The sequence below is a fragment of the Chelon labrosus genome (genome assembly GCF_963514085.1).
Source record: "Chelon labrosus genome assembly, chromosome: 18".
NCBI lineage: Eukaryota > Metazoa > Chordata > Actinopteri > Mugiliformes > Mugilidae > Chelon > Chelon labrosus.
In genome coordinates, this window is record NC_140351.1 from 18032668 (window position 1) to 18176846 (window position 144179).

Consider the following 144179-nt stretch of genomic DNA (forward strand, 5'->3'; position numbering starts at 1 on the left):
CATTCAATATTCCTCTTACAAAGCTATTACTCACAATTTCCGTCACAGTAATGTTTGCCATTTATATTAACTCCACCTCTGCTCTTATCGAAGTCAAATTTTATATTCTGAAATTACGCCGGACGGGGTGTTTTCTCGAGGGTACACCCGTAGCTTTAAGGTCAAACTTGGCAGTTTCACGGTCCAGTGGCGTCCTGTAAGCGCCGTGCCGCTGCACAGGAGGCTCTCAGGAACATCAAGACGGCCGAGTGACAAAGTGTGGAGCCGAAACCTGCTTAACAGTTCATCTTCGCTGTCATAGACATCCAGAAGGAGTGAGGCAATTCACCGTACACGGGGAGAGAGAAAAGACTCCCGGCAAGGTTGATCACATCTGTGAAATTAGAAATACTTTAGGCCTAAATGGCCACCAAGTGTATTTGCTTTTGTAATTATCTGCAGCCACTCGCTCTCGGTCTTTCTTTTTTCCAGAGCGACGCCGCATGCTGCTCCAGCGCCGCGTACACACTGCCTGAATTTGTCAAAGTCAAATGGAATTTTTTTGGGCAAATCGCACAGCAATAAATAGACCAACAAACTCTATTTCATGCATTGTTAGATTTAAAGAGCATTATAAGCCATCCAGGAAGATATATCTTAAGGGTATTATGTTTGGATGCGTTACGCAAAACATGCTGGAGGTTGCTATAATAGTGGGTAGCGGGCTGAATCAGCCCATGATAAGACGCTGGCTCGCGAGCGGTTACACTGTTGCACGTCCGATAAGAAGTTTCTAAACAGAAATCTACATTTTTACGAGACTGTTACTTTTCTAGTTTTATATTTCATGGAGCACAGATTCTACTGCTTTTTATTAATATCACTGCCCTTTAGAAAGTTTCATGCATGTTTCATGTATTTGTTATATTAAATATAAAAGCACCTTGTCTCTTTTTGCCTTTGAAATTCGGATTGATTCCTGAAGAAGGCCAAGTTCCCGGCCTTATGTTAGATAATAAGTGCACTATATGCACACACTGCCCCTGCTAGCTTTGCTCCAACCAAGAATGTGACCCAGCTGCCGAACTGAATGTTCGGTTTAGTAATGGGAATTGAATAGCAAATGCTTTCCCCCTGGCACAGAGCCCGCATTTATGTGTGTGTGCATGCGTCTGCTAACCGTAGACCCGCGCTGCTTTTTTTTCTGGATGTATCTGAGCGTGAGTGAGCCAGGCGGGTGGAAGAGGATAAGAGTTTTGCGTGTTAAAAAGACAGACAGGAAGCAATGCGGATATTGACCCACAGTATGTGCAAGTTACAGAAGTTGGCGGGAAGCAGAAATGGTTCTTCTGCTAAGGCCACATGGGGTGAAGGATGAAGACTAGCTTTGTGGAATTTAACAATAGCTAGCCAGCAAAGCTTCAGCCCTGGAAAGTATAATTTTAAGGCTTTGCTCTGTCTGAGATGTGGTTCAACTTTTTTGGCTCTATTAGAAGTGTTTTATTAAAAGTTCAATCCATGGTTCCGGTGCCCTTTTGTAAAAGTTGCCTCGTCATTTTAAGCATCACAGGAAGGCTGGGGGTATTTTTGCGAGCGCCAACTCCTGCGTATGAGTGTGGGTTTGTGTAAGAGCGTGCGACCGGGACATAAAACAGAGGCAGCTGCTCGACACTATTGAACACTTACCAATTAGGATTCCCAGACAACCTCACCCGCAGGCCTCGCGGTGCTTTAGCTGAGGAATGCTCAATATGGGAAAGGAAAATGAATTAGTTTTGTGAGCTTTCATAGTGTGTTAGTGCACATGGTAGCTTTTGCTTAGTGATTAGGGATCCTGAAAATATTTAGGAAGGCCCAACTGAATATACAGCCAAGGAGACGTTCTCATACCGTACTTAACCAAGTGTGAAATAGCTTTGGCTAAGTAAGGGGACGACCATTAATACTGATAAAAATGGGACTAGGTGCTCTCAAGGTGGAATGTGAGCTCTCACTAAGAAAGTGATTTATGTCACCTTCAACCGAGGTTAAAGAAAAAGAAAAAAAAAAAAGATGGCTCCCTGAATAAAAAAAAAAAATTCTCACACACATATATATATGCACATACACACTTCCTGGACTTGCCGGGCTGTCACACTCAAACACTGGAAATTACAGTTGTGATATTGCATAATCATCCTCGAATCAAAGTGACTCCAGAACCCGTGACTCGACATATTTTTTCAAATATTAATATTAATGCGGGATTATCTTTAAGAGCTGGGGTTGTATGAGTTGACGCATGTTTCGTGTTCTCCTCCGTGGCTTTGTGATATGAGGCTTTCATGTGTCCCACGTCTCACAACTTACCTGCTGGCACATATCAGCCCCGGAATGGTTTTATGATCAGTCATCTTGTTTGTGTTCTCTCTTAAGGGCCACACACGAGAACAGGGAACCTTGATCCGTATCAATTATAGTTAGACTAATTCTGGACTCACTTTGCCTCGTCGGTGACAATTTCACCTTGTTGGAGCAGTGGCTTCACTGACGGTAAGAAAGGGCCAACTCCATCCATACACCCGCAATATTTTCTCGCAATTCTTCTTGTTTCACTTGGAAACATTTGGAATAAGAGAAGTACAAGCGAGTTACCGAGGCAACCAGAGCCTGCAACATCCACCAGCGACCATAAGTCAGCTACAAAGTGATGGGCGACCAGGTGATTACTTTATATGTGGGTCGAAGTTTATTGTCTGGACAGCTGGGAAGAGTTTAGGGTAATAACCATGAAGAAAGATCAAGTCTGACTCGAAAAGCCCTTGTCAGCATTTATATGCGGCATAACAATCAAAATTTCAACATTTTAACCTGTTATTTCTGGATTTAAAGTCCTTGCTTTGGTCTGTTGCGTAACATTTAAGACCATCATTGGGTAAAAGTCAGATTCTTCAACAGTTTAAACTGAAGCTTTGTGAGATGTAACGACCAAGACGGAATTTGTGATTCTAATCCCTTTGACTTTCTGATGTATAGGAACTTTTGTTTTAGTATTCTCCCTGGTAAAACATTACGAAGGGATGATGTAGTAATGTATTACCGTATCAGGGAAGTTTTTTTCCTTCAAGCCCTCTTTCAAAGTTCCTCCCTTGCGTCATTATCATAACATGAGATTCAGTGCGCCTGCATAGAGAATATGTCCAGGGTTTGTCACCTTCCTAATTGGCCAAATCAATGTGCGGTACATACCTGTGGATATGCTTTATTAGCCTAATCAGGACTCTAGAGGTAAGACCCCCGGCATAAGACCGTTCTCAAGTAGCTAATAAGGTCCTCGGTTGAGATCAGGTCATAGCACTACAGCATGCCAACAATATAACTACGGGGAGAAAGGTGGTGAGCACGGTATGTCTTTCAGAAAGGATTATGGATTTATGTATTAATGCTGAGCAGGTAATATATGCAAGTTCATTCAGTACTGCGGAAGCTTTTTTTAGCAGAACCCTGAGCTCAGCCTTAGCCCTTTATTTATTTTAAACATTATATTAGAAATGTGTGCTTAACTCTGCAGCAACTCCATTCTACTATCCACAATGAGAACTGGCGCATTGAACCATTTACCTTGACATAGCCGAAAATAAGAAAGACCAACAAACTCATACACGTGCAGATTGTCTATGATTTGTCTAGGCAAACAGCATCTGCCTATAAGAAGTACACATGGCTGTGAAATATAGAAAGGAGATATTGCAAATTTCAGAGTATTGCATCTCCTTTGAACTCTGTGCACCTGTGTGTATCTTCTTTGAGATACTGGTTCAGGAACAGAAATTAAATACAGTTGAACATTGTGCACGGAGCATGCCAAGACCCCCAGAAAAGACTTTGATGTCTTAAATCCTGTGGTGCACAAGAAGTGATGCATTTTATGTTTCTGGCAGAAGTGTAAATATAATCACCATAAACTGTATGACTGTAAGGCGTTAACCCAAAGAGATCCGTCCAAAGAAAATCGCAGCCGACGAGACACGTTTAAAGCCATTTCAGCTGGCCACTCTGAATTAATAGATGTCTACATAAAATTTCTTCCTTTTAACCTTTCTTTAGCACAAGGTTGCGTAGATTGATGTACAGTAGGAACAGCCTTTCACTGACACTTGGTGCAAATATTCTTGCAATGCTGATTGTTATCCGTCCCTCTGAAAGACCTGCAAATGAAATAAAAGGAGAGCTTTAAAGCTGCAGCGGCTCCAATGCCTCAAATAGCCTCCCTTTTTGTACTCTACGTCCTTTCTGAAGCTAAATTCAGAGTACATCACGCTAAATTGCAAAGCTCACTAAATGCCAAGAACATGCCTTAGATTCCTGACGGCCTTAGATGCTATCGTAACTAATGGTTGTCAAGGTTGTCCACACAGGGATGATAGAATTCAGCACCATGGACAGCGCATTACGCCGCATCTGTCAAAAGGGCCACGGACAAATCAAGAGCATCGCTCCAGGAGGTAACAACTAAGTACCGTGCTTATTTGTCCAGCCACTCCGGCCTTAACAGTCTTCGGAATACCAATCACTGACTCCATGACGGCACTGCTTTAGCGAACATTTCTCAGCTGGCCAGAAAAAAAAAAATATATATATATATATATAAAATCCGTAAATCTTAAATCCGTTTGTTCTCTAATTCCGCATTTTTAGCCAACGTCTTGTGAACTAATTGCAAAAAATTGGTTCAACACCAATTTTGATCGTGTTTATGGCCAACATTTTTCACCAATAGCCATTTGCTACTTGGAACAGATCTCCTGTCATCCATTAGTAAATATCACAAATAAATATCCACTTAACCCTGGCTGAACTCTGAATATAACATAAGGTGTGATCATGTTGTTGTCCACCAAAAGTCCATCCGTGCACTATTTACCATATATAACTGCTTATTCTGGAACTTACCATAGCTTGTATTGGCTAATAGGCATGGTACACCCTGGGTAGGTCGCTAGTTTGTCACAGGTGTAACAGAGAGACAAGCATATTCACTAGGGCCAATTTTGAATCATCAGTTTAATCTAATATGCATATCTTTGGAATACTGGAAAAGGGTAGAGCACACAGACACAGGGGCAACATGCAAACAAACATTTTTGATTTATGTCTTACAAAATAGTTGGCCATGCATGTTGGACAACATAGAATATTTAATCTATTAAATAAAATATCTATTATTTGCTGTCTCTCTAAAAGTACTGGCTATGAGAAGTTGTTCTTTGTGGTGAAAAGCACAACAACAAAAAAAGCATGCAGTGTAATGGGAAGTGTTTTTCTCTTTGCATTTAAGACGCCTGTTCGGATTCCGAAACCACAGCCAAAACGCAACATGAGCAGCTTCACTTTCCAGTGTCACCTCATATGACAAGACAAGGCTCTGGTGGAAGGAGATTTCAGAAGCATGGGCATATCGGGTAATACGTGGAACCAAGTGGCTTTGCAAGTACACAGGGAATAATTGATCTCAGAAATGAGAAACCTAGTCACAAATATGCATCCGGGGTATTTCTTTACTATTTTTTACAATATGTAGAAGGATAATAACCTGACACACTCATCTTGTTTATGTCCAGTTCTCCAATATTGCCCACTGAGCATGGAATCTGCTTCATGACACAGTCTGCCCCTGGCTCAGATTGGCCCCATGTCACTCCTGCCCTGCTTGTTTGCTGCCCGACGCCCGCTGGCTTGTGCCTTTTCCTGCCATATGCAGCTGTCTCGCACGGCTCCTAGCAACAGCTAGTGTTGGCCCCAGCTGCTTTATAAAAAACCCCAAAAGAGGCAGACACACACAGATGCACACACACACACAGTCTTAAACATGTGGGATTACTGATCTAGACGCTTGAATTTAACACAGTATTTACAGCGGCCATTATTATTGCACGTACAGTGTCGTGAACACATAAAATCCAGTCTGTCTGCTAATGCTGCTGTATTCATGTAAATGAAAGCATCTGCCAGGATCACTGATGAATGTTCTTCATCCCAATAAAAGGTTTGCAGTTATTAGCCAGCATGCAGAAAAAGCAATCTCATCACAGTTGATAATATCACAGCGTTTCCATCACATATGCGCCAGGTGGATGTGAACAACATACTCAGGAAGCCTCACACTCACACTAGCAGATGCCGTGATTAAAATGTCCCTATTGTGATTAAAACGTATACATACCCAACCCTTTATATACTCGGATCCCACACAAGGGCAGCCAGTCTGCACATATATTGGTGTGGTGGGTTGGGAGTACAAGGCATGCTATTCATAGTGTTGATAATTGACAGGTAAGTCGCCACAGCAGCTACACCCATTTATCAGGATATATTTCTTAGGTGTATTTTTAGTTTTTTTTTTTTTTTTTTTATTCCAGTGTCTCATATTGACAGAATGCAGTAGATTCTGACGTGCATCAATATTCTGCGCCTGAGTAGTGAAGGAGGAAATATGAACTGCTGGGAGCCAACGGGTGCCTCGCTGTTTAGTGGGACAGAAACAGCAGGAGCAACCAGAGCACAAAAACAACAGTCTGCTGCATTCTGAAGTCGTCCAATCTGTGGATCATCTATTTAAAATGTTATGGTATAAAATCAGATAGTGTGAAATCTTTACTCTTGCAGAAGGAGCATATCATTGCAATTTAATACAGCAGCTAGTTTTGCAGTTGATCGGGGTAAGTGATGTGGCCAGGCTTCTATTTCCATCCCAACAAATAGCCCTTGGATAATTTTATTAAATAAACAGTAGCCAAATCATTATTCCCCAGTGGCAGCCTCAGTAATCTGACTAGTCTGATATTTGTTCAAATCTACAAAATAATTTTTGCTTCAATTACTGAAATCCTCATTTGGCTGATTACTGGTGTAGGATGAGTCAATACCAAAGGCACACTTGGCTTCGATACCTGCCATAATGTGACTGAGCAATTTGAAAGACGTGTGCAACTTGGAAGTGCGGAGTTGAATTTAATGAGCACTGAGCCATAGTGGCCTAGCTGGTGTACAGCTTATTTATATTAGTCTGTTGTCGATCATTGCCAGTTGGATAACAGTCATATTAAAAATTGCAGCAAATTCACTGTGATACGTAATTCTTTTTGTAACCAACAAATACATCACAATGTGTTGCATTTTGAGGACTAGCGGGCAAGAGGGACCCATCAGAACGCTGGAGGACCAAACTCACTTTAAATTAAGCTCATTTAAGCTTAGTACATTGCTTTTTAAACTTGATCTATTTTATTGATTGCTTTTTATTGCTTTTTCCAAGAGTAAAGATTTAGCCTAATATAGGTCACATTTGGGAGAAGAAGACAGTTTACACCACAGTGCAGCCTAGGTTAAAATATTATACGACGATGACATCTAGATAGCTTGCTGAAAAACCTTCATGAACAAGTACATATGTATAGTGTCTATGATACATGCATTTTGTTCCATATATTATGAGCATCTGCTTAAACATCTCAGTTTCATTCTCTTTTGCGGCACCTGTGGCAATGAGTAGTAACTGCAGGCTTGTTTTTGTGCCGCATTTTATTGAGATCATAGACTATATAAAGATGGACGACTGAACGGCTGTTCAAATGCGAAGCTAAAGCAAGAAGAGCTCCCCCTGGTGACTGGCTGCAGTATAGGTCATAAGCTCCACCCCTTCCATGTTAGTAGTTGGGACTTGGGCCGAATTTAAAACACTAAAATACGTCAAAAATATTTTTTTTTTCAGGGATGGTTTCTATCATTTTAGGTAGTTAATATAATACTGATGCATAAGTTTTGTTTGAGTTAGTTATTTGACGCTAAAGAAACAGGATGTGACATCATGATGACTACCAGTTGCCATGCCAACCACTCTGTGAACCAGCCCTGTAGGACCGTGATAGTTGAAAATAATAATAATAATAATAATAAGTACAGTGTATAGTCTAATATTTCCTTGTAACTGGTGGAGATAGCGTCGCCCCTATCCCTGGGAAAATAGTGTCACTTAGGCCAGTGCAAGGAAGTGGGGATGCAGTGTCCATATTAATATACAGTCTATGATTGAGATCCAAACAAGCTCCACCTACTGTCTCTCCCAGACGGATAAGTGCTGGAAGATAAATTATGCATCACAAACTATGCGTAGCTTGAGATTTTGCAGCTTGAGATAAATTAATCGGTGAGTGTTTGACCCAATCACCATTTTGCCAACATTGTTAAACAACAGATTTAACAGGGATTTATTAATATGAATATCTCTGAGATTGCCACTTTAACTTCAATAAAGGGTATGGCTATACATATGAAAATCCAGAAAAATCTTAGGATCACTAAAATTCTGCACTGTGTTGCATTGTCAGCCCTAACCCTGTGATTAATGTCTGTCCCTACACTGATATTACCTCATCCCTCTTTCATTATCCTGGCCTTGTTCAAGCTGCAGAGAAACAAAAGGCCGTTGTGCCTGAAACTTTTCGCAAATTAATCATTAAAAAGTGGCAGTGAATCGACTAATTGAGTTATATGCAGCCTTAATATTTTACTCACAGCAAGCTGAGGTTGGGGCTTTATTTGCAGCTGAATAGTGGAGCTCAAAAGAGGAAGCAATTTTGTGTAGCGTAGCCTTTTTGCAGACAATAATTTGGCCAGCACAGGGGCTGACTTCAGTGCTTACACAGGTAAGCACCAATAAATTGGCCACATTTAATGTACTTTTGACATGTTGTTTGGCATAATAGATTTGCTTTCTATTACTTTTATCCGGGGTACAGAAAAACATTGCCAGGTCACCCGCTTTACTAAATTGGATCTAATGATACGACAATGCCAAGGGAGCTTTGTTTAAGCATAAAAAAAAAAAGTTTCCAAACTGATTTGTGAAAATGTATTTATGAAACACAGCAAAGCAGCTTCTTTCATGCCTTCAGCTTAAGTATACATAATTCGACACTCATGTTCTTTTTCTTATGGATGTCAATTATGTGACGCAGATTGCAGCTTTGTCATTCTCTTCTGCAGAGTGATGATGTGTGTTGATGACCACTGAAGTCAATTTATAGTAATGATTCTTTTACCGTGCTGTCGCCACACAAACACTAGGACCGTGTCCTGTGGTGTGTGATGCTAGTAATCAACCAACCAGTGGGTCAGATAGACAGCAATCAGCCACAGACTCCGTCTCACACAGCATGACTGCCCATATCCGAGATGGCCGGTACCACCCACTGGGTGCCATCTGCACTACATTTCAGTTCCTTATCATATATCTACTTGCTCTGTGTACACTTTGTAGACTTTCTGAAGACACAGGGCTGCAGTTAGACTCTTGACGTTCTGTGGCTTTAGTATTTGGGAATATTTTTTGCGTTTTTGATACTTTCACAATATCTGGTCTACAGTTTTACTTAACACACATATAGTCAAGAAGAATAATTTCAGGTCTATATAATTGCATGTTATTAATGGGTGCATTAATTTTCATATCTCAGGAGCACATTATAGGAATTTCTTGAAAACATCCACTTCAATTCATAGATAAACTAATCAGACTTTTGTGGTCAAAGGCCATTGTTAATTCTAAATAAATGTGGCCCTAACTCAAAAAATGAATATGCCAATTTTGGCAAAGTTTCACACAAATGTCTGTCGACTCTTTCCTGGATTACAACCAGAACTGTTCATCTAGTAGTCCATCACAGACTCATTGGCTTGGCTGATATTGAGCTTCTGGTGACTGTCGTTACACAGTGTGATAAAGTTCTCAATCAGTCCTCTGTTAAACTAGCTCTCAGTGAGAGAAGTCTATTTTTGACGTTTGGGTTTCTATTGTGCAGTTACCAGAAACAGATTTCGTGGCATGTTTCTTCACTGGAATTAGTACTGATTACTTCGACTTTGACAAAAGTGTCCTTTAATTTGACATGTATATTAATACATGAGTCTGGACACACATTGATGTAAACTACAATTGCCACTGGTTGGCAGCAAGTTCCGTAAAAAAAAAATAAAAAGTAAGCTCCAACTTCATGTCACTGTCTGTGGCACCCAAATCATTAATGCATCTCTTGAAAACAGAAAACCTAAGAAATGTTGCTCTAAATGTTAACACAATTAGATGGAACATTTATTGGTGACTGTTTTGTGTTAACAGCCTTTTGGTGCATGTTTAGTACACATTTAGTTTTACGCAGTCTGTACAGCACTCACACTAAATCACAGTAGCTTGTTTATGGTAATCAAGGATTAGTCAGTAGTTACTATGTTGTGTTGATGCCAGTCAGCTTGATCTAAGCCTTGCATGGCATCTTGTTAACTCGTTTCTGGCTTACAGCTTATGGTTTCCCAGTAAAACTATTGCTTGTGAAATTCTCCATTTTCTTTCCCCATGCACAGAACTGTAACATCCATATCGTGCCTTTTTTTGCATAGCTTAAAAACACAGACAGTACTTGTTTTTTAGTTTAGTTTTTTCATTGGATTTGTGGACAGTAAGATAATAATTCAATATAACAAAACCTTTAAGCCCAGCAAATAAGAACTAAAATGGATGACAGCCTTGTGTCATCTCTTAGTGAAGTCTGGATGCATGTTAATTATATACATCTGTTGCTGTGCTATGCGGCAATCTTCTCAGAAATACTCTCATGCTGCTAGCCTGAGTGATTGCCAGGTATTAACATCCTTTACCTTTTACAATTTCAAACATGTGCATGGTCTTTTGAATGTCCAATCACTAAAGAGCTCTAACCAGAGTCAGTTATCACGCCTGAGCAATCTTCAAAGGCTGCCTCCAGCAACGGTGTTCACCTAGAGAAAACAAAAAACACAGGGTTTGGATCCAGAATCAAAGTCAGTAGTTTTCTCCTATCCATATTGTACACTCTGGGGGTCCAGTTCATTAAGATGTGGGGGGGAAAAAAACATCACAAGCTACAGTAGTTAAAGAATAATTCATCTTACGGTCTCTAAATACCCTTAGATGAAGCATGTTTTCGTATATGCGTTTATGTGTGCATTCCTATACTCAAGGAACTGCAGCTTTGTCTTTACAAACATTACATTCATTCTCATCTTTGTCATTCTAACTGCAGATTATGTCGTTTTAACCAGATCCAATCATGAGCCGGAAACAACAGAAACATTGTCTGCCACATTTCATTGTGCTGAAGATTATATTGTTCCTCGCCAAACCTACAGCAGCAGAGGAATACCTCAGAGTCTGCTGGCGGCCTTGACACAGGAACCCTCAGATCCATCATGCCATATCTTTGTCTTAGGGTGCTTTGTTACATTTTAGGGGCCTGCTCCTGGGTGAAGATAAATGCTGTAAACACTGCTTTATGAATGAATAAATTCCCCTCGCACCGACACTGCTCCATGGCTCGCCGTTAATAAACTGATTCATGGCGTAATCCACTCTCTCAAGCGTTCAGAGCCCCTTTTATACCCCCTATTTATGTTTGCTGTTATTTCAGAGAGTCAGCTGAAAGGAACCACAAGAGGAAGAAGATAAATCACATTCTCCTGCTTTAATTTATGGAAGTGAGTCACTGTTATATGAACAAATTCTAACCCAGAAAGCGCCACTGGTGGGGAGCAATGGAGGAAAACCAGAAAGGGAAGTCCAAGCCAGGAACAGCATCTTTCTCAATAACCTGCAAGGGGGAAAAGTGAGTGAGTTCATTACAGACCTCATTGTCCGTAACCATGACTGAGAAGAAAAGTTAGTCCAGAAGTGAGGAATATATTTCTCCTCAACTCCAAGAAAGAGCTCGTCTTTCATCATTATCACCAGTCTTGAGAAACTGAAGGCCCTTTTTTTCCGTTAAAGTGAAATCGTTTTGCAGAAATGCTGACAACATCATTTTTAGAACTGCTGTAGTTCCTGGGGAAATATTTATGGGTTTAACAAATTTGTCAAATGCCTACTCTGTTAAACCTTTTAACTTTGAGCAAATGTATCACAGGAGTTTGATTTCTCATTTCACAGTGGAGGGAACAATACAGAACGTGATAATGATCAGCTCGTACATTTGCCATTTTGGCGAGAGCTCAAAGAACATTTGAAGCATTTAGTGAAGAACAAGATCATCAGCTTGATGTGAATGTGTATATCTATACTGATGCCACTGGAAACAAAAGTCAGCATTTAACTTTGAAGGAGTGTACACACAGGAGCGACTAGCAGCGATTGCCAACAAGTTTTTACTGAAATCTGAAACCTGAAATCTGATCAACATGTGATCAATTATGACCTGAATGCATAATTCTCCAACCTGCCTATGATACATGCTATGATACCAGGTAACTCACCTGGGGTAGAACTACTATTTTCATTAATAGTTTTATGCCTCTGTGCTCTGTTTTATATTCATTATCAATCTTTCATGTAACATCATCAACTATATCTTGCACTTATGTCCCGTTTGTATTCTACATGTATGCATCCATGACAGATGTATGTTTATCTCGTTCCTCAAACTGCTCTCTTCTCCAGAGCCTGGAGCTTCCACTAGCGGCCAACTGTCAGCTATAAAGTCATTAGCAATGAGTAAATGGCTTTATATGTGGACAGGGCTTTAGTCTCGCTGGCCTCTAGATGCCAACAACTGCCTTGCAGTGGTGTTCTCACAACTTACGGCCTCTTACTATGAGGTATAGTTATTATTTAAATCATATGTACTGTTTGTACAGCTGTGGGGTGTGGGTACTAACCACTGTGTCGGTTAGTACCCACACCCCACAGCTGTAAAGTTCTGGTTTTGGATCTTCCGGCTGGCTGGGGCCTTGCTGTGCGGGCTTTTGCATGTTCTTGTCCCTGCCTGGGTTTTGGCTGCCTGGAATAGGCTCCAGTCCCCTACAAATTTAAATGTAAATACACATTAACATGAATCCATATTGAACATATTGTAATGGATGTGCAGAAGATGTTATCTTTCAGTCAGAAATGCACACATTCAGCAACATAGAGGAGTTCTCTTGAAGTGGGTAGTCACAGCGCAAGACTAGCCTGGACCTACCCCTCCAAGCTTCCTGTACACAAAGAGGACCTGCCCCTATCACTGCTGTGCCAATCATGAGGCCGCATGTTACATGCTGGCTCTATCAGCTTCTCCGTGATCCACCAAGACCCTTTCAGTCCAGTCTAACTAAGATCCCAGACAAGGATGCACACTGCAATATTTTTTGAAAAGAAGGTACCATGGTAAAATATAAAAATACAACAAATAAATGAAAAAACAACAACATTTGCTTCACCCAAGATATTCCTGGTTAAAACACAGCAGCTCCTATCCACAACAGCAAACTACTGAGGCCAGTGTATTATTTTGCCAAGTGTATGGACATTGTTATGAGCCAAAATGGATCGTTTGTAACTCGACCAAAAAACTCCACAAGTAGAAGATAACAGGTATGTTTATGCATGGCAGTAGCACTAATAGACCATCACTCATTTTTGTTTCCACATTTGTTTGACACAAAATGTCAATTTGAATAGCTTGTATGCATGATTATCATGCAGTTGACAGTCTTTCTATTAGCATTGGTATCAGGTGACAAGGTATGTTTATAAATGGCAGTGGCGCGGGTATTCTACTCACATTACACATTTAAAATAAAAGCATGAATGTATGAATCTGCATATTATTTAGATAGCTTAGTATTGAATACACAATAAAAAGGTACAGTTATACATGGCATTAGGCCCAGTTTAATATAAAACACAAATTTAGACAATATATATATATATATAGTAGTCCTTGGCCTGAACATCGAAGACCCGTGCTCCACGGAATAAGTGGTGACAGATATTGACTATATCCTGTGCTTTGTTTGAATGATTATTTATACATGTATTTATACACAGAGACAGAATATACAGCTATTCCAAATGGCCTTTGAGGATGAGGGAAACAGGTGAAAGCAAGCTGGGCGACTCCTGCTCAGAGAGTGATTTGATATGCAAATAATGTTGACCCGTGGTCCACGTCTGACAGAGCGGCCATCTGTTAGCAAGCCGCAGAGTGGCTGGTGGACGAGACCTCCAACAGTAATCCCTCTGCCTTCAGCCCTCTAAAAATAACCTGCCTTCCATGTTTGCTGTTCTATTAATGCAGCAATAACAACGCAAATGGGATCTGCAAACTGCGTTTTACTTCTTTGTTTTCGGCACATATGACTGTTGTTACATATTAATGCATATTAATATTTATGTGACGGCACGTTCGGTAATAAAGATGTATTGATTTGGGGGCAGATGTCTTCACTGGACCTTTATATATATATGTACTACAGTGCAGTTTATGACCCTCTGCAGAATCTAAGTTGCACTGGGTGATTCATTTTTAAATAAATTGGATTCAGGACACATTAGCACATTCCTGTATGCGTTGTTTACATTATTACTGTACTGTTTACACTGTTATTGTGTTTTGTCTCACTGAAGAAGTGCATATTTTGCATTCAACCCTTCTACACAGTGCCAGAGAACAATATCTGCTAACAACAACAATTAATTATTCATTATTATCATTACTGCCACCATCACTTATGGAGAATATCTTATTAAGACACTTGAAAAGAAATTGACTCGCTAACAAAATCTGGCCTTGAACTCTATATATAATGAACAACTGCACTGTGTCATTAAAATTTGAAATGCACGTACACCTGTTGGAAGATGTGGCGGTGTGAAGAGCAGAATCTAAACACACTGAGCTGGAACATGTATAAAAGCCTTGGCCTTAACTTGGAGCTGCAGCCTCATTCATAATTCTGCCTGTAAAATAATTTAGCTCGAGGAGAAGCGAAGGTGTGGATAGCTTTTGCAACGCAGTGTAAATGTATGTTAGAGAATTTGAACAAATGTAGATGCAAGGGCTGTCAGAACTAATGAGTTAAAGCGTTTCGCAAATTAATTTAAATGGCACTCAGTGTTTTAACAGCCGATTAACGCCATACGTATGACCTACGGCAACAGAATTACACCCTGTAGTGTCAAAACTGCCAAAAGGAACAGAAAAAGGAAGGAAGCTAGTAGAAAAAACGTTCCTTTGAACGGCAAGCTTGGCTGCAAAGCCCCACCTGATGGTTCTCTTGAACCACCAGATCAAGTTACTGAATAAATTGCAACAAAGACGACTGGACAACAACATTCTGGTCAGTATTTGTCATGGGTTTGGATTGTTGTAGTAATAATAACATAGATTTGCCAAAAGCCAGCCCATTTGTCCACTCCCCTTTTTGATACGAGTAATAAAACTTGAAGAAGCTAGTCATGTGCACAGAATGCTAAACAATTAAGCAGTAACTTTGGCTCGAAGTTCTGAGAACATTCAGCTAGGCGAATGTTGGCGTCTAGAATTAGCAAGCTAATGGCTAACTATAGTACCTTATCATATAACCTTTCCATTTCTGACCTCAGCAAAGATATCCGAAATTGCAATTTTGCATCTTATTAAAATTTTCCAGTCCCAAGGTATGGGCTTTTCTCGTGAACACAGTAAACATTCGAAGGTAGTACACCCAGTCGTTAGCTTGCTAATCTCTTAGCTTTGGTGGCTTCTCTGCCCCAACAGTCTTCTATCAGTGCTGTTCTCATGACTCACAGTTGATGTTACCACTTGAACGGCGAGCATTTTGGGTCCATGACTTCTCAAGTATTTGAAGGCAGCGTATGAAGAGTTACAGTGCAGCAGTTAGGCAGAATACTGAAAACCTGGAACATGAGCAGTAATTACGCCGTAGACCAAAGTCAATTCAGCTGCATGGATATTGATTACAGGCTGCCCAGCTGAACACAATCAGGCTAATTAGCTATTCTATTACAGCTGCTGATTGTCCGTGTCTTCAGGACTCAAGCAAAGTGCCAACTAGGTTGAAGTGGGGGCTTAACCATGTCTGACTATCTAGCTGCCTAACACACAAAAAAGAAAACTTCAGGAGATAAGAATGTAGAGCTGGATAAAAAAATATATATATATATATATTCTTCAGTAGGACCCTATGTTTTATTTTAAATAACCGAGAAGCTGCATAGTAGTTTGTGTGTTGTGCTCTAAAGCCAAAGCTAATGATTTAATGCACATGGTATTCCTGGGAGGCACTCACCAAAAGAAATGGAAATTGACTCAAAGAACCTTTTGGTTCGGGCCATTAATTAGCATTTATTTCTGTTTTTCAGTAAAACTATTACAGAGACAGAAGTCGCTGTTTACTGCTTAGAAGTCAGTAAGTTCGTGCTTGAGGTTATGCTTGAGGTTATTGGTCTCATGGCATGAAAATCGTAGAGCTGTAGTTCGTACTGGGTTCTGAAAAGCACAGCAAAAGTATAAACCATGGTTTGCTGCACGAAGTAAATAGTAACTTGATATGAGTGCTCCAAGTTACAGAAAAAAATGAAATAAATTAAATGTTTTCCATCTACTCTGCTACCAAAGAAAAACCTTATGCCCCTCATTTTTCACATTGTGAAAGGCAGAAATAATGATTTCTTATTTGGTATGCATTTTTTTTTTTGCCTTTCTCTGGTGGAATGTTGATTCTTGGGGAGCAGGAAGGCAGCGTGGTGCTCGCGCCTTATTAAAAGTCTGCTCTGTGTTTTCGTATCTTATCAAATACAGAGGCAAAAATTACAAAAACAACCCACCATGTTAGATTGTCTGGCTGAATGGTAAATATCAGGTGTATAATGAGCTTTCCCTGTCGCCGTTTCCCTCTTTTGTAATGTAAAGTGGTTAGGCACCTCTGAGAGAAGGGCACTGCGTTGCTTCTGTAAACATCATTTCCAGCGTTGCTCACATCCTTGGGAAAACCAGTTTCTCTGCGGCATAGAAAGTTAACAGCGTCTTCAATAAACCCAATTAAGGGAAAAGTTCGATCAGCTAATCTCGGCCTTGTTGAATAACCTATTCATCTAATTCCCAATGGGGGAAATATGGCTGTAGTAAGTGTAAATGTGAAAGCACATCAGGCTTCCTACCTTAAATTCAAATCATTACGGTTTATTCTTGTTAATTACCTCAAAATAGTCTATCTCTAGCTTTCATATACAGTTCAGTTAAGCCACCTGCTCATCCACAATTATTTCTTCAGTGGTTTCTCTTCTTTATCTTAATGTGCATGAGCCCTGAAATGTCTTGTCAAGTTTGAGGCACACATCAATGTGCTTCTTGACACTCTATTAAGAAACATACAGGCAGCACGTGGACCTGCTCATCAAAACGCATGACTACGTTCCCACTGCTGGTCAATAACTCCACAGTGTATTGAATAACTTAATAACGGCAGAACAAGCCCAATAATTATTGCAAGTGGTACATGTGAGGAGTTAACCGCTCAGACCGAGCCAGTTGTCATTCACAGCTGTATGATTGACAGACTTGGTCATGTGAGAGTAAAGAAGGTAGAATTTATAAAACTAGTTACACGCAATACAGAATATAATAATGGACTGATGTGTGCTTCTTTCAGAAATGCCATGCTTTTGAAAAAAAACGACACAAAACATATTTTCTAGCATTTTAATCAGCTTTTAAATGCTTAGCCTTAACATTCTGGATAAGTCTCATTTTATATTGTTACACTTATGGCTACACAGTTATGTTCATTAGCTGAACCACGTTAAATAGGGTGAATCTACACTCACTTGCCTGTTCACTGGGTAGACTAGTGGAGAGAAATGCATTGTAGTGTAACAGTCCTGCACTAAATCTTAGCTTGATGAAGGTTATAGTGTTATTTTTTCTATTATGGTATCATCTGTTTAAAATAACCAAGAGAGATGTTGATTCAACTGTGTTTTTAGTTTGTAGTAATATTGAATTGTATTGTGTTGTACTGACACGTGTTTCCTATTATTCTGATGTTCCTATTTTAGTCAGTGAGCTCGGCTAAACACAGCAACAAAAACGTCCTCCAAAATGATCCTACTCTTGAATGGCCACCTTTCTTATGCTGAAAATTAACATTATAACACCCACGAGGGGGGACGTAGTGCAGGACTGTTACATTTGAATGCATTCATTCTCTCTAGTGTGCCTAATGAACTGGCACGTGAGTGTATGTGTTTTATGCTTGGAATTCTAAACGTGTGATTTTATATCTGCCCCCTGTGTGACTCTGTAGGAAATTAATTTCACTGTTTGCTTTTCTTGTTGTTTTCTAAGTAATTTGGTTGTATCTGTCCTGTTTTGCAGAATTTTCTTAATTTAATGCTGAGAAACTTATATCGCCTCCACATATAGCATTCTAGTCCGCCATTGTTTGATATATACAGTGTAGCTGATCTCTATTGCTAGAGGTCTTTCCCACAGCACAGAGGATTCTTCCTTTGTTTTGAACAGAACTTCAGTTTTTAGAGATTTTACTATTTGCGTTGGAAGTCAAAGAATATAAGTGCGTGAAAAGAATACTGAAATCTTCCACTTATTTCATCTGAGAATAAAACAGCTGTTACCTAAAGACTGTCCCAAATATTTATCTGTAATATACCTCACTTAAAAGACTCTCTTTTGATTTCTTTATAGGACAATATTTCCGTTTGTGTCGTACTTAAAGAACACAGTATTTTTAAAGAGGAATTTTGTCCGTGATCTGTTTACCTATGCTCTGGTAGTCACATTCAGTCGCTCTCAAGTCTTTACTTCTTGTACTTAACAATCTCAGAGCCTGCTTGATGTCCTGTGAAATTAGTCACTCAATGTCACAGTCATCAACGACTCCCTCAGATTTTAAAGGAAACACACCCAGCTGTCACAATGATATGAGAAGTGCTGCTGCGCTGAGGACGGATTTTCTGTTCATGATGTGTATTTGCTTTGAAAAAGCGCTGACAGGACTTGCACCATCTGTTACACAGCTACTGTACATATCGAATGCTGACTTGTTTGGATCCTAAAATCCCACCAAGTCCTGTTAGAAAATCTGACAGGAACCATCTTGGGCTCTTTGAACAAGTAAACCACTTCGGCGTAGTTGTAAGTTCAAGTATTTCTCTAAAAGGGTTTGAAAGAAAGGAGAAAATTCAGTTGAAGAAAAGTGTTATTACCGATTATTTTTTAGAACTAAAGTCACATTTGTATTGGAGCACGCAGGTTAAGACATGTTGTGTTCAATGTTCTGCTGTTTGTTTACAGCGTGTACAGTATGTACTGTATGTAAGCATTTATATCATAAAAAGTTGATTTAAAAATGCACCGTAAACACAGCACTAAAAGTTTGCTGCCGGATGTATTCATTAGTGTCCCGTTAGTTTACATCATTATATGCAGCGCTGTGGTTGTAAAATGAAGACAGTACTCTACATCAAAGCTCTTCCTCCTCTGGTCATCATAGTGGTATTCTATTCGTGAGGGCCGACCACTTGAAGACTCCTTTCACTTATCTCTGTGGCGTCACTTCAGTTGGCCTTGCAGAATTGATGTCTCAGTAATTCATTATTGCCAAAAAGACTACACACAGGAGTCCGGTGATTCACCGGTGAAGACTGATTTTTCTGTTTAAGACTCTCTGAGGCAGCCCTACTGTATATCCCTCCTGTTTGTTTTTTTTTTTTTAATAACAACCACTAATCTTCGGAATGCGTCCCATCATGTGTGCGTGTGGTATTAGAGCGCACACTATCCTCTCTTCATTAGTTGCAAAACAGATGAAAATCTCAATTACAAGACAGGCCGTACATCGACAATATGCTCCTAACAAACAATAACAGGTTTAACGTTGCCATTTATATTCCTGACAGCAATAGAAACCTAGTAAATTGCACTACTAGTCTTGTCATCTTGATAGCTTTTGTACTTCTGCGTCTTTCCTTTTTGCCTCCTCTGGCTGAGATTAATAGCTCTTGCGCACAGCACTGACAACAGCGTTTATGGAGGGAGGGCTACGGATATGGGATGCCTGTATTTCAGGGCCTCTTCCTCTGTGATTTTTTTTTTTTTATTATTCTCTGTCCCTTTTATTTACCACTTTTCTTTGATTCACCAGAAGAAAAACACAGATGGAGCATGTAATGGGAATATGGTAGCTATGGAGATATGAGCCGCCTGCAGGGGCAGAGGAAAGGTGATGTCTCAATTTGTGATCCACCTCCCACATTTTTCGTAAATTCATCACCCAGATACCACCTGCTGCCCCTCTGCCACTACTAATGCTTCTGTCACCCACGCAAGTACGCTGACTGTAATACACCAGAGAACCAGTGAGACGCTGTAATTGCACAGTTCCGCACGCGTTACGACTTTAGCAAACTCTCTTAGCAGCCCGTAATGTTCGCCAAGCTAAAAATTCAAATTAGAACTCAAAGGTCTTGACCTCATCTCCTGCCGGGGCGGTACAATCAGACTGGCCATAATGTTGGGCCGACTGTTAATAAAAATCTTCCCCATATGTGGGACTTTATCCGAGACAGTGAAAGGTGCGTTTGGGCCTGAATAGATTTAGTTCTCGGCTGAATTAATTCTCCTTGTGCATTGTTCTGTTGTATGACTCTCGAGAGGGGCCCAGGGGATGAGCTTCTAAAATGTGCTCAGAATTGAATGCGCTTCAACATTGAGCTACTGGCATAATGTCTCCAGTTGCTATTGAACAGTGTGTAACCAGATGACTTAATAGACAAGGCCTGAACTCAATTGACCCCTCAGTGATTATCAGCCATTGACAAACTTTCAAGTGCACTGCATCAGTCATTTCTACCATTTGCTACTACCTGTTTGTTTATTCCACATGTTTAGGAAAGGGGCTATGAAAGTTCTCAGTCGTCCATGTCATGGTATATTCAAAAAATAATGAAGTGGAAACAAAGGCAACTGGACTTCCTGGGTTTCTTGAACATCTTTTGCCACTACTCAAGTACCTTCCTCCACTCCAAATGACTAGTGGCGAGTGTAGGATTTTATTTGTAAGATCTGTGGATGCTTCCCACCTGAAACACACATGACTAGGCTCTGATAACAACCAGATAATCCCTTGCAATGGAGGAACTTGTTTTGATCCTGTTCACCCACTCAGTGAATGGCGCTCTATGACCCATTAATGGCTTGAAGGTTCATGGAAGGTTCAGGGCAGATCCAGACTCTTCAAGGAGACCCAATCCAGTCCAGTTTCTTTCAGCTTTGTTTTTGGACATCAGAGAAAAAAGTCTAAATTTTCTTTTTTCTTTTTTTTTTGTCATTATATAGACCTAACAGTTAAGGGGAACTACTGTTTTTCACAACCTGGACCTTATTTCTAGCATAAAATACGATTGTTTACTCACCCATATAACTTTTGTGTCATTCGCACTAGTTCAGGAGATAATTAGACCAGCGTATATCCATATAGTGGGAGTGACAGGGCACCAAAACGCAGCCTCTAAATAACGCATTATCTGCTGCGAAACTCATTTCATTTCGCCAATATTTTGTTATGATACGCTAATGCTATTCCCCGTTGAGTCCGGAGTTACCTGTTATCATCATCCGGGGTCTGTAGATTGACCTACGGACCCCTTCTGACCTGGACGATGTCATCTCTGAGCGGCGCGCGCACCCACGGCGGTCGGCTTGTTTACGTGTAATTTGCATCTGCTATGGTTCGTCCACAACCTCAAAATCGGAAAAATATTCAGCCACGTTGCAAAAAACTAGCAGTAGCAAATTACAGGTAAACAAGCCGACCGTAGCGGGTGCGCGCGCCGCTCAGAGATGACATCATCCAGGTCAGAAGACACCATCCGGGGTCTGTAGGTCAATTTACAGACCCCGGATGATGATAACATCACTCCAGACTCAACATTATCTTATCATAACAAAATATGGGCAAAATGAACGAGTTTCACGGCAGATAATGCATTATTTAGAGGCTGCGTCTTGGTGCCCTGTCACTCCCGCTATATGGATATGCTGATCTAATTATCTCCTGAACGAGTGCGAATGACACCAAAGTTATATGGGTGAGTAAACGATCATATTTTATGCTAGAAATAAGGTCCAGGTTGTAAAAAACAGTAGTTCCCCTTTAAGAAATAATGGAAAAATAAATGCAACCAATAGTCTAAAAAGTGAAATGCAGTAAAACTGAACATTATTAAAACTTTTGCCTGAGATATTACAATTACAAAAACTGGTAATAAACTTTCTGTAGGCTGACTAATCTAATCCACCTAATGGACAAATCATTTTAGCTCTGATAATGCATTTATTATTGTTTCTGGCGCAGCACATGCCTGTAGCTCCTGATTGCTTTTCCCATTCTCTGCGTCCACGAAATGAGCCAGTCGCTGGGATCTGCATGCTGCTTCAATCATGTGTGAGCGGGTGCTTGTGGCGCCGCCATTCGCCGCAAAGAGCGGGATGAGGGTCGATCCTGTTCCTTTTGCCACCTGATGTCTCTCTGGGCCGCAATTTTGGCAGATAAGTGTCCTTATCCTCGGTAGATACAGGACGCACGTTGAGAAAAATCCCTCACATTCTATTATGCCTCGGCTATCCAGATAACACCTAGTGTCACGGTTACTAGAGACATCCATCATGTTTCACACTTTTCTTCTTCTGCTCTTGCAGTCTCCTATTGCTTATAAAGCAGGGCGGACTGAATGATAATTCTTGGAGACAACCCTTTTAAACTTGTTCCCTCGCTCGGCTTCCTTGTGGAAATACTGACACCAATGTGTTTGAATCTTCAAGGGGGAATGTGTCACATTTAGGTTAGCAACAAAAGATATAAGCTATACAGTTTCCTCATGAAAGGAGTTTTATTCTAAGGCATCCCAAATTGCCTTGCCTCATAAAAACATGTACTTATTCTTTGCAGATGAAGCTCATTTCTGATCACAGATTCACTGAAGGCACAGATATCCGGCAGGCAGCCGCATTAAGCCGGAGAAATGTGCACTGCTGCTGCTGTTTACCCCCGCTCCCTGCCTCCCCCTACCCCGACCTGCTTTCAAGCCCCAGTGGCATTCTTCTATTCTACTGATGAAAGAGATTGCTTGGGTCTTGCACTAATGAATTGGCATTATTATTAAATGATGTTTGTAAATTATGACCCAGTTTGCTCCCAGTGAATGGCGCAGGAACCCAAGATTCACAGCATCAATTAGGAAATCACAGTTAGTTGTGGAGTTGTAAGTGGTTTTTGGATGCAGCTTTGAGTTCAGAAAATTCCATCTGCAGCTCACTGGCGCCTCTTTGTGGTGGGAAGACGAACAGCACTCTTTTTCCACACTAATAGCAAGCAACGCATCAAATTATGATGAGATTATTATCATCATAAATGACTCTTTCATATAAAAGTTAAATCATGAATAAAACAACACATTTTATGTCAAAAAGAACACTTCATTTTACTTTTACAGAAGTCAGCTTTCATGTGAGTACTGTTTTTGGCTGAAGTATCTAAAGCCAAGGAATAAGACTTAAGACAAATTTGTGCTTGCAAATCTAATGGTGGCTCCTTCATTAGGACTTGTTTTGTGTCCCGTCTTGAGCCACAAGAGGGAAGAAGAGCGGAAGAGATGCAAGAGCAGAGCCTCTCATCTCCGTGATCAAATATTTCCTTTTCATTTGAATTTCTGCTTTGTTGTTAATGATGTTGACAACAACTTCAGTCAGATTCTGATAACTCTGATGGGCAAGGGTTGGACAAATGCAAATGAGCGAATGGTAATTTTTTTTTTATTTCTTTATTATCCAAGTGGTTTTCAGAAGCCTTTTTTAATGTATTTATTTATTTTTTTAATCTCTTGCTTGAGAATGGAGGTGTTTGAATCTTGGAGCAAGGGTCATGCTCACAGTGACACCTAGTGGAGGACACGAGCAACACATTATAAACTTCTATTTTAAGCAGTCTCAGTAATGCTAAGTTTAGTTTCAGACATTTCATTTAAGAAGCATGGGGAAATGGGCCTCCTCCTGTTATGTCTACATTACAGTTGTTAGACTATTTGCTTCAAATATCTTTTATGCAGAGATTTGAGATATGTTGAATTATCCGATTGAGCAATATTTTTACTTGAGATTTTCATGCTGATATAAATTCAAAGTGAAATCTATTTTTTGTGTGTAATTTAACTGACATTTAGAGCCAAACTGACCCCAAACTACTCAGATCTACGGACTTGCAGTACTAGTTCCAGATGTTCACTTTTACGATGTTTGAAGGACACACGCTACCGCAGTTCACCTCACACTTTCGCTCACTTAGCTTGGGCAGCTGTGTTTACACTGGGATGATTTTGCGGGGGGGGGGGTGATTGGATGTGAGGGGACCTCAAACAAAGGACATTTGGGAAGCTTTTTGTCCATTCGGGGGAAAGCGCAAGTGGAAAGGAATGTAAACATCCCTCCGTGTTGACGGACAGTTTCAACCTTTATAATGTGCGGAGAGACCATAGCAGGACACAACAGAGCTACCATAGTGAGTGCTTTTAGCTGTACTTTAAGGGTTTCTGTTTAAAGATTTGAGTCACATTGATTGACAGATTAGATCAAACTTTCCAGTAAACTGCAACAATCTGGACTGATTCAAAGTGAGCTCAGACAGAAGCTACGAAACCGAGCACCTTGTGCGTTTACGAGTCACTTTGCTGTGCATTGTGCAACCGGAGCCTCTCTGTGCTAGTCCCCCATATGTCAAAGAAGAAACATTTTTATTGATTATAAACAGATTTTTGTCTGTGACCTCAAAAAGGGGCTGGTGTCTCCATCTGGGCAGTTTAGCTAGGTCAGAATAACAAGAAAATGCCCCCGAGGCATCGGTTTCAATGGAATCGTAATTACCATGATTATGTGTGTCTACCCTAGATTTTCTAAAATGCCAAACCTCTCGGGAGCGAAGGTTTAGTCTTGCAGTGATGCTTGATTGGCCGCGTTCCACCGCCATATTTCACTGACCAGATGTCTGTCCCACGCAGCAGAGAGGCTATGGAGGGTTTTAGCCATAATGCATGACTGTTCACAGCGCTCTCTCCCTCACACATCAAACCACCAGAGAATTTATCAGCTTTTATCAGGACTGAGTCACAGTATCAGAGCCGGGGAAGTAACTCTGAGGAAAGGACGTCATTTTCAGGAAGCTTTCTGGGCCTGTTTGTGGTTGTACATCTCCCCACCACTCTCTCCGTGTTCCACGCTTGGTATTTAGCTCTGCCTCCGCCACACGGCCCCGTCTAAATTCCACAGTATTTCGTCAGATCACTGTAATAACACCATTCAATTTGGCATTTAGCTAAATGTTCCATCCTCGACTGGGACACAATGGAAGACAAACTCACTTAATGCTTTTTTTTTTTTTTTTTCCTCTTTGCGGCACAACCCTACAATTTGAAGGCTGGATTAAGGCGCATCTCTGTAAATAGCAGTCGGGAAAATACCGAAATCATGCTGTCATTTTAGGGCTCTTATTATTTTCTTTATGCTGCTTAAAGTGCCCTGGAGTGAAATTACACTATCATGGTGCCTGCTTATCTGCGGATCCCTGCGAGCTGCTCGGCTGCTGCTTGTGTCAAATTCGACTCCGAACCCAGACTGCCTCTACTGGAGATGAATTTCACAGTTTTGCCCTATAAGGGCCTGGATAAGGGGGGGGGGGGGGGGGGGGGGGTCACATTCCAGACACACAGAGGCTGAAAGGAAATGATGTCACCCCTGCCCAGACTACCATTACTCATTAGTCTCAGGCCGAGGCTTAATGTTGCCTTACATTTTGACCTCTGGCAGTTACAACTGTCTTGGCAGTGCCATCGTAACCCAAAGAGGAAAAACACCTGGACCATTACATTTCTTGTTCTTAACACCTATTTCCATGATTTTCTACGTTAAAAACAAGCCAAGTTTATTGATGCCTGTTCTGTTCTGGGCTCAGACTAAAGGCTGAATCCTTTCTCAGCTCGCTCATTAACAGGCTGTAAAATGTTACTCCTTTTTGTGATCCGTGCAAATCTGCGTCAAGACTTAAAGCTCAGCGCAGGAGGGCTTTGGCGCAGGACGCAGAAATGTCAGAGTCAAATCATTATTCCTAATGTACATATCCAGATGAGTTCTTTTTCAGCGTTAGAAATCTGATTCACATTTCACTCCTTGTCATCTATTTGCATATTCATTCTGTACAACGTGTGATGAGATCACATCCAGCAGAAAGCCACTGAATCACAACACACAAGCATTCCTTGAGACGCGGGGGTCAATTGTGAGATTTCAGTCGTGGAATCAGCAATTTGTGGGTGTTACAGAAGGCAATCAACGCACCCTATACATAGCTGGGTGGCCGTATGTATACATTTAAGTGGCTTCCTGTACAAGTGAAAATTATAGGAAACTGTGTGAGAATGTGCACGTAGGCAAACACACGCCAACCACTGATTGACCTCAGTTATTTCGGCCTACTGACTAAATTAAATGAGAGCGTTGAAAGCGTCTGTGAGTGGGCGTAGTGTAGTGGTGCCTGTGTGCAGCATTCCAGCAGATGATCTACCATCTCTGCTTCTACATACGTACTAATGATTAGCTCAGAAAAGCTCCATTGTGTACGCTGGAGCCTTTTTTATTTTTATTTTTTATTATGTTTTTTTATTCTGAAGATGGAAATCTGTTTCTTTTTTGTACGTTTGTGTTTGAAATGTCCATAATTAATAAATAAAAGTAATAATAATTAAAAGTACAGTGTTTTACCCTGGGGATGTATAAATTACAAGCAAAATCTGGCCTTCTTGTGGCTTATACACATAAATGTATCTTCAGCAGCTTCTAGTTGGAATAATTATAAAGCTCCTGCAGTACAGAATAATACGCAGTCCCCAGTGATTTGAAATGCACATAAACCCTTTCAATTGTTCCTGCAAGACATATGAATGAGGTCAGGGTTGTCTGAGAATAAATTTATGTAAAAGGGAGTTTAAAGGAGATAATGGATGTTCCAGATCACCTGCAGCACTGTCAGAAAAATATGGGCCTTACCAGAAGAGAAGAGTTCCCCATCTACAGGAGACGCTGTTCCAGCTGCTTCATAGGCCTCCATAGATGTGCCAGCATAAAGACAAGCAGTGAAATATAAGTGTCTTAAGAGACTCTGCATGTTTAATGCTGTACATGAAACATAAGTGTCGGAGGCACGCACTAGACATAAATCTGTAATGGTTACGAAGAGTCCTCCTCTCTTTTTTACCGTCCTTCGTGGACACCGTCACCGGTGTAGTTTTACTTCAGCGAGGAGTTTTCTCAAAGCCTGTCACGGGCATGTGCGAGATGCTTTATCTGCAGACTTTACAAGGGTTCATTTTTCATGCCTCATGGACCTTGTGCCTGCTTGCAGCCTGTAAGAGGCTCAGAACAAAGAGGTGCAGCCAAATGCTGCCAAGTTCCGGAGGAACATTTGGCCGGCTGCTGAAAAGCCTCAGTTACAGAGCTCTTTGAGAGCTACAGTATATGTGAGCAATAGTTACAGTTATACTGTATGTGCATAAAGGTGGGCAAATGTTTCTATATCTTAGGGTGGCCAAAAATAATTTTTTTTAAAATCATACATAATGTGGATTTTTGCCACATAAAAAAAGGTCACTTCCTATTCAGAAGGCGTGTAGACATTTTATTTTATAACATTTTCTTTCAGGGATATCTTTTGTTCTTAGAGCACTAGAGCAGAAAATGGTTGAGAGGAAGGAAGAGAGAGAAAGAGAGAGAGAAGGAGAACTTTTGACCTTCCGAACTGGTCTCAGGCTTTACATTCCTGGGAGGTTGTGTTGCTCAAGAGAGAGTGTGTGATTTCTAGCTTTCTCAACTCCTTGTGGTTTCTGGCCTCTGTGTTTATGTGTTGAGGGAAGAAGGTGGGGTGAAGGTTGGTGCTGGGGGGTGGGGGAGGTGGGGCTCCCATAGGTTCTCCATAATGACCACCACTTGACTTTGACATTGTTGTCTCTCAATCAAACCCTGACATTCGGAGGCTAAATTTACTCCGCCGTCTCGCGCGGAGGACCCACTGCTAAGTTCAGGTTTGCTCTGTAATTCTATCAGACCAACCCTAATATTACTCAGAGCGGCACCTGGCAAGACGTAGCGGCGATGCACTTTCATTTCCTGCCGCCACCGAGGTTATTGAGGTTATTTTTTGATCAGTCGGACCAGTTTCATTTTCTCTTACCGAAACAGAAACAAATTGAATGTTTGCTTTCAATATGATATTTTGTTGTCGTGTACGATTTGGTTGAAGGTGCCCCTGATACAGTTATCTGCAATATATTATTAAATCATGAGGAGGATCCTTGCAAGCTTGGAGCAGTCAGTTTGAACCACTACTGTAGTTCAGATGGAAATATCTCAACAAGAGTGAAATTTGGATCTCTTTTGGTTATGCACTTGATGTTCATTGTTGTTATATTTATTCACACGCTGCTCATTAAATTTGACATAAAAGTATAGCATGGATAGTTACACTTGACCCACATCGTCCCTTTGCGCAAACTTGTGAAAGTCACAGCAAAATTCGAGTTATGGCAGGATGCCCAGACGGAGGCAGAATGCCACGGCACAGAACTACCGACCACAGCGTCCAGTGTGGAAGCTTTCCTTTGTACACGCAGCAGAGGTATCCAAGAGAAAAAACATCCCTCACTCGTGGTTGCTCTTTAAAGCTGGAGCCAAAGAGCCAATTAGAAGGATTAGGGTGGATCACCACTGGTTTTGTCTTGATGTGCTGTGGTCACCAGATTGCCAGTCTGCTGCTGCTGTGTTTCTTCTGGCTCCTCCGCGGGGCAATAGGTTCACATGGATGACTCAAAACAAACACACCCGTGCCGAGGGATTCTTCGCCTGCAGTATCTGATAGGACTTGAAGAAGAAGTGCTAACTACAAATCTAACAAGAGCCACAAGACCGGGAACGTGCAATTATATCATACCAACAGATAGGCAGGCACTTGGAGGTATAGAGCGTCTATGGGAATGCTCTCATGTGACAAACGCTGATTCCTTCCTCCTTCTGGATGAATGCACATAGCCTTCTGCAACTGTTAACACACATGCGAGTTTATGGAGGGAAAATACTGGAAAACGAGTGTGATTTTAACAGGTTGTCATGTTGAAATCCCCAGTAGTCCTGTGCGTATGTTTGATGTTCTTAAAGAAGCTTATTTGCTGATGTGATATGACACGTCCTAATTTTCCATGCAGGTTTCTTTGCTGATTCCTAGAAAGACTGAATTCCTACTGAGCTATGTACATGACTGATGAAAAGGAATATTCCAGTAATATTCAGGATTTTTTTCTGTTCTCTGCCAGTGATGGACTTGTTTGACCACGTGAACACATACTCCTTCTTTCACCAGTCTGCGTTGCAATATCTGAACACATCCTAGATCCTGTTGTCAGCTATTTAAGTCTTTCGTAACGTTTAAAAGTCGCTGTAGTTTTTCCTTCTGAGCAGAAATCTTTTGGGCCATGTCCAAAGAACGCTTCTAAAACCTGACATATCCCACGTGTCTTAATACGGAAAATGTCGTATTTAGAGTTTCCAAGAGGAATCTGCTGTTTGCGTAACCCGTACCAAATTCCATGTATACACACTGTGTACATATAAATAATGTCAATTTGTGTTTTCATGTGAACGTAGAATATAAATAGGTGGCACCAAAAAAAGAAATCCTCACACTTACTTCCAGGTTATTCCTCACTTTGTTTTCTTTTGGTTAATGGTAAATGTCCTCCATTTACTGTATAGAGCGGTTTTCTACCTTAGTGGTACTCAGAGTGGTTCACAAGGTTTTTCATTCACACACATATTCACACTCCAGTGGTGACAGAGCCGCCATTGGGAGAATCTTCTGGTAGGTGTTTGGCCTCAGGTCTGCCTACTGCATCACCTGGACCTCAGCAGCCCGAGACTTTTTAAGACTCTTTGTCTTTCTGTGAATAGAAAATATAACGATGATCTGTCTTGACACTGCTGGCACACAAGTGCAAACAGGCCACAGCAATTTTTTTGTTCTGGATAGTTGAGTTTCTTTGTTTCTCTCCTGTTTTAGCAAAGAATGTAAAAATTAAACACAGCTTGAGAAAATGGTTTTCCTGCAATATACTTTCCATTAAACTTACACTATTTTTATTATATTTTGGTGCAATTACGCGTAAAAGCTCTGGTAGATTTTTGTTCATGACTCATGAAGTCAAAGTCTGGCCTGCGTGGTATTACATATTCCATCCATTTCCTCCAACGTGAAATAAACAAGTCCCTCTTGTGGTTCTCCTCAGCTGTCATTCTCTCCGTCCTGCAAATGTTCATCGTGACGTCCATCCACATGTTCAGACTCTCCTGTGAAAACAATTTATTTTTTTCGAGAGGGCCACTTACAACATGCTAAACAAGTATTTGTCTCTCTTTGGCCATCCTTCAGGCATGAGTCCACATAACAATATTTTACATCCCAAAGGCAGATGACTTCCAAAACTGTCTTGTGTTGCATCATGTATTCCCTCTCAGTAAGTTTTAATAACATGAAAGTCCCAAAAAACATGATGATTTGCATTTGTATTCCCACAATTTCTCCAGCAAGTCGGGGGGTTCCCTTCATAGTGAGATTTTTGGTAAGGTGTACTAAAACAAAGTATCTTATCAGGCTTTTCCAACCAAACTCCCTCCAGCTCTGCGAGCTCCTACATTTCCATTGATAGGTCCATATTGTTGTCCACTCTTCCTTCGTCCATTTCCCATTTTGTTTTAATATATAGGGTTGATTGTGTTTTCATATTTATAACCTAATAATGCCTCTATCTTTGTTTGAACCATATGCACTTCTAAAACAACTGTTTGCTTGATTCTGTAAGTAACGCTAAAATCCTGAGCATTTAGTGACTATTTCTCTTTAATCTTTTCAAAACTAAGTAGTGTACCTTCCTTCATTATCATACATAAAGCAGTTATTCCTTTATATGTCCAGTCTTTGAATCTAGTGTCTAATTTATTCGGAACAAAATGTGTATCATATGCGCACCACTTTGCTGTATCTTCTCCTAATTTGTATTCTTACTGTTCTTATTACTGTTTTCCAAATTTTAAGAGTCTGATTGACCCATGGATTTTCCATAATTTTATATTAAGTCTTGCAGGACACTGTTGGCTATAATTGCTTGTACTGGACTGGAGGTCATTGCCACCTCTGTGCTCTTCCACTGAGCATCATATGAGGGATTACACCAGCATATCATTCATAATCCCTTCCACTGCTGCAGAAACTAAATTCAGGCCATCAGAGTGAACGTATTAAGGTCTTAGTTTCGTTACAAGCCACTGTCGCCGACATGGTCTCCTGAATCATTATGGACATGGTGAGTGTGGGTGGTCATCTCCAACACTGTGCCAAGAATCACAAACTAACTCTGAGAAGCAAGGAAGTTGACAGCATGTCAGCATAACAGAGACAAGGTTTGGCCACAGATGTCAACAAACAGTCCAGAAAGTAGCGGGATTTGATATCCAAGCTATGCTACCGCCTGTCTGAAAGAAACATCAGGACTTTTTATTATTTGCCTCTGCTTGCCAACAGTCGGTTCCACTTTAAAAACGTGAAAGCTGTCCCGAATTATATAATGACTGCATGATGTCACACTATCTTCGAACAGCAACAACATCTGATAAATCTGTGCCCTAAAAAACTTGTCACATGTCAATTGAAGTGTTCCTCTGTGGGACTGATTCCTGCGCCGTCTATCTTTGCACCTGTCTTGTGTTTAAGATTTATTTGTTGGTACCCTATTGGCAGTACTTCTTGTTTGACGCCTACTCCAGAAATGACACAGACGGTCTGTACCCACAGGGGGGCTCTGGGGGTCTGAACACCTGCCTCCTGTTGCCCTTTTTCCAGACCCGTATTGACCTGAGACACGTATACCCGTGTGCACACACACCCTCACACCCAAAATACCCAAAGCTCCCGTTCTTTCATCTGCACTTCAATTTCTAAAGCTTTGCTAACTGAAGTAGCAAAACCAGACTAAACACACTGAAAGATCATTCAGAAGACTCCAAGATAGCCCATAAAAGACACGTTGTGATCCCTCTAAATGGAGCTCCTGTGGCTTGTGACAATTCCCCATCCTCCACCCATCTTCCATGCCACTTTTGTCTTTTCCATAAATCAATATCTGTCTGGGAGTGTGGGGCCGCTGATTGTTTTTACAGAGCGTTGCTGTGTAATTAGGCTAAATGCCACTTGCAACCAGTTTACTTTGAGATGGTAAAGTATGGCTGGTGAAAAGGGAGTGTGCTGATAGTCTCGAAAGCGTACAATCAGCTGTAATTGGTATTGTGGACTCTGACTGTATCTGATTACTTACTTAGGAGATAGGAATGATGACAGGCTCGTAATAGTAACTATTGTTTTGGTTGAGATATACAGTATGGATTACGTACGCCATATCTTGTCTCACCTCAAAAATCCACTTTTGTGTCACATAATTATATACAACGATCAGGCATAACACTATGACCACCTCCTTAATATTGTGTAGGTCTCCCTTGTGGCTCCAAAACAGTTGTGACTCATCAGAGAATGGACATAGGCCTTCTGAGGGTGTCCTGTGGTGTCTGGCAACAGAATGTTATTAGTGGGGGCCTTTGGGTCCTATGGGTTTAGGGGAGGGGGCCTCTGTGTGTGTGCCTGTGTCAGGCTGCATCCTGCTGGGGTGTCATTGCTATGGGGTCGAGGTGCCTGGTCTGGTCTAGGTGGGTGGTACATGTCTAAGTAACATCCACATGAATGCCAGGTCCAAAGGTTTCCCAGCAGAACATTGCATCGTCACAAGATGCTCAGTGTTATTAATTCTCTTGCCAGTGTCAGTCATGTTGAGGCTGATCGGTGTATATTAGGCTAATATAAGGGATTTCAAACATACAATAACAGGGACTATAAATACTTAGAGCCTCATGGTATTTTTTAGAGCCCAGTAAAACTTTTACTATGTGTTGGAGCTACTGCTGTTGCCAGAATCCCTGGTTTTAAGAGGGTAATGAAAAAAACAAAAACACCTATTTTGTGAACTCACGCTCATTTGCGTCTCAGTGTTTGATGATTTCTTTGTATGGTTTTAATCAGAAAGGAAATACACAGTTAAATACTTAATTTTTGTAATTATCTGCAATAACAACTGTTGTTTTTATCAGAAAAAGACAAAAACTAGTAGTGTTGTTGCAGGCACCCTCAATAAACAAATATCTCACCAGGAGCATTGCTCATACTTAAGCAGCCACATTTTGAACAATGCTGAAACAGGAGCTCTGTATCGGAGCACTCATACTGGTCAGGAAATTATACAGAGGAAGTCTTGTTTCAAACTTTTAAACATTCCTGAATTGAACACGTCGTCCTCACACTCTCCCTGGAACGCTCTGTTCCCTAAAATTCATTTGTGTGACGAATGAGGTTGATTAAATGTAAGGTTCCTTTGAACTGCGTGAGCAATGAACGGACACAAACCCCTGTCCCTCCCCACCCACTAATACACCATGCACACTGACTCAAATGCATCTGTGCACAGCTGCACTGGACGTTCCCTCGCTGCATCACTCTTCATTCCCAGTACTTTTCCACAAATGAAAACTCACAATTGCACTGTTCCTGAACCCGGATACCCCCCACCCACCACCCCTCCGCCCCCTTGTCCAAACATCATTTGAGAAGTTTACAGTAAGTTTACCGTGAACATACACATGCATAGTTATAGCCCCGTTCATATGATCCCTGAAGTATTCACACAAATTATTCGGACATTTGTTTAACACACAGTATCTGTTTCAGTATTCCACTAGTTCACTATATTTCACTGTGAACAAATCCATTTAAAAAAATGCCAAAACCAACAATTAAAAGATTCCACTGGCTAAGTTCGTAGAGGTTAATTTGTTTAGTATTGTTGTCCAAATTTTATTAAAAAACCCACTTACAAGTTTTTGTGCTGGCTGACTCAGGTTTTGTGATTCGTGTTACTTATTAATTATTATTAATTTAGCTCCATGTACACAGTCCTGGGGCCAAAACTAAAGAGGACCAAAAGAGAAATTGACACTGAATTCACACTGACATATTGTTTAACTTGGACACTACTTTCTTTCTTTCTTTCTTTCTCTTCTTTCAAGACAGCCTTCCTAATATAGTGTAGGTCTCCCTTGGGCCTCCAAAACAGTTGTGACTCATCAGAGAAAGGGCCTTCTGAGGGTGTCCTGTGGTGTCTGGGAACAGAATGTTGTTAGTGGGGGACTTTGGGTTCTTTGGGTTGAGGGGAGGGCCCTCTGTGGATCATCCCACAGATACTTGATCAGTCTGGGATTTAGTGAATCTGGAGGCCAGGTCAACACCTTGTGCTGTTCTTCATGGTTTTTTGAGCTGTTCCTAAAGCGTTTTTGTGTGTGTGTCTGTGTCATTCTGCATCCTGTTGAGGATGGCTGCTGCCATCAAGGAGTGTCATTGCTATGGGGTGGGAGTGCCTGGTCTGGTCTAGGTGGGTGGTGCATGTCTAAGAAACACCCACATGAATGCTCGGTCCAAAAGTTTCCCAGCAGAACATTGAATTGTCACAAGACGGTCAACGTTATTTACTTCTCACGTCAGTGGTCATAATCTTGGGGAAGAAAAGGAAAATGGTGCAGACTGTTCCAAATGTCTCTTGGCCCATTCCAGGTCGCAAAGGTTGGATTCATTACTCCAAGTGATAAATGGGTGACTACGCAAATGTTGCATTAGCGGCACACCAAATGAGCTGAAAACTACACATTTCTGCTAAATAGAACCGTACCAGATATGACCACACAGACAGACCTCAGGCACTCAAATGTTTACATGATTGTAAACACTTAATTTAAGCCCTTTGTTTAGTCACGACCAGTGTGTGCTGTGGTGATGGCTAAATCACCAGCTGCCACTGGGTGCCCTGCAGTTAGTGGCACGCTCAGATTTACTTTGGTATAAGATATCATTTCCCGTCCCAAGAGCCAAATACCCCAAGCATGGGTAGTCACTGGGTTAGACCTGGTGTGTGTAACTTTGACTTCTTAATAAGCAAAGGAGGAAATGACCCAAAATAACCTGCTTTTACATTTCATATACTCCCACTACTTCGTCCTCCCTCTGTGTTTGGAAATAAATCAGGCCTAAAACATTTTTCTGCCTTTTGATAAAGCCATTCCTGTGAGAATTTGATAGTTTAGTTGGTATGGAGGTTTTCCTGCAAGCCTGGTTCGAATCAATGTCACCTTTCAGAGGCTCTGGACACAGGGCAGTTCAGGGGAAACGATGTCCACAAAGGCCTCTTTCAGCAGCGCAGAGCCTTTCCCCAGTCTGACCTAAATCCCCGCCTCTGCTTCATAGCAGCTACTCAGACATTCAGCCTTCATGCTGGCTTCACAGGGAGCAGAAACGTGCGCCTAGTCAGGGAGTCAACCCTCCTGAGGTAAAAACATGGCCCTCCGTGGGAGGAGGCACATCTCCAGAGGCTGCGAGTGCTAAAAAATAATGCAGTTTGATAGGGAGGTGAGAGCTTGGATAATGTTTTGTGTCTCTATCTGAGGCTGACATTATGTTTAGTCTCTTGAAGAGACTAAACATATTATATATCCAGATTAAAATAGTAGTCATATACAAATAAATGACCACTACTGCTGCTTTTTAAAGTATGAGGAGCTCCACCCTCCGTATGTTCCTTATCTGTCATCAGTTTTACGACCCTCATTCACAGGTTTACATGTACATGTTTACATTCAGCCCCTAAAGTAAACTGAACTCCATTTGCACTGATGCACTTCATCACACCATACCCCAAACACGCCAGTGCTGCTCCCAGCGGCAGAGCAGCACTCCAGTCCAGAGCAGGCCTGATTGATTCTACATGTGACGTGTTCAGACTTGTAAAATTAACTCACGGCGGAGCATTTCTGTCTGCAGCCGCGATCACATCCTGACATTGTTTCACTTTCGCCAGGAGAATCGGGGGAAAAAAAGGATCTCGATGTTGAATATCTGATGCTGTTTGCAGAAAAGGCATCATGATGCACCTATTACTGACGTTTGAACGATGCAGATAATAATGAGAAGAATGAATCAGAAAACGTATCTTTTAATAGACTTTTATAAATTTTGTTAATAAGTTAAACAACTTTATTTGGTGAGTTTCAAAATCCAGTCACACACATCTGTCGGATAGAAAAATATTGCAGAGCAAATGGAAGTTGACGGTTTGCAATGAAGAAAGGAGGAAAAGCTTTCAAGTAAAACATAATATGTGAACTTCAATCAAACAGAATTCAAACTGAATGCTGCTGCCTTGTCTTTCTCTTGTGCTCAAAGTTACAAAAACAGTTTCTTTTCAAACTGGGCACGAAACAAACCTTAATGAAAATGACTGGTTCAGGGTTGAAAAACACCCTAACTTACAGAGCATATATGAAGTAAATCTTGCAGAAATATGTAATGATGATAAGCACCAGTAGTCATTTTTTTTTTTTTTAAACATTGCATAAATGCATTCAGTGACATTTTACCTGAAACACAAATAGATACACGAAAGCCGTCGAGACACTCGGTCAGGTCCAGCTAATTGCTAGCAAGGCTACCAGTGTGTATGTATGACGGTTACCATGACAACGTTGAATCGGCACTATGAAAATCATGACAACCTACAGTACAGATAATTCCTGGGAAGGTGTTGGTTTTGCACCTTAAAAATAAAGTCAAACAGGAGTCTGGCACAACTCTGTATCCTTCTAGCATTTGTCTTTCAAATCTGTGTATCTAAAGTGGATTGCTTTTGTCACTTCCCTTACACTCTGTTTGACAGAGATTCTTTTAAATGCAATCTTTTTAAAGCAATTGCTTTAAAAAAAAAAAGAATTGCATCAGCAAAACAAGTCTGGTGCACGAAACTTCAAATGACAAAATCAAATAAACAATTTGAAAAAAGCAAAGCACGGTCAGAAGACATTTACACTGTAGTCAGATAGTTCAAGGATCGATGAAGGACACTGCGATGTAGCGGGTGCCATTGGTGGTGGGCAGGCCTTCGTGGAGATGAGTCAGTCGTCCCGGGTGCATGAAGCTCCATCCTTTCCTTGGGGATTCTATCGAGCAGTTGTACCTATGGAAACGGCAACCTCCACCCTAAAAAGGAGACGGAACAAAAATTATTGTATGCCCCTGAAATTTAAAAAGTAGTTAAAAAATTGTTAAATAATGATGATCTCTTCGGTTGGAAAGCCGTTTTTCCGAACTAGATTTGTTCGTGTGCTTTCAAGTCTGACTGTGGAAACATCACTGAAGCTTTTTGCCGTAAGTGTTTAAACAACACGTTGGTAGCTGTTTCCCGTATTTCTACGACAGCGAAGAGGAAAGGAAATGGATCAGCTGAGTCATGGCACATGATTCATTTCCAGCATATCCATTTTAATCATAAAAACGTGCATTTGTTCAAAAGTATGGCTTTTTTACCAGATGTAAACCAGGCTCAGATTACAGGTGATTTAATAACTGCACAACACACCGTACAAGGTACTGTTTAGATTATTGTACCATATCAGGGATCACTGCACCATCTCACTTCAAAATCATAAAGATTTTAAATCATACATCTCGCATTAAATCGCCATCCTGATGAGGCTACATTCAGGAGGCTTTCTTGGGTCTAAGATCTGGAAACATCTCACATTACCAGATGATCTGGTATGAAGATTGAACCAAAGCCCTGTAGTCTGAGATCAACTTTAGAGTTGGTTACATCCACCATATCTACTATTTCTACATACACCGATCAGGCATAATATTATGACCACCTGTGCCTCCAAAACAGTTGTGACTCTTTAGAGAATGGACATGGGCCTTCTGAGAGTGTCCTGTGGTGTCTGGGAACAGAATGTTGTTGGTGGGGACCTTTGGGTCCTATGGGTTGAGGGAAGGGGCCTCTGTGGATCATCCCACAGATACTTGATCAGTTTGGGATTTAGTGAATTTGGAGGCCAGGTCAACACCTTGTGCTGTTCTTCATGTTGTTTGAGTTGTTCCTAAAGCATTTGTGTGTGTGCCTGTGTCAGGCTGCATCCTGCTGGGGATGGCTGCTGCCATCAAGGAGTGTCATTGCTATGGGGTGGGGTGTCTGGTCTGGTTTAGGTGGGTGGTGCATGTCTAAGTAACATCCACACGAATGCCGGATTCAGATGTTTCCCAGTAGAACATTGTATAGTCACAGGATGGTCAATGTTATTTACTTCTCCTGTCAGTGGTTTTAGTGTTGTGGCTGATCGGAGTCTCAACAACTCCGTAAGATTACTGGAGAGGAAATGATGTAAGTTAAAATTTGAGATTAACATTTTATGACATCCAGATGACATTCCACTCTAACGTTGCAGTGACTCATCCAACATAAAACAATTCCTTACCTGGAAGTCAAGGTCTTTGTTATTGAGGGCAATGTTGATGGTGAAGGTGGAGGAGTCATGGTGGGGCCTCAAGTAAGATTGCCTCCCAGGTGTGTATTTTACAACGAAGTTCATTATGGCGTAACCCTGCCATGAAGGACAGATATGTATTGTGTTACTTGACAGTCAGTGCGCATGTTTCAAGCTACCGCCAGTGAAAAATCTGCTGTTGAGGCTCACATTTCGCCAAAGAATGTCGCATACAAGTAAAAACAGGCCCCATTAGCTTTAGATTTAAGGCAAACAGAGGTGGGGTTCACTGTTTATCTTTCCTTTACTTCTCACCAAGGTCACACTAACCTTTGTGTAGTAGCCAGAGAAAACTTTTAACGTGACCGGCGATATGAACTCTCGAATGAAGTGCAACCACTCTTTATCGAACCCAATCTGCTTCATGTGAATGTCGTCTGTCGGCACGGTCTCGTAGCCTCCAGTAATCCGCTTGTCCTGAGGAAAAGGAAAGAAAATAAAGTAGCGTGATTAACAATGGAAAAAACGACACCATCTTCAAAGTGTGTTACCACAGTTTTAACGTGATGATGATAATGACGGTGTTCCTGTATGTGTGTTTAAAACCACAGGCTGCACACTTTGTCTGACTGTATGAGGCTTAATGACCCATCCAGCTGAGTTTTTTCCCAAAAACAGTATCTGTCCATGTTTAGTTTCCCAGGCAAACCTTAAAACACATTAACCGGCCAATTTCAAACTACATAAACCAGGCCACATGAACTAGACACCGTAAAAATAAAACACGGCATCGTGACTCTTTATTTTGTTATATTTAAATGGTAGATTTGGAGAAGATGGTAATACAATTATTTATGTACTCTAAATCATATGTCTAATCATATGTCTCTTTGCTAGATCATGTGTTCTGCTACAAAAATATAAGATTTAAAGTTAGCAAAAGAAGAATGATCCCCTTACCACTTCTGTCATATTTAAAATCACAATTGGGCATGAAAGGTAGCTTGAACGTAAAAGTCGATCCAAGGCAACAAATACGTGGCCGCTAAAGCAAAGTTTATGAGGCAGCATGACACATTATTTCCATCCTTCCACTTTTTCGTGTCACTGCTCATCTTTACTGTGATTCCTATCTAATCATCTATCGTCCATCTCACTTTAAAGTACAGCAGAAGGTCAAAAAAATGAACTCCGTCACTTTGTGAACACATTGCTATGGAAGAAAGTTTCAGTGTTTCTCTATCTTTCATTCATCGTTATCTGAATCTCTGAATCCCTTTGGATCTTGTAGGTATGCTAGCAGCAAGGCTCAAGCAAAACCTGTCAATTAAAATTCCTAACTTCATCCACCTCCTCCTCTTTGAGGTTTGGTTCTTTGGTTTGGCAGACCAGCTTGGTGATACATAACCGCCACTTTCTGCAACTGCCTACCTGCATTGCTAACATTGGTTACATATTGTAACCCAAGATCTGTGAGTATGAGCAAAGTACACTATGTTGCTGTAAAGTGGTACTGGTTATACTGGAACTGTTTTACGAGTATGAGTGCTTGATTGCAGTCTCTGTACCCAATACCCATACTAGTATTGTTAACAGACATCCCTAATCTGCATGTGTGCATTGGGATTTGTACTTGCCACTTGATATTTTACAGATCCAAAAATTAATTGATAAATCAAACATACCTAAAGGAGAAAGGAAACACTTATCTGCAGCCATAATATTATTTTTCACATACTCTGGCTCTTACAAGTGCGAACACAACTACTGAAAAAATAAAATAATAAGTACAGTACAGCACCTGCAGTGTGATTTCTGGAGCTCTGTGTTCAGGGAACCTGAGCTAATGGCACTGACCTCATGTTTGCCTCCGGACCATGACCCGTAGTGCTCCATCTCCTCTACTATTTCATCACAAGCCTTCTCCGAAAAGACTGGGAACCAGAACACATCTGGACAAGGCTGCAACACACACACACATACTGTATACATCAAGAGACTACTGAGAACAGACTTGATTCACATTTCACCAGGAAATGTAGTGACTGCAATGTAAAACCCATAAATATATTAAAACCAGATGTTGAGAATTCTGGGCAACATCACGTCATTCTTTTTCTTCTGTATCCTGGAGATCTGCAGACATACAGTACAAGTACAAACCTCTTCCAGGAAGTTCTCAGTGAAAATTCGAGTGTAGTTTTTGTGAATGTACTTCTCCTTCCAGTCCTGCAAGTAGAAAGAATTTCGGATTAGAGGCAATTTTTTGGACTGTCTGCTGACCTGCATACCTCGCAGAGCTAATCTCCTCTCCCTCAGGGCAGAGCGCCAAATACAAAGAAGTCAGGAGCCTTATCACATTTTTATTTCAAAATCATCTCACATATCTAATCCATCCATTATGGCTAAAAACTTTAAGAGGTGGGTGTTGTTTGTCTCAGCTTTTCAGAAAAAAAAAATAGTGTGGTTGATGAATTTGAGTTTGTGACTTACCGCTGGGTTTTCAAATATCTGCCACAAGTCATTGTTGTAATGAGAAGTATTATAATTGGCCGTGGAAATGAGCCTCCCAAAGTCGTGACGGTTGGTTATGTACATGAAGACTCCCTGCAGTGATCAGGAGAAAAAGTTCAGTCGATTTCATAAAGGTTAGCGTGGCAGAAAATCTCTAATGTCTCACAGGCGAGATCGTTAACGAATCCATACATCCATACATCCATCCATACATGCAGTTACACTACCCATGAACACTCATCAGCGGTTGACCACGGCATAAAACCTGACAAACTTGTGACAAACTACTAAAAAGCTTCATTTGCACAAAAAAATTGAATAAAGTCTGATTTAAGTGTGTTTAAACACACTGAAATCAAGTTCAAAAACAGACACAGAGGCCATATAAATAATCTAAGATTATTTATGGGTTGTGGGTGGAGGACTGCGGTGGGATCGGTGGGCTGGGAACTGGACAGGGTGGGGAAGTGAGAGGAGAGGAATGGGAGAACAGGAACAGAAGGGTGCTGGGCAGCTCGAGACAAAGCGAATCCAGGAATGATATTCCCTCTATTGTGAAGCACAGGGAGGCCGCTGTGTGGGAGTGGATTTGGACTCACTATCAGACTAGGCTTTGTATAAGACAAAACATGATGGATTAGGGGCGGTTTTGCAATCTCTCGGTGTTGGGTTCCAAACTGTCAATGTACAAAATCATCTTGCGGAAAGCTGCAATTTAGACCAGATGCTTTGCAAAATTGTCAGAGCCTAGTCTGAGATCAGTCGGTGTGTTTAGAGGGAGCAGCTGATTACATGTGTTGGCTGTAAGGCATGGCTGTTCAGGGTAAAGCATCAGGACAGGGGACTTGCATGTGCACTGACTCTCCAATCTACCTTCTCTTGCCTGGTCTCCTCTCGCAAACAATTATATGAACAGGACAAAAAATCTGGACTTTTTTCTTCCTAGCTGAGACAAATCTGCTTTTAGGCTTAAACTCATCACAAGCAAATAATCAACATCAATTTCCAAAGAGCTGCCATTCATCCTCAATGCTTATGCAAGGACATGGGCAGCAATATAGACTAAATACTAAAATGTGTATTCTAAATGTGAAACGGCCCAATCTGAAATAATAAATTACAATATTCAAATCATTTCTGATGGAAAATGAAAATTTTCTGATACGAAAAAACCTACACATTTATAGAATTTACATTGTTGGTGCCAAGAAATCAGATCAAGCACAAGTCTGCCTATGAAGTAAACCATTGCTCAGATGGGCTTCTGAGTGCTAACCCATTGGAAATGGATGTTTCAGAAAGCAGAATAATCAAAACAAAAGGAAACCTTTGGGGGCCTGAGCATATGGAATGATTCCGGAGAAGGGGAGTCTTTTTCTCTGTGACTGGTCTAAAATAAAGGAGAAGCATCATGTAAATATGATAACAGAAGTTATTATTTCAGAATAAGAGACACAGTGGCAGTTGAAATATATGTCACACACATAGTAGGACTGGAAATGTGCCTGCATGAAAAAGGAGCAAGGTTCCCTCTGAAGCTGATGTTTTTTGTGGGTTAAGATGGGAAGAAGAAGGCATGCTGGGGGAAAAGGCCAAGCAATCCGCGAGTACACCGTGTTTCGGATCAGGCATGGTAGTTGTTTAGTGCTGAGCGCGGGTGATATGTCAGTGACACAAGCTGGGAGAAGAGTTTTCGAGCGGAAAGTGGAGCACGTAACAGACGAGCCATCTTTCGACAGGCTGCCAGCCAGGCATTGCACTGACTGTGGTCATGACAATGAGGGCACAAGAAAGTGAAAGATGATGGGATGCCAGTGGAGCAGAGAACCTCAGTGCACCGTAAGAGGAAACTAAACAGGGGAGAGTCATGCCTTGATGACAGACAAAGACATTTCAAACCACTCATACTTGCCAGTCTTTTGTTTCCGTTGAGCAGTTGACTTTTGTCAGGAGTTAGACTTGTTGCATTTATAAACTAGCTGAGCCTAATGTGCTTTTCAGTTAATTATAACTTACAGTGTCTTTATGCATACATGCTTTTAAAAAGGAGACTTACATATATAAGTACCCTAATGCTAAAACACATTCAAAGTAGGTTTACAACACTTTAACTCCAAACAGAATCGCTGTGCCTTCTTACCATTTCTCTGGAATTTCTACACAAAGCCATATCTGGGTCCAGTTTCTCCAGAACAAAGTAGTTCCTTTCTTTAAGTTCATTCCTCAGGACACTTCCCTTGACAAGGTATACATGTGCCATGTAAGGAATGTTCCACACACCCCTAAAAACAACAAGACGCAGAGAAAGAAAGTGCTCACTTTGCATTCTTGAAATGCTAGAGGTTTTTTTTTTTTTATAATTTTTTTCTTTATTTATTGCTCTTACCCCCACCAGACACAGGTGCGGGAGATGCTGGAAAACTACTGTATGTGGTAAAATAAGGCAAAATGGTGTACTCGTTCAGGATCTTTTGTCTGTTTGGTCAAAATTATACAGTAGACTGTGGGTAAGTCTTGGTTTCTATTGTGGTGGTAAGTGTTTGTTCCTCTGTGCCATCTGGATGCAATTTTAACTCATTTTAAATACAGTCTGACAGAAGAGGTGAAGTTGAGGCTTTTTAAGCCTCAGTCTTTGCTGGTCAGTAGTAAATTACCGCACAGGTAGATTTGACGGTTTACTGTTCAAATGTGCATTCTAATGTAGCTCATAATGAGAACATCTTACGTGTCTTGTTGTTCATGGCTAAACATGGATGCTTCTCAATTTTACAAGATTTAATGAAGACTAGCCTCAAGGTTAGATCAAGATTCTGGACAAGCTAAGAGATCTAACACTCACGCGCAGATTTGTGAATGCTAAAAATGCCATGCAAAATATTTTGTGTAACCTTTGTTTGCCTTGTGACTTACACTCGTTTTCTCTGCACAATGTCAACATAATCTTCAGAGCGGGCATAATAACCATCCAGACTCAAGGCTCCCCAGAAGTTGGACCACAGCTTGGCGTGGCGAGTGACAAGGGGACCAATTATTTTCCTGCAGGGAAGCAGGAGACAGAGTGGAGAGATTGTAATTCTGTCAGAGCAGATAAAACTCAGTGAAATCTCACAGACAGCCAACCATCTAATGTACTGGGTCTCTGAAAAAAAAAATGTGGTTTTAGGTGCAGTGATGCATATGAAACATCTCGCTAGAAAGATATGATCATGGTCAAGTCAGTAACAGATTGGGGGAAATGCAAACCAGGCCTGTACATCATGATGGGCTGAATTCAAATAAGAGCAAGGGCTTGCTACTGCAAAAACAGAATCTGGTTTATTTCTTTGGATTTGCATGAAATACAGCAATCCAGGATTTTTCCAGTGCCATTCTTTTAGTCCTACAAACCAAAACCATAATGAAACACATTATTTTGTTCCTGTTAAATACACAGTGCGGGCTTAAAAATAATAAAAATAAATCGCGGCGCTGGTTGGATTCAAACCGATCCCCTACAGTATGCAAAAGGTAATATTTCCTGGTAAAGATAAATTGGACTTTTCCTCCCACGACCCATGTGCCAGCAGAGAATTCTCATGCTGCCTTTAAATACACTAGAAAGGCTTTGCACGCTTCCAGCAAGTCACAACACTATGCCACAGCCTCAGTGACATCTAGTTTAAGGGAAGGTTTCTTTACAGTCATGAGCTGCAAAAGAGAGAAAAAAAAGGGATTGCACGTTTGTTTCGTTTTTTGTATAATGCAAAGTGGCATTTCAGGGGTAGAGCAATAGAGTCGCTCAGTGTTTCCATGTGGCAAAAACAGGAAGCCAGCGCAGCTTATTTTTAAACTTTATTTCGCTCAGCTGTAATGTGCCCGCGGTTTGGCCACAAAACGGTTAAATCCAGCGGTGCAATGATCACAACAACTACCTTGGAGGCTTTCTGAACAGGCCCCAATCCGTTCCAGTGACTGCGTGATTACCTGTTCTGCTCAATGAGAAGCTTCACCGTCTGCCTGTTGGTGAGCATGACGTCTGAATCTATGCTGAAGTAGTAGTCGCACGTGGCGTCCGTGCGGCAGAGATCCCTGAAGAAATAAAAACACAGACGTGGCAGATAAAATAGTCAATCCAGAGCAGATTACAGTCAATGAAATACTTGCAAGTTATCACCGGCACCAACATTTATCAGCTTTTAAGTATAAGGTGTCACTTTCAATTGCAGACTTTCGCTGAGTATCTTTGAACCTCCAGTGGATAATGTGATTTGAGGAAGATTAGAGGCTGCTAATAAACCCTAGACTTCATTATAGGCCTGCGCTGGCCGGTGCTTTTAGGCGGGCTGTGCTTTTCTTGGGATTTCTGAGACGAGGCCTCACAGGTTGAATTATCACTATGACAGCAGACTGTTTCTCCGTGAGGGAGTGATTACACCTGTGAACTTCTATGTAGTATATCATGTCAACACGTATCTGAGGTCCAGCCAAGGGAGGACACATTATCAGAACCAATGAGAGCATTATATCAAACTGAAAATATTCCAACCACATTGAAAAAAACGTTTCGCTCAAAGTGAGCAGCTGGATGTCTAGGAGTCCTATCGCTGAGAATAACACATTACCTCGAGAGTAACACACTGACAATAAATTAAACATTTAGGCTTGTTCAATACTAAATATTTCTTAAATAGAAATAATGCAAGCTTTAGAGGCTTATATGTAATTTACGGTTAATCCAGGCCAACATCTGGTTTCAGAATATTAGTCCGCAAACCACAGATTCCGATAAGTGATAGGCTCGTAAGAGAGAGACACATACATGCCCATGTTCCTGGCCTCTCCTTGGCTCAGATTTTCTTCTGGTCCCACAACCTTGAAACTGTTGAACACATTCCTGTTCTCTTCCCAGAACTTCTGGATGTGTTTCTCGTGGTAAACCTCCTGAGCAGGGAGCCGATATTAATGGATTAGAAGCAGCATATGAGGTGCCATGTGTTACAGAGATAGAGACATGGAGAAGGACACAGCTGCGTACACTTACGTTGTTGTGGACAAAAACTTTTAGTTTATCCTTGGGATAATCCAGGGTCAGCAGCCGGTGGAAGAATTCAGGAAGGAATGGAGTTGGCTGCTCAATGAATACTCCAACCAACACATTTGGATATTCCTGTTTGGATTAGAGGACAGACAATTTAGCACTATTTAAAACAACTGCTTTTAGTAATGCACCGCTGTTATAAATAAATCGCGGATGAGTCTGACATTTCATCACTCACATGAACAGCAACAGATGTCTTTGCTTTAACGTCACTTACTTACTAAATCAGTGCAACCTGGATATAATACTCTGCTGTGTTCTGTGCTACATATTCAAATAAGATTTCTACCATTTACATTTGTAATTAACATGATCCGTGCGTGAAGTTGTAGGGAATTTCTTGCCTCTACAGACTAGACCACCACTAAAGATATTAAACTCATGCCCAAAAGGACTGCTCAGACAGTAAGGACAAAGAAGATATAGCAAGAAGTAAAGCAAGACATAAAGAGAGAAGGAAAGATTTTCCCATGACACTCATCCAGCCCACACAGCTCCGTCTGGACTCCTGATCCTCCTGACCAGTTCACTGCAAAGGTCTGGGCCAAGGATGAAAAGGGATCCGAGCAGAACCATCTAATTTGCAAGTTCCGCAAAGACTGTGTTTTAGGCACAAGAAGGAAAAGTCGTGCATCAAGCCACAGTGAGCTTAAATTGTTTCAGCAAGACAGTGGACAGACAGAAAAAAAAAAGTGAAAGGAGTTGCAAAAGGGCAGCGAGGAGCCAAATAAAAGCATTTATTGTGGCCGTGAGAAGCAACACCTAGACATTTGTAAGGCAGTAGGCAGTGAAGTGGTCTGGCTCGTGGTGTAACACTCGCAGTGTCTTTGCATGGCCTTCGGTTCAATCCCAAAACCAAAGTAACACAAAGGACAGGCTTTACGCCACAAGAAAGGCCTGGACACAGTATGTTTAGTGTTTCCCTGTGACCTGCTCTTCCAGAGGCCTCCGTCCCAACACACAGGGCAGCATAGTGAAATGAAATGCCTTAACTAACTTGCCCATTATTGAGAAGTAATGTTTTCTGTATTCATTATGAAAGGTCACCCAGGGGCAGCTTTCACAGAGATGCCTTTCATGTAGCTGTGTTTGTGCTGAATCAGCTCCAGTCAAACTACTGAGGCTTATTTATTTATGAAGCCCGTGGCATTACAGTAAATCTGAAGGGATTTCTGTCTGTTACATTTTATGACAGACATTGTGATGTTTGTCTAGTCTGAAGAGCTTGATGTTACTGAAGAGACAACTTTAATTTTTCTTAGAAAACAGTCTAAATAAAAACAAGCATTGTCTGAGATCTTGTATTTGCTTCAATGCCCGACCCACAGAGAGACAAATACACTTTGGTTTCATTCTTGACAGACGGAGCCACACAGCCAGACATTTCCTAGTGCCTGCCATTCCTGCTGTCTATACATTGCCAGCCTTGGCTGAACTCCGTGGCAAATTTTCAGCGTAACCGCTATAACTTACTATTGTGGATAAAACCCATACTGTAGAGCCCACTAAAAGCTAGGCTGGTCGACAGTGACACCCCTTTAAATGAGCCCTTCTGAAAACCTCAGAAGCCATATCCTGCACCACAGCAGTGCAGGGCTTCCTTTTCCCCAAGTAGTTCCCCCTTGCACTTTTAAAAGGGTCCAAAAAGACGAATGGGCACATAACCTATTATTGTTGGAAACAGAGTGTGCAGCAACGACGGTGTCGCTTATCTTTTGAAAAAGGACAAGACAGTCTAGACAGTCACTGATAGGTGGATGGTTTACACTGGAAGACCGGGATATGTTTCATTATTCCCTGTGTCCACAGGAATCACAGGCACAGCAGCAGTTTCAAAACAGACTCAAGGGCTGGCAAATGGACAGAAAACTACTTGATTTGGATCACTTACTTGCAACTGAGACAAGTCCACAAGATCGTCATCACAGTGGCCACAGCCATGTTCATAGTTCCAAGCATTGGGAACATAGTTGGCCAGGTAGTTCAAGTACATCTGTAAAGAAAAACATTCAGAGTGGGTGAATGAATCTTTTATGTTTCAGCAGAGATCACTCAACACAGTAAAGCATTCATTCGATAGTGCTTGTATACTTGTGTTTTTAGCTTTGTTTCCAAGCAGCTGATTTCAGTGTTTGTAACTTTCAAAGCAAACAAGTGGGCACAGGAAACCCAAGCCATATTGGTATAACCAGGGTGACTTATAACAAAACCAGAGGTCAACCATACACTCTTCAACCATCCACGGGTTGGGTCTTATCCCTATCCTTATGACGTCTTAAATGGGCTGCAAGCCTGAATAGCTTCTTGACACACTCCCTAGATACAGTGGGTACACATAATAAAGTTTGAGAGCCATTACATTTTTCACATGTTCCCTTTAAAACATAATGTCTTCTGAAAATCCTACACTGAAATACAGCTGTGGAAAGTCAGATTTATTGTAGGACTGTAAGGATGACTGGGCAGAATCATTTCCAGTTCAATAGCCTCAGGGTTACAATGTCTCTTCTAATGACTCTGAGATCAGGGTAATCACTCTCTCTTCTCGGAATTCTTCATAAATTTCAACGTCTTGTATCGGCTCTGTATTTAGCGCATATTTTATGGGAAGACCTAATTTCCTCAATGCTACTCTGTTACAGATCTGTTATTGCAGACATTAACACTGTGATCATGTACTTGTCACAGGAGTGATCTTGGCTCAACAGCTGGAAAATATTAATAAACCGACGGTCAGACATCCAGCTAGGCAACACCAACATTAGAAACCACTGCTAGGACATGGCTTCTGCTCTCTACCATTTAGAGTTTCTCTTCCAGCTGTTAAGGCCTCAGGGAAGAATGACTCAATAGTTTGGTGGGTTTGGTTCACTACCAAGGAAGACCAGACAGAGGCAGCTGGCGGCACAACGGGACATGTGATGAGTTAGGGGAAGGACAACGCCACAGACTGAGAGCAGTATACACAGGACTCCTGATTTTTAGCTTTACTTAGCCTATCGCACTAATGTATAGAGAGTGATGGCACATGGGAAATATGTGGACAGAAAACATTGTAGGCTGGTTTTGGCCAGAACTTTGTCCTCCACTGAATAATGAACTCACTTTAATGAGACATGTTACTGGCAAGTATCACATCAACACTATATATATGTGTGTTGGAATTCAGACATTGAAAAGTAATCTTTATGATGGATTTTAGTTGGAAACAAATCTGAAAGGCACAGACCAACAGAAACTCATCTGCAAATGTAATCGTTCCATAATTCAATCCAAAAACTAGCGTCAGAGATGAGGGTAATTAACTTAAAAGTATCTATTCTGTGCCGTAAGTCGACAGTTTAGTTGTGCTCATAATTTCTTACTCACTTTAGTGTTTCCATTGCCATGGACGACCACTGGCAGAGAGTCGTACACCGTGTTTCTAACTCTTACGCGGTCCGTTCCGAACTTGAGAAGCACCTCGTCTGTCAAAATGGGGAACACGACACCATTTCAGGCTAGGTGATGAAAACTGACTTGAATGGGAAAAGCCATGGTTATACCACATAAATTACGTAGCCTTTAAGTTCTCTGAAAGTAACTGGGGCAGAAAAAAAAAATACACAATGTTGGTTTACGTTAGAGGGTAAAAACCATATGTGCAAAGTGTTCATATTTCACTGAGTCTGAAATATACAGATAAAGTAGGAAATTTAATTATAGAATTCAGTTCTTTTGATTTCTTACCAACAGCTCCATTCAGATTCTGGAAAATCTGGCACTTGTGGTCCAAAGTCATATTGAGAGTTTCCTGTAAGACACGAACGCAGACAAAATTCGGTCAACCACATGTCCTCAGATCAAACGCTGGCCTTGACGGAAGGCACTCACCCGTTGTAATGGGTCCAAGTATATCTTTGTGTAGAAGAGCTGGTCGTCATCATTGTCGTGGAGGTTCCACTGTGAAACGATTCTGTTTACGTACGGGGCATAGCCAATTATACCTGCAAGTAGTAAACAGTGTGAAACGCATATCCAGCCGTAAAGTATAGGGTGAGAGATGTTTACAAGGTCATACACAACTGGCAGGCTGTTGGCGATATTTAAACTACATCTGCTGGCCCTGTGGTCTAAAGACTTCGCACTTGGAAGCCTGGACCCCGTACACAAAGGGTGATTTTTGGCAATAATCACAAGCACACAAGAAATGGGCAGGGACTTTCTCTTCCCACAGTCTGTAGATAGACGGGAGTACAATACTGGCTAGTAAGAAAGCTGCAAACTATACGTTATGACCATTTCACAACCTACTGCTAGCTGAGCCTCTGGATTTGCGTGCGCGAGTATCTCACACACCCTAAAAGTATATTCTCATGGCATAGTCTGCTCGAGTTTCCACCTCTTTCTTCTTCTGCTGCTCAAGGACTCTGACCGCAGTAACAGATTGCAGGGTTTGGCTATGTCGCTGGTGTGCGGCGTTTTGCATCCCCTCATTTAAAGAAAAGCCTCAGACACTGTAAACAAGTCGATGGATAGACATGACATAATCTAAAAAGCAGGAATGAGAAAACGTTAAGAGGACATTATGACATTTTATGCATATCCCGTTGTTGTCCCGGCTACACAGATCCTGGGGAAAAAGCCGGGAAGTGAATGCCATTTTGATCCTATCTTTTTATTGAATAATCCACATGAAACAGTATCAGATATTCTCACTGCAGTTGCAGGAAAGAAAGCATAAAGCATGGGCTTGTTATCACTGTGTGTGTGGACAAATTTTCTATTGTAAATTTAAAGTAACTGATATATTTGCAGGTCTTTCAACTTTCAGTGCTAACCCTACTTCAGTGTTTTAACATTATTAGTTTGGTTAGGGAGCGACTTTTTGATAAATCCATTCAAATAAACTCAGAACCACACACAAACACAACCTTCCTATATCTTGATCCCATCCCCAGGACACTGCGCTTTGACTTGTGCCACTGTGCCACAGTAGTGCCTGTCCAGATGTTATAAAACACTGGTCACTTGGACGCTAGCCCTTGGAGCATGAACAAAACCAGCAATTTTAAACGAACTGTGGCACATTCGGGGGCCCAAGACAAATCCACATGTCATGTCAATGACAATGAACGCTAAAAACAGTCTCTGATCATGGGAGGTCAGACCAGGCTGATGACCACAAGGAAAGCAGTAATTCGATGTCCTGAAAAGTTGGAGGGATGCATCTGGCTTTGCCATTTGAATTATGCATGAGAGCATGGTGTATCTTTGGTAAAAACATCTGCACATACTCTGAGCATCTTTACCACCGCTCAGCATCTTTGCGTGATGTCACATTCACGTTACACCTAGAAACATCTCCAAGTGTAACACAGAGCAATGTGTGCATGCAGTTGGGGTTCATATGAATGGGCTTTTGTCATGTTTGGACAGGAAATTATTCATGGAGCAAGTTTACAGGGAAAATATGCTTTCATTTCACAGCAAGAGATAGAAATAAAAATCCATTTGTTTCATATTTTAAAACCAATATAGGTCTGTTTTCATTCCTCAAAGCTGCCCCACCACTCTTTAATAACACTGACAACTATTCATGCTGCTTCGCCCCCTGAATTCCAACAAGGCCTGCAAGTCTTCAAAGTTCGACAGATGGTGGAATGTATAAACCCCGTGTGCCCTCGGGAGATGGGTGGGTTAGATGGGTTTATAGTCAGATCACTTGAACATTTTCCCAGCATAAAATATCTTGTCACATAGCACGGATTCAACGGGTACCGTTAAACTAATATGTATCAATAGTTGTACTGCTGATCTTATGAATGTTTGGGGAGTAAAAACTTTCCCCTGGAACTATTTAGACCCTGGTCCTTGTGGAGTACCTCTGAAGGTTCCTACTCTCTGGGGAGAGTTCTTGCCGTGCAAACATATCTTAAAACACAAGCTGTTTTAAATTGGTTAAAATACCTTTTTCCTCAGGTGCTTATGGGACAAATGGTGAAAACTGGGCTGAAATCATTCTTGTGTGGACACACCTTTGTGCGAAGGTCAGTTTCACATTACCAGATTCAACAGTATCTGAACTGTCACCTTGTCACCTTGGCTGACCGTCCAAAGTGCTAACACAGCATTGTAACAGAGATTAAGCAACCAATGTGTCATCAGTTCAGCAATGCAGTCCTACTCGGGATTTTTGGAACCCACCTCCAGAGTTGAGGTAGCGCTTGCCACTGCGGACTAAGGGGTACTTGTCAGCTAGTCGTTTGTCAGGCCATATCAGTCCCTCTGCAGCAAAAAGTACTTTGTGATTGGCTTGTTGGAACTTCTTGAGAATCTCTTCTGGTCCCCCGGCGAAGATAAGATCATAGCTAAAAGGGAGGAGTAAAGATAAAATACAACAGATCGTTATCCTTTTATTTATCCTTTAGGAAAAGTAATTATCTCGAGTGTTTTATCATCTATCTGACACACATCCACAGTTCATACTTGCCTGACGCAGACAGGAATCTAAACACAAACAGAGGACATTCTTCACGAGGGACAATTTCTATAGCATGATTCAGAGATGCTATAGAGATTAGTGATTGTACTGAAAAGTATTTCTTAATAAGTTCTGCTTTTGCCAGACATTAACGCACCGGCTGCTCTGACACATACCTGTCTGTCTTACATGTCTGCCGATGACAGACAGAGCAAAGCGCGTCTAAACGTTGACATCTTTATAGAGGCCTCGTGGCGACGTGTTTAAAAGCACGAGTAGTATTCAAAGGGCAGACATTTTAGCATGTGGAAACTCTTAATGTTTCTGGTGATTTTATTGCTTTGAGGTGTGAAGTCATAACTGTAAAAGAGCAGATTCATTTTGGTGACACAATTTCCGAAGAGTCATTGGTTGTGCTCACTAAGTATGGGCTTGATTCCGTTTGTGTGGGAGCGTAACATAGACACAAGCGTCTACATTACACTCCCACACAAACGGAATGTGTGTCTATGCTGCATGCATGCTTTCTCAGTATGTACGAATGTACCTCCTTGATTTTCTCGTCCTGTCCTCTCCTCCCTTCAATCCCAGCCCCCCCACCCCTTTTCCTGACCGCTTCCATGTGAGCGGTCCCTTCATATCAGTTGGGTTCTACTCAAGGTTTCATTCTTGTTGCTTTGCCCCCACCACCTTTGTGATTTCTCAAGGGATAACGGGCTCTGGGTTTTGTAAAACATCAAGAGACAATTTAAATTCTGAACTGAATGTTTCCCTGTTAATATAAAATTACCTGTACACAAAACATTATTGGCAACGTTTAAAGGGTTTACAATATGAAAACGAAAGGAACCGATTGCTCTGTTTCACATTCTCTTTGTCGGATCATTTAAGGCGGTAAATGAACAGCTCAGTCATCAGTAGAAAACTGGCTTCCTTTCATGACGTAACACTGTATGCCTCCGCCTCCTTTGACTTTTCACCACCGACGCAGAGGCCAAGTCACACCCACCAAACAGGAACCAAACGATCCAAAAGTCACTGAACTGCCTCATGAATTCAAAAGGGGAAACCACCGTCTCTTTAATTTCGTCCTGGCATCAAAAAGGGCAGTTGTGGTCTCTCTTTAAGGTGTCCCGCTTTTGAGCTGCATGCAGACGTTTTCTTTGCGATTCAAGGCCGTGACTGTATCAGGAGCAGAAACTGTCAAAACACCCGAGGTGGTCCGGCACGATTATACACGTTAAAGTGCATTTGAATGGCTCGTAATCTTCTGAGGTGCAGAAGCGGTTCATTATACTACACTATCACTTCCTTTAAAAGAGAAAAAAACAAAACATTCCAATTACCTGTTTCAAGGGTGTGACAACTTTGCACAGCAATTATGGGTAACATTATTCATGCGACATAGTACAGCAACTATCATCATCTTCTGCTCTATTTACGGAAGTATAACTTGCAAAGCTCTTATTATTCAAAACCACTCACATTACCTCAGTGAAACTTTCCATTGGCCTTGAAAACTCATAATTCAGCTACCTGGATGTGAGAATTACTCTCCTCGTATATTTGGCGATGCTCTGTGATAATGCCTTAGATTTAGTGAGTGGAGGCATTTTCAGCACTGCATACAGTAAACAGGCTGAAACACCTCTTCCTCAGGAGCTTTCAGTGCAATTATTACAGTCTGTGATTGTGAAAATTACTTTTAATTTCTGATTCACGGCTCTAAAAAGCTTTGGAAGGTGTTTTTTTTTTAATATGGAAATTAAAGGGGAATGAGATCAAAGCCCAATACGTGACGTTTAGTTTGAAGCTAAACATCTCAGACTGATAAACATAACTGACCAAAGTAAGTGTGAAAATCAAATAACAAAGTCAATTTGAAAGTCACATTTGATCTTTTATTTTCTTTACGATACATGTTGGCTGCAGCATTATTAAGGGCTTCGCTTCTTTACTGTATTTTTTAAAAGGAAATATTGAGTTAATATTCAGTTAGCCAACTGTCAGGGCCCACCGTTAGATGGAAATAATTTCACTGACAACAAAATACGAAATCTGAATTATGTGAAGCTCAATAAAACATCTTAGGTCATGAACTTACCTGTCCACAGACAGGATAACAAGATCCTCCTGGTCAGCCAGAGCCTCCATGGCCTCCTTCAGTAGTTTGACTTTTTGCCCTCCGCCAATAGAACGACCCACGTCACCGCCTTTCCATGCTTCTCCCATTCCCAACACCTGAGATCAAACACATCAGGGGGAAACATTTGAACTGCTTTTACATCAAGATGTACCAAAAGGCCGCCATGCAGGACAAACATCCACCTTTACTTTTTTTTTTATTATTATGTGCAGGCATAACATTATGACCACCTTCCTAATATTCTGTAGGTCTCATCAGAGAATGGACATGGTCCTTCTGAGGGTGTCCTGTGGTGTCTGGCAACAGAATGTTGTTAGTGGGGGCCTTTGGGTCCTATGGGTTGAGGGGAGGGGCCTCTGTGGATCATCCCACAGATACTTGATCAGTTTGGCATCTAGTGAATCTGGAGGCCAGGTCAACACCTTGTGCTGTTCTTCATGTTTTTTTGAGTTGTTCCTAAAATGTTTTTGTGTGTGTGTCTGTGTCAGGCTGCATCCTGCTGGGGATGGCTGCTGCCATCAAGGACTGTCATTGCTATGGGTTGGGGGTGCCTGGTCTGGTCTAGGTGGGTGCTACATGTCTTAGTAACATTCACACGAATGCCAGTTCCAAAAGTCCCAGCAGAACATTGTGTTGTCACAAGATGTCAGTGTTTTTTATAATGGGGCTGATCAGTGTAAAAATTTGGCAAGGTCAGACGGCTCACTTTCACGCTCATTATAAAGAAAATCGCAATTCTTTTATCATGGGTTTATAAGGCTGCTTTGGAAATTGACTTATTATGGGAAACACCCTATTGTTTTCCACCCAGTGGTAGAAACACTTTATAGACTCCTTTGTGTGAATGCTGCCAGAATAAACGTCTGGGATGCCACACCATCTCGGTATTTTGTAACACAGCTGCAAATGGATAAAGCACACAGCTGGAGATAAGAGTGTGAGCTTTAAAGTTCAAGGCAGGTTCAAACTCATCAGCCACGTGAGGTTGATGAGTACTGAGGTGCACCTGAGTTGCTGTGAAATTGTCAGGTCCTGTTATTCTTCGTTTACTAATGGTGTTTTGGGGCTTTCTGTACAGAGATGAATGCACATCCAGCCTTAAAAGACAATATAAGCAAACACAGAATAACAAGTGAGTGAGCTCTAACTTTAAAAAACGTTGGCCGCAATGATCATCTTGATTAAGGGCCCGAAAAGAGCAAGCAACGCAGCTTGCTTGAGTTTAGAACACAAAGTACCAACTGTTGCAGGGCATGAACTGAGCTAAAAAAATAGTTTTTACAACTTGGTTCAACCACAGAGGGGAATTCTAGACCCACAATGAGGAGTATCCCTTTAAGACTGAGGGTTTTGCAGCTTGCGAAACTTCACTGTCTCCTATAACAGGCCCAATCAGTCTCGGGAGGTGTGTTAAAAACATTCTGTGGCTGGCGTATGTGTGAGCGCAGTCTCATTAGCCCTGATCCGTGGACACAGTTTTAGAATATGAGAAGACAGTCTTACCTTCACAGTGTAGTTGAAGTAGTTAGCAGACTGCATGAAGCGGAGGAAGCCATCTGTTTCTTCTGTTGCGACAGTTAAGACGAGCAATTTCTCTGAAAAAAGAAAGAAGGTACATATTTTCCGCAACTTAAATTTATCATTGAAAGGCATCACATGTTTCTTTGGCTTCCAAATTATAGGAATGTGGGGATATACTCCTGCAAATGAAAACACTACTGACATTTTAAGTGACAAAAATGTTGGCGCCCATCGAAGGATGTCCACAGAAATGTGTATATTGTTTTAAGCTTAAATATAAGTATTGAGATTCCCACTCCAGTGGACCGTGTTCTCTTTAAACCTCAAACCTATGTCAACATCCTGGTAACTATTTGGTTCAGCCGTCTAAAGCTGTGTCTCAAATTAGCGCTGGCTTCTGTACTTTTAATCTGAATCAAAAACAGAAGCATATTTCAAAGACAGACTGAATAATTTCTTCCTCCGTGGGATGGGAGAACTCCCACAAACCTCTGGGACATCCAGCGACTATGAGTGATGAAATCTGAGGTCTGAAAAAGGGTTAACCAAATACTAATTTGCACCTTGCAAAGCTAGAAAGAGGAAGGCTACTCTCACCGAGTTGATTTTCACCAACTTGGGGTAGATTTAATCGCAATGGTCACTGCATGTAAAGGAAGGAAGTAGCCCGGCTCTCTATATCTCAATCAGCAAACGCTGGGAGGGGGAGCTCCAATTCGTTCCTTGCCATTTCAAAAGGGGCAAAATATTGCTCTGTGGTAGTCGTCAGACGGCCCAACAAAAAAAGTTAATGGCACTTTAATATGGTTTTATAGAAGTACTTGAACACTAATCCAGCTTTTCATGTTTCAAGAGCCAATCTGGCCTCTATTTAATATACAGCACTGCGCTCCACGAAAGCCTTGTAAATTATTTATTGGACACAGGCAGGCAGGATTGAGAGCCTGAAAGACATATCAGGGTCCTATAAAAGCTTTAAGAGGACTTATTCAAAAGTGCTATCTGCCCTAGAGCACAGATAAGAAACTGGCATTACACCTTTGGAACACCAAGATTAATAATGTCAAAGAAAAGTTGCAATAAGCCTGAAGCTAATTAATTGATAGAGTCGATAAATTACAGTTCAAAAAGGAGAATATGTCACATTGTGGTATGATCTCCCTTTGCCCAAATAAATCTGAATCAAAAATGACTCATGACTGTGGAAACAAAGCCTTAGAGTGTACAAAAGCCCAGATCCTACCTAAAGCAGTATTTGTCAGCTGATAAAGCAGCCTCGATGAAACACTTTCCCATCCCTTTCCAGTCAAAGTGACTTAGCCATTCTGTCATCTCAGTCTAGTCTAGTCTCTGTCATCACTTTAATAACCCTTTTAGTACTTGTCTGACACAACGGTTGGAAACAGTTCCACGTCTGGCTCTGACAGTATCACATGACACCTTAAAAGGAACTGGGACGCTTCAACAGAACGTGACTTTCATATTAAGCAGCAGCACAGAGGGAAGAGACATCTATTCTGAGCCACAGGTGTTTTCTGTTCCTGTTCTTGGCAGCGGGGTAGAAGATGTTTGGAGGATAGTGCAGCCAGGGGATGATGTTTCCCCTCATCTGGGAAACACATTTTCCACGCAGTTCTGTAAAACAGGTGATTGCTTCCTATTTCCCTACATCAGACTTTTACAGTGGTAAAGGTGAAGTCCGGGTCGGGTGGATACAATAGATATGCACCGCATTTGCACGCTTGAAGGCCAATGCTTCTGGTAAAATACTTTAATATGTGCTTGATATTTCTGTGCTGTGTTAAGGACACAACAGTAGGTCAGTGTTGGACAGTCGATGAGCATCTGAGGCCCTAGCTGTTGCTTGTTTTTTTTGGTTTTTTTATCTTTTCTTATTTTTTATCTTGACCTCTTTCAAATACAAAAAATATTTCACAACTAGACGATCATATAGAATTAATAAATTGCACACCAAATGAATACAGACTACTGCCACCAGCTGACTGCTGTAGAGTTTGGAGTGTGTTTAACTTTTGGTCCAGGCACAGGCGAAGTGGGACAACACCACCGTTGACTTTCATCACCAGAACGTCTTTGATGTCGGTTTGGTGTGTCCATAACTATCAAACAGTCTCTCCTGTGAGCTAGTCATTCAAAAACACATCACGAATAGTTGCGCAACAAAGCAAACACACAACCATCCCGACTGAGCACTGGAAACGTGTTGGCGGAGGGGTTTTCTTAAGCAGTTTCACCATCCATGAAAATGAGCAGATGTAAGACTCTTCCATCATAAATATTTCCTGCTCAAATTTCTAGGCAAAAATTTGGAAACCTTCTTGAAAATCCTGCATTACATAGACAGGTGATATTGACCAGGACACGTTTTGAGTAATTCTCTTTACAGCTTTCCTCAAAACATGTGAATCCATCACCGGTAGTTTTGTGTATATTTGTACAATAAAAGACAGTGGAGGTCTGCGTATTATAATCTCTGCTAGGATAACGTATCTGACTGAACTATGAAGCGCCACACTAGACTAAAAACTAAAACACAGGCTTCCCTTGACAAGGAGCCATTTCCCATCATGAATAAATGCGCTGACCCCAACTACCTCTGCGTGACTTTGCCCTGACCTTATGGAACCGCACATTTTACTCCTGTCATAAACACGCGGACCACAAGAGAGCATCCCAACATGCAAGCTCCCAGTTAATTACAGGCTGGGGATACAAACCACCTTTGATGTAAATGAGATGAGACTTGCACACATATTTCCCTACTTTACGAGTCCTATTCACTAACACTTGAGCGTGTCTCTTCCGCGGGTTTTCCATATACGATCCCAGGTGAAGCAAAAGACTTGCAAATGGCCTCTTGTTAATCCTCCAAGACAAACACAAAACAAATACAAAACAAAGTGCCAGGGGAGGAAATGGGATGGGCCAGTTCAATGCAAAACCACAGGCGTTGATCTCTTTTTAACATTATGTTAAGCTCAACTTAAAAGAACAATTTTCTAAAGCTGCTATTCACACACAGTTTGTCATCACGCAACTACAACTGGTTGTGTCTGTTAAAAGACAATTAAAGAAGGCACCCTTTCAGCACAGATGAACCAACTTACATTTCCAGTATTATCAGTATTACAGTATTACAACCTTACATTTTACCATCTTGACTCTGTGCCTTTTTCATTTTATGCCTGACAACATACTCTTTTGAATTTAAACCACGCAAGTCTGCCTGGGAGGCACAAAAATATGTTAAAACTGCTAAACTGTAAAATCCTCTGGAAAACGTTTAGGGTTATGATAATTAATGGAGTGCTTTTGTGAGTAGGCCGCACTAGCTTATACATATATGTATGTACATTCAAAGTACACTACACCTCAACTATTCAGGTTAATTTAAAACTGATTTCCATGTGTAAAAATAACAATTTGGTCTAATCTAGTTCAACCTAATGTGCCTGTCGCTTACAAACACTGTCTCAACATGTCTGCTTTCTGGAATAATGGTTCATTGTATACCTAGTCTCAAAGAAAACAAATTTTTGAGGTCAGTAGAATTACAAATCAACCCTTCTACCCTTCCTCATGGGACAGCTCTCCGGTTCCTTGATGTGTCTTTGAGTGAGTGCCACAATCACACAAATAATGAGAAATAGCTGGGTGACAGATGGCAATACTCAAAAAGGGGAGATTTTCAGCTGTGACTTTAGAGGATGAGTGTGTAGAGTAAACACAGTATGTTCTTTTGTCAGTACTGTATGAACAGCCCACAGGAGGAGAGGAATGTAAGCTCATACAGTGTTGCTGAAAATGGCAAGGACGCCGAGTGGTCTTTCCTTTGCACTCTTTCTCTGTGCCACATGGGGCTCAGCCGTCTAGGTAAACTTTCGCACTTCAGTGAGCAGGAGTTCTGACTCACTGGCTGGGGCTAAGCTTAAGTAAGCATTTCTTGCAGAAAGGAAAGAGCCATCATGGGAATCTGCCCTGGCCTTGAACATAAGGATAACAGGATTCTCTTTGACGAGACAGTGCTGGCCAGTGAGCACAAACCGCCGTTCTATTTTGGTCATCCAAGTAAATAAACAGTTTCCACCTTACTAAACTGTCAGGTCGAGGAAAGTGCATAAAGTATGACTTGCTGCATTTATTTGACTGGGCCTGCCTTTAATGCTAACAAGTACCAGTGAGCTGAGAGATGGAACAGGACATTTTTATAACCCCATTAGTTACCACATTCAGACTTTTATGCAAGGATTGGAATTTGTAATTGAACTGTTTTGCAACGTGGTGTGCCATTCCTCAACCTGCTGATTCACTTGAGGATGTGTGCACCACCGAAAAGCCAGCCCAAATGATATTAAATGTGAATTTATCTTAGGTCTGGGTGTTCCTTTTTCCCGCATCTGAAATAATGAAAGGAGGCACCAATTTCAGGTTATATGGACTGCTGAAAGGCTTTTACTGCTTATAGATGGGCCTGAACTGTGCCAATGACCTTAAAAGTGATTTACCCTGCCAGGTTGTGTAGCTGAAGTCCTTGTGTTACTCAGAGTTACAGACACAACCTGGCAAAAGCTTTCTTTAAAAGGTACTGTCATTTCTGGACAACGGAGGATTATCAAGTTGCAATTCAGGGTTGGCCAAAACACACTTGCTGAGTTTCCAAGGTCTAAACAAGATGAAGAGAAAAAAAAGGCTTGTTTGGCGACATATGGTACCGATATTTCTGGAGACCGACTTGTCACCCAAGTCTGTGGTAATACACAAGCCAATAGAAAAGAAAAGAGAAGAATAGAAAGCAGTTGTGGCCTAATTTCTACTGCAACAAAGGATGGGAGAAAGGATAACATTTTGAATAAGCCACTGTGTAACCACAACACCAAACAGAGTACAGTGACCTGAAAAACATTCCTCGGTATCATTCAGATAGATTACCCAAAAGATAAATGAGTTACTCTTAGGCTTGTGTGTGCTTTGAAAGTTACTGTAACTCTGGTTATTGGAAAACTGGGTCACAGCTGGAATCGGGAAGGTGTTAATCTAGGCAAATATTTGACCATTTAATCCTTCCACACTGTTCGGATTTTGTAATAACGTGACAGACTTTTCATCTGTCTCTCCTGGAAAGCTTTCTTCGTCATGTAGATTTGAACGCAGAGCGAAAGCAGGAGTTCAAACCCAGCTTCTGTTTAGTTCTCACAGAAGTGGCCCTCCCCAACCCTCCATCCTAGACTTCTGACATTGAAAAAGGTGCGAAAGGAAAGGGTTTCTGAAGCTACGTGACCATTCGACGAGCAGTTCCGATGAACATACTTTGATGTCAGCATGAGGATAGACATCTTAAGTCTGTGTATGGGGCTGAATGTGGGTGGTACAAGATACATTTACACAAAATTAAAGTTTTAACAGTAAGCCCTCACATATATTTTACTGTGGCATCTTTTCATTTCTCAGCATTCAACTAAACATAGAATCACCCCACCCAACCTACAGTTACAGCTTTAGAAAGCATTAGACTTTTAATGTGACCACAACCAGCTTTGACGCAGAACTTTTGATATCTGAAAGCCAGGAGCACCTAGACATGCAGACATTCCTCTCAGCTATAGTAACAAATGGCTTTGTTGCTGTCTAGGTGAGTGCTCCACATGTAAGCAATTAGCCTTACAGACCAAATACGAGGGACACACACGGCTCCAGATTGCTCCCAGACTGGTTAGTCAAACCTTAGCTTCGTTGTCCTAAAACTAAAATAAGAGTTTATATACCAGTGACGTTTCAAAGTCACCATAATGGATAAAACACACCATTTCCATAATGCAAGGGCCGTGTAGCGTATTCACAGAAAAAGCCTGTGTTTTCAATTACACATGTCAAACCACAGGCACTCCAGCCCCAGAATGTGGCATGATGTCACCAGCGTCGGACCGGGAAGCTATTTTGTAGACCCGTCACACGTCATCTTCAATCAGGAATAGCCTTTTTTTTTTAATTTGCCCATCAAGAGCGCCTGTAATGTAAAAAAACATTACTAATCTGTCTAATCAAGCCATTGTCATGTAGCACTCTTACACTTAAGACTGTAATTTCCTCAGTTTCCCGCAGAACGGGTTTTACTGTGGAGCTTTAAATGCTCCGTTACAGAGAGGAACACACACCTAATTTGAGTCAACATAATGCACTCATTTAAGTTTAAGCATGGCGCTCTAATTAGCGTGCTACGTTTTGTGCTGAGCTACTGTACGTGGAAGGCAGAACACAACTTTATGCTATAAGTTATTACATTACACATTGCTACAAATGGGTCCAGCACAACACACAATGTGCCGTTACCTTGGAAAATAAACTCAAAATGTTCTTTAAAGACAAGCAATTCCCTATGTGCATTATTTGGCATCTGCACGTCCTCCTCAGCAAACTGATTTTATTGTAACAAGCTTCAGTAATTACTAAAAATAAACAAAAATCACTGGTTCATTAAGATAGACAGAAAGAAAGTAGACAGCAATTTGGAATTTTGCTGTTTCAGGACGTATTTTGTTAGCACATCACAAGTAAATGTCTGTTGTTTTCTTTGTTTGTTTGTATGTTCAACAGGAAAGAGCTGCAGGTTGTTCCTGCCTACTTCTACCAGTCTTACTCAACGTTAGCTATGTCTCTCTTCTTGGTATTCCAGCCTAATGATCTTGAAGAAGTTGACAGCTACAAATGACTACAATTAAGACAATCACTGCAATTAAGACTGCAACTGACTACAGACGTTGAAATATATCCGGGCTTTTGCGCCGAACGACCTGTCCAGCTGTATCAATACAAGATTCAGACAACGTAGCTCTTGCCAAAGATCAACAGCTGCTCGGTTCCCGTGTTCAGACGGTCATCATTCCAATAGTCTGACTTACCCAATGTAGCCATATTTCATGCTGCTCTGTTCTGTGGCCATTGTTCACCTACCCTCGTGCAAACGTTCTGGTAAAACAACTCAACCCCAGATCTTGGAGTATATCGCCACCCAAGATGGTAGTGATTGGTTTAAAGAAATACAACCCAGGAAAAAGGTTAGTCCCCTATTTCATTATGATAATAAGTGCAGCCAAAACATTCTCCAAATGACTTGCTAAGTAAAATAATGGAATAATTGTACAATACCAGACAGCATTATTAATATTTCAGTACTGCTTGGGAAAGCCTTTATGTCACGGGAGCTTGACATGCTAACTATGTCTATCTAGCTGAGAGAAAATTCCTCCTCAGACAAAGCTAAAGCAGACAACACAACACATATATGGCTGAAAAAAAAAGGAGAAAGGGAGGCACGGAACCAGCCTTGTGGTGATATAGTGACAATGTTTCGAAGGCATGATTACAGCCTTAGCCTGCCAATAGGGTTTGTTAGTTTGTTAGAGTGGAATTACAGGCAACAGAGAGCGCTATAATCCAGTATATATGGCCTGGGCAACCTTAGGTGGAGTTTCCTTTTCTTCTCTATAAAGTGCTGCATGCTGACACGTCAATGATGTCTGGGAAAGGTCTAATCTAGAGACGCCTTGTTCATGGGACAGTGGAACAGTCCACCAGATCATGAGTAATGGCCTTCCTAGCCTTGCATAAACATATGAGATATTTCCTAGTTGCTGCCAGGAACACAAAAGCCGCTTCCAAGTAAATACTGTCGACATATCCGTGATATAAAACAGCAGTAATTTGAGTGGCAAGTGTTTGAAACAGTTGGGCTGTGGATTTACGATAGAATGCCTGACAGAGGTCAATGACGGCCTGGTTTACTGAAACTGGTCCACCTCACCTCACCTACAGAAACACCAAAATTGTAAAGTGAATGGCTATGGGTAAAGAGGAAACATGCTAGCTGGGCAGCTCGCTAAAGGTAAAGGTAAGGCTGGCTGGGTAACTTTAGTAATTGGGTCGTGGTTCAGTCCGCATCAACGGGGCAAATCACGGTAGGTTTACTTGTTTGGGTGGTGGTTCAGTCCGCAACAACTTTTCAAGTAAGTGATTGTTTGCTCTGATTGCTGCATAAAAGGGCTTGGCTAATTTCTAGGTTGTTGAAAGGGCTGTGCAGTAGCAGCGTGGAGAGGGGGCCTTCTTGAGGTGTCGTGGGCCTAATTTAACGAAACATCGGTGAAGGGAGGTGCTCACTTGAAAACCCCAATGACGTGCTGCATACTGTCGTTGACCAGGCCAGGTATCTGATGTCTTCATGTTGGTTGGTAGCTATATTTCTTCGTTTGTTTAGCTGCTGTACAAGCCAGCAGCATTTATTTAGTTCATATTTCACATTGCTCGGTTTGAAATGTCCACTGTCTGGGTGCTTCACATATCGTAAATTTATTTGAATGTCCCACATTCAATTAAATATTCTCAATGACTTTCGGCTGTTCACTTTTTTTTTTTTTTTTAAGGTTTTTAAGGTTTAATTGTCCACTTACTGGGTGCTTCACGTTTCATAAATTTGTTTGAGGGTTAAGAAATATTTCTTTGTTGTTTTTTAGCTGCTGAGCGGGCTGTAAAAGCCAGCAGCGTTTATTTAGTTCGTATTTCACGACGCATTGACTGTAGGTTTGAAATGACATGCTGCATACCGCCGTTGACTAGGCCAGGCATCTGATGTCTTCATGTTGGTTGGTAGCTATATTTCTTTGCTTGTTTAGCTCCTGAGTGGGCCGTACTTAGTTCACATTTCAAAACACATTGAGGGTAGGTTTAAGTGTCCACTTACTGGGTCATACACGTATCATAAATTTATTTGAGGTTCGAGTAATTTTTAAATGTTTCTTTTTGTTTTAGCTGTTAAGCGGGCTGTACAAGCCAGCAGCATTTATTTAGTTCGTATTTCATAACTAATGTAGGTCTGAAATGACAGGCTGCATACTGCCATTGACTATGGCCAGGTACCTGATATCTTTTTGTTGGTTGGTAGCTACTGGTCAGTTTTTCAGTTGTATGTGTTTTTCCTGGGATCTTGGCACAAGGGATTGTAACATTTTATCCTGTGTATTAACGAATAAATCTAACACTCATGTCAAAAGTGCTGTTCACACAGCAGTCAGCTCAGACATAAGTGAAAGGCTCCTTTCAGAGGGTGGGACAGTGGGGGTCTACGGAGCCCAATTTTTGTAACTTTCCAAAACTGACAAACCGACAGCCACGTCCGCTGTCCACGGTGACTGCCCAGGTGCACATTGGTGAGAAACGGGCAGAGCCCTGCATTCCTCTGCTGCCTCTTTTCACTGCGGAATCACACCCTCTTTGCGTCTGTGCTACATCCAGAGAAACTGCGCTCTCAGAGAAGAGTTGGAGGGGAGGCGTCAGAGTTTGAACAACATTCAGACTTAACACCCTTTTATTGGTGCGTGCCTTACTAACCTCAATTTCTGCTCTAACTTTACCCACCTAAAAGAAAGGTCATCCTAAAGCAGCATGTGCAGCTTTCTTTTTTCGTTTCTTGGCTTGAGTAGATGACCCCTTATTTGGCCTTTTTCTAAAGACGCCAATCTGAACTTGGCCGAGACCTAATGTGATACGTTCACTCCCCTTTTCACTAGAACTTGTATCCCTGCTGTTTTCTCTGGAAAAGAAATGAAAACTGTTCGACTGAGAGTCCTTGGGAACAACTAAAGACCCACTGTTAACACATCATATAAAAAGTGACGTGCATGAATGTTTCTTGAGATTTGTCATTACCTCCCACACAGGCATGTTTTATTACTATTTCACAGTCCAGAAAGAATGGTGCATGTACTGCACCTGGTTTCGAATATTAAGAAAAACTAAATAATCTCCATACTGCCTCATGTAATCAGAGCAACAGTTTGGGTTTGTCCTGCTGCCATGTGCCAAAAAAATAAATAAATAAATAACAAATGTATAGCCTACTTTAAAGCTAGATTTATGCTTATGTGTCAGATCAACACTGTAGCTACTGCACGCCGACATGCACGTCCCCAGAAACTTAACTATACATCACAGTGGCGCAGACCACGACAGCTGTGATTAGCTCGAAATGCATTTCCTCATCCACGTTTCTCAAGCGCAAACAACCCACCCTGCCTCTGCCTCCGACACGTCACCCGCTCGGGCGTCTTCTCTCTTTTCTGCGTTGCAGCGACTTCAGTTCAAGTTCACTGTTGTTTGGCGTCTGTTTGCTCAAACTCCCAACAAAAGCCACTCAGTTCTAACTGCCGCGGGCTGGAGCACGCTGAGAAACGCAACACAGCTGACCAGCCATCAACGTGACTTCACAATGATGCTGACACACCGGCGCATTGATTGGAGTCTCCCTGCCCCCTGCCCATGAACTCTTCCAGAGCCGGGGCACAAAACATGACCAGACCAGAGCATTAAAAGCGGAACCAAGAGACTGCTCAACACCTTTCTTCCACAAGTTGTTAGACTGCTGATCTGATTCAGGATGGGCACCATGCACTTTACTACACTTCACTATATGTATATATATATATATATATATATATACATATATATTGTCTTTTACTTACTTTTCTTATTGAACTAAGTCTGCACAGATCCCCGAGAGAAATACCATTTCATTCTGTCTGCAAAACAGTTTCGCCAATTTTAAAACCAGGCACAATAACAATAAAGCCTGATTTGATTTGATTTGATTTGATTTAATTTGATTTGGTAAATGCTTATGGGTGTAAGCCACCTGGGTATGACAGAAGTCCTGTGTAGATGTGGCACAGAGACTCCTCATGCAGCTGAACTGCATCCCGTTCCTTGTTCGCTGCAACAAAAATTCTACTAATGGATGATTTTACACATTACAATTAAAACGTATTGTAGGCATCATACACTTTCTCTATTAATGATCCCATCAGTGAACAGCTTAGTTTAATAAAATATTCATTGAATTCAATTTTACATGGTCCATGAAAACTTTAATTTACTGTTTCTAATTTATTCCTGTCCTCCACGAATTTAAACCACAACTGTCCAACATATTGTATCACTGCTCCCCAGTGATATGGTCTTTCCAATGCGTTGGAAGGCCTTCACAAGCAAACAATATAACGCTTGTAAACTTAATGTGGCTACTGTGTGGAGGACACCCAGTTCGTCCAGGCCAAACCTGCAGAAACTGAAGGCAGCTGTTGTGCCTTGATAGTAAACTGCCTCAGCAGAATGCATCACTAGAAAAGTAGCAGACCTCACCGAAACAGAAGTCCACAGTAACGTGCTCGCGTAAAGCACATACGCATCCACTTATGTTGTTGTCTGTATGGTTTTACAGGGTACCATGTGCCATGTGCGTTCAAATGAAATGATTTAAGGGTAATTTAGAGCAATTTAGCGAGAGCAACATGCGAACAGAGGAGGGGTTTTAAACAAGTCAATAAAACTGTGAAGCAGGCTTCCTTTGGAGAGCATAAACCTATACATGTAAGTTGTAAGAGCCGGTTGTGCTTGGCTCTGCTCCAAGAGCCTTCAATTATAACCTCTTTACAAGCGCTGCTCTGTATCTCAATCACATAATTGCCAGTTTGCAATTAAAACCAAATAGGCTGCTAACTGATTCCTTGCCTGCTCTGATCTATAAGTCTGAGATAATAACACTTTGATTTTTCTGAAAACTCAATGAGTGGAGGGAAAAAAAGTGAAACAATCATCAAAGACTCGTCTCCAAATTGGTTGGTTGATTCTCGCACTGAAAGTTTACAGTCTGACATGTGCGTATAAAAGCAGCGCGCAGCCAAACAGCATAAAGTTTAAAAAAAAAAAAAAAAAAACAGGATTGTGAGAAACCGCAGACGGTTCTTTTGTGTATAGCAGCATCATGTAATTTTACGCACCAACATATGTCGCGCTAAACATACACAGATTCCCACACAAGGGAGCCGCAGGCGTGCAACCTGCTCCTCGCATGTGCACTAACATCATGTCATCATAAAATTACACCTCGAAAATGCGCCATTCGTTATCTGCACAATTGGCACGGCAGCTCTGGAGCGCACCCAGAGGATGCGCGACTACAAGCTTGGGTGTATCGACCCCCGAACAACATTTGGAGGGTGAAGGAAAAAAAAAAGTTTACTTACCTTTAGGAATGGGCGCGTGGGGTTGAGGTGCATCAGTAGAGAAGACAGAATTTACAAACTTGATCCAGCATGAAAACACTAAACAAAACTTGAGGTACTCCATTGCTGTTCAAGTGCGTGCTCCCGGACAGAGTGCTGGGTGACCGAATGGGATTATTAAATCCCAGCCAGAGAGCCGTGGTCAAGGAGGGTGGTACTGCTGGCTCTCGCGATAATAAAATAATTGCAATGAAAAGTAAAATATATATACAAACAGAGAATGAGAGAGAGTGATTTTGCTTCCAGATCTTTGCCCCTCTCGAGACAGCTCTTTTAGCTCCAGGGAACTGTTGTGAAATTAACAGGCGTGGTTCCTTAATTGCAGCTACAGCTGCTTGAGTTCCCGTTGAAGCCTAGAAGAGGAGAGATACCCTCTGTAGGAGGAGAGATAACGGAGCTCACCCCTGACACAGGAACGTCCTGCGCGAAAGTGTGACTAAGCACAGCTGTATTTGAACCCCTAACCCCTCTGACTGTAAATACAGCCCTCCTCCGGTCCCCTCCCCCTGAGCGCCCTGCGTTTGGCCAGCGAACACTACTCCCCTTCCACAGTACAGTACAGTACTGCTCATTAGTGTCAGCTGAAATACAGATACACATTATTAGGAGAGAAAAAAAGGACAAATTGTTAAACACAAGTATTTTTATTTATTTATTTTTACCCTACATTGACTTTTTTATTCCCCTTTGAGATGAGACCCAGACTTTCCAACACTTTTTATTGAGCATGCATGCTTAACAGCAGTGGAAGAAGTGTTCACAGTGAACTCTGTTAACAGACATACATTTAAAGTCATTAGCTGCAGTATGCACTGAAACTCAGACCTGAATACATCTTTTCAGAGAGTATGCTGAATGTAAGAAAGGCTTTATATACGGTTAAGGGATAAAATATATATAATGTGACACATTTTTTATTATATATTCAAAATGACCACATGAATGCTGAATTACTGTCCACTAGGAATTCACCTGGTGATCATTTTAATCTCTTCTTGATTCAGTTCTTATCTAACATTCAGAAATGAATTAAAAAAAAGCCCAAATTTATGTTCTGTCGTCGCTTGTTTTGTCTACTCAACCCCCACAAGTGTTAGTTTTCCACTAAATAAACCATTAAATCCCTTATGATCCCATTAAATCCAAATTAATTTTCGACCATCTCTCCTTACAGGATGCTGGATTACACCGTGACATCATACGTACGCACAGTATATGAAACGGTGCTGCAGATGTTACAGCTGCTGCGGCAGTGTGCACGCACGGCGGGGAGAAATGACGAGAAGAGCAGAGACCAGACATTAAATGCAGCCTCCATTTACCACCACATTATATCTTGTGTCTCTCCTGACAGTAAAAACAGTGCGCCGTCTCGTTTTTGTCTCTCGGTCCTTATTAAAGTCAGCAGCATTGCCCCCCCGTCCGCCCAGAACCCCCCAGGCTCAGACCCCATTCCTTTCTGGCAAACACTTACCATGCCAGCTGTGATGACTGCCAGCACATTGTTTAGTTTAATGACATCACCGCGTTCATGGTTTTCAATGCAGAGTTTGTTGGAGTTAAAGATTTTTTTTTTACGAGGTGAATTTCTTCTTTCCACTGAGACTCTGATAAACGCTGAAAATTTACAGCCGTGCCAGAAAAGTCGACATATATTGGTTACATACAGTTGGTTTTTTGCTATAATAATGAATGCAGCTGACAAAAAAGGAAAGAAGGGCAGGCACGTTAATGGAAATTAGTGTGTCATGAGAAAATTACCACCCTGTACACCACTGTCTGCCTCTGAAATAGAAACACTTTCAACTAAACAAGGTAATCCTTCCCGCTGTGAAGCCCAGACAAGCTAGAAGGGCACGTTAACCCTTTGCTTCAGCAGTTGTGCAACCGAATCAATCCTGTTATTGCCAATCAAAAGGAGCTTTAGAGAATGTGTAGTTTAAAGGCTCAGTGACAAATATCTGACAGGGATTTCTGCCCTGCGGGCTTGCGAAGGAACTCTCCGCAGCTGGAAAATAAAAGTGTTTGTGGTAGAGAATCTAATGTTGCGCCTTGGCAGCAAGTGATATGGAGTATGCCGTGTTTTGCTTCAAGTCACTGGCTCGATTCTAAACACCCCCAAAAAAGCAATGAAATGTTCCCTGCATTTGATTATGCCCTCACAGAATGTCCAGGAGTTAAATGAGCTGTTTAATATCTCATCAGAGCCCTTCACCGGGAGACGTGAGATACCGTGAAGCTTGTAAGAAAGACGAGGCCGTCCGTCGGCGGCTGCACAAGTGTGACATGTTTTAAGTGCCCACGGTGGCGCCAGCGACGCTGATGGCGAATTTAAGCTGCGGTGTGGGTGAGAAAATTACATTTAATTACACAGAAATTGGCAGATGCCACGTTCAGACGCCTGGAAACGGCCGCAGTGAGCGGGGTGAGGACGGAATAGCAAGCCAGGAGCCCATCAGGACGACAAGGCACACCTGCACACCATTATCCCTACGCCTGGGCATTAGTGGCTGCTTGCAGACTTTGGACTGTGGCACACATGGATGCACAGCTAAATACAGCTGTTTAGAGGGAGCAAAGCTCGTTGGGAACCTTCCTCCCTTCCCAGATCACAGGTGTGGCGCTCTTACGCCTGCTTTTTAATTTTAGCTTAATTCCGTGCCAAATAAAGCACACAAGCCTCCAGCCTCCACTGTCCCTGCACGAGTAAAAGACTAAACAGAGTTTTTAGCTTCCTGACGACAGCCGACCATCCTCTGTTTTTCGGTTCTGTTTTGGAGACAGTGGGTTTGCAAGCACTGTTTAAACTCATCAAGCTCCAGGAAGAAACAGATGATTCATTAGGGAGACAGACAGAGATGCCCCTCTAAGCATTACACAAGCAAATCCTTTGAGGAAAAAGGAAAACTAAATGAAAGCGACGTGGAAAACTAGATCCTGTGATTTACAAAATACACATTTTTGTATAAAAACAGAAAAATTTCCCATCATATGCATTACCTGAGGTTATACCTCTGGCAAAATCACAGACCTATTTTGGACACACCTTGGTTTTTGGTCCACTTTCCACTCTGTATTTGACGTAACCATCGTTTGGTGGCACAACTGGATGGTTTTACAATTGCACCAGTGAGTCACATATCCTAGAAACTCTGTCCCCTAGACTTTCCTCGAGAAGCCGCAATTGCACCATGATTGTAAAAGAATGGGTTTTATTTTTATCCCAGATGCTTTGATCACTTCACAGAGGGTTTAATCACTAGTCCAGATCAATGGAAGGAGTAGCTCTCATTTTCTTCACTCATCTCTTCTTTCACTACGTCATCCCTCGTTTAGTTCTGGCTACTGTGGTCACATTTATGGGGCTTCGGGCCAGCCATTGACCCAGGGTGTGGTCTGGGGATGGGGGGGGGGTTGCTTGGAGTAGGCACCGAAGGGGTTTCGTTAGCACAGCATTTAATCTAAAACTGAAGAACTTTAACGAGTGCGGCATTGGAGTTTTTAATTTCCTTATGGAACCTAGGCCACACAGAGGAAAAGGAGTTAGATATGGATTGATTCACTTTGAATCGATGGGTAGTCTGTCCCAACAAACAGACTGATCTCACTACAGAGACTTTACCTGCAAATCATAGTCAGCACAATGCTGATGATGCTAGCAGTTTTTAGTTTAGTTTGCATTTCTGCTGGATAGACTGGGGTTTTGGGCAGTGTTCCCTGAAAATTACACATAATGAGCTCTTTTGCCGGCCTTTCATTTGAATGTCATCATTAGGCGGCCATGTTTATACCACAAGGCTTTAAAAAAAACAAACCAGAAAAGAGGATTCAATCTTGCGTTAAACCTGACCTCCGGAGTGTCACCTCATTGCTTTAAGAAAATATATTCATGCACTTTTCTGAATATACCCAGGAGGAAACCTAATTGTTACCTTGATTCTTTTCACATTGTTTCAATCCATCTGATATTTGATGTCTTTATTTATCTCAGCTATATTGGGAGCAGATCAGAGTTTTGTTCATGTGCGCTACGTCTTATTACAACGTGGGAAAGGCTGGGTTGTTTTAGCAGATTTGTATAAAAGTTTGCCAAAAGCCGCCACATTCACGTCAAATATGTGTTGACTTTTACAATACTGAACCAGAACCGTTATGTTTTCCTGCACTTAATCAAATGCTCTGAGTTATGGACGACTTGGCGCGCACCATTCCATCCCCAAAGGGATCTTCAGACACATAAAACATGGAGCAAATGCATTTGAGATGAAGGAGTCTTGAGACCAAGAAAGGATATAAAACTCCTCTCAGGGGGTTAGATATATTTCTGATGGTGCTTTTTTAAACCCCAGCAGGATAGGGCTCCCCGACCCACAGTAAAAACTGCTGAGGAACTGCTCAAGAAACACATCAGGGAGCCCAAGGCTTTGATTGGCCTCCAAACTCCCCAGATCCCAATATGATTGAGTGTCCTGAATCAAGCCCATGGTAGCCCCTTCTCGCAGCCCACAGGACCCAAAGCGTCCGCTTGCCAATGTCCTGGCACCAGAATGCATGGGTTGCCATTAGGAGTACCTAAATAACATTAGGCAGGAGGTTTTAATGTTGGTGCTGATTGCTATAGAGTTTCAAGTGATAATAACAAATCTAACAAATATTTTTCTAACTTAAGAGAACTTAGATTCTAATAGCTGAAATTTTTTCTTTTTCAAGATTAATAATAAAAAGAGAAAAGTAGTGGTCCCAAAATAGGTCCCTGTGTCACAGTCCTCTCAATAGTTTAATAATCTGACCGATTGTGGTGAAAATAAGCACCGTTTCCACACTTGTCCAAATAAATCCTTGAAATGTTATGGACGCTTTACTTGGCAAGGAGCACTGTTGCAGCAGAAACAAATACTTTGCCGCTTTGCAGACGACGTCCAAAAGAAATGCTTTTCCCTTTCACTGTGATTAAACAAAAGTAAGTAAGTAAGTAAGCAGCCTGCAAAACATATTCACTAATGCAATTAATGAGCATCACTTTTAGGAGGAAGTGTCTGAAACTTCTCCAGAGCTTGGTTTGTTCTTTGGAATGTCAGTGTAAAAATAAATGACCATCCCCCATATTATATTTTACCACTGCTCTCTTCCACCCATTGTGTGTATATGGTATTTTCTTTTGCTGCGTTTGCACAGATGCTGCTCCAGCCATTTGTTTGTCACACTGGGTTTAAACTACAGCAGAAATTTACTCACTCCATAGTGTTGGGAGCCAACTGCTAACACGGAGGGAACTGCATTCCACTTAACTCTCGGTACAAGTTGAGCTGAAAAAAATAATATGAAGAGTATATTTTCTGTTCCATGTTAATTGTGTTTGAACAAAGTTTCCGTGAGGTCTCTGGTCTTGACAAGGTTTAATGTCTCAGTCCAAATGTCCCACATATAGGAAAACAGTCCTATTCAATCTTCCCAGCGTCATTTAAAAAGAATTTTAGCATCTTTCAACATTTTGCTCAATCTTTTTAGTTAATACGACCAATTCAGTTAAGTTAAACAACAGATGAACATCAGGCCACAGCTTGTGACTCTGACACTACAACACACATGGCTGCACCGTTGCTTCCACTTCAAATTCAAATATGCAACGAGCGGCCTAATTTTTAAATACATGTAATAAAATCATCGGACGGTTTATGTTCCCATAAACATGAAAAATAACATAGGGTGTGGCACTATACATAGATCCACAATGTGCAGTTTGAAAATAAATGTGTGTCTGGGGCATCTCGACCAGCAAATCACTGCTACATTGACAACTCTGACATCCGTTCTGTGTGGTCTGTGTTTAATTCGTTCCAAATGTGTATTTCTCCTCTTCAACATATCATGTTGCGATGCAAATCCAGTAAATCCAGAGATGTACAGTGCATCCCAAGAAAAGGGTGACTTCTAAGGAAGTCTCCAAAGTGTTTTCAAAAATGAATTTGAGAAGGAGGTTCCGTTTCCCACAGCTGTTTCTGTGTTGACTGTATGTTGAACAAGGTTCGCTGTGAAATTAATTGAAATATGAAGGAGGTAAAAGACGAAACTTTGACACTTGGTGGTGATGTTAGCAACCAAGCACCAAAATGGCAACAGCAAATTGTCAGAACACAGTGTGCAACAGTTTTTTTTAGATGGTTTCAAAAGAAACAGATGTTATGTTTTGGGTGTGGGTCCAGGCAGTTTTAAAATCTGACTTATATTCTGTGATGAACACTACTTTGTTAGCTTTAAAAATAGCCTCTCTTATCTTTTGATTCAAATTTGTTATTTTCTTTAAGAATAAACTTACAGTGGTCACCACCTGTAGGAAGCTGTTTTCTGGTGATCACCTATAAAAACAACTATGTTAGTGAGGGCATATTTAGACACCACACCACCTTGAGCTAAATGCTACTGTGAGCAAGTTAGCACTCTGACAAAGAGTGCTGAGGAACATCTGAACTGGAGCTCAAGTGGAATTTCCTATTTCCCAGTAGACCGGAACGCCCCCAGAGGTCATTCTTTCGATTCACGAAGTCAAATTAACTTGTCCATATTTGACCTCAAAATCCAAGATGGCTGCTTTTATTGTCGTTATCAACTGGCATTGTTGACAGTGGACGAACTGGCTATGAGGGAACCCCCGCTGCATTGTATATTGGTGTTCTGACTTGGTGTACTGGAAGGCAGCCAACTCGGGTGTGAAGTCAATCTGAGCTCCAACCTCTGAGGTAAATGGAACGCAGCGTTAGCATGCTAATATCCGCTAACTGAAACCAAACAGGGTACAGCTGAGGCTGACAGGAATGCCATTAGTTTAGCAGCTGCCGGAGAAACAACAAATTTCCACATTTTTACAGAACATCTGCATCAAATCCCAAAGCAATCTGTTCAATAACTGTGGAGCAGTCTCATTGTGGACCACAGTACTGACTGATAAACAAACTGATCAATCATCAACTTCCACACTGCGAGCATCAACACTGCCATAGAGCCGTGTCAGTGTCACGGGTAAAAATGCACAACTGATTACAGTATGGAATCGAATATGATCTTTACTTTCCAACCACAGCTTAATCATTCAGGGAAGCGCTGCTTCGTGTAGTGATTCCAGTAACACTTGGTGAGTAATGAGTCAAATCTATCACTATCACAAATCACGGCTATAACTTGGCTTTTGCCATGGCTCACAGAAATGTATTAATCTAAGACAGCACACTTAATTGTCAAGAAATTTCAAATGAGTGACTTGTGGGCTCAAGTGTTTAAAATATAACCATGACCACTCAGTGTAGTATTGATTAGGTTAGCACTTCTTCGGGAAATGTTTCCACAGCACTGAAACCGGCCTTAAGTAAAATGCTGGCAATGCTCCACGGACACTAACAGTCTGTGCACAAAAAACAAAATGTTCTAATGTCCCTCTTTGTGTTATCCTTCACATCTGTGTTTGACTTCTGCAGCCAAAAAAACAACATTGATATTCACAGGTGGTTGTTACTGTAATGATTAAAAAGGAAGGCTTGGTGGTGACTGTTGAAACAGTAAAAACGTACAAAATGTGCTTAAGGTCTCTCATAGTGGATGCTAACTTTTGTATAGTTTTATTGTTTTTTTTTCTGAGGATCTGAGTTTATAGTTTCGTATACAAAGAGACAAAAAAAAGAAAAGAAAACCACACACAGCACAATTTTTTTTAAAATTTTTTTTAATTATTTTTTTTTTTTATTGAAGTGTTTCCATGGACTGCTTGCACAAGTTAAGCTTAGCTCAGTACCATTGCATGACTAAACGGCTTATTAGTTCACAGTATTAGTGCAAAAGTAGAAGAATAAGGACATGAGCTGTTTTTGTTATACAACCGTCCGGGAATAGCAAAATTCCCTTTGTATCACATTCTAACTTCAACTTAAAAATAATAATAATAATAATAATAATAATAATAATAATAATAAAAAAACCTTCAGAGGTTGTAGCACCAGCATCTTATACTATTACTGAGTTCTATGAAACAAGATGGGCTAATCCTACTGGTAACAACGTGCCTCAAATTTACTTTAACGGACTACAACCCTCAACGAACTGTATATCGTGAAAACTAAACTGACTCCAAAAAACATCCACCTTAAGCGCTTCATTTTGCTGCAAGTCTAAAAACCAAAGGTTGAAAAGAATGCTGCTTATAAAGAGTGAGATAAATCCACAAACAAGTGTCAATATACCGAAGGCAGAATAAAACACAGTTTACACAAGAGGTTTGCACTCAACACTAGCAACAATAGCTCTTCCAACTGGCAGTATACAGTAAGTTTTACAAAAATAAAAGCCGTCTAGCGTTTAAGACTTAATATGTACAAAATGGCTTAAGATGGACATTTTTCTTTTTTCAGGTTTGTAGAACACATTTTATCATGACTCCACGTGAACGCTTACTGGCTTTAATGTCATTTTAGTACAAGCAAAAAACATCCTCAACTGCAATACTTCATTAAATGTTAGAAATTAACATTTAAGCATGGTGTAGAAGTACGGCCGTTTGATGGAAACTTTTATATATTTTATTTAACTTTTGAGATCTCACACAGATCCGTCCCATCTGTAATGTAACAGGGGATTTAGAGATGACGATTCAAGTTGATATACCAGGAAATTTATGCAAAGTATGGATTTTAAGACGATGTAATGTACAAAAAATCTATATTCATAGTATCAGGTGCAGGTGTGTAATTCCCAGAACCAGCAGTAGCCAACACTATAATACAGAAGCATGCATTTCAACCTGAGTTCGTCCAAAAATATACAATGTCGTCAGACACTAATATTTGAGTAAAGTCCTATGGCATAAGCAGGTACTGACATTGTTCAATTGGACTGTGTGGTGGGTTATTGAGTTAATGGATATCTAGCGCCCTCTCCTGGACAAGACCGGGACAGTTCATCAAGCTTATAACCCATTCTATCCCAAAAAACACAACCTGTACAGAGTCAACAATGCTTGATTACTGTGGCATCGAAAATATAAATACTTTATATCCTATAATTTAATTTATATTTCAGTTAAAACACACACAACTACACTGGTAGCAACAGACACACGCGCGGGAAGCAGCGCACACGCACATTGTTCTAATCTGACACTGTGAAACAGACGAAAATATAAATGAATAAATAAGGGCAAGGAATGTCTAAAATACAAGAGATTTAGTAACAGCCAAAGGTTTGGGGTCCAGATGGAATCAGTGACCATAACCTAAACACACACATGCACGCGCACACACACACACACACGCAGACTTCCTCACAAATGCTGTCTAAGAAAAAAATCAAAACTGCATCGTGCACTCAACCTGAGCAGCTAAGACTAAAACAAACCTTCTAGTTCATTGTTCATGCAAAGTTATAACATTTATGTACTCTTTAGTACTTTCTTTAAATTAAATCTATTTGAAGGTTGTTCTATGTTTGGGCATTTGGGACTGATCATCATGGCTTTGTGGCCTTGTTCTTCCAGTAAATGTCTCATGGAAATCCTGTTTGGCTCCTAGTTAGTAGTCTCAAAGAACATGAAGTCCTGTGTGGAAAATACAAAAACAAGAAGAAAGTGTTAACAGAAAAGTAGAAAATGACCCAGATCGCATGCAGAGTTGTTAGTTAAAACGCTTTTACAACCTCATTAACAACCAAAACATGTTGAATATTAGCATTATATAGCACATATCAGCAAGTGTGACTCATGGTTTTTAGAAAGTAGGACATACGAGCTGCATTTGTGGTGTTTGGGGTGGCTTCTGATCACATTTCCCACTAAATGTAGGCTACGTGGTACATTTAGTGGTAGGTACAGGAAATTTCCAGTGACAATAAAAAAACAATATTGCCCATGAAAGCAGGGTCATACGAGGCTACGTTATTTATGGTCCTACAGTGTATACTCAAATGTGACAATCCTAAAAAGGGGACGTACTGTGCTAACTTAGCATTCCTTGCACGATTCACAGTTCTGTCTCATACTGCCTGCTACCCAGCCACACAGTTCAGCGTCTGTGGACAGAATTAGCTCTTGTTTCTTTTAAGGCCATGACACACCAAGCTGACGTTTGGCCATTGGCTGGCGTTGGGCGCAGCGTGTACTGCACTGTCGGCACTAGACAGGCAATGGTGCATGTTAAATGAGTGGCTAGACGGTTGGACAGAGAGATTATTTTGAATAACTGTTCACTTTAGAGAACCCGTGCTCAAGACGAGACACAAAAGTGACAAATGTCATGTCAGCATTCCCATAAATGAACATTTTCATAATGACAAGGGCATCTAAAATGAATAAATGGTGGACCAACTGAGCAGAATGATTCAAGAGAAGCTTTTCTAGAATCCTAAATTATTTTTATTCTGGTAGTTTCAGCTTTTGATTATGAACTACTGCTACCTGTTGGTGTGGAGAGTTATCCTCTTTCACGCAAATTGACCTCAATGTTTTGGCATATACACTGGTATCGTGACAGTCAGCCTTCATTGTCATTAGTTCCTTGATGTCGGTTTGATGTGCTCAAACTTGAGGCACCTTCCCTACAAGCCAAATTTCTTTCTGATTGACAAGCTTAGTCTTTTCTTATGACCACTGCCTCATCTTCATGTCATTATGGAGGTTTTGAAAGTAAACTGTAAGCCTACTAATCACTCTCTCTTGATTGGAAATGGCAACTTTTCTGATGCATCACACATGTGTTGCATTAGAAACCCTGAATCCAATCAGGAATACATTTACCAAGAGGTAAACATTTGGTACTGTAACATTTCATTTATGACAGACAATAAAAGAAAAACACACAAATCCTGTTTAAACTACATTCTTTACAGGTTATCAAATCATTTTTCTGACATGTTGACTGACAACTTAATACGCAGTTTATGCTTCTGCATCAATTTGATGCCGTAGCTACGGCCCAGACTACAGCCCAGACCCTGCCGTGCACCTCCCCAAAAATGTAACTATGCGCTGCGGCGGCACAGACCGCAAGAGCTGTGATTGGTCCGCTTGGTAGCAACGTATTTCCGCTTTTGTATTTCCAGCTGCTTCTCCATCTCTGCAATTTTTCAACTGATTGTTTTGGATCAATAAAGATGGAACTCATCGAGGATAGATTAACTGAGGAGGTTCGAAGGTGCAAACATTTGTATGACTCGTCTTCAGCGAACTTTCGGGGAAAGTTTCAGCCGCCATTGTTGAAAGTGAAGCAAGCTAGCTTTTGGGTGTCGTTTTTACAGAGCGAGCGCACAAGTATATTGGAAAAGTTACAATACCAAATGTTCACGTCAGGAAAACTGCAGGCTTCTTGGTAAACGTATTCCTGACTGGATTCAGGGTTGAACATGTGTGATGCATTTGAAAAGTTGCCATTTCCAATCAAGAGAGAGTGATTAGTAGGCTTACAGTGGTCACAAGAAAAGACTAAGCGTGTCAGTCAGAAGCAATCTGGCTTGTAGGGAAGGTGCCTCAAGTGTGAACACATCGAACCGACATCAAGGAACTACTGACAATGAAAGCCGACTGTCACGATACTAGTGTACATGCCAAAAAGTTGAGGTCAATTTGCGCGAAAGGAGATAACTCTCCACACCAACAGGTAGCAGTAGTTTATAGTAGTTCGAATGGCAAAAAACACATGGCGGTGACTAGCGATCCAGACTGACGAGCGCACAAGTATAAATGGCTTCCCCGGCGTAGGCTACATGCGTAGGAAGTATAAGAAGTACAAACCACGCTTACGATATAGAAAAAATGTTGCACTTACAATGAGAAAGCATGCACCGATCATTACAGCCTTCATCCTCACATCCAGGTCCATGGGGAACTGGATGCCAAAGTTGTCTGAATCTGTGAACGCTTCCCGAAGAAGTCCCGTCCACTGCTTGCTGATTTTCCCAATCTTACTCACTTCATCCATCGTCAAAATCTGAGGAAAGAGTTACAGAGAGGACAAATTGCTGACATGTGTAGCATCAGGATAAAGACCAATCCCTCAATTTGTTTGGTTTTATTGGCGGGAGACTGTGGAACAGTTCGCAGCATTTTTTCGCAGTATTTTAAGTTTTGAATCCCCAGTAATAACTTCAAAGAAACTGGGACTGTAATATCATGCTTCAGTTACCCCTCCGCTGGGTCTGGTAAAAGTCCTTCATCACTGACCCCAGTCCCCTTCACAGCTCAATCTAATAAAACTATCTGAGCCGTGGAACAATGGCCACACTGTAGGACACAAGAGCGTGCCCTGTGCAGTGGCTTCACCCGAGCTGCAGCCCCCTCTGATTGGAAACAGATTTCTCGATTCAGAGCATGAGGAGGATCTCTTACAAGAAACGTGTCCAGAGGGCAAGAATTTACCGTGCCTTAATATGTTTTCACAAAATTTAATGGATTTCTGTGTTTAGATAATCCCACCTCAAAGTCAACATCTGGAAGGCAGCTCCATCCACAGAAGGGCCCATGGATCTTCAGCACAGGCTCGCTGTGTTCGTTCGCAACAATAAATTTGGGGGAGAACGGGTGCCACTGCTGTATCACGTAGCCCACTGTGTTACCGGGGGGAGCCTGCACCTCCAGCTGAGTGACACATTACCAAGGACAGAGTGTGATTTCACAAATTCATCACAAACTAAAAGGCACAAAGAGTGCACAAAAATGGATACGGTGAACAAAAAAAATAAAATAAAAAAACAAAAGAGGTTACACTCACCTCTTGTAAACAACACGGGAAGAAGCAAGACATGCACTTGAGTGGTCTGGTGACGCTGATGACCTCCTGGCCGAAATTGTCGAGGACGTGGATGTTGAAGGAGCGCAGCGGGCCGCAGCACTGTCGACTCAGGCAGTCGTTCTCCTCGACGGCGTAGAACACATTCTGGCCCATGGAGTTACGCACTTCATACTTGTTGTTGCTTTCAAAACCAACAAGGGCTGCATGGGTAGGGAAAAAATACGTAATGAACTGCTACCCACCGAGCAAACCTGGCAGCAGAAAGCATGTTTACACACTGTACCTTCGACGAGCTCGACTTTCTGTTTGATGAGAAGCTGATCCACCTGAGGAACCACAGATACAGATTCATGCATAAATGCAGCAGTAAGTGTAGCTTTATGATCAGTGTTAACAAATGTCTTTCATCTAGCCAATAAAATCTCATTCTAGTGTGGGACACAGAGCTCTTAGAAAAGTCTACGGGGTAGTGAAGGGCATAAACATATACAGTTTCTTTTTTTTTTTTTCACTGGACAAGTATATTGTTCATATCTGACAGTTGTTACACGCATATCAAACCCTAGAGAAGTATATGAATGCACCAGCAGAGAGACGGCATGCACGCCACACTTTCATGATCTCAATCTAATAAGTCTTAACCACAGATGACACACTGACTTGTCATAGCAGCAAATGTGCAGGTGTTACTAACAGCATAAACTATAGTAAGCCATGACAGTGTGACAACTTGCAAGATACAAGGACCGTGAAACTGAAGCAAATGGAATTCAGTCACCGTTCCTTTAGTTTTTTTTTTTTTTTTTTAACCCCTTCCTACTGTGACATGTCTTGACATTGCATTTGTGAAAAAAACTATCTTCTGTACGTTCTGCACACTGCCGGTCGTCCCATAAATGCTTGTGAAGTATATTAGTTTGATGAAATATGCATTTTTAATTAAAAAAAAGAGATAACTTATCATTGGTAGTGATTAAATCAATGCAATCTAAAAGTGAAGGTCAATTATTGTTCGCTGATAGCGAATCATGTTACAGAAATAGTTGGGTTATCCTTGAAATGGGGCTGCATGAGGCACTTATCCATAGACAATGGGAAATTGAAATCTTCAAAATGACCAAACTCTACTGTCAAAAAGCGTCATTTCACTTTGCTGATTGCAGGAGTTGCTGGTCTACAGCTGGTTGGTGGTTTTGAAGACGACATACTGTAAATCAGGGGTGTCAAGCATACGGCCCGTGGGCTACAACCGGACCATCTCAGTCTGGCACACAGGACGAATTTGCAAAGGGCAAAATTTACACAGAAGACATTAACTGCAATTTTGCAATAAAATAATAATAATATAACTGTTTCAAAGCCTGCGATAGACTGGCGACCTGTCCAGGGTGTACCCCGCCTCTTGCCTGATGACAGCTGGGATAGGCTCCAGCAGACCCCGCGACCCTTAACAGGAACAAGTGGTTACAGAAGATGAATGAATGAATGAATAACTGTTTTAGTCAGCGTTGTGAACACAACACGACACTAAGAGCCAGAAGTAAGCAGCAGGTGGCAGCAATGCGCCGAAACTGCACATTTCTTAAATAATTTCAGGTGGTCCATAAAATGTAAACATTTTCACAATGTACTTGAAACATCTAGAGCTGTTGTTATTTTATAAATTATTATGTTTTTATGTTACTGGTCGGGCACACTTGAGATCAAATTGGGTTTTATGTGGCCCCTGAACTAAAAGGAGTTTGACACCCCTGGCACAGATTGATATGAGGCTGCAGACTGCCATCAGACAAGGCTGTCTGACTGCAAAGTAAAGGAGTGAAAATATTTTAATCAGATTGTTCACAGTCAGAATAATCTGTACCTTATATGTTTAGTGGTCAAAATACGTTTTGTTTTTTTGCTGACTCCATCCACAGCAGCTCATTGCTGAGCTACTGGCAGCGCACTCCTTCAAACTAGGGTTGACCACCATTTACTGTAAATTAATGATACACGGACAATGGATAAATACCTCAAACAAACCCACTTAAAAGAAACAGAGCCATCCCTTTAATGGTAAATAGTAATTTCCTCTGCATCTGAGCATCAAATTCAGACGTTAATCAAACAATGTGACACTAACATGAATCAAAAAACCAAACACAAAAAAGTTTACCGTAGTCAGGTACTCTAATCCTGGTGGACAGCCTGGTATTCCCGGACTGGGCACAGCATACATATTCATTTTCTCAGACTGGATGGAGACCTGTTGATGAGTGGCGTGTTTAAAACTGAGCAATGGCGCCATCTTCTGTTCATTCAGGTCACAGTCATAAACAAATGGAAACGCATCACGGCGGATGGTCGGAAAATCTGTTTCTGTTACAGACCGGTTGAGGTGACAGCTCGGTGCGTTACTGTGCGCATTCCTACGCTGGGTGTTATTTTGGTAAGGCGCATAAACAGTACCCTAACAGCCCACAGCCTGGAGGGGCGGCTGTAGACCTACATGGTGGGCGACACAGATAATCTGGGTTGTATCTGGAAGTGACGAGCTTCTGACGAGAAGACACCACAAGCAGAAATCCTCTTACTCTATTTGTTGACACATTAACAGCAGGCCTAAAGCGCAGAAGAGCTGCACCGACTGCCTCCAGTAAGTAGGTCACACCAGTGGGGATCTCCATTTAAATATGTTTACTGCATATGAATGTTTCTTCGGCTGGCACAGAGGAGCGCGCGCCGAGGTTTGATCTGTCTACTTTTTCATTTAAACAGGGAGAGTGCTCAAAAGCGACGAGCTACGGTCAGCACGAAAATCACGCCGTCCACAAACATCCCACACAGTTGATCCTAACCACAAGACCCACAGATATTAGCCCAGAATCAAAGAATACTCACCGATATTTAACCCGCTACTTAAAATAATGACAGGCCACTCCGGAACCAAACCCATGGAATAAATCTCTAATCTCATTGGTCGACGTCATTGTACTTCCCATCTTCACGCGCCAATCAAAACACGGAAGTATAGAACACAGCATAACAGATGCAAATAGAATTGACCAGAACGAAATAAAATAGAGTATGTTAGAAAACAGCAGGCAAAGGTTTGAACGATTTAACACTCTGCAGCATATAAAGCACACTCAGTGCGTGTCTTTAAGTTATTATTCAATTAATGATGTATTTTTGGCCAACAACCACACATTACAAGCATGATCAATGTGTCTGGGGAACATTAAGAGTTAATACAAATGTTTAAATGAGCTAAGTTTTATTTTTAATCCTCTACATATGAGTATTAGGACAAAACACAAACACAGTGAGAATATGTTATGATCTCTCATGTTACGTTGTTTAATGAGGTGGTTTTGAATAAAACAAGTTATTCAAACTATAGACTACATCTTGTGACAATGGAATATTCTGCTGGGAAACATGGATTAACAAACATTAATAAAGTATCTATCTATCACGTGGATGTTACTTAGACATGTAGCACCCACCTAGACCAGACCAGGCACCCCCACCCAATAGCAATGTCACTCCTTGATGGCAGCAGCCATCCCCACCAGGATGCAACCTGACACAGACACGCACACAAAAAGGGTTCAGGAACAATTTAAAAAAAACAAAAAAAACATGAAAAACAGCACTGGCCTCTGGATTCGCTAGATCCCAAACTGATCAAGTATCTGTGGGATGCACTGGAACAAACCTGATCCACAGAGGCCCCTCCACTCAACCCATAGGACCCAAGGCACAAACAACATTCTGTCTCCAGACACCACGGGGCACCCTCAGGAGGCCCATGTCCATTCTCTGATGAGTTGAAAGCAAAGGGAAGACCTACATAATATTAGGAAGATGGTCATAATGTTATGCCTGATGCACATATGACGAATTTGTTGTGGCGGTTAGTACAATAAACATGAAAATATGTCCAGAAAATCGAACAATAAAGACATATACAAAAAATATAAATAAAGGATAAACTGTGCCGAACATATTGTGCATTAAAAAGGTGGGCATTCATTTGTATCATGTATAACACTCTCAGTTCAGTACAGAGGATTATAATACTCTATAAGTGGGAATCCAAATTGAAGATCAGTTCCTTTCCTTCACATATCAGTGGGAAAAGAAACCTTGACTTTCATAATGTGAAAACTGAGGACTGCTGTTAGCACACTAGAGAGTTTACAGTCAATCATTTTACAACACGTATGAATAATATATCACATTAGCTGTGATTATGCTGTAAGAGGAGTTATTTCTGCATTTCCCGAAATCCTGGTGTCATGATGAAGTGAAAAGAAAAGAAAACAAAAGACATTTTCTTGACCACACAGTGGGGACATTTACAGTGTAACCGCATCAGGACAGCAGCATTAGGACAATAGCACACAGTCAGTTAAAAAAATTAATTATTACTACAAAAGTAGTAAATAAGTTTCAAAAGCAGTAATACGTAACAAATACTAGTTCAGAAATAACGGAAATACTAGGGTAGGCAGGCCAGCGAGTCAAGCTCAGTCCACAAGCCCAGCTCATAAGATGATAGTTAATCTATAAACCAGCCCATATCAGCTGACCACTCAGCTGACATCTCACCAGAAGCATCATTGGCAAATCTCATTCAAGGCCCCTATTTAAGTAGCTTTAACCTGCTTTACTGTTTCTCAGCAAGCCGCGTGCTTTGCAGCCCACCTCCACCTCAGCTCCTTCTTATGCTGTGGCTGTCTGTCATTGTGTCAATGTGAGGAATGCATTGTTCTATACTGGGGTCTTTGCTGCTGCTGCTCTCTTTGCCTTGAGCTTTCCATGTAAGCTTGTGGAAGGTCCCAAAATAGAGCCATTGCACCAAGAATGATTTTGAGCCAATGCATAACATTCTCTGAATAAAATGGGCCCGACTTCACTTAATTCCAGAAATAGTTGTGCTGACATCATTGCAGTTATTGTGCGCTGGAAATTGTAACATGTATCTGGATGTTTCTGTTGATACCCATCGAGGGACTAGTGTTGGAAAATGGCTTCAGTTACAAACACATAGATAGTGCATTGGACATTACTTCAGCAACTGTCAGTATCTTTATGTATTTGTACGCAGGGAGAACATGCAAACTCCACACAGAAAGGCCACAGTCAACCTGGATTCGAACCTGGAATAATAAGTGTTGCACATGAGTAGTTTAAGTTCAGGCGCATGTGTTCCATTTCTCCTTCACACCACAGATATAGCAGACTGCCACTGGAGGAGCTTCCCAGTGTTTTAGGAGTGCAATGCATGTGGTGGGACATGTTTCCATGAGGGATGATAACTATGCTATCATCCTCCTGTCTCCCACCACCTCCATGTAGATTAAGGGGGTATGGAGGACAGAGCTGGCCTTCCTGACCAGTTTGTTGAGTCTCCCTCTGTCAGCTGCTTCTGCTCCAGCACACCACTCCATAGTAGATGGAGTGTGCCACTACAGAATCATAAAAGGTCCTCAAGAGTGCAGGGAGTGCTCTTGAGGACCTTTTATGATGCTGCTGTTCTTATGCCCTTCATAAGATAGGGTCTAAAAAAGGACACAAGTTTCACCGCTAATGGTACGGTGACCTTACACATATGGCAGCCACATTGGAGGACTCCAAGCTTGAATTACAGAGCAAATATTGTTTCCTTGAAGAGAATTGCCCTGTATTATGTTTTGGCTGTAAATTCATTATTTTATCATCAATGCTATATCCTTTGTTTTTGCGTAACCAGAATGCTCTTCCATACTGAAAATATCTTAAACGCAGACTCACTTTAGTCTCAGTTCAATGTATACATTCTCGTACAGGTCAAATGAACTTTCTGCTTAACTTCATTACCACAACCTTTTAAATTTAGCCTAGCTGTGTTTGTCAGACTCTTTCTATCGTGCCCCCAATTCAAAACACACACTCAAATGTCTGTATGGTTATCTTTGTAAGGACATTCATTGACACAATGCATTCCCTAGCCCCTAACCCTACTCAACTAAGTGCTTAACCTTTACCCTAATCCTAACCATAACCTAACTGTAACCTTTACTCTAAAACCAAGTGTTAATCCTCAAACAGTCGCGTAAATTGGTGAAGACCGGCCAAAATTTCCTCACTTTGCACAAACAAAGGTCAGCTCACACTTTGATGGTAGAAAACTCAACACTGGTCCCCAGAAAGATTGCTGTACAAGAACACACGCGCGCGCGCGCACACACACACACACACACACACACACACACACACACACACACACACACACACACATGTTTGTATGGCTATCTTTGTGGGGAATGTCATTGATATAATGCATTCCCTAGCCCCTTACCCTCTTAACTAAATGCCTAACCTTAACCCTTACCCTAATCCTTATTAGAACCTAATTGTAACCTTTACCCTAAAACCAAGACTTAACAATCAAACAGCCTAGTAAAGAAAGGAGGATCCCTTTGCACGAATGTCCTCACACCGATGGTATAAAATTCAGAAAGATAGTACAAGACACACACACACAGCTGTGAAGCTGAATATGAGTGAAATCAAGGTCAGCTCTATACTCTAGTTTGTGTTTCTCTTATATAAATCACCAACACCCAAGTTTGAGAACCACTGGCATACTGTACAGTAAGGAGTCATGCAACTTCCCCTCCAGGCATGTTTTAAAACACACATAATTTAAATATATTTATCTACATTGATGCCTAACTGAAAAGTTTGCTCTAACTTCTACTTCCCACCAAGTTGCATATTAGATCAGGGACTGTCTTTCATACTAATTGCTTGCTCAAACAGCTAGTTTCAAAGTCTATAACATACAATATATGCAGAGAAATGCAGCCATCCAAGGGAAGTACCTAAAGCCAGAGTACTTTAAGTTCACTTATACAATCTTATGCTGCACTATACTGATAGATGGAGTTTAAATTATTCATGCTGTTACAAATCCCAAGAAAGCTGCACAACTACACCTATAACAGAAAAACCTCCACATACAACTAATGTGCACTTGAACTTTCCGTGTGCATCATGATACTTTACATCCACTGGAGAGCAGTGTTGAGCTAATGATGCTCGTCCTCATTGCCATTACTCAGACTAATGCAGGAATTGCCTTTTCATTGTAAAAGACAATACAGAAGCGAACACAGTACGCGCACACACACTTGGTACTCTGTTACAAATGACGTGACGTTGTTGGGTCGGGTATCCTTATTTGCGAATACAAATTACCTGATTTCCTCAAGCGCTACTGATTTCTCCAAGAAACGCTAATGAGAACAAATGATGACTGGCGCGCAGATCTGCTGACACTTCAGGCACAAACACCGAAAAACAGGTTTTAATTGATTCATGTTACAGCAATTGCTTATAGTGACCTGGTGTAGCCTAGAAAGCTCTGTTTCCTGCTGTACAGACAAAATCTGTTAATAAAGCATAAATATTTGATCTATTTTCCAACAGCTATACATTTAAAACATTTTCAGGTTTGTTTTTGATTAAAATTTATAACGCACTACATGACATGTGAAATAAATCACCACTGTTGGTAGCATCAAGGGTCAGTTTTGTCATTTCAACTGCCCAAACAGAGGACTTAACTGCATGTTACTGCTCATCAGTGTGATCAATCAAAGTAATGTTGTGACTATGAAATGGTGGTGTTCTTTGCTCTCATCTGAATACCCAGCCTGAACAATCAAGGCTCTTTGAAAGCCAGTCAGATTGTCTCTCAGACTCCCACAACCCAGTTACTCCCACCAGGGGATGGTATGCATGTTTGTGTGTGCGTGCGCCAATTGAACACTCTCTGCGCTTGACATTCCTACCTGTTCTACAATTCTTCTGTGTGTTTGTATTTTTGCGCGTGAAGGTGGTGCTCTTTATCCGAACGGGTAATCTTTCGTGCACTCCTAACGAGGTTGTCAGATTCCCCGCATAATGAGGAGCCCAAAGATGAATGTAAAAATGCCTCCATTACACCGCTTTCATCCTCTTGTTCATTAGGTTAGCATAAGGTTACAATACATTACTCCGGTCCCAGTGTTCCACACACAAAATTGCATGTGTCACCGAAGAGGCTGTGTTTTAGTTTTGCCGTGCTAATGTTCATTCAGGCACACAACAACAGCACACAGCTAAACCTTTAACTGAACCTCAGCAGAAACAGGGATTCTCTAAATGTGACTTTCTGAGAACTGCTCTTAGAAATGTTCACATCACAAGGGTTTTCTGGCACAATGTGTCTGTAATTCATGCACTCTCTCTCTCTCTCACACACACACAAACAAAAAAAAAAGATTTATTGTGTACATTTTCATGTCCAAGAACACAGCTTTTGTTATTCCGTCTCTGTCTCTTCACCTCTGCCCATCCCTCACCTCCCTCCCTCTCTTCATTTCTCCCATTTCTGCACCCCTGTCAAGTGCTTTGTTTGCTGTGACTTTCCATGTGGTTATCTGAGCGGAGACAGTATGCCTCACCCTGGCACAGGACCTCAGTTTCCACGGCAACTTTATAATTGTTTTGGATGTGTTCCAAACGCGACTGGATACCGAGGCATTATTGATGTCAAAAGAAACATGTATGAAATGAGGAGATGTGGAGGCGTCCATATGGTTCCGTACACAGCCTCATGCGAAGCCATTTAACCGTTTTTCAATGGGAGTTTTGTGATACCGCTGAATAGATCCCACATGTGTCGCATGATATTTCATAATTTTGATCTTTCTCTATCACAAAGGGATAATGGCGTGCAATACAAGCCAATGAACTGTGCAATATTTTCCTTATTCCCATCATTAAGTCATTGTCACAGTATGCACTGCTGCATGGAGTACGTTGACCTTACTGAATACAATGTGTCCATCATGATATTTTTTTAAATTCGAATGGTGAAAATGAACGGTGAAAACGTGAAGGACGAATAAAAGCACCAAAAGCTTGTCCCTGTCACCAATAAATGTCGCTGCTGGCCTCATTCACTTCAAGTAGCCTTTGTTTTGACAGGAGAGGCAGTATGAATTATCTCAGCGCTTGTCACCATAACCATATTGTGACCCTCCTCCCATTCCCATCCCCTACCAGCTTTCTGCCTCATGCACAGGCACAGCCTCGCAGCACCTCTGAGCCATGAGCAGTGGCCACATTAACCACTACGCTGCAGCACTCATTAAAATAACATATAGTGTCAACAGCAGTGTGGCCCCGAGTGGATGAACCCAAAATGCTCCGTCTTAACTCACAAATCAGCGGGCTCGTCTTTGCATCTGAGAATTGCCCTCCGAGCAGCCGGTTGGCTTCTTCCTGCTTATGAAAGTTTGACTCTTTCTGCGCGGCTATATCGCGGAATATGTAGTAAAAACGACCTGAAATAAGGCCCTGACTGATCTTTTTTCTCTGATCTCAAGCCTCCCCTCCCTCCGTTTAATTTATGACCTGTGAGGAGGAACCCAGGGAGTGAGAAGTGAGTGAGACTGGTGTGAAAGCCCTGAATAGAGCAGGGGCAACAGGCCCTCCAAATAACACAAAAGAGGCACCACAGCTGTTTGGAGGCAACACAAGCCTTCACAAGGCACTGTCTTCGGCACTGAGCTCCCAGACTGGCACTCACGCTGACTCTGTAAGCTGAGTTGTTATATGAATACTGTAACACAATCATCACATTAAATTTGTGGGTAGGAACCCTTCCAAGGCGAGGTCCGTGTGGATTTTTAAAGTTTAAAAGAAGTAATACTACCGAAATATATTTTGATTATCCGCCCTCAACTGGTCACTAAAAGGTGGATGTTCAAGCTGGAACATTTTCCTGATCTTTAGATGCTGACAGCAACTGAATAAAAAGAAGAGAAAAAAAAAGATGGAAGACGAAGTTGGAAAGGGATCAGACTATTCCACGGAGAAAGCCAAGACGAGGAAAAGAAAAACAACACAACAGCCGATCACCTTTACAGAGGGCTGGACCATCTGAGAGCCCCGCTGAGCCGCAGGGAAGTGTCACCAGCCTTCGTGAGCTCGCTGTCAAGTGCCGGTTACTGACTGTCAGCTGCAGCTAAAAATGATTTCAGAATCCGGGGTTAGAAGTTCAGCGCACTGTTTTCCTCCCCCAGACTGAAGGGAAAACGCTGTCACCATTGCTTGGCCCATAATAATTTATTCCCCCCTGTACAAAAGTCTGCTGGCTCCCCGGTTCCTACGCCTGCTTCTTAGTTTTCCACTCACAGCCATTAGCTAGCCACATGCAGGACACGTGTGAACTTTCGGAGCGGTGGCAGCTTTTTCGTATAACTTAATTGCAGTCCGTGTTCGTTGTCATGTCTGTGTTAGGGAAGGCAAACCTGCATCTAGTGTGTATGTTTTAGCACGCTAGATGTGTTGCCAGTATTTTATTTGCAACTTTTTATTGAAGGGTGCAATGATTTTTCAGTATCCGGATGCAAGATCTGAAATCAGAGCAGAATAATTAAGCACTAACTTAATTACTCATTGAGGAACCATTTTAAATGGAAACTGCAGACCTCTGAAAACCCCTTTTCTCTGGAACAGAACGGAAGCAAAGGGTTTAGTCTGGTCTCTTTCTCCCTCTCTCTGTTTCATGCTATCTGTCCCATCCATGCGCTCAGAGAGTATCCGGAGCCATCTGCAGACCACGATCCATCCCCAAACACAGGGGATCACAAAGGTGTTATTTTTCAAAGCTGGCCCTGTCCACCTCCTGCCGAGGGTGTGCGGCTGCGGTTCAAGGGAAGGTGGGAAACTTCTGAGGCCTAGTTCCCCTTGTACCCCCCTCCCTGTCGCCTGCCTCCTCAGGGGCAGCCCTTTGAGGGTGTCATAACTGCGGCCTGTATAACATGGGTTACTGCTGACGGCGGTTGGTCACAGTTGATGAAGCCTTTAAAGCAGTCTCCCCTCTCATGGTTTCTGTTAAAATTCTGGAAAGCAGGACCAAGGCCTGGCTCCCAGACAATTACAGACGTAGCACTGGGAGGACTCTGGGGCAGAGGAGGCCTGCATTTCGACTTGTGATGGGTAGAGGGTGCTCCAAGTCCATGTTTGACTCAGATTTTGCTCGGTGCACTGCAAACCTACACTACCGCCTTCTCTTCCCCCTCCAAAAAAAAAAATGAAACCACCCTCTCCATTTTAGTTTTGTGCCTTTATGCTTGCAAGTTGCCTACACAAAATGAGTCCTCTGTGTCTCTCGCTACGCGGCAGTCTCCATTTCACAAAACTATGACTATGAAATATGCAGTAAATGGATAAAGCTGCATAACATGCAGCTGTTGTGGTGCCATCCTGTTGTCTTGCGGGTTGGGGGAGGGTGTCCGCAAGGTAAAATGGGACAGAGAGCCATGACAGTGTGGTGGTAATAGCATGAGAGGGTTCGCAGCACCTGGTACTCACCTCTTTCTCCAGAGGGTCCCTGTGGACACACTGTCCTGCTGGCACACCGTAAAACTTGATTGTGGAAAACACCACCACGCTGAGACTGATAAAAGGAAATATAGGAGATGTTTTTATTTTCAAATTTTGGTAGAAACAGCAGAAGGGGAAAGAAATTGTTTTGCAGATACATTTTATTTATTTTTTTTATGCTTTTTTGAAACCCTTGTGGATTTAGGACATGTGCTAGAATGCAAAAGCTCTATATAATTTTTTTACCAATTTTATTACAGTATAGGTTTCCCCATGACATGGACATATTTTTAGGAATACATTTTTATAAATATAGCTTTCTTTCTTTATGAAGAAGTTTGTGTAGTTTAGGCTTTTATTGTCAGTCACAACTGAAATTATGTCAAAAAATTGATTAGTGATTTTTTTGCTTAAAAGAAAAATATCCCATATTAGTAACCACAGAAGCTAAGAAATGTTGTAACACATCTATTCTCCAGTTTGCACCTACAAATGCAATTTCAAACTGGTTTATTTTTAGTTTATGTTAAGTAAAAATTGATATTTTGAATTTATAATTTTTGAAAGTGCTATTTATGCATGTGACCACATCTGAATTTCTCAATTTTAGAAAACATTCTTAGCTTCATTTGTAGATGTATACAATTTAATTCACCCAATATTTATTGGCAAACATGCAAAAGACAGAGGTGCTAAAGAAGATGTTCCAGTGGTGAGTGAAACAGCAAACAACAATGGTAACAGCTCTGTGCGTAAAGTGAGTGTGCTGTTTCTGCACGGCTTAGGGAGTGTGTTGAACCTGGCCGGGCCAGACAGAAAGACACTGCGAGGCTACCTTGTGTGAGTCACTGTCAGTGCAAAGTGCAAAGGCCAGTGCGGTTCAGGACTTCTCAGGCTGTGCACAGTGAGCTGCAGCATGTGGACGACGTGCTCGGAGTGGACCAGAGGAGCCTCGGCGCTGCACAATGCTCCTCTGTTCTTTGTGCTGCACTTCTATCTCCCTGCCTCTCTGTCTGTCTCTCTCTCTGTCTGTCCGGCAAGCACACACACGCTTCTTCCTCTCTTTTTTTTTTTTTTCTAACACACACACTCATGCAAGCACGCTGAAGAGTTCTCTCCACACAGTTGGAAAGACAGGGGTCACTGACTGGATGCTCCCAGCTGAGTACCTCAGTGCAGCCCTTCACTGAAACACACACTCACACATACACACATCCACACGCGCACTGTGTTAATGTCTTTTTCCATGCTGGCACCCCGTACAAAGCTCCAGCGCTGTTGTATCCTGCGTTTCTCTCCGAAACTCGAGCACGAACTGAATGTTTTTCTCATTCATTCTGTAATCAGCAGAAACTGTTTCACAAAAGCTTTTTTTTTTTTTTTTTTTTTTTTTTTTTTACAGTGGACGCCATCCTGACTGCCTCTGCTAAGATAAATAACCTTGATGGTAAAATAATTAATAGCAACCCTTTAAAGACTTTAGTAAAAACAGATTATATATATATATATATATATATATATATATATATATATATTTTTTTTTTTTTTTTAATCGCAGAAAAAGAAGCACTTGTTTTCTTAATTTAATGAAAGAAATAATGTGATCATGTCGTTTTTCAAGAGATCCGTGTGGAACAGATGCCGGAGGTTATTCCGTGTTTAAACTAGCACGCTACTGGGATCAAATTCTGACTGCTCAGAGCAAAGCAGCCTCCAGCCTGGAATTTTACTCTGGGATCATCGTAAAATAAGTAATTTCTCTGTGAGATCCTTTTTTATTTTTATTTTACAATAATGCCACCATTAAAGTTCAAGGAAAATTGAAACCAGACATGCTGGATATTTGAAAACAAGGTTTGCGCAGCGAATGGGTATTTCATTAGTTCTATAAGGGATGTCCTGCAGTGATGAGTTGGAAAGCCCATGAAGGTACTCAAGTTCACTTTATTACAAGGCAAGCTTTTCACATTATAGTAAATTGTAATAACTTGCAATAAAAATAATGTTTAACAAAAAAACAAACAAGACGTTTGGAGGGGGTGATTGAATTATACGCAAGTAATAAACTTTACTCTCGCAAGCTTCCAACTTTTATAAGCTGATGGACTCCGGTCAGCAGATGATTCAATCGACAAACTCTCAATGCAGCACTAAATTAATTACCGCCATAATGCTGCAGTATCGATCAAAAACCCGGTAATCCTCAGGCCGTTAATCATTTGTGTCAAAGTCAGAGAAACATAACCCGGCCAGGCACTGTGTGTGTGTGAAGCAGAATGCATGAGGAACCGGGAGGCTGATCCCTCTGCCGCTTTGACGTCAGGCATCCATCTACTGGTGTTATTCCTTAATCTGATTCACTTGGCTGCTCGGCAGACCAGTGTTGCCTGTTGGAAAGGTTTCATGTGTGTGATGGATGCTATTGTCAGAAATGCCAAGGTCAATATGCGACACAGCAGCGAAAAAAAAAAAAAAGAGAAGACTTTCTTATTTCAAAAGTGCTTCCCATGTATCATCATCTCTCTGAGGCATGAACGCCGGGTGACAATTATGTCTTGATTTGAGCGTCGTATCAGAGGGGCCACCGTTTGACTGCGCGCTTTCCGCGGAAGAGCAATTAGCCGCCATCGAGGCACACCGTCAAATCGTCGTGTAAACAGATTTAGAGCGACGAAACGGCAACCCTGGCAAAGCTGGCAAATGACAAATGGTGGAGGTGAACTTGTCGCGCAAACAGACGAGGGATTCAATCAAACAATTTGTTAGCTGGATTGACGGCGTCAGCTCCACTCGCTTTAGCTTCACATTATATGATTTACTGAACCACATCACCATTAAAACTTAATCTCGGCACTGGCAGTTATTAATGCCACATGCAAACTTTTGCGATATGAAAGTGGTAGTTTTCTTGTCAAAGAAAAGGGGCAGATAGATTTGTAGTGGAATAAAAAATTAAATCATGTCAAAGTCATGTTATGAGCATACAAAGCATACTTTAAGATCGAAGACTTATATTCACATTGTTTGTGTACGGCCAGCTTTAATTCTTCACATGACCCATGTATAAGTTTATTTGCTCCCAAGCTAGTTGCGGCAAACTCCCGCATGCACATCTTAAAGTAGGATTAAAGGTGAGAAAGTGAATGTGTCAAACTCTACATGACCTTCATTCGCCTTCTGCACAGTCAACGTCAAACTTCCGAGTCCAAGCAAAACACATTTTGATTGTATGTGTACTTCCACTTATTAGAACCACTATGTTAACCTTTCATGTAGTAATTTTACCTACCACTTAGTTAATAGCTTAATTAGTGGTAGAGCTGTGATGGGATTGCCTGATGAGGAGAAAAACATTACATGTTGAGTTATAACAAGCTGTTATCACCCGACAAGGTGGACATCACACCATCAAATCCATTTTTTTTCCTAAGCGATGTAAGGAAATGGCTGCTAACCCGAGCGCCGTTTCCCCACTGAGCCCTCATCTCCGACTGTCCACTGATTCACCGCTCCCACAGGGGAGACTGACCTCCTCAGCCACCTGGGGACGACCCCCCTACGCACAGTTAAATATGCTCACAGGAAGGAACCAGAAAGGAGAAAATCATGTTGATAGGACTCAGACCCGCTGCCTCCGCTCTGTCCAGCTTCCCCCCGTTTTTTTTTCCCCCGTTTTTTTTTTGCTAAGGCCAGGGAATAAGAAATACCCTAAGTCCTGGAAAATGACTTCAATTAACCATAATGTTAATCACTATAGCTCAGAACAAAAGTCAAGCTGAGAAATCCCTTGATGGAAATTGTTATAATTGCCCTAACAACGGGGATGAATATTTCTCCCTGCTTAATTACATGTGACTTAATATTTAAATATACCATTTGCGGGTTTAAAAGTATCTTAATCACAGCCATTAATTTTAAATATCTAGCATTTGGAGTGGCGGGGGAGCAGACAAACACCTTTTACAGTGTGACTGGTTACATGTGGCAGGTAACGTTAGCAGAATGTCAGGTATGTATTATGCACGAGGTGCCGCTGACAGGGCCCGTACACCTCGACAAGAACAAGTAATTGTGCTTTCCTCTTGCAGTGGTAGTCACGGGGTGATCTGTGGAACGGGCTGACTTGTAGCTCGCATCCGTCCGCTGTAAACAAAAGTCCCGTTTAGACTGTGTTTTCACAACCGTGGTACAAGAAGGGATGAATCGCGAAAGTTCATTCTGAATTTGCTGGATTTAAACAATTAGCCAATGCTGCTATGTCCACCAACGGACAGGTGTCATTTAAGCATTTATCATGCAGAATAGCACAACAAAAAGAAATTGTAATGGTCATTTTTGACCATTTTCTTGCTTTCATTTTAAGAATAATTGACCAGTATAATTAGAACTGGCAGATTCTTCCTTTCGGCTTCACCGAAAAGCTTGTCTTTTGCAAGAGGGGGTGCAGTAGTTGTCCTCTCTCTTTTGTCCTATAGGAAATTGTGGTGTTGCTTCTTCAAGATCAGGGGTGGCAACCCCAGTGTCCTGGCCAGCAGCCAACAGTGACTGTCCCAATCTGGCCACCTAAATCACCACCTCATCTAATTGGCCAAATCACCTGCTGTTCTCAAACCCCCGTTGCTGCGTGGCAAAAGCCTTCTGAGGAATTGGATGATGTTTGCAAACTGTTAATGTTGTGACTGGTCAGTGTTCAGAGACGCCGCTTTCAACAGGAGAGACCGTACAGGCCACAAGGTCTGTGGAAAAAAAAAAAAAAGAAAAAGGAAAGAAGTTTGGATCGGCGTAGAGGAAAGCCAGATTTGTTTCCATTTCACATTGCGACTGTGAGAATAAGTTTTCAGAGCAATTACTGAAATATACACAAATCAACCCGACACTGGGATGCAGCACTTCCACCATGCTGTCACTTATCAAGAGTTGACAATAAGCTGAAATGCTGCAGGGCTAACAAACACGCAGACGTACAAAGAGGAGCGCACACACATCAACATACAACTGCGCGTACGCACGCGAGCTGAGCAGGCCTTTGGGTCACGCAGTGTGAGTGAAAAACAGAGAGTGGGAGTGAGCGAGCAGCTGCAGGAGCCATGGGGTGGGTTGGGCCTTACGGCGAGCAGCGAGGGGCTGTGGGAAGCTTAGGGGATGGAGGAGGCTGAGGAGGCTGGGGAGGGCTGCGGGGAGACCCGGAGCTAGGGGCCGCCTGTTTAATTGGAGCTCATTTACACAGCAGTGGAGCAGGAGACACCTGAAGGGCCTTCCCTGCCTTATCAGCTAAATGGCTCCCGCTCCCTCTATTCCACTAGTCAGATTCCACTTCTTGTTTATTTGCACGTCTCGGGCTCAGAACACTATTTCTACACCTTCAGCTTTTCCTCCAGATCTGGGGTAGCTGAGCCATAACTCCTCAGTTATTAGCCTTTGTAATGAAGACCATGGCGAAACATATTAATAAAAGCATAGAAAAACATGAGAACGTTCTGAGAACTTTTCTGCTTATACAAGTAGTTGCTACTCCTCCAATCTTAATTTTAAACGTTGCATTAATGTGTTATGCTCCTGTAAAGTGATTAAACCGCTTTGTGTTGACAATAATGCTCGCCATACCACCTTCCTGTATTTTTGAAAAAGGGAGGCAGAGCATGGCGAGGTGGAAAACAGGAGAGTGTGGAGAGGGGGAGCATGATGAGGAGGAAGAGGAGCCAAAAGAAGGAACAACTTACTGTAATCATAGTCGTGTTCAATCAGACACCTGCTATTAAGTTGATAAATACACTTTTCCCAGTGTGAGTCCGGATACACTGAGTACCCCTAAGGCACTGTTCTGCTCTTTAACTACCTACTCTGCCTGGCTTCTTCGCTCAGCCACCGACTCTCTTCCCATTAACTCGCATTTCACCCAGTCTCACAAGATGTCCCGAAATCCATTCCTTAGAGGGCACCGTATGATTGACTAAATGTGGTCTTCAACAGTGGGACTGAGAACAGATTTGGTGAGTGGTTTTTCTGGCTTTTGGAGAATGAAAAGGTAGGGAGTTGGGCACATTTTTGGTCCATTAGTAAGTACTACTTTGTCCTTTTTTCCCTTCGTGCTTACGGTAATAAGAAAAAAATGGGGGCAGAATGTGTGTGTGTGTGTGTGTGTGTGTTAAAAGGGGGGGTGTAGGGGTGTATGGAGAGTAGGTTGTGTTTGAGGCAGGGAGGGTGCACAGACAAAGCTTCTTGCCTCCTTAATCTCTTGTCTCGCCTTTTCAGCTCCCGTCGGTGCCCCCATGCTGGTGACGGGGCCAAGAGGATGCCTCCTGTAGAGAATCTTACTCAGCACGGTGTCATGGCCGCCACGACACCTGATAAACATTAAGTACAGGCTGTGATACCTAAGTGTTATTATCGTTGTTTATTCATTCTGTGTCTCCTTAGTGTTACAGCCCGCTCGGCTCGTCTGCAGCTGTTGCTCGGCAAGACTGGCGAGGGACCAACCTGCTTTTAAAAAACACCTTTCACTGGAGCAGGAGAGCGAGAAAGGAAAACTAGCCTTTCGAGTCTTTCTTTAATTGGCAATGTTACCTGGATAACTGTTCAAAACCTGCTTTTTAAATGGATTTGCACATATATTTTTAATGTTGTAATGGTAATAAAACACAGGTTCAAAGACAAAACTGGCACGGACATTGCAGAGACATGCACAAGGTGTCCTTTCGTGTAGGCGCGGGGAAGCAATTGACACCTATCTGGCGATATGTGACCGTAGGCAAATGCTCTGCTTTTGTCTCTCCTTTTCAGGAAACAAGATCTAAAATGTGGTCTACGTTAGCCCAAGTAATTGAGCTTCCTAAACTTGACCAAGCAATTAGTGAAAACAAATCTCAAACCCTGGTCTCCTTGGAGAGGGCCCTGTGACTTTTGGCACTCTCAACCTGGAAACACTGTTCGACGGCGCTCTGCGTCTAATACCGCTACAGGTGGGTTAATGTGAACTTGGCTCTGACACCCGAGGACACCTTACAGGTCTCCGAGAATTACACCATGTTGTCTCTGCACATGGCTAAGTGTACATTCAAGCATGAACTATTCACGTTAAAGACTATCTACTTCTTCTCTCCCAAATAAAATTTAAAAATGCCTTCTTTTTTCCCTGAACGCCTTCCCCGCTAACAATTTTGTAAACTTCTTCGGCATACAAAACACCTCCCGGCATCATTGTTCCTCCTGGCAGTCATCGCACCCCCTGAGTCAGTGTGCCTCTGGCATGATCACAAGCCACGGGGTTGAGGTAAGCGTGCGATGTACAGCCAAAGCTTGTACGATCAATAACAAGCGAGTAGAATCTGTAAGCATCTACTTCTCTTATTTGCTACTAGAGATTTTCTCGTGGAAATAATTAATAATTTCAACTGTATTTTCTCTCTCTGAGTAAATAACCTAATAACCATGCCTATGATCAGCAGTGGAATAATATTGTATTTGGTTTGCCTAAACCCCTTGCACCAATATTATGAATGTTCTAAAGAATGAACAAAGCAAACTTGTGGAAGCAGCATGGTTAAAAGCCGGACTACCCAGTGTTATTGAAATCTAAACTTGCTTTGAAACCTGAATATCCTGTGTACATTGTCCAAAAAATGTTTTCCTTAAGTTCCTTTGAGCCTTAAAAGAAAATTCATAACTTTGCGGTCAAAGTTCAAAACCATCCCCGGCTCGAACATCTGAAAAGGAAAAAAAAAAAAAAAAAGTGGCATAACATACATTTTCCCTCTTAAAATCGCACATGTCACTGATTGAGTTGCAAACTGGCTGGGACGAGATGCGTCTGGAGGCGTCGGAGGGGGGTCTCTCCTCCATCTTTCTCCTCCTCATCCCTCTCCCTTCCTCTATCTATCCATCGGCTGAGTGGAATTCATCATCTCTCGCGAGGGCGCGGCGCACGATAAGCATACAAGCAGGCGGGTCGGGCGTGCTATATCACTGGGAATGAATGAGTGACCCCGCTTTGACCCGACCAGGGGAGGAAAACACATGTTCTGCTGGTCTTGGCTGGCTGGCTACCTGCAGAGAGGGTTGGGAATTCCTGCAGCAGGAGGGATGGGAAGATGGAGGGATGGGAGTGGAGGAGGAGAAAGAGTCGGTCTCCATGTGTCTACTCTGCCCTGACATTAACTTTGGAGAGGATGTCGGCATATTGTCCTTTTGTCAGGCATGGCTGGCGTCTTGTTGAAACATGTAAACTTTTAGTAATGTTAGTAAGTTAACCTCTGGAACAACCATAGACTAAAAGACATTGAACATGACGTTTCAAGGCTGCTGAGCTCTCTTAGCCCCTGCTCACACTGCAAATGCTGTGTTCCCCGCTATGTGCTCCGCAAGCTCTAGGGCTACCTATTGTTTTTTTATTACGTGTAAAGCATTTTTCCACTTTCTAAACCTATAGGGGGAATGTGAACTCTTTGTCCACCACTCCCCTGATTCTGAATTTGTACTTTCTTTCTCCCCCCATGTTCCCGTGTAACGCAGCTCTGGATCTCATTAAACTTGCCTGTATCGGTGTGAACATGTGTTTGTGTTTATATATGTTTGCATCTGCGCGCGCGAGTTGGCGCGGTCGCCACGCTTTAAAGCTTTATTTAAGACGAGGCAGCGTACAAATACGTGGAATTTGTTACATAGCATGCTCATGTGTGCATGTATGTTTATAGCTGTAACAGTGTACGTCTTATGGAGCACGTGCGTGGGTGTGTGCGCGCACTTGTGGGTGTCTTACGCACACGTGGAAAATCGCAGTTTGCGCCACCACCAGAGCCCATATATTGCAGCTACCCGGCTGTGTTTCACTGTTAGACTGTTACAAACTGTTGAGAAGGGGCCTTGGCCTCATGTCTGGACATGGAGCTGGAGAATGTGGAAAAGGCGGCATGTGGCAGTGGAGGTATGGATGGCTTCAGGAGGGCGTGGTTACCGGATAAAGAGAGCGATTCCTGTTACTGGGGTGTAGGATGAAGGGCGGAAAAGGGGTTGGTAAGGGGGTTGCTGGAGGCGGTCCACATCGCCCCTTTATTTACTTTGACCCCAGGTCCGCGGGAGGCCCAGGGAGGGCACATGCCAAACTCCCCAGGCGGGCAGAGCTGCCCTGCCCTCTCTCTCACCTCTCTGCCCGCCCCTCTGTCTCCAGTTAGATATATGTCTGTTTGGAGCCAGTGCTGCATGAGTGGCAACGCTACGCCTCTTCTGTTTTCTTACAAATACGGCTTTTAGCTCTCAGTCTCAGCTCAAACAGGGTGTGAATTTGAATCTTTTGGATTCTTTCATATGTTATTTTACACTGACAGCAATATTCATTTATAGTAAAGTTTTTACAAGTAAGCGTCATCTACAAAAATCAAACGTATGCCAGTGATAGTTCGAATTCTTCTCTTAATCTCCTTACAGACCTTGTTGACCTTAACACTCCCTTCATCCCTTTGTATACATCCAACAGAATTTTACAAAATATGTGAATCTGGGTGACACTGCACAATATTCAGCTCTCTTCCGTTTCCCCACAAACCGATCTATGATTTATATTCTCGCAGAACAGCCGCAGGACATTCCCAGGCAAATTAATTTCTTAGTCACGAGCAACAAGACAGATTAAACTTTAATCTTAAACAAATGTGACATGTGTTTATCTGAGGACGCCGTTTTATAAAATGTGTAGAAGTAATTGGTAAATTATGCATAGGCCCCATCAATCCCTTCCTTAATAAACTCACAATTAGAGGCAGAGACGGAGGACGGCTGGGGAGGGAAAAAAAAAAGAGAAGAAGAAGGGATAAAGGAGAAAGAGCACACAGTGTCTTAAGACGTTAATTATTCAAATGAGGCAAAAGTGTACCTGCCTGATGTCAGTGTCATCACAGTAGTAATTATTACCATGGTGATGCTATTGCCATGGTGAATCAGAGTGTGATTTATTTAGTTAGAGCAATTAGGTGCTGTGATTACAAATACAAACACAATTGCAAATTTAAGCTGATTATTCTCCTTTATGGGCCGTTTTCATTTTGTTGCTTTAGCAGTTTTTGACATGACTCAGCGTTGTGTCTGGGGTTTAATAAAAACATTTTAATCTCAACGCAAAAGTGTGTGAATAATTAAATTTTTAGCAGAAGAAATGCTTTTAGACTTAACACAAATTCACAAAAGTAAGTTAATATTGCCACTGAAGAACTATTTGGGCCTATGGTTTAGCAGCTAATTTGCAAGCACAACATTAACAATGTTTTAATTTTGTTCTTCTCAAATTCAGACCGCTCCTTTTCACCCTGACGCGTCTGACTGCGGAGGAAAACCGTGGCTGTTGACGTCATGGGCCGCCTCTCTTAATCGAGAGGTCTTGTTTAGCTAGGGGACGGTTAATTGATTGTCAAATCATGTCATACTGTAGCGGGTAACTGAGATGACTCCGGGGCAAATATGTCCTCGTGAACGCGGTGCCCTCCTGCCCAGTGAGCTCAGCGGAGTCAGTCGCAGCACAGTGGCAGCGCTGAAAATGTCACCCCAAGATGACAGTCATATTCCATTACAGCTATCGCTCAATATCTTCATGCAGGGCAAATTACAGCGTTTCAGCAGAGCATAAAGTAACAAAGGAAAAGCCATATGGATATAAAAATAAACTGGAATTATTTTTGTGGGGACTTCGTGGCAGAAATTGCACTTTATCTCTATTTGGCAGTTGATCACGACTTCACAGTTGCGTTTATGCTCTTCAGAGAATGAAAGGGAAAGAAGTTCAGAAATGAAGAAGAAATACTTGAAAATAGACACGTTTTGTGTTGAGGGTAACATGCTGTGACATATTGAATGACCAATTACTCTACTGTAAACCGCTTTACCATTGAAAGCTGAAGCCAGTGACAAAATCTATCCAATTCCAGTGGTTGTAAGTACCCAGAATGTATTGGACTTCTATGGGGACGGGAATGAAGCTGCTGGGCATCCAGCGAATTTCAGCTCCATCTTGTTTCTTGCCGAAAGGCTCTGCCGTGGGCCTGTGGTTGCCAGGCGCCTCCTGAGGTGACTCTATCAGAGCCAGTCAAGCCTGAAATCAATCACTCACACCCATCAAAGGCTGCCCTGCACCGCCATTGTGACTAAGCCATCTGGGCCTCAGCACACTGTCCACATTTATCTCTATGAACTATACGTGGCTCTGTGTGCACGTCTGTTAATGTGTGCGAGTGTGCTGGTGTGCATTTGCATGGATGTATACAGTATTGCGTACTTGCTTGCACAGAAATATAAGTACAGAGCAGAATTAATAAGGCATACCGCATTGCTTTCCAGACCATAACCATCACCAGTTGTGAGTGCAGGAGGAAGCAGTGGCAGGTCTTAGCATCCATCATGCGAGCATGCTTCTTTACACCTGTTCACAGCCTTCCACTACACGCCTCTCCTGCATGGCATCATCTGCTTGAACTAGTTTTCCTGAGTGGAGGCCCTTCTCCTTTGGCCTGGCTTTGGTCAGTTTCCTGGTCTCCAGTCCGTCCTCTCAGTGCCGACCGCTAACTGCCCAGCACTGGCAGGCAGGGTGGAGTGGAGCGGCGCCGAGTGTCTGCGTGGAAGCCGCCATTGGAGGGCAGTAGAGCACCAGCGCATCCATCTCTATCAAAGTGGCCCCCGTAGCCCCGGAGGGTGCCCGAGTGTAAAGCACTACTTAGAGGGATGTTAGGAGCACAGAGACAGGCTGGGGAAAATGTGGACAGGTCAGGCCAACATTGGACTCCAGTGGCTCCGGACTCTGTGCAGTATGTGTGCTCTTGTTTGATAGGAACAGACAGATTGAAATAAAAGTAAGGAGCAGGGAAGGATAATTGCTACATGGAAAGGAAACAACCAAAATCAGTGCTCCATATAAAGGTCAATTCTTCTTCAGTTTTAATTGAATAAGTTATTTATTAACGGTAATATTTTAAAATAAGCCTTAAATGTCACCATTCTGCATCCTACTGTGTGTAGTTTCTAAATATAGACGTTTTCTTATTAAACTGCAAATGATGCGCTTTACTATACATGTGCTCCCAAATGAAATACTGTCAGAAAACATGACTGAATTTAAAGATTACATGTTAGGCTTTCACAGCACATCCTTCCTAATCTCAAAGTTATTCTCTGTGTCCTTAGAACAAATACTAATTTTGCAGAAGGACATCTAAGGTCAGCACTATTCATCCGGGGGCCAGTCAATGCACTCCAACACTGTCATTTAAAAAGCCTTTCAGAAAAAGGAAAAAAGTCAGATGTACTTCTAACCCTTTTCGCCTGGACATACACCCTCTAATCCGTATTTCAATAACAGTTCAATAACTGTAAGGATATATCCATTAGCATCACTGTTCTATGTATTATTTAAGCCCCCCTCATATGCATTTGGCAACTTTAATTTGAAGTGAAACGTTAATTTTTATCCGGATTTAAAGCCTGCGTCTGTTAATACAAATTAATGACAAATTTGAAATGCAAAAAGTTATTTGAAAGTCTATTATTAGCACTGTTATGATGAAGATTTGTGTGTAATGTGTAAGATTAGCAGCAGTTTATCACGACAAAAATGACTGGAAATATTCTAAATAGTATATATACATTTAGAATAAGAAACATTGATTTCCAGATCATTCACAATGCATCTCTGGAAAATTATTTTTATCATTTTTTTTTTAGCACAGTATCATATATCTACTTTTTAACACTGCTTATAATAGAAGTCTATGGTTATTAATCCTTTACATACTTATTTTGCTTTTAAGTACATACTTAGGAAGCATGTTATCATTCAGATATGCCACTCACTGCTTTTCTGTAATAAATTAAATGACAGAACATTGTCAGATGCAAAAATTGGATTTAGAACAAACAGACTAAACTGTGTAAAAATAAGCAGTTATGACAGATCCACATAAACAAATTAGAAACACCAGGTCCGGCGCACTGTCCTACATTCAAGTAGCTCTCAGTTCACTTAAAACAAACCAGCCTGGAAACTTTCATCCCCGGAAAGAAAACACATGTTCCTTGTTTTCTGCTTTTACATTAATGTCCATGTTTTCTCCATTCCACTTAGACAGAGGGCTGGGATGCCCCGGTCCCGAGTGCAATGTCCCAGACCTTGGTTGGCTCTTTTATGTAAACAGAAACTCCTCGCTGTGAAGGGGTCCCATAGTTAAGAATTCCACTTAGAGAGCACGCTGAACTCTGCCGCGATATGGGGAGACTCGTGTTCCTTGTTCCACTCTTTAAAGCTACTTCATGTAGCTCTAAATGTAGCCCCAATGCCCAGTTGGACGAGTGGAAGCACAATAAACTATTTAGGTTAAGTCACAAACTGCTTTGCTGTTTATGATTATATTCATTTAGGATTTATTGTGTGCTAGATCCTCTACTAAATGCATGCAAATAAATACATTTCTACATTTCATTAGAAGCCAGTTGATTAATTATCATATTTATTTCCTGTTATTTTACTCAGGTGTGTAGTATGAAGAAAATGAAAGATAGTTTAAATCACAAAGTAAATGCTATCTAATCTCTCCACTCACATTTTTAATTTCTGTTTTGACAAATCCTCTGACACTGAAATTAAAGTTATATTAATTATTTTAGGTAAATTGTCACATTTCTTTCATGATCTGTAAATTTTGTTTTGCAAATTCGCCCCAGTTGGCATCTTCATCCCAAATAGCTATAAGCAACAAACAGCTCATCCACTCGCGATACACATCCCGTGTTGCTTTGCTCACACAACTGTCCTCTTTCTTTGTTGGGATGTGTCGCTCGACGGCGTTTGCCAGATACAGCGGGGCGCAGAACTTTGCATGATGACGGCAGCATTTTCCAAACACCGTTACCATGTTTACAAGTGCCAGAGGGCGAAAAAGGACCTTTTATTTCCCTCCTGCTAATTGTTTGATTTCCTGTTGCCGCTGGAGAGCTCGGCATACTGTAGAGGAAGCGACAAGGCCCAGGTTGGCACAGGAGCTTGCACACTCTCACTTCATTTGTCTCAAACACTGTGATGGCTCCAGGCTAGCCTTTCTCTCTGGAGCTTTGTAGAAATACCAAACGGTGACATCTGACGTTGTCTGTCTACAGTTCCTTTTTTATCATCTCCTTTTTTTCCCCCCCCTACGCCATCTCAAGCTGTTACTGACACCCTTGCAGTGCCTGTCATTGTTTGTTTTGCAGTCCTTACCTCACTGATAAAGTAGGAACGAATATTAGTATTTTCATCATACGTACCAGAAATTGTGAAATATTAAACCATATGTTATAGTTTTTTGAATACACATTTGAATGGAGGGTTCCAGTCTGCTTGATGTTCACACTTCTACCGTCAGCTGTTATTATGTCTATCTGGAACTTGTCATCGTTAGTTTGCACAGAGATACGATCCTCTCATCCCGCACTGATCCCAGTTCTTAGTTCAGCAGGTGGCGGGCTTTAAAAGTTCTTGTTTGTAAGCTGCCGTGGGAGAGATGACACATTTACGACGAGCAGCGCTGGCCAAACAGCCTGGGCATAGCCAGGCGGGGAAGATTCCCCGCTCGTGGCGCGCATTGCGGGCTTCCTTCTGAGGGGCCATAACACCACATAGGGTGCCACACTCACCTACCACTGTTTGATCATAGAGGACTATTCGTATGCAAATGTATGCTAATGAGGGCACAAGGAGATTGTTTTAATCGGATTGCTATTTTTTTATTTTTTTATTTTTGCTTTGTTTTCCTCTGCCTTCAGAACTGGGGAATGGATGGCGAACAAAAAGTGCCGTTGTCAGGTGGCAGTAAGCCAGTAATTCCTCTTGCAGCTTTTTGACGTTAGCACAATCCCACCGACAGACAGATTCTCTGCGGGGACCTCCACGGTGATCGGGCTTCTGTGCAGTCTCACCCCTCAACCTGGGCGCTGTCCTTTTGAATCAACTTTAGGAGGGACTGCATAGTTGGGCCACTACAGTTTCCACATTTGAAACAGAGCCACTTATAAAAATAAAAAAAATAAAAGCCATGTCAGGAAAAGTCATTTCAGGACCAAACTATGAGCAAGTTCACAGAGGGAAATTGCTGCATAATCAGAACATACTGTAACCCTGGCTTGATGTCACCTCTGTGACAAACTGCTCCTGCGTGACCACCTGTACTATTTGGAACAGGTAGGTAAAGCACAAAACAAAAACCATTCATGGACAAGACATGAGTTAAATTTATAAAACTGCATTAGACAGTCCTGTGTGGTTGTAATGAGGAGAGCGACAGCGGCTGTCGAGTGACTGACTTGTGCCACATCGCCTTGGGTTTTGTGTGACGGATGCCCCTGCCAGTGCCAGTGCATTTCTGCCTGCCAGCAGGCCTTTAATCCCTCCTAATGGGGGTTGTCATCTCACCGCTAATTTAAATGCTCCAACCACGAAGCTCCCCCACCTGGCAAAGCTAATCCCAGTGCGAAGGGCCCCCTTCCCCACAGCTAGCCGCCTCGTATTGGGGCCCAGGGGCCCGGGGGCCTGACCACCCTCCTACACAACAACAGCATCTTTCAATCATCTCTCCCTGATTGTATTAATCTTATCTGTGTTTAATTACATTTTTTTAAGATTATTGCTGTATGCCATCTTTGCGCACTGTGGGGGCCGCAGAGGGCTGCTCATTTCGAATGCATTTTCATTTGGGCACAAATCCCCATCAAAGACTGCCAGAAATTATAGAGGAGCGATTTTTAATGGTTGGGGGGAGTTTGTAAACTTGATCATATAGAGCCTATAGTTATGCAGCCTATACGGTATTGCACCTCATTGTCTCAGATAGCGTTTATTTTGGTATTTAAGATCTAGTAGTGTAAGAAATATTCAGGTAATTTACAGGTAAAAGCTGAAATACAAGAGTAGAAATGACAAGTCATTTATTCAGTGTCTTAAATTCAGAAATTGTATCAGTAAAAAATAACTAAAGCATTAATGGTTATATATATCAACATTATATAATATATAATAATATATATCACATACATCTTAATATACGAAGCCCAAAGCTTTCAAATAAATGTAGTTGAATAAAAAGCACAATCATTTCCTCTGATACTGTATAGAGGCAAAATATAGGAATATAAAATACAAGTATCACTAAATTATACCTGAGTACAGTACTTGGGTAAATTTACTCACTGCAGGAATGTTGATAGTGAAAGTACGAACCCTCTCCTCTAATATATATTTATATAGAGATTTTAATTTAGCAACAGCTTTACTTGTATCTGTGTGACAAATGAACTTCTTTTCCCACAAAGCAAACATAAAACGACCAGCCTCTCGAGGTCCACGTTATTCAGGTGTGCACTGCCTCATTAAAAATTCAGAACCCTGCCCCCTTTTGTTTATGTCATTATGTATTATTTAAACAACACAGTAATGCTGATAAAAGGCAAAACTCGCGGAAAGAAAACTAAATCTTTTATTTACTTATTTTTTCTCTGTTCATCAGTTCTGTTAAGCAGAGGATGGCGGGCTGCGGGGCAGTGGGAGGATGCTCCAGGCGGTGCAGTTAATTAACCAGGGGCTAATTCTCCAGTGTTGGAGTGGCATGTCTCCAGACTTCATCTCCAAACGTCGGGGAGATGCACATGGTCCGGATTAACGTTATCACGGTAACTAACAGGTGTTTTCGCGTCGTCATGATTTCCCAACTCTGCCTAATGAAGCTGCGATGGCTGAGAATGATTGCAATCAGAGATATACTTTTTTTTCCCCACCACCACACACACAAGTAAACAATCAGCCATCTGGTCAGATGAGGACCTTTGTTTGATTGTAAACTCCGTAGCACTTTTCTTGGCGTTGGCCCTGCCGCACTTGAAACATCCCCGAGCAATTAGAGACAGTCTTGACACAGAAAGTGAACAAAAGCAATATCTTTGGCTAGAATTAGGTGAATTATGTGGTCCTATTAATGTGTTAGCTTTTGAAAATGTGCACCAGAATGAAATTGCTGCTACTTAATGGTCCATTCAACAGCAAAAACACATTACAACACTCCCTGCTCATGTTTTACCAATAAAATGTACTGTGGAAAATATGAAGGTGTTACAAGCTGAGTGCCAGAATATTTACATACAGTAGCTATGAAATCTCTCTTCAGGCCAGCACATGCATCTGTAATGTGTTATGGTGTGACTGTAAGGCTTGTAGCAATCAACGGGACTGTGCGTTCCACTTTAATACAGAATGGGGGGCGAAAGCACACACAGAGCCAGTTGATGATTTATTTTTTTTTTCTCGTGCATATTTCAGGAAGTGATCTGAAGTTAAATTGCAGTGTTTCCATCCTTGGGTGCGAGTTAAATGCTTGTTGTAAGTACAGCGAGGCGAGGGCCAGAGGGCGCCCGTCTAGTGGCTCCACCTGAACCCAGCATGCCGGGTTCACCGCCCGACGGGGGGGCGGCGGGGCTGATTATTAAAACATTTTCAAAAAACTGATTTGATGTTCAAAGGTGCTCCACCTGAAAAGAAGGTGACGCCGTGTGCGGCTACATCACATGGGATTACATGCGCGTTATTGTTAATGCTTCAAGTGGTGCTTTAAAATAAATGTAATGGCAGGCGCAGCTCATTTGAATAATTTCCAGAGTGCGAAGACAGATACGGGATTTTGGGGGCAGAGGGGGCGATGCTCCAAAGGGGACGAAGAGGCGAAGCTTGGCAGCACATGAAAATGCCGTTTGACTTCAAACATCCCCGTTTAATCAGAGACGAGAAACCTGTGATTTCCAATGCTGAAATGCATTTGATCCCTCTCTTTTATTGTTGAGATGAACAAGCAAAGGTAAGAAAAAAAAAAAAAAACTTGAATTATCCTATTTGTCACAACATCTCATTAGGATTCCAGGTCAACGACGAGAAATTTACATATAACAACTTTTTCTTGAGGAAGTCCACAGGTCTAAATTCCATCCGCAGATATGATCACTTGTGACGCTCCATTACCAGCCGTTCAGCCCTGACACCGGACGAGGAGCCCTGTAATGACTCTCTCCAACAAAGCATCACTGATAAAAGGATTAACTAATTAAATTAACAGAGTAAAGTACTTTATAACTGTTAATTATGTGGTTCCCTCGGCTGCTCTGGGCCACTAGCACCCTTTGTTTGAAAGCCCCTTGTCTGTCCTAATTGACCTCTGGGGAGCTTTTGGTGTGTGCATATGTGTGCGTGGGTGTGTGCATTGGTGGTGGCGGTGGTGGTGGTGGGGAGGGGGGGCTTACACAATCAAATGGTATAAACAAACTGACAATTTACTTTGGTGTAGAGTGACACTTTGTAGAACAGGGGACACTTGCTTAAATGACCTTGAATGTGCCACCAGAGAATAGAGCCTCTCTCTGGATTGGGCCCCTCAGAAGCCTCATCAGAGAGGGCCCCACTATCTTTTACACCGAGACAACACTCTGCCCTATATATTGAGAAGAAGAGGTATGCTTTTAATATGTTTTTGATCCTGTAGAATTATTAAGCATTTAGTGCGAGCAGGTTTATGTTTATCAGCCCAAGTCTGGAGCTTCCAGCACAATGCCGGTTAACAATACAAGGCTTTACAGAAAACACTGAGGGTGTGTTTTGTTCATACGCCCCATCTTTTAAACTTTTCATGCCATCACAAGAAGGCAGGAGTGGAGACTCCTTTCTTCTCGACGGTGTCTCCTCTAACGCGTGGCCAATCACATTATTAATCTCCATGGCTGCAGTCAAAAGGCTAATACATGTGACCTGGTTCACCATCTATTCCCGCCTGAGCCAGCTCCGTCTTTTCCCAGTTGTTCTTTTAACCCCTTCTCTTCTTCCAAAGGGCCCGGCCACTGAAGTCCTAATGACGTCCTTGACAAGTGATCCATCAGTTGGCAATTACAACATCTGTCATGGTGACAAAGCTGCCCACAAAGATGGCTCCTGCACTCTCTTCTGGGGCAACTCTTCCTCCCCCGTGATTATGTCTGGGTTTAGGGGGGGGGAGATGCAGAGTTAGCGGGGTCGTGTGTGTGTGTGTGTGTGTGCTGGGGGGGTCAGCCACTTTGTGCAGTAGAAAGGGGCCGCCCCACAACACAGACAGACATGTTGACAGCAAACACAAACATAGCAAAACAAATGGTTCACGCCTACCTCTTTAGATTTCCATTCAAATGCACTCCACAACTCTGTGAAAGTGCTCTATCTTCTATAGAGGGAAGAACCTACCAGCTGCCATCGTCTCTCCTCACTATAAAGAGGACCTTTCACTCGGGAACAATGAGACGGCTTCTCTTTTCTCTTGGCCCGGAGTCTCCGCTGCACCATGTTTAATTTCAGTAGCCATAGATCAATGCTGAACAACACTCCAGAAGTGATAGGGCTCATCTGAATCAGCCAACGAGACTTTTGTTAACATCAGCAAACACGCATTTACACAGTGACTGAGCAAGAACCTACAATTGTCAGCATTTAGGCAGCAGACGTCTCATTCCGAACACCAACGCGCACTCCAGAACGCCCCGCAAATCTGCTAAGGTGCGTTTCGAGAGGAATAAATCCTGTTTCAGGTGGATACATTTGCAGATGATGCCTTTCATGCTGTCTTTTCTGTGGCTCAGTGGGAGGAAGGTGTGGGACTTTGCCTTGCTTTTCTTTCGCCCCTTTAAGTGGAGCACCGGATAGATGGCATGACATCACGGGCCAAGCTGGCAGCACAATGCAAAGGTCATGCGGCCCATTGATCTAGGGGGCCCCTGATAGAAACCCCCTGTATTATGGGGCTGCGCACGCGGGGTCTTACACACACTGAGCCATAGAAACAGACCACAAATGGAGCCTTGTTGTCTCCCCATTCAGGGCCTGCAATCAGCGGATTTACACTTTGATGTGGAGCTGAGGAATAAAGCCCTTTCGAGCACTGACCTTTATCGACTGACGGATTAAAATCCATAGCCCTCTCTCTCTCTATTTCTCTCCCTCTTTCACTCCCTCCCTCTCTCACTCTCCAAACTACATATCTAAGTTACAGTCTAGTTAGCTTTTCGGCTGAAGTGAGAATTTCTAAAGCCAGTCACTTTCTTTCCCTTTATTCTCACCCTGACTTTTGTGCCGGGCTGCTAACATGGAACAAGATGTTTTTCTTTTTTTCTTTTTTTCTTCCCCTTGTCAGGAAATGACTTGCTTGTTTTTATTCAGAAACCTGAGAACAAATAAAAGAAGTAACAATAACAGCTGCGGCTTAGTGCCTGGCTTACACTCGGAGGTGTTTCAATGACCGTCTCGTGCAAGAAGTGTTCGCAAAAAGGTTTGACCTTAGAGCTGAAAGCATCTGCTACACAAAATCAAAACTCAGGGTATTCGCCAATATGAGTCCGATACTACAACCTTAACCCTATTGAAGAAGAAAAAAAACTGTGTATCAGAGTGTGGCTTATGTGATGTAACATGAGGCTGGGCGTAGCTTCGGATGCTCATTATCTTTGCAGAGGGAGGAGAAAGACATTTTTGCATACCGCTGTCGGACAGAAATACAGCTGTCTCTTCTTGGCAAAGTGTACTTTACAGACGTACAGCGATGGTCCACAGGGCTTCATGCATGCAACAGTTTCTATCTCGCTCACCGTGGCCAAAGCACAAACACGTAGTTTCCATTTTATGCTTCCTAATGCCTGGCTTCCCATCTATTGTTTTTAAAACCATCCCCGATGCCCACTTGGACATTTTCTCCTGTCTGCTCTTCTCTTCTCCCAGAGGTGCCAGCTTGAACCAAATTAACAGGAACAGAATCTATCACTTCTCGGTCCACAATCAGGCCAACTGGATTTTGATAGCCCCATTCTGCTTTGTCAGAAACATGCCAAAGCCTGCTGTAATCCGCTAAAGAACACTTAACAACCGACTAATGTCACGGTAGACCAGCAGCCTGTATGCTGTGACGCACTTTAAAAATCTCGCAGCCATATCCACTTAATTCAGCTAGTGCTTTAGGAAGGCCCACCTGAGAATTGTGAGACTGCCTGCGGAGAGTCAACCATCAGCATTAGAGAGCATTACCACTGTGCAACAAAAAAAACACTCAGGCTATTTCCCACTAGAAAATGCCGGCCTACAAGTCTTTCCCAGAGCCCTCGTAAGTGCAATGAGAGTTTGAGTCTTTATCCTGCCGGCGTTACAGGCCCACAACGCCAATTTGACCGCTGATACAGGAGTTGTATTCAAGCAATTACTGCTCTGTCAGTGTGAGTCATTAATTTGTTAGCCAAACAATCACGGTTTAAGCGCTCTAACTGTGAGTTTAAGAGGTTCAGAGCGGCGCAGATCATGATGCTGTCCTTTGTTTTCTGCTCGCAATGTGAAAGGTCTCGGAGCAAAACAATTACATCACACCGCAACAAGGCCCTGTGTGTACAACAATGACAAGAGAATTGTGCCTTCAGGCGGAAAACACTTTACACACTGGAGACGGAGAATGAGAGGAGAGGGGGCTTTTTCTGGCTGATGAGTATAAGGTACATGGTCCATTCAGACAAATGGGGGGGAAACAACAAGGTACACAGAGAAAAAGCAGCAACAAAAAAAAAAACAGATCCATGAAATATTAATGGGATATATTTACTGACAAGCTACTATAACCGGCAGCTCTCCTCTGGGATTTCTGGGAGAGAGAGAGAGAGTGAGAGAGCTTGTGTTTGACTGACAACCACTATAGGTGCACGACCTGCAAACACGGACACAGAAACACACTCATACATTCAGATATTATGACTGTACGGGAGCAAGGGCAACCCCTCTCATACCTCTAGAGGAGACTGAAAGCAGTCTCTGTGTGTGTTCTGAGACATTTCAGAAAAGGCTCTTTTTGCTCTCTGTGGTTAGAAAACGCTGCCATAATTTGAACCAAAATCACCAGTTCATCCGTTAATTATATAAAGGCAGCCATGTAAGCACAAGACACGATTCCCACATACACAGGCAGCGGCTCCCTCTTGCGTTTTCGCGCCTCGCCCTCGGTTTCTCACTTGGCCCCGCTCCCGAAATCTCGCTCTGTCCCAGAAATTCCAAACTTTGCTTACCTAATTTTTGCAGCATATTTCTTTGCCACAGGAGGTGGTTATGACAAATTAGAAGTCTACAAATGTTCTGATGGTGTAAAGGCTCCAGCTGTCACCAGGGAGATGGTGATCAGGTTTCCAAGCTGCATGGTCTCTTGGCGCCACAAAGAGTTCCATATGGTCATCCAAATGCTGCACCTAAATCTGCTCCCAATCTCCACCCCGGAGCTGAGCACTTCTACTGAATTAGTCACAAGGGCTTCTGCGCATATGAGGTACAAGACAACAAAAATTAGATGTCCTTCATGAACAGAACGGGGGGGAAGAGTGCAGAAGCGAATGAAAAGATGAAGATATTAGTAGATAGTAGCATACCACACAGATTTCTAATGTCGTCTGTGGGATTGTGTTATTAAGTTAAATTTTATTAAATTTTATTTGTATAGAGTCAATAAAAACACAAATCGTCTTTACAGAACCCGGTCTGTTATCACATGTACGCAACTTTATTAAAAACAAAAGCAGAAGCACGCTTTTTCACCAGCTACAGCGAGTAAATGAACCACGAACCTCGACATTTAAAGCCTCACGCGACTCAAAGACTAAACCATCGCTCGAATTGAGCAAAAACTCCGCTTGTTGTGTCACGCTCTTTACCAAACCCGTCAGCCGGCTTCAGCAGAACATCTCCCCCATAGCCTTGTGTCATTGCAGGACAGTGAAGAGCAGGGGATTGGTGATCTATAATTAACCGGTGGGTTGGTGTTGATGTCATTGACTCAGCGTGGAGGTAGAAGGTGCCACTGCCAAGGCACCTGTTGTTGTCGAGCGTGGCATCTGATGTCATTACCTACCCAGCCGGAGCGCCAATGTCCCCGCTGGGTCGCGAACTGGCCAAGCTACCAACAGCACTCACCTTTCACACACGCTCGTATACACACACACGCGCACACAAACACACGCACACACACATCATCTACTGTCATCATGTCCTCCTTTACATAACCGACTCCGACGGCCCTAGCACCTAGAGGGCAGAGATCCGCAGAGAGTTTCAATTACTGTTAATGATATTTTGATGGAAGCTGGTTAACTTATGCAACCATCAGTATACAGCTGTACAAATATTTGAGGGTGGGATATTCAGTATAGTAAAATCCACAGTGTGTGCATACGTGGGTTTAAATGCACAGTTCCAGTTATTTTGTAAATGTTTCTGATCCACCTGCAGTCCAAGAAGAAGGTTGGTTTAGTATGAGTGCAACAAAAATCCAGACAAATACACCTTTGAACAACACATAGAAAAAATACTCCAACATCAGCAGTTACTTGGTTATGAGGTTCATTGTGCGCCCACTCCGCGATGAACAAGCCCCATGAGCCAGCGGTTTTTGCGTAGGAAGCAGCCCTGTTATGTTCTCAAAACACTCAACAATGTATGATATTTGCATGTTGATTTCTGCACATATTACAAGATATTTTATTACACCAGATTTTCCACCTAAAAAAAAACCCACAATTGCATCTTAAATAAATGCCAATATACTGATTTTTATATGGAACATATAGTTCTGAATATTGCAACAAATGAAAAATGACTGGATGAAAATACTGAGAAGATAAACCTAATATTTCATAACACACCATTTTGAGTAGATTGCTTTAAATGTGTTCTATTTGTAGCTCTTAATCTAATATCCGTACTTCTCGACCGGTACGCTGACTCATTTTGCTGCAGACTGAGATCAGGACTCAGAACAGAACTTAGATTTATGTTCCAGGTCATTATCCTGCTGGAGGAGCCCTGACCTGCGGCTGAGACAGACTCTCTGACACTGGGCAGTATGTTTCATTCCACACTGCCTTGATTATCCTTTGATTTCATTGTGTCCTGCACGGCTCTGTCATACAACTGAGCCTCCTCCGTGTTTCACAGTGGGGATGGTGTTCTTTTCTTTGAAAGCGTCTGTTTTTTTTTTTTTTTGGTTTTTTTTCTGAGAACACGGAACTGATGTGACCTACCGAAATTTAGTTCCATCTGTACTAGGGACATTCTCTCAGAAGCACTGTGACTTGTCAACATGCATTTTAGCAAACTCCAGTCAGAGTTTTTTTCTTTTGCTCGTGTTTCGCTTTCAAAAGTGCAGTCTGGTGGGTTTTCATCCGTGGAGCCCACTTTTATTTGAAAGCAGCGCAGGGAGCAACTGGACACTGATGATTTGTCAACTTTTTTAGTTTTGAAGTTTGCTTGGTTCTTTTCCCTCCATTTGAACTGTTCCTTTTTGATAATCTTAGCAGCTGTGGTCAGAGAAACGTCAAACTGATTGGAGAAGGTCTTTTACTCTTTACCTTGAACATGTTGGGCAATTATTTTCTTCCTTAAGTCCTCTGATGACTCTCTTCTTTCTCTTGCCTTTGTTCAGCGTGGCGCACTCACTGATGCCTAACTACTATTACTACTACTAGTGCTTTTCCCCATTTAAATATGCACTAATATATAAGGTTGGAGACTCTTTAGACACAAACTGAAGATAAAAGTCAGCTTCAAATACAACTACAGTAATCAATAATTTAATCCTACCATTATAGAATATCTAAAATTCAGCTTCTTTCACGGCTTCTTCATTTTTATTTTTTTTTGAATTGCAAATCAAGTATGCACGGTGGAAGACCTTTTAATTCCAGCAGTTTTCAAGAAGAATAGAGCATTGTTTCAGTGATTTTTGTCTTCTTTACTTTCGTGTCACTGATGCCATTCCTGTGATAGCATCATATTCCTGTGGTTTATTTGTGTTCTCTGTAAATATACCGACATGACAGGTGAAACAGGACAAGAAACAGGAGCCAGACAATAAGACAAAACAAGGAGATGAAGCTGAAATCGAGAATAGGCACAATGTGAGCACACCTACTACACTGTACGTCAAAGGAGAAGCAAAATTAGGTCTGTAACGCAACAAATGCAACAAATCTTTTCTATATTTTGGTTGTTTGAAGATTTCACTTCTCTTCTTTAGTGTAATGTGCTCACAGTTTCACAATAAAGAGGCACCACGGACAATATGGAATACAATTTATATTTAAATTACAAAATGTTAATATGATTGCATGAGAGTTCATGCTTTACATTTTATTGTTTTTTTTAATCTAAGCTAACTAGCTGGACCTATTTGTAGAGGACAAGCAGATATCATCTGAGAAGCATAGCAAACACACAGCGAGTGTTTCCCATAAATGTCGCATGGTCTAGTCAGACAGGTTCTGTTGTTTTGTTTTTTCATTCACTCTCATTTCTCTAATCTGATTCCGTCGCTGTTAATTTCAGGAGGAGAACATATTTTAGATAGCACGGCCGCTGCACGCCGAGAGAATGAAAAATGAAAAGAACATCTACACTGAGACAATGTGACCGTTCCGGGTTAATGCCATTTATTAGAGTAGCAGCTTTCCCAAGCAGATCAGAATGCCTAAGCCCTGGGCACTGACAGGGATTTCACAGCCCAAACTGATTTTCAGGCTGGCAGGGTTCGCACACATGCACACTGCCCTCCCTCCCCTCCCCAGAATCACACAAATGCACATTGTGACATGGTGTTATGATTATAATTTATTAATATATAAGTATTTTCGGAGCAATCATTACGTTTGGTTATCACAGGATCTTTGGCGCAGCTTTGCTAATTATTCAATTTTTAGTACTTTGCTGCTCCATTCAAATACAAGTGCTCCTAAAGGCAACTCTTTGATTAGGAATGTGTCAGAAACTACGAATCACTTCCTAATAACTTCATATCCTTACTCTTTAATGAACCATTACTGCCGATGCATGCATCAATAAATTAACAGACATATTTACAGAAGACTTTGATGGCATGTGTTGTTTTTTTTTTTTCAATAACCCAAACCCCTGGGCGAGCAAATCCCATAATGTAATGTGTTTTCTTTTTATATGAATCTGCAGCTCCCCAGATAGGCAATAAAGACACAGCAGTGCTGTACATTATTGATTCAGTTTCATAACAACCCAGAGTGTCTTTATTCACTGCAATTGGTGAAGAAGAAATCACACACACTTATTTAAAACAACTGCAGCACCAATTAGTGATGTTGGGGCTTCTTCTTTTGTGTTAATAAGTCCTGTGAGACTTGATTTATAATAACAACTGCATTGTGTGCACCGCGGTGTTGGCTTATTGCTAATTTGAAATCCTTTGCTGCATTATCAAACATTCAAAAAAGTATATTATGCATCACAGGTATGTACACAGACAATCTTGAGGGTAACTGTAAGTGCACAAAGCGAGGAGAACACACAAAGATACATCTCACTGAATCGAACTGTTTAATCATTAATGATTTGCCAACTACAGCGGTGACTGCAGGAGGTGCATTGGTTTCTTGTCAGGAATCTGCTTACAGTAACAAAATCTTCCCTCCTGTCTGTAGAACGCTTTGTATGTCAAGAAAAAAGTGAATATCATAGTTTCCGCATCAGATCAGTAACAATGAATCCAACTTTTGCAAACTTTCGATGTAAGCAACACCTCTGCTTTCAGGCTTCCTTGGCTGTTATCTGTTGCAAGCACTGTGTGGTGCAGTGTTTCTTCAGGGAGCTGCTAGCCTTTTCATTAACGTCCCTCAGAGTTAAAGCCCAGTGTCCTCTGGGACTGCATGCCATTGCCTGACAAGGTTGAGGGATTTGAGTGAATTTTTCCTCAATAATGGAAATATCCCAAACCCCTGAGACAGGCAGACGAGAGACTGGCAGGAAATATCTTAATCTGCATTGACCCTTTGTTGGCACAGTCCCATACTCTCAGTGAGAAGAACATGTGCACGTGCGCCCAGCACACGCATACCTGCGCACACCCAAACACACACAGTGGAGTACATCTGGATTGTGTTGCAGTGACCGTAGGCCCCTGAGTGTGCAGCCTCAGTGGCAGTGCGTGGGTGAGAGCCAGGGTCCAGTGCACCATGGTGGGGGCTCTCCATCACTCTGCCTCCTGGCTTGACAGGCCTTGGCTCTGGGGCCCATCAAGGTCTTGCTGAGCGCACTCAAACTGTGCACTGCTGAGGAAGGGATTCTGTATCCTTCTAATGGATTACTCACCCACATCACCTGTCTGAGTGGATTCTGTTGACCGACAGACACACAGTGCATGCAGACATGTAATCATGCACTCACAAGCTTGTTCGTGCGCACGTATAACCTTTAAAGAAGTTTGCACTCACACAAAAAAAATTCATTCATCAAATCAACACTACGATAAAGTGCAATCTTAGAAAAACAAATACTCTTCACTTTGTCAGGAAGAAACAACCCAAAACAGTCTTCAGACTGGATAGCTTGTAAAGTCACTTTCTTACCCAACTAAAAAGGTCACATGCCTCTGCCATTTACTCTTAATTCGGACGGTGAGAGGCTGCTGGTGTCACGCTGCTGGACACCTGCAGACCCCGGTCAGGGCTGCGCCCCTAATCAGCCTAATACATATGTGTCACATCCAATGACCCACTGGTTCTGTTCATAATAAAGGTCACTCGGTGAGAGATACTCTGTCCCCCCAGGTCCTTCGTAATGGGGAGCCACCGCAGCTTTTATACGCGCACTACTGACTTGGATATTATAGCATAACTCTAAACTAACTGCACAGACATCTCTGTAATTAAAAGACAACTAACCTGATAGTCTATATTCTTCTTATTTTACAACAAATGCAGTGAAAAAAAAATAATACAAAATCAACAATAAACTGATCACACTAATAGGAATCACCTCTGTGCACGAAGCTTATGAACCTGTGCCTTACTGCTCAATTTTTTTCCCCCAAGTTTAGTTTATTTAGAAACAACTCTAATCAAATTTGAAAGAAAATGAACCTTATATGCAAAATATGCTCATGCATATAGTCAAGGAGCTTGTCTTAGTGTTTGGTGCATAACAATAACAGAACATAATGGGAAAAGAAAGAAAAGCAAATATGCCAAAAAAGAAACCCAGATAGAAAAAAATAATCATTTACAAATACAATATAATATAACTATAATATAAAAAGAATATGTACAGTTGTTAAGGACTGTGCACAATATGAGCAGAGGACTGTGCACATGTTCAGAGGACTAAGTCTAAGTAAAGTACAGGGCTAATAGTCCAGACATACATGCATTAATAGAAAGCATTAAAGTAAATATGGGAGATTCTCCTTCATGGAAAGCGTAGTGTCTATGGATCAGGTTAAAAGCCTAATCATGTGTCAGGAACGTCTTTCCACAGATGTAAATTTATCTCTTGAAGCCGTTTGTGGAGCTGTTTCTATAGTAACAGTAACATAACTACTAATAGTTTTTTAAGTCTTATAAAATCAACAAAGATCCATAAAGATCTAAGGATATTTTCTTTTCTCCATCATTTAACACTTTTGCTCTTTATCATGGCATGTCTCCCTGTTTTGTTTATGCAGTAATGACAGTAAAAGATTTTTACTTTCACCTTCATTCCTTGATCTTGCATAAATGGAAGGAATGTCTGGACTTTACTGTGAAGGTGACATTGATCCTAACACCCTCTACTAAAAATACAGCGTTATTGTATTGTAGAGTAGATTAAATCCACAATATTGTCAATTCCTGGCACCCTCTGCACGTAATGTGAAGAAAAACTTTATTACATTATTTTTACACTGTCTCCACTTCTTATTCTGGTGAACAAAACCCTATTAGCACAAGGTTAAGAACAATGTGTCCCTTTTCCCCTCAGACAGATACTGTATCATTTTCAGTAAAAGCTGAAATGCTATTGCCGGTAAATAATGGCCACAGAGGTCAACTATTGATCTGCAGCTGAAGGGGACCTCAGGGGCATGTTAAGGAGGGCTATTGTTGCTTGTCAATGATCCCTTTATGGCCTTGAACTCGACAGGTCTGCTGCTATAAATCAAGGTTAAACTAGTCCTCTAATAGCAAATCGATGACAGTCAATAGATATTATCATGTGATTATAATTCAGTCAAGTAAACCATTAGTCAAAACTCAAATAGCCTTTCTAGTGTGTCTACAGTCCGGCTGCAGACTCTTTGTCAGGGCTACACGTCGGCGCAGACTGTTTTCTAAGTTCACATTCTGCCTCTAAGTCATGCTATTGTGAAACGGCAAGGCCCTCCATTAATTTAACCGAGGAGGTTGCTGAGATTTAAGAAAACAATGCGGAAGTTATATTGAGATAACCTTTACACAAGAGTAGATATTTCACCTGCATTAAGATTAGCCTGAGAGTAACCTGCTTGTTATTTAGCTCTAAGCCTCCTCTATCAATGTGCTTCTACCAGTTTGAAAGCAGCATCAGTCAAAAGTGTCTGCTGCACAACTAAATGGAGCGCGGGGACATATCTATCTAACTATAACCTTTGCAGTACTGATATTTATGATAAAGACCATTAGGCATTTGTGAGTTGCTTGCGCAAGGGCTTTAAGGCTAACAACGATCGTGAAGCAAGGCGCTATCCGGGGGTTTACAGGGATGCCTGTGTCATCTGTCTGCGACGCTGCGCAGCCTCTGATGGAAATGTCATTACCTGGTGAATTTGTGAGAGGTCATGATACAAACACTGTCTGTAAAGCCTCTGTTATGAAAGCACAAAGGATAATAGGAACAGGACATACTGCTTTCTCGTTTTTCCTCTTCTCTTAGGTACATCTTTTATGTCAGCCTGTGTGCTCTTCTCATCACAGGCTACACACTGACTGGATACCTCTCTGTATTCATGTTGCTGTCTTAAAGAACAGCCTATACTCTAAGTAGCTAACTACAGGAAGGAGAGAGAAAGGGGGAGGCATGTATGTCTCAGTATGAGCACTTGAATTTGAAAATATACTGCAGCGACAGCAGTGTGCGGACAGCAAATCCAAACTGATCTGAGTAATAGTTTTATTGCTGCCATGCATTCTTTTCTTTCTTGTGTATGTGATGCTTGAGTCTACATCAAATCAGATTCATTCTAATTAAAATACCTGCACACATATAATTGCTATTATTCATGGAAATTGCATCCGGTAAACAAACTACACATCATCAAATACGCCTCAGTCCAGTGTCTTAGTGTGTGCGCTTCAATGCTAATGTGCAAAAATGTAAACTACAGACCAAATCAAAAGTGTCCTATCAATTGCATCAACACAGCAGCGGGAAGCCCCGTCTTTTATTCTGCATATTCATAGGACAACTACATTCACGTCAACACCATTGTCCTTTCATTCCACACGATAAAAGGCTATCTCATTTCATTCTTGCACCTTTCTAGTCCAAACCTAGACACTCTGATTTGGTAAAATGTAATTCTAATTTATCATTTTTCTGCCCGAGGCAAAACTCTCTCAAGCCTGGGGCTGTTTGAAAAGCAGTCGGACACAAAGACAGACCCTGGGAACTTTGCCCATGCAGTCAATCAGTCCGACACCCCAGAGTGCCCAGACCCGAACAGCTTGTTTTTTGTCCACGGATATCAAACAACTTCTCCTCTCCCGTTAGATAGTAAAAAACATGTAAATAGGAGTGAGGTGTTTCTGTCTTTTTTTTCTTTTTTTTTCCTCGAGTGGGTTGGTGGATACACGGTGTCTCTGTGGTCAGGGGCTGGGCAGCAGAAGAGACATCAAAGGCCAGCAGAGGTCTGTGACGGTGAATGCAGCTGGTGTCTGAGTCTCTGTGCTGGACAGAGCTACAGGCAGGGCCTCAGCTGCCCCACAATAAAGACACACAGGGGAAGGCAGCGCCTTCAAAGGCTACACAAATACACACATTTACTCATATGCAGACAAATGCGCACACTCGTGAGCACAAAGGCAAACAAGAACATGGACAAAAACAACAAAGTCCTCTGAAAATGATTTTGTACACCAAAATGTCATGCGGCTTCTGCAGACCAACCATGAAATCACGCTGTGTTTGTCCTCTTTCTTTTGCTTAATTTCTCTAAAAACTGCCTTTTCCTGGTTTTTGAAACTAACAAAACATCTTTGCAGATGTGTTTATTTACGGTTTCTGTTGTTTCACTAACAGTTTTCAAAGAGGTGTCTTTAAATGCCGCCGGTCTAGGGAACCCCAGGGCCCCAGGGATATTTGAGATGGTCACCGGCAACAAGCTAAAGAACTTATCTAATTGCCTGGAAATTACTCAGTATACAATGTGTTCTTAAATCATAAATCAGTGCATTTATTAAATGTCCATCTTTCCTCCGTCTTTTCACGAGAATAATCAAATGTAAATAAACAGTGTTAAATAAATCCTTTCCCGTTACTCTGGACTGCTGTCGTGACTGTATTCGTGCCTGTGAAATAGCATAATTGCATAGTTTTTCATTCGGAGGGAGAACAGCAAATGATTTGAAGGACAAAGAGTGCAATCCTGATGGCATGCTGTGGACAGCTTCATGTCTGATGTGGTCCTGACTTCACAGTGGGAAACTGTGTCCACGCTGTTGACAGTTTTTCCCTTGTGTCCTCTCAAGAAGCTGTCTCATAGAGTGCAACGGAGCAACGACACAAACCAAAATATTGTATCTCGGCATTCAGATTTTAGTGGACTGGCATCAGAACAAAGGGGAGTTTACACTTTAGGAATATAGTGTGTTGATTTGGAAGTAGCCAAATGCTTTCTCATAATTATCAATGCGTCTCTTCATGTCCCCTCATGGTGATTTTAAAAAATGATCACAGGAGACAGTTTTCCACTTGACTGTGGGCTCAGTTCCGGGTTTGTCCTGTAGAGGGCATGCCAAAACAGGAATCTGGTCTAGCTCAGTGGGGAGTCCATAGACATACAATATCCCCAACAGGAGAAAAGCACGGGGTGACTTTTATCCATCCATAAAGGGAAGAAATGGTTTTGTTAGACAGTGAAAGAATAATATTCCAGAGCTGATTAACTTGGACCTTACAATAGAGGCATTTCGCAGATTATTTGATTCAAAACTATGAACTACTACCTCAACTTTGCCCTCTAACCCCGCATAAAAGAGCGGGCGCATAATTTTTATTATGAGCGTAAGATTATTAAACTGGACACTGAAAGTCCAGCTTTGTCAAAATACCACCGCCTTACGGTTACTCAGAGGGAAATTAAACAAACGACTCATTAGAATAACGTCTTCCTTCCTCTCTAAACGGGTTAGAGGTGCTGAATAAAACATGACTTATCTATTGCGATCGCGTTAGTCGAGCCATTATTCATTTAACCATTTATTTATTACTCCATTCATCTACATAAATATTTAACTATGTCTTGGCATCTTTATGGACTGCTTGCTCTGCCGCTCAATTACAAGGAGCAGTGTCCTACCACGGCCATATGCCTTCTATCTGGCGACACTATATCTCCGCAATTTATGGATGCCAACTCAGAGCAATATCATTCTGTTGCGTTTTATGTATATATATGCGAGTATTAATCTGGGCCTAATGACGGGCAACAATATGTTCCAGCTTGGGTGCCTGATTATATGTGTATGTATACAAAATATGGCAAAAAGTGGATTAAATGTCCTTTTTTGTTAGATTCAATGGCTGTCAATATGGGGTCCTTATGAGAGGTATGTAGAATATGAAAGTGTCTCGCCACCACGTAGCTTGACTTGAATAGACGGTATGGTTTATTACTCACACCCCATATATTCACACCATATATTATAAGCTCTTACAAGTTTTCACTTCCCCTCCTACAACAAAAGCTCCTGGTCGTTTGGCGAGGGGAGCGTGGAAGCATGCAGAACCAAGAGGAAGCGAGGAACCGTAAACACCCACCATGGGTCCCCCTTCAAAGTGATGAACAGCAACAAAAGCAGCGCTGGTTGTCTGCTGAGAGACAAAAAGAGCATTTGACCACCTGGGTGCGCATCGTTTTCTCATGCCGTTTCTCAAGCATGACTATCAGTAGATGTCCCCTTTAACATTACATGTGGCCACCTCAACCCAGTCCCCAAGTCGCATACAGCTTTCTTCGTTCAGCCGGACTGCACAGCTCGCTCCGTTCCACACTGCGGCGAGACCTCGGGGCTCTGTGGCACTTTCACATGTCACTTTGCCTGCGAGGTTGCCACCAAGCACGGCCGCTGTTTGATCCGTTTGGATCCCCCATTATTGCCTGAAAACTGAGGGGAAAAGCTGGGATGACTTCATGAGGTTGCAGGTGGCGCAGCACACCCTTCAAACATGATATTAAATCATTATACCCAAATATAAGTTCAGAATTCCATGTTCTTTATATATATATATATATATATATATATATATATATATATATATATATCTCTTTTCTTTCTGTCCTAGCCTCGGGCCTCTAAAGAAATTTAAAAAATAAAAGGCAAAATCACCTCTATTCGTTTCAGAGTTCATGTTGCTGATTTAAATTGCAGGACTCCACAAATCAACGGCAAATCAAACATCCAGCCCACACATAACCCACCCCCATATCCCCAAAATGGCCTTTTTGTCAATTACAATCAAAGGCACTCACTGTTGTCTCCCCCCTTTCTCTGTGCGTTTCCCTTTTTCACGTACTTCCTAAAATCACAGAATGAGTGTGTACACTGGATTCTCGACAGAAATCCATGCACTGGGAAAAAGCTTTATTTGTGTGTGTGTGTGTGTTTGGATGTGAGGGGGACGTTACAAGCTCCATGGCGATTTAATAAAGGCCAGGACCAATAATCTCCTTTGCGGAAACAGTGATGTTTAACTTTGTTTGGCACTAAAGACGTATTTACATGTCCTCTCTCGTGTACAAGGAAGGATGTAGCCCTAATGAATCTGATCTTCCTGTATCTACACATACAGACAAATCCACTGATCGGTTTGTGTGCTCTGCCATGGACAACGGTTTTAACGTCACTGAAATTTTAAATAGTAGACAGAAAAATAGGGAAAAAAATGGGCCACCATCTGCCACGTTTCAACTGATGAACTATACTAAGTTTACTGTACCAGCTACTTTAATTGATTAAGATTTGCACATAATCATGACAGACCTGTTGGTAAAATAATAATGGTAAAATCCCACAAAGGGGCAGTCATCATGAGGTAAAGGCTTGTGTATTTTGCATTCAGTTTTTTTACAGTGTTGAAGTTTGCCATTACTGTTGGGACAGTTGAGGACTGCGTACAATAATAGAGATACACAAAAAGGAAAGTAAAGAGAGATAATTGAACAGTTCTTAAGAAAGCTTATTGCATAGATAACGAAGGGAGACATCAGTATAGCAGCTTATGGTGATTTCCTGGATTTGTGTACACCTGCACATAGCTATAAAGTATGCATATTTTTCATTGTATCGCTCACCAAGCTGTGATATTTCTGTCAATGGATATCTATAGAGTACTGGAGAAATCCAGAGCCTTGATTGCTCCAACCTTCCAGACTACACTGCATATGAGCATATGTTCATATATGGAGAGCTCACGTTGCCACTACCTCTTTGTAAACACGACCTCTCCGTCTGGTAAAGTTACTGACCGGTGGCATCCTGCTGGCTCAGCTTGGCCTGCGAAGTCTGCCTGGCGCATGGGTGACATGTCTGGCATGCCACTGCCGCCTCTTTTTGATACCACAGAGAGTGTGTGACTGGCAGGCCGTGTTTCCCGTGTCTCCAGCGCCTGAAACAGCCATCACTCCGAGAGGATGTTTTCAATCCCTCAGCCCCACACCTCTTGCTGCTCAGAGAGAAGGTCAAGTTTGGCCCATCAGTCACTGACCAAAGGGCGGGGCCTAGCAGCTGGTGGCCATCAGCGGCCGTTAAGACGTTCGGTAGTCCCAGCCCTATCACATGTCTGACCTATTCTCAGCGGTTTACAGATACCTGTCATATACTATGTCTTAAAGTAATAATAAGGAACAAATAAGTAAAAAAAGATCCTAAAGTAGCTGAAAGGCTCATCCCTACTTTTGGGATCATTTATGAGAATTAGTAAATAATACATTATGATAAAATACTCAAAGAAATTTTGAAAAAACCTTATGAGGAAAATGTAAAAGACAACTTGAGCATATCCTTTGATGTAGACCCATATAAATACACACACATTTGACCTCACATGAAGAATGCTCCACACACATGGGTCATATGTTCGTGCACTGACACATTGAGCTGGACGTCACAGGAGTTCAAAGAAGGAAACCCATGAGGTTGTCATTTGTGTGTTTACCTAAGTCTGGGTCAGTGTTTTCAGGTGCACATACACCTTTACATGCCCTTCTTTCACCACTTATACACACACACACCATTTAAACCCAAATCTATGCCTATATTGACGCACACTTTCTCTAGTGTTGTTTTAGCAGGGGGGGAGCAGCAATGGTCTGGAACAGGCCTGTTTTTTAGTACGGGTCAAACTTTGGCCAGGCCTAAAGGCAGCAGCCATCCGATCCCTCCCGAGGTGCCTCTGGTTTGGGACCCGTTTGAACCTCCACCTGCTGAGAGAACTTCACTTCAGATACATTGTTCAGGCCTCTCTGAACACTGCAGAGGGGAGGCAGGACATTATGTTAAAGTCAACACTGCAGGATCAGTCCACTCTTTGTACTGGGCTTTGAGGGTGACCTCCATTCTTGGACCATGTAGAGTAAATATGAAGTGCAGTAGCTCATGTGGTCACGCACATGGGCCGAGGAGAATGGAATAAGTTTTCCCCCCTTTTAAAACACAACAACCCGTGGACTGTGTTTGAGCTACATGACAAGACCACCCAGAGATGTAACATTTTTACATAATCGTTTTCATAAATTTAGCTGAATTTTAACCAAATGCGCACAAGCTAAGCCTAAACTACACTCTGCAGTTCATTTGTGGTGCAGTCGATTACTCAGTAATGACTGGAAAATGTCATCCGTGGAGTCAAATACAAAATACTTTGACGTGTTATTTCTCAGATGGTTGAATGTCATGACTATACTTTAAGCACAGCTTGCCAGTTTTCTCAATTTTGCTTTAGCAAAGGAAATGACAATACCCTAGTTTACCGAGAGGGCAATGAGGCGCACAATATATGTCTATGTGTGTATATATATATGTGTATATATTGGCATCCATCCTTAATAATACATACAACATTGTTCCCTTGTGATAAAATGTTGGTAGCGGGGTGAATATTTTCTAATAGCTGCTGTCCATTCGTCATAGTTTGTCATGTCAAAATCTTTGAAGTAAAATTACATTATATCTCAGTAATGCTGTGATTTGGTCACTATTTTGTGCACTTGTGCTTTTACATTTTAGTTTTTTTTTCTCCCTCCATAAAATCCCCGCTGCAGACCGCACTGTCTACTGTTTATATAGAAGTGTTACTCCTGGCTGCATGTTCGGTTGTCTGTGTTGTTTTCTGCCTGTGCTCTCTACTTGTCGGAAGAGGCAGGATGAGAAGTCATCCATCTCCAGCTAACAGCCACCAGTCTGGCCCCATGCTGGAGCCCCTGAGAGAGGAAGCGATCGCTCACAGCACAGGAGCACATTCCCCCTCAACACAGGGGGGACATGGCCATTTAACCCATCAAGGCCCGGTCTACTTTTCTCTGCGATCGCGTGCAAATGTGCATGTGTGTGTATGTGACGGTGCATGTTTCCATCATTGCACATGTCTTTATGTATGTTAATGCATACACAGTCATTAGCACCACATTCCAGTCTCTTCAGTACACCACATGTGCGGGTAAGAAGTTAAATGGCAGTCTGGTGTCAGGCCACATATACAGTAACACAGTACATCCTTCACATCCCACCTCTACCTCCTTCCCCCTTGATCCTCCATATATAATTCCTAGAGCACCCACCCCCTGTCACTCTGTCCTACTGGCATGACTATAACATCCCCGGACACACAAAGTCTTGGAGTATAACCAGCCTGAGGAATCGACACTCCAAGTGTTTCTCCACACTTTTTCTAATGGCATTGCGAGCCCCCCGCCACTGCTGGGATGGAAGGTGTTTAGCACCTCACTGTTTTTACTTTGACAGAGGAGGGACACTAGCACTCCCCTGGCTATATAGGCCTAGACCAGTTCCACTGTTATCATTTCCACTGTGGGCATGCTTCCTCCCATTGAATCACAGGTATTTATGTGGGTGGCAGTACAGCTCGGCTAGCTGTGCTAGCTCTGTAAGCCCTGGCTTGATTTAAGGTTCCAGACAGATACAAATGCTCCCAACAAGGCAAGCCTAGGTGACACCAAGGTGAAAAGCTCATTCTGTATATGGGCAAATGCCCTAGACAGACAATTGTGTGATAGAGAGATAATGGTTGACCATGCACCATTACAGAAATAGAACTGTCCATGAAGAATGAGACGACAATGAAGGGAACACTGGAAATGAGAGAGCTCTTGTGTGGTGAATACATACGCACTGAAGCCATCAAGTGAGGAGAGAGACGAGAACTGAACGGGTAGTTAGGTCAAGAAATGAAAGAAAATGGAGTCATAGAGGTTAGGCAGAATGACTTTTAAACAATAAAATTGACGACCCTTGTCTTTAGAGGCAAAGTGTGGACGTTGTGAGCCATGACCAAAAAGCTATTGTTGACTAACGTCAACCGAGTGCGTTATCTTTGACCCCTGTGGCTAGAAATGGAAAAAGAGGGTGAAGGGAGGAAGCAAATATGAATTACAGACAAACGTGTAGTGGTATGACAATGGAAGGAAAGGAAATGAGTCTTTACACATTCCGAGTCAATTCTCTAAATGATTGCACAATAGCAAATATCCTCAGGTAATATATTTGTATTCATAAGGAAAGTGCAACAACAGTTTTCTGTCCTTCTTTGCAAGCGCTGCTTTCCATGAAAGAAGGGCATTCTGGGAGAAGACAGACTGCAAAGGTCATAATTATTTGCGGTCATGCTGCTCCTCACTTAACAGATGGAGACAACCTGAGTCAACATTTTCAATTAAAAAAGAGAATACAAACAAACAGAGGGGAAGAGAAAACACACACTCACACATGCGCGCAAAGACGTACACACAAGCTGGAAAAACGGAAATGACCTTGAGGACCTGATACCTCATTAAAAGTGATGCTCCAAGCCTGCAAACAGGCTAATTAGACAAATCCTGCTCACACTTAGCAGTAGTACACGTGGTGGGGGGTGCAAGAGATAGCATCATGTTTGTGTGTTGGTTAAATGTTGTAAGAAAGCTTGTTTTAGGTCTTAGTGCAAATATCTGAAATCAATTAGGTGTGTTAAACATGGGGGCAAACTGACACAGAGATACAGTGAAATAACATGCCAGCACATGCACATGAACATATGGATGCATTATGTTTTGGATATGGATGGATGATGACCTCTCTACAAGAACAGCAACTCCATATGTTGGAAGAATTCAAATTAAGTAAGTGTTTCCATGCAATTTTGTTCTCAAAGTCTTTATGGTCTGAAACTTTAAGACTAAATGAAACAGACACTAAATGCGTTGAAATGGTCAAAGCCCACCCAAATGAATGAAATACATATTTGCTTCCATACTCTGTAAAAAAACAAACAAAAAAAAAAGGTTAACAACTGTTCCCGAATCGTCCACTCGCTATGGTCATTAGCTATTCTAATGTAAAATTCATGAAGGAAAATAAATATATTAAAGTGGAAATCCGCTGAATTTACACATCAAAGTCTGTTTACATGTCATGGGGAGAACCATTAGGCTACATGTTGGAAAATGGAATAAAAAAAAAAAATCTCTGGATATGTGGAATTAAAAAAGCAAATTAGCGAGGCTCCTGTTGCCCGCTCCCCATCTCTGATCAAGACTATAACACAGCTGAACAGGTTTGGACACTGAGAACCAAAAGCCTGGTTTTAAATCCAATTCTGCTTATCTATTCCTAAACAAATTTGACTTATGGCTAGCGCTAGTGCTTTCAAGCCACTCTAGCTAATTAAATTACGATGGAAATGGACATTTGTGTCCTCACCTACAGCTCTTCCATGAAAAGTCCCAAAAGGTTCAGGGACTGCGGTGTATGTTTCTGCTGTCTGTGCAGGCTAGTCATGTTAGCTTTGTGTTTCCGCTGCTTTCCATGGTAAGCAATGTTTCACACAACTTTGCTGTGAAGAATGGAGGAGGATGACGTACCAACACTGCATGAGCACAGACGGTTATTTCCCTTCTGTGTCAGTGAACACAACATAGCTACAGCCTTTCAGTAATTATTATGCTGATCTCAGCCCATTAAAATTGATCAGAGTTACTTAACCGCTGTGGCTAGTTTTAAAAACAATGATTATCCGGTTCAAAACAATATTTATTTGAAATATAAATTTATAAAATCCTTGGATCAGTCTCTCATTAGAAATCTCTCTGTGGTCTTACGCGACTGGTTTCATATGACAAGAAATTGAAATGAAAGGTAAACGGTGCTAGCCTACTGCTGTATACTTTAATACTGTGCTGAGCCAATGCCAACAATTCACTCTGTGTACACTTGTTGTATGTAATCAAGTGTGCCTATGTCTATGTGTGAAGGAGATCCAAAACATGACAGAAGCTACAACTCTGAGAGCACCGTCATGCCTGAAAGCTGATGTGTGGCAGCATTTGGGAACGTCAGCATTTTTAACAATGCGCCTGGTCAGAGGTCCATTTTTGTACAACTGGCAACTTTGATTTTATAAAAATCTCTTTCAAAACCTAACAAAATTGTTTCAGAACTGAACTGTCTCAATGAATCAATACTGAGTCAAATCATATCAGGCCCTTGTGAATCGATATCGAATCTATTAATAATAATAAGAATAAGAATAAGAAAACCTTTAATAGTCCCACAATGGGGAAATTGCAGTAGCAATGAATTCCTTATGAACCACCCCTTATAGCCACATCACATACAGGTGGCTTAAAAAAGAGGAGGTGTAACTTATCTAGATGGGATGCTACTAAGGATTATTTTCCTGAAGCTTATTTTACTGATTAATTCCTCCATTAATCGAGTGATGTCAGACATACCATCTAAAGTGACACCTTCACCGTTCTTATTTTGTCCAGTGAATAGTTGGCCTGATTGAAGTGAACAAACCGGCTTGGCGGTGATTTGTTTCCTAACAAACAACACGTTCATACTATGTTACCAGACACAAATTGTGATGAGAACTGAGTCAGGTAACACGCTATTAGGATTTCACTATGGGGCATGTTCCAATCAATACACATAAAAAAAAAAAATACTTGTGCATGCTATTGGATAGTCCAACAATCAATCACAACCATTTGTAACTCAACACAAAATCAACTGAACACCGCTAAGAAGAAGTGTATGACTATATCGCTTCTTCTTTTCTGTCCATGATAGCAAGGAATAATGAATTCTGAGTAACTCCAGACTGACATTACTCACTTAAAATTTAGTGTGCTGGGGAACTTCAGGCTGGCTTTCTTCTATGAATAAACAAATATTTCAGGTTGATTGTAATCGATTCATTTATTTAAGTTGATCTCAAGATTTTAAAGGGTAATAATATGTAGCCAAGTTTGGGATTTAGGTCTTAAGGTTTTTTAGATACCAGTCTTAGTTATTTTTGGGGGGGTGATTTGGTAAGACTGAACTCTTGAAAGGCTGAGAGAGATTGCAAAGCAGTGTCAGTAATAGGAACTTTTTCTGATTGACAGCAGCATCCTGATAAACATCGTCTCAAGCTGACAGCCCCAGAGAACTTAGCAAGAATGTGACAGCCATCACAGACCCGCATCCACACATGAAAAGGCTTTGTGCTGAGAAGCCCCTCAACTGAGACAGAAGAGGACACGTTGTTCTCAGTTAGAAACAGACATTCAGAGGGACTGGAAGAGAAAAAGAGAGAGGGAGAGAGAGAGAGAGAGTATGTGTGTGCACTGCGATAGGACAAGGAGTGCTGATTTAGACATAGCCAACCCAAACACAGATGCCCCAGTCCTTCCTTCCTGTGGGTAACAGAAGGAGACACAATGTGTTCAAGGGGCCAGAGCTGACAAAGGGATTAATCCGATGACAACAAATGCTGCAATCTCTGGCATACGTCGCAGCAGAAAAATACATATCATATGGTCGCAACAGCACTGACACAGACAAACACGCAGACAGAGCCAGAAAACTCCCAAAAAAATAAAAATCATGAAAGAAACTCCAAATTTGAAAAACTCATTCAGCTCTAGATGTACGACATGTTTTAGCCCCAGCATCACCTTCAAACCCACGGCTGTTGCGAGAATAAGCGATTTTTTTTTTTTATTGACATATAGATCTCCCACTGGTAATCTCACTATTATCTCTCGTTTTCTCACATATTTCTCTCTATCTCTTCCTGTCTTCTCTCTCACGCCCTGTCTGAATGTTGTTTTGGGGGCTGATATGAACCTGTGAACATCTGCCTGCAGTACAGAGGGAGGAGCTGACCAGGGAGACTGAGATGAGGTTGAGTTCATGTGAACCACCCGTGGCGCCGGACTGTTACGGCCATCAGTAAATCTACCATCTCGCTGCTATCAAAGGTTCACTCTCTGTGTCTGTTGTGTGCGGCCGTGTGTGTTTGTGTGTCTTTTTCTCATGTCCACGTCCGTCTGTACGTGTGTGTTTTCTTCTCAAATAACATAATCCCATAAGAGGAGGAGAGAGAGACATTTTTTGAGGATAAGGGGAGAAAAGAGGGGGAAAAATGATGGCGGTGAAGAGAGAAAAGGCGATGAAGGGAGGGGGGGAGCAGAGTAGAGCAGGAGAAAAGCATTAGTAGTTCCAGCCAGCTGCCAAATGATGCCCTTGATTGCCTCTCTTCTTGTGCAGAAACAGAAGGTGTGAGGGGTGATTAGGCCTGGGCCCGATCCCTGATGAACAGATGTTAATAACAAAGCCCATGTTCATTGTGGTTAATAGCCAAGCGCGCCAGGGCTGGCTGCTGAGGCTAGGGGAAAATCTGCCTCCATAGCTCTTCTCCTCTCCTCTCCCTTCATGGGAGAGAGATAGGCTCCCTCTACTAATGTTTTGGCTGTACACTAACGTAATGAGCATGGTATTTGCAAGAAAAGGTAATGATAATCAGTCACGGGGTGCAGAAAAAAACACAGCAAATGATGGTGCGTCGCATTCAGGAGATAGAAGTGCTCAGGGTTTGTGCTGTTAACTTTTAGTTGATGATAGCCTTTTGATGATATCCGAGATAAAGGCATGTTAATAAAGCAGGGCTGCATGGCTGAAATCATTGTTGCCTCATTTTTGATCCTATTAGGTTGTTGTCTTCGGGCTGTAATGACAACGACAATAATGTGCAGCGGAATTGTCATAATTCAGTTTCATTGAAGGCGAAATCATTCAGTTCTAAACAATACACAGCAGTACTCAGCATCTAAGGCTAAATCATCCAGTGCTAACAAGTTATAACATTTTGAATATTTGTTCTGTGAAAACAAATATAGGCTAGGAAAGGTTTACATTGTGGAGCTATACATTGTCCCATCCTTATATATTAACAACAACACAGCTCCCTCTACAACGCCACTTCCTTCCTTCTGAAGATCACACAGTTAACTTAAAACATTCAAATGCATTGAATTATTGAAGTGCAGCAGATGTTGTAAATTGAATACTTTCGCTCCGTTTCTATTGGTGAGGGGAAACTTGCTATTCGTCCCAAGTATGCGTCTGTACCAATTCTCTTTTCTCTCTGTGTACACAGCATGGAGGGAGACTCATCTCGCTCTCAAATATCTCCGTGGGGAATGGAAAGATGGCAGAGATGCATGCCGAGGCCACTCCTTTTATCCGGGCCATGGAAAGAGAAACATTGGCCCCGTTGACAGGGAAAATGTGACATTTTCCGCACTGTGATACCTCACATCTTCAAATTGATGCCTTGTCTAAAATAGACAGAGGGAGGTGTAATGAATGTGCTTCTGTGACACAAAGACATGCCACCGGGGCATTGTGGGATTTCAGCTCTGGAGCATTCTGACTGGTTTGTTTTTTTTTTAAGCGCAGAGGGCCAGCTGTTTATGTTATTCAAATTAGCAGAGGTTGGAGAAAATTTGGGCCCATCTACTGTAGCGGGGGATAGTAGTTTGGACAAGAGCATCCATTTCTAAAACGGCTCTTTATGCTATTTTAGTCAATCAAATGGCATTGAAAAGTATTTTCCGTGACACTGCTTGAATTTCTCTTTATATACAGCAGAAACATGGACAAAAGATTAAAATGGTTGTCATTTTCTTCAGTATTCACGCTGCCATCCTCACATATCAGCTGAATCACTGGCGCTTTATGTGAAATCTTTCACTGGTTGGAGACCATGTAACTGTATGTGTGGCTTACAAACAGACTCATGGGAGGTCATGGGAGTGCTGAGCTGACAATCAAGAGACCAGCTGTCAGTCATAGCACCATCACAGCCTCATCACCAGGCGTGCAGCGTCGACTCTTGTGACGACCACATGACTACAATGGCACATTTCAGTTCTTTTCTTTGACAGGTATGTATCAGCCTGATGGATTGGCATCACAGAAAATCTTTCTCCAAGACCCAAATATCCTCTGTAATCATGCTCATTGTGAGTTATGAAGGTCCCCACAGATGTTCTCTTATGAGTCTGAGTGTCAGCAAGGAAACCATTCACTTCAGAATGTCACATATTGTACACATGTATAAGAACATCAGCGGTTCCCAACCGTCTTTGTGTGATGTCCCCTACAGTGTTGTCAGATGAACTGAAGTAGCACTTCTTTGAAACTAACCATCATTTTCCCAACTTGCTCAACTCAACTGATTGTATAGTAGGTGTTGGTTAATGCTATGAATTAAAACTTGAATATGTTCAGCAGAATATTACTACACTATGGAACGATAAGTTTGCAAGTTTGTTTGGTCAAGTTGTTCAAACGTAGCAAAACTTGGCCTAAACGTAGTAAAGGCAGCACAGTCACACATGTTTTTTCAAGGAAAACAATTACTGCTCTTCTTTAAGCCAGTTGTTGTGACCACATACACATTCCATTAAGTTAACGGTAGCTGCTGTCTATTCCGTAATTGTAGCCATTCCAACCAGCTGCCTAAAACCTATTTTAAACATTTAGCCAATTCTTTTAGCTAACTGTTTATCCATACTGTTTTTAGCATTTTAAGCTAACTATCAAACCATATATCCATTATTTCTTAGCTATTTCAACTATTACTAACCCATAAGCTTTAGGTATTTTTGCCCTTTGTTCACTGCTTTCAGCTGAGTGTTGAACCATATGTAAATTACTTTTTGGAATTTTAACCATTTAGCTAAACCTATAGCCATTAGCCATTAGCCATTAGCCAAACTATTTTAGCAGTTTGAAGCCTTTACCTAAAACTTTCCACTGCTTTTAGTAAGTGTTTAAGCATTCATTCGTTGGTTTCAGCTAACTATTTAACCGTATATCCTTTACTTTTAAGAATATTTACTATTTAGCTAGCATTTGAAACCTATAGCCATTAGCCATTTGTTCACTGCTTTAAGCTAATAATTGAACCATATATCCATTCTTTTTTGCTGTTTCAACCCTTTACCTATAACCTGTAGCAGTTATAACCTACTATTTAACCATAAACCCATGGTTTGTTGGAATTTTAACGATTTAACTACGTTTTGAACCATATACTCATTACTTTTAGCAATTTTAACAATTCGTTTACAGCCTTTAGCGAACTATTTAGTGGTAATGGATTTTAAAGCCAATAGAGGCAAAAATGGGCAACATCTTAGACCACAAGGCAAGCAGCGAGTTAATGGTTTCAAACTACCTTAGCTGCTTTGTCTAAGGTATTTGCTTTCTGTGTCAGCTTGCTTATGGACTCTTTTCCTCTTTTGCTCTCCACCCACATGGTTTCCCTGCATGTATCCAAAGTGGCTCAAATGTGATTCATCAATACTACTCAGATACTCATATTCATATATATGTAGGTGACTCAGTCAAATTAATTGAGCTATTCAGTCTTTCTCTGCACACCCTGTCAGCTGCAGACCTGGCAGTTTTAAATATTTAATCATGTACATCTTTGTGTGTGCAATATTTCATGCTCCCAACAAGTCTATCCCAATAAATTGTGAACAGTATTTTTTTTTTTCGAAATGCATTATTGAGCTCATAAAATAACCTATGTTATTCTGTTGCCGTAAGTGACAGCAATGATGATGTGTTGACAGCTGAAATATCCCGGGGCACAAAAAATGAATGTGAATGCTGAAATGCTGTGATTAGTGATAGAATATATAGTAATGAACAGTGATATTCGCCTTTAAAAAGTGGGAATTATATAGCTGACAGCTCTTGTTCTTCCTTTAAATTGAAAGGAGACAATACTAGTTAAGAGTTATATTCCCAGCGGTATGCTTCCTCTCACAGGCGTCAAGCACCGCTGTTTAATGTACACTCATGCCCCATCTACCTTCTCTTCCATTATTCCACTCTCCAAACCTCCGTCTCATGCACACTTTCCCCAGGCCCCATGCTGTCCCTCTCTATTTATTGAATACATTTTTTACTCTGCAACATTTTTCCACCTGAGCTGGCAGTTGCAACTTTTATGGGGGTGGTGCACACGGGGCCACAGAGAGAGGAGGACCCTCGTATTTTCATTGCACGCATCATGCTCCAGCGAACGAGGGCCATCTCGGCTGAAATGAACTAACAGGGAAGATGACTTAGACTTTACCTTTTGTGTTGTTCTCTTGTTTATATTATTTAAGAAGGAGCGATAGCGGCACTTGGTATTGCCTTCACTTCACTTCATGAAAAAATAACAAGAAGTCAATTGAAGGCCACCAGCTGAGAGGAGACCGGATAGGGATTTAAAAGGGTAAGTAAACAGCAACCTGATCAACAAAACAATCTATTATTCAATGCCATGTTTGGCAAGATCATTTTTAACATGGCCCCAATTTATCTGTCAAGCCAAGCAGATAAAAAACATCAAGATTTCAGTGTATTAAAAAAAAAAATAGCAGTGAGGCATCTTTGATGGTGTCATGTCACTTGTAACCTTCATCGGAAACACCCAAATAGAACTTGAAATGTTTTTAATACAAGCAGATATTAGCTCTTAACTTTTTTTTGCATAGTTTAAAGCATTTCAGTGTAGTGATGTGTCACCTCTTATGCTTAAAAAGTGTCTGTGTTTTAAAAAAGGCGACGTGTAAGTTCTGTCATGTGATGTAACCCTATCAGACTCAGGTCAAAACAGGACTAGTGTTGATGTGAAATTCACTCCATTAGAGTGATGCCTGGCTTTGTATTCATGGCAAAGGCGAGGCTTTCCAGCAGAATTACACCAGCTTTGTGTAAATAATCAAGGGCTGACCTGTGGGGTTAAACCCCGTAATTGAAGTGATACTTCAAAGAGACGACTAGCACCTTCTCTGGGCGGCAAAACGCTGCATGAAGCAAGCAAGGCAGACAGGGGGGGCCACACATGCGTAGACACAGACAGATACTAACGCACAGGCACACACGGGGCAGGAGAAGGAGGTAATGGGGTGCCCAGATTGGATGACACTGTGGGAGTGCCAATTCTGTCATACAGGAGCTTTCTCCGTCTCTCTTTCTCTACCCTTCGTACTAAATGGATGACTAAAATGCCAAACTGTACCCCACTCACAAATGAAAAGGAACATATGATGTCTGCTCTGTTTCTTGTCAGAGGCGGGTAACGGTGTATGCGTAATGAACTGAAAATATTTGCAAAGTTTAAAACTAAAATGAACTTTTGTAAAAATAACAGATTCGTTTATTGTGTCTAGTGTCTTGGTTAGGGTCAAATCCTACAAATGTATTTTATTACTTTTACTGTATTCACTCAACCAGCAATTATTATTCATGACTATATGTTTCCACAAACTAATGGGGTCACAAAGGTTACTATGGTACATCCATTTATCATTTCTGATGCTGATATCATTCATATGCCCTAATTCTCTATTAAAGAGTTTCTACATTTGCTCTATAGTAGTCCCACATATTCAAAATAATTATAAAAAAAAACCTCCACTAACCCAATAAAGGATCTTAAATCTACATAGCAGTGAGTGATTTTGCATATCCCCTCTCTAATGTTGGCAGTATCGAAATCCTACAAATCCTGAAAAATAATAAAAACCTGGCCCAGAAATGTAATCTTCAGTGTAATAAATCCTGAATGAAAATCCTCTCTACTTGGGTCAAAACCTCAATGATTCAGAAAAAAATAATGAAAACACTGAAAAATAAATTTAATAAAAGATTAAATGCCCCTCTTTTTCTGCTTCACGGCAGAATCAAAACCTTTCCAACAGAAGAAACTATATAAAATTTTGATGGGTCCGTTCTGATAAAATATGTAAAATAACAGCTGCAATCTAATAAATCTAAAGAAAAATAGGTCCCATGCCATCAAGAAAAATAAAACAGTGACCCAGAAAAATCTAGGAGATTCTACATTGTAAAAATGCCCTAAAATTAGAGAGTTTTTAAATTCTCTTCCTGTTTTGACAGCATCAAAAATCCCTCCTGACCCCCAGTCATCCCCATGGCGACAGGAACCACATGCAGCCCCGGTGCTGAGCTATTCGCACTAAACTAGCCTCGCTCTGCCACAGCACATCGTCACTTTACTGCCAGCGCTCCACGCCACCAAGCTCAAAGACATTTGCCCCACTGCAATTCAATTAGAGGCTGTAAACAAGTGACAAAGGCAAAGACAGACAGACGGGCAGCCGCAACTGAAAATTAATCAGTAGGGAGGTGGTGGGTATGGAACTGTGCTGTCTGTCAGGGCTGCAAGGAGTGACTGGCACTGCTGTAATCACTCATTTACAGTAGTGATCACCATAGTGCATTGTGGGTGACGGATGCCCACGCCATATAAGTGCACAACCCACTATCTCACTCCTCTCGCCCGCCTCCCATTCCCTCCCTGCTCCCCCCTCCGCTTCACACACCCCCCGAAAAAAAGAGTAGCAACCAGCGGAGAGAGGCAGATTGATCCCTGGATTCTGCGTAGCTACGGGCCTCCTTCCCTCATTAATTCTGCTGATTCCACCAGATGGGAAACAAAATATTAATTTTATTCAGCCCTAGGCACAGGCTCTCTGTTAAGGTGTTCACTAAATCACCAGGGTTTCATCAGGATGCTCTGATATTGCAGCCTGGCTGTAAAATTGCTGGGCCGGTGGGTGGGACAAAGGTTCAAATTGTCATAAATGTAATTAATTGAACGGCGAGAATGATTAATTTATCAGAAATGGAGGAGCTGACGTGACTAGCCAAGATGCCTAGCCATGCCTTCAAAGTGGCAGTACGAGCTCGTTTGAATTATGCAAATTAATTGACTCTTTCAATGTGGCATAAAATGCTAGTGCAACTACATTGCATGGTACATTAGTCTGTTCATCCAATAAAACTGCATTCTTTACAAGTGAATCCTTGACTCAGAGGGCTCTGGGATACAATTCATTTTCGGCACAGATGTGAGAGTCTGGCAGCATTTGGCAGAAGGTTTCAGGCAAAAAGTGAGGGGAGGATGGAGGGATGTGGGGGGCTCAGAGAGAGATGTACAGTGCGGATGTATATGTGAATGCTTGGTGCTTGTCCCCTGACTCCACTGAGAACCGCACTGGCATGGGACCCTGAACATTTGCGGTGTAATCTTAGTAGCTTTGGTGCACTCTGATTTCAGTCTTCCCCCCGTCACCTCTTTTGTTTCAGAATGAGATGACAACTTAGTTTGTTGGTCACATCTAAAGAACCATGGATCATTGATTTCATTGCAATGTTGCGGCGCTGCCCTCCCACCCGCCGAGCCATAGTGGAAACTGGCAATGACAGGGCATGTGCTCATGCACAATGCACAATACACACGCATGCACACACACAAACAAATGTACGCCTAATTATAAGCACCGCTTTGCCACAGTCAAACTCCAGTGAAGGATGATCATATCCTAAAAGGCACAAAATTACGGACAAATAAACAATGTGAAGATTTTCATTCCAAAATTAAGCATCCACCATGTGAAAATGTGTCATTACATGCAAAGTAATCAGCGTCAGTGACTGATTTTCATTAGAATAAATCAAGGCCGTGTCCGCAGACATTTCTTTTCATCATTATTTCACCGTCTATTCCTTCTTCCTACTAGCATCAGTGCCATGCCTGCCTTTTAAACCAGCATGCATTTTGTGTAGCACCTTACTCAAGGCTAAATATCTTGCTTTATGCCCCCCCCCCCCCCCCACCATTAAAAGAAATGACACTACACCTGCCGTTCACTTAGCAGTAGTGAAAGGAGGAGTGCTACCTTGCCACCTAATGAAAGCTCAGCATACCACTCTCCCACCACTGCCCTCCACCTCCCACACCCCCTCCAAAGCCACCTCTTCACCCCTCCAGCCGCTCTCCCCACCCCCACTTTGATATACATGTGTCAAGGCAAAGTGACAAATAGCACATATTAATTAGGCACTAGGTCGGGCGAGATTGCTGTTATTAACGGTGGAAAGGGGTAAGGTTGGATTTAATTGCCTGTGACATCAAAGTCAAGTGACTGGTATTTCAAGCATCATTTAAAATGTTTGATATTGAGGCCATTGTACTCACATAAAGAACATCTAAAAATATAAAAGGAGACTGATGGGGAGGAAAATACCTACATACTTCTGCTGCAGCTATCTGGAAGCTAATAACATCTCTCCGCTGATAAATTGACTAGATCCTGATGGAAAGTATATTGTGGTTGCCCCTGACTGACTATCGCTCCCTCTCTCCGATTTGCCATCTACTCTCACGCTCTTCATTCGCTTTTTATATCACTTGTTCGCTGGGAGAGGAAAAAAAAAATAATAATTTCAACATCAAGTACAGACGTGGAGAGAGTAAATTTGCCTGGTTGGTTTGGAGAGCAGTTGTAATGGTGTTTTTATTACAGAGTGCATCTGCTAAGAAAAATAAATGAGAAAAGACAAATGGATAAAGCTATTGTCCTTGTGTTATTACTTTTTGATAGTGTGTTAATGCTAAATAATATAAGCTTTGGTGCAAAATCTGAAGATGAAAACAAAAAGCTTGAATATGAAGGGATTTAAAATGTATTAGACTTGTAAATGCAGAATAGATGCCTCTGCATATAGGCTTATATTAATACAATACAAAAAAAATATATAGATTTAGCTGTTACTGAAATTTTCCATGTTGAAAAAAACTGCTATAATTGTCTATGTGTCATGATGACTGATTATTTGGGGCCCCAATCAGATTGTAGACAGTGCTTTTAGCTGTTAACTGTTGCCATGGCAATGCCGTTCTCCTGTTGGGCGTTCTGCTAACCCTGAAATTAGTGCCGAGGTGTGGCGCCACCCCAAACTGTGCTCTGCTCCTTAGCTGAGCCTGCCCTGATTTGCTGTCCACAGCAACGCAAAAACCTGTTGAAAAGATAAGCCCCCAGCGCACCCCTGGAAGCCGACTAGACGCCCTGGCACTCCAAGCGAGGCAGGTGAAAGTGATAAACGGCGTATGTGCATCAGTCGGAACCATAACCGTCACCCACCGCAGTCCTTTTACAGGGTTTTAGAGCTTTTCTTGGACAGTTCTAGATGCTTCTAACATCTGCATGTCACAGCCGTTTCACTTTTACCATCGGGCCTGTGCTGTCTGAAACAAGCCCCAATGGGGTCCCTACAGCAGTCCATTCAGACCACGGCTGTCACGCTCCTGTCTACATTAATCTGAAGCCTCGCTCAGTGGAGGGCTTATAAAAGCTAAACACTGGTCATTACAGGACATGGTGGCCATGTTTGAAGGCTCCACTTCCTCTTTACCTCGCTCCACTTCGGTCCCTCATTTAGCAAGGTGCGGCAACTTTTCTTTTGTGGCAATGACTTCATCCTTCTTCATTTTAATGGGCCGTTAATGCTAACATCATCAGTACCTCCGCTCTGCATGGAAATAACCAAACCCGGTAGATAGAGTGCCATTTCTCGGCACTTGTGCACGCAATAAGACACACCAGGTGCGCTCCTTCTCAAATTAGCCGATCAACAGGGAGGCAAAACTGGCATCCTGATGATCCCGGGCGCCAGCATGGCACGTCATTTAGAAAATGGCCTATTATTTTTGTGCAAGCATTAAAAATAATTTACTGTCTTTAAACTCTTTGATTTTCCCGAGACAACAAAATGTGCAACAACTTGACATAGGGTTTATTGTGTTGCAAAAAAAAACAAAAAAGAAAGAAAGGACAGGCTGGGAAGGAAACTTAAAAACACTTTTAGTTTACGTGGCTTTTGAAACGGGATACCGCATGGGGTGTTAGATAAGTTTCCAATGCACAAAGCCTGCATTAGAGTCCAAATATTTTAAAGGAATCAACTTGCTACTTTATGACCATTTGTGTAACGGTTTTGTAATCATATTTTCTTCCTTCACCTGCTGTTGTCTACTGTTTGCACACGGCTAAAGCAGGTGTTCGCTCCATGCATACAGTATGTAGCATGAAAGGTCAATTCCTACATTAGTAATGCACCATATGTTGCTGTTTCCTCCCTCTACTCCGCATGTAACAGTGACCCCGCTTGGGAGTTTCTAAAATATCCAAAAAAATATTCAAGAGTTTCACATTTGTGGCAAACGTGTACTCAACTCAACGCCCGCTTCGGCGCTCACCGTGTTTTTGTCATGTTTACATCATGTTTCTTTCAATAGCATCCTACTG

At 41.8% G+C, this 144179-nt stretch overlaps 2 protein-coding genes across 5 annotated transcripts; both read right to left on the reverse strand.

The window, feature by feature from the left end:
• Positions 1 to 36067: 36067 nt before the first annotated feature.
• plod2 (procollagen-lysine, 2-oxoglutarate 5-dioxygenase 2) lies at positions 36068 to 68710 on the reverse strand. Of its 4 annotated transcripts, XM_084566527.1 has the most exons (20): positions 68186 to 68710; positions 56079 to 56170; positions 54534 to 54670; positions 52153 to 52316; positions 49840 to 49952; positions 49696 to 49759; positions 49336 to 49433; positions 47858 to 47959; positions 45910 to 46035; positions 45688 to 45809; positions 44853 to 44957; positions 43800 to 43925; positions 43030 to 43171; positions 42217 to 42279; positions 40869 to 40982; positions 40539 to 40604; positions 40233 to 40337; positions 38706 to 38852; positions 38367 to 38492; positions 36068 to 37095 (listed from the first exon to the last, which is right to left on the reverse strand). In XM_084566527.1, exons 1-20 carry the CDS (start codon positions 68286 to 68288, stop codon positions 36940 to 36942), a joined length of 2271 nt encoding a protein of 756 aa, XP_084422653.1. In that variant the 5' UTR covers positions 68289 to 68710; the 3' UTR covers positions 36068 to 36939. The 4 variants fall into 4 exon arrangements, with proteins under 4 accessions (XP_084422653.1, XP_084422652.1, XP_084422651.1 ...); XM_084566526.1 differs by lacking the exon at positions 68186 to 68710 and having other exon boundaries at positions 45688 to 45806; positions 56079 to 56370; XM_084566525.1 differs by lacking the exon at positions 68186 to 68710 and having other exon boundaries at positions 56079 to 56369.
• A 7484-nt stretch (positions 68711 to 76194) lies between these two features.
• LOC311503431 (phospholipid scramblase 1) lies at positions 76195 to 83298 on the reverse strand. Its single transcript, XM_084566141.1, has 6 exons — positions 83144 to 83298; positions 81269 to 81311; positions 80965 to 81185; positions 80670 to 80831; positions 80023 to 80184; positions 76195 to 77801 (listed from the first exon to the last, which is right to left on the reverse strand). The coding sequence occupies exons 1-6, from the start codon at positions 83273 to 83275 to the stop codon at positions 77772 to 77774; spliced, it is 750 nt and encodes a 249-aa protein (XP_084422267.1). The 5' UTR covers positions 83276 to 83298; the 3' UTR covers positions 76195 to 77771.
• Between the last annotated feature and the right edge of the window lie 60881 nt (positions 83299 to 144179).

Bases quoted from the DNA above. Each gene is read 5' to 3' on its own strand.
- LOC311503431 (XM_084566141.1), bottom strand. From the start codon at position 83,275: ATGGCGCCATTGCTCAGTTTTAAACACGCCACTCATCAACAGGTCTCC. The intron at 81,186-81,268 runs GTACAGTGTGTA...CTACCCATGCAG, and splicing joins GAAAGTCGAGCTCGTCGAAG to CCCTTGTTGGTTTTGAAAGC. The intron at 80,832-80,964 runs GTGAGTGTAACC...TGTGTCACTCAG, and splicing joins TCCCGTGTTGTTTACAAGAG to CTGGAGGTGCAGGCTCCCCC.
- plod2 (XM_084566525.1), bottom strand. From the start codon at position 56,300: ATGTCAGTAGTGTTTTCATTTGCAGGAGTATATCCCCACATTCCTATA. The intron at 45,810-45,909 runs GTAAGTGTACGC...CTCCCTGCTCAG, and splicing joins AAGTTTTTGTCCACAACAAC to GAGGTTTACCACGAGAAACA. The intron at 42,280-43,029 runs GTAAGAAGGCAC...CCTTTATTTTAG, and splicing joins GTAGAAATTCCAGAGAAATG to ACCAGTCACAGAGAAAAAGA.